Source organism: Liolophura sinensis, chromosome 6, assembly GCF_032854445.1.
Source record: "Liolophura sinensis isolate JHLJ2023 chromosome 6, CUHK_Ljap_v2, whole genome shotgun sequence".
Lineage (NCBI taxonomy): Eukaryota > Metazoa > Mollusca > Polyplacophora > Chitonida > Chitonidae > Liolophura > Liolophura sinensis.
The window spans coordinates 31186764-31303993 of NC_088300.1; the positions used below are offsets into that span (position 1 = coordinate 31186764).

The 117230-nt window shown below is 38.0% G+C and overlaps 3 protein-coding genes across 3 annotated transcripts; 1 reads left to right on the top strand and 2 right to left on the bottom strand.

Annotated features, from left to right (window-relative positions):
* Window positions 1-6773: 6773 nt before the first annotated feature.
* LOC135466345 (retinol dehydrogenase 13-like) lies at window positions 6774-14631 on the bottom strand. The gene is made up of 7 exons (XM_064743779.1): window positions 14428-14631; window positions 11999-12139; window positions 10785-10976; window positions 10212-10370; window positions 9367-9486; window positions 8484-8694; window positions 6774-7500 (listed from the first exon to the last, which is right to left on the bottom strand). Exons 1-7 carry the CDS (start codon window positions 14555-14557, stop codon window positions 7398-7400), a joined length of 1056 nt encoding a protein of 351 aa, XP_064599849.1. The 5' UTR covers window positions 14558-14631; the 3' UTR covers window positions 6774-7397.
* A 1780-nt stretch (window positions 14632-16411) lies between these two features.
* Window positions 16412-94394, bottom strand: LOC135467088 (1-phosphatidylinositol 4,5-bisphosphate phosphodiesterase beta-1-like). The gene is given in 34 exon segments (XM_064744849.1): window positions 16412-23286; window positions 23910-23996; window positions 24543-24600; window positions 27933-28204; window positions 29582-29776; window positions 30357-30472; window positions 31394-31486; window positions 32662-32896; window positions 35164-35196; window positions 35890-35978; window positions 36335-36439; window positions 36690-36789; window positions 37339-37393; window positions 37395-37501; window positions 38266-38420; window positions 38917-38969; window positions 39564-39634; window positions 40001-40086; window positions 40674-40770; window positions 41229-41411; window positions 41414-41453; window positions 42351-42436; window positions 43198-43281; window positions 43669-43752; window positions 44130-44287; window positions 46061-46207; window positions 48241-48404; window positions 49324-49424; window positions 49767-49851; window positions 50477-50610; window positions 50958-51098; window positions 66502-66570; window positions 76653-76730; window positions 93864-94394. Coding segments are annotated over 34 exon segments (3837 nt in total). The 5' UTR covers window positions 93963-94394; the 3' UTR covers window positions 16412-23109.
* A 10593-nt stretch (window positions 94395-104987) lies between these two features.
* LOC135468622 (2-amino-1-hydroxyethylphosphonate dioxygenase (glycine-forming)-like) lies at window positions 104988-113536 on the top strand. The gene is made up of 4 exons (XM_064746971.1): window positions 104988-105033; window positions 110118-110278; window positions 111464-111689; window positions 112602-113536. The coding sequence occupies exons 2-4, from the start codon at window positions 110132-110134 to the stop codon at window positions 112820-112822; spliced, it is 594 nt and encodes a 197-aa protein (XP_064603041.1). The 5' UTR covers window positions 104988-105033; window positions 110118-110131; the 3' UTR covers window positions 112823-113536.
* The last annotated feature ends 3694 nt before the right edge of the window (window positions 113537-117230 follow it).

Here is a 117230-nt window from a genome sequence, read left to right on the forward strand (position 1 = left end):
TACATCTTTAACAGGACTATATGTGCAATACCATGATTAAATATTATGCTCGTATGCCTTCGCAACATCAACATGCCAGATAAGTTCAAGAAAGGTTCACAAATTTTCTAGAACCTTTTACTCGTTTGAGATAAAGGTTTGTGTTAAGGCAATTATCAGTTGATAGAAAACGTAAGATTCTCTGCATTCTACACATATAAGCTTACGTTCCAACAAAACTTTTCTCTCATTAAACTTAAAAACTTCTACAGCAAGGGCTTGTGAACTTAATTATAGGCTTGAAGAACTGTGTACCAGAGCACAGGAACTGATTAGCGGCTTCATTAAAAAGAACTTACATTTCTTCACCAATGATTTTAATTGAAAGATACTAACAATATTGTAGTCGTTGGTGAAAGAAAACAGAAATTAGGAAAATTGATCGATTATCGAGGTTTGTGTGGTAAAAGCAGACTTAAGGGTGAGACAAACAACGAATGAAAAAAATGCCCAGAATGAAACAGGAGGTAGTCTTGGTTTAACCATAAATTTCTCTCAAGTCGGTGAGCGCTCACCAAGTCAGTGAGCGCTCACCAAGTCAGTGAGCTCTCACCAAGTCAGTGAACGCACTTGATATTTTTGTTTTGTTATGCAGTAATTTTGTTTCGTAAACTGTGTTTTGAAGTATAACGCGAGATTTACCAGCACAGCGGGATGCACGCGCACTCCACACAGAAACACGTCGTCCGCATTCCAAATAGGATGTATTTTCCCGCCAGTTGGCTGAGCTATGTCAATCGCTGGTCACCCTCCGATATGCGTACGCGCAAGCCAGACTCTAAGATAAAAGGACTGTCGCCTGCGTCGTCTCTTCGTTATATTTGAATTGTGTCATTTCTGATTACACAAACTGCTTTGCCCCGTTAAATTCATCAAATAACACAAGCTCCATTGGCCTTCCAGTATTGCTTCATTGATCAAAGAAAGGAAATCCGAATGTGACGAGAGATATTCAAAAGACACGGCTAGGGTGGCATGTTATTAAAACTGGATTACACCTCGGGAAATCCAGCTCGCAAACTGGCGTGTCTTTTGATTTCTTCAAAAGATTTCAATTTTATGATTCAATTTTGAATTTACAGACCGTGATAATTCGAAGCAAATGGCTCGGAAGTGTCAAATCTAAAGTTGACCACACTGGATTCAACAGCTTCCATAAGGAAGTTAAAAGTTGCTCAAAGACTGGCAAACCACATATGACGCGACAGGCTTTAACCGGGCTACTTGAAGTGGTTACAGACTATATGTATTTTCCGTATCCGTTTATATCCTCAGGACTTGTGTACACGTCATTTCTGCTCTCCAACAATACTAACAGCGTTTTAATTTCAAAGGTCAACCATGCAGGCTTATAGGCCAATAGTGAGGTTTATGTCTAATATAAATATGGAGTGACCTTTGTAGCCGGTCTCTATCCAAAATCCCCACTTAGGCCTACATGCTGAGATGCATGTGCTTCCCAATTTTCATCCTTTTGCTGTATGGTTCATTAGCTATTAAAAGTTCCTTGTTAGACGACCCAATCAAACGTGACACTGAATCTCGGAAATAATGGTAAATATAGTTTTCTGGCCTTTCTCGTGTTGTATTGGTTCGCCAGTTGTCCATTTTGGTGAAGAGTACTATACTATGAATGGATTACTTGTTACGAATTTTCCCACTTGGTCGTTTTAGCGATCTTCTTGTTTCTATCACAATTTAGTGGAGGGTTAGAGTTCGGCGTATTTTTAGCCCGTCAGAGGTATACTGCCCTTCTGCGCTGTACATGTATAGCCTGGTGTCAGCACTTTTTCGTTTTGTTAATTTGCCCATCTAACGTATAAGGATGTTTTAGATATTATACATTAATTATATTTTATATATTATGTACAAACTAACATCTAACTGAATATTAGCCCGAAGAGAAGAAGGCTGAAATTATACTTTTTCATATATTAGCTTGCTTGTTTGATTTACGTAGGACATTGGCTCTAGAGTTGTGGTAGATCTTTTCACATATACCATGGGCGTATTTTGGGGTTAGGGGTGGTAGAGAAAACTTCAGCGGAAAGGCTAATCCACCGACCTTGGTAAAGTCATACCGACGGGACTGTAGTACATGTGACGTACAGGCTGACATGCCAACTTAATTGGTGAGAGAAAAAAACGAACCCAAGACAACGTAAACGGTTGTCTTGGCCGCTTATAGTCACCAAGGCATCCACGAACAATAGCGCTTAAAAAATATTGAAAATCCCTGCCCAAGGCCGGTTTTGAATCCGCAACACTTGTGTCAGCGGTTGGGAGTATATTTTGTAGTACACGCAGAATGCCACTGATCCACGGCACGCTGCCAACGTCTTTTTTTATATGCTTACCGTAGATGTTTTGTTCAACACAAGGTATAGATTACCTTTACAATGCTGAATGGAGAGTTAGTGTTCACCATCATGGGGGGTGTTCGAATGCTGCATAGCCGACCTTCATCTCTAAATAATACACTAACATAATTGTCACAAATTTATATCAAAGACCTTTGGACCGATAACTTTACATCCAGCCACTTTCGTGGGGGAAATTTGAGGTCATTTAGGGTATACTGATCCAAGCTGAATATTACCTCAAAACCTGGATTGTAGAAAAATTACACCCAATTACTATCACAGGTAGGGATAAATTCCCTCCAAAGTTATCGATGTTTAAAAAAAAAAGAGTAGAGCTTTTCGCCTTAATATCAAAACATCACATATAAAACATAAAACTCACTTACCCAGAGGGAAAATTAACTCGGACTTAGTCATAACTTCAAAACAGTTTACTGCGCTAAAGTCACGACTTGCCTTAGCAACTTTTGTTTTAATACTACAGGAGTTCCATGACAAAAATGAACTTTAACTCTTGAGCTCAAGAATGATGCCATAAGACAATTAAAGCCTCACTGAAATCTACGACTGCTTCAGGATGCTGTGGTCTGCCTTAAGCCTAACTTGTGCCCTTGTTTTTATGACATTAATAAGACTTACAATAATTTCAACTTACACAAGACATTGTAAATGATTTGCATACACTCTTTATTGCAAAGCCATAGCTATGAACTCATCCCCATATGACTGGCTTAAGGGTTAAAGTTCAACAAGAAAACAGGCTAACACCACATATACAGATAAGGCAGCTGTGATAACAAACCGATACAAACATATATATTTGCGGTACATCGTATTGACTTACATGTACATGACCCCAGTTAAAACAACACACGTACACGTGCGCATGTTTTATATGGTACATGGTTTTATTCAAGGCTAACAAGAAATACCAGAGAACATAAAATAAAGATCAGTAGTGCGATATGACGTTTGATACATTTATCTATGTGATTGAAGTTTAACACGGTACTCAGTAATAATTCATTTATAGAGAGGCAACCAACATTACAAGAGGAAATTTACAAGTAGAGCCCGACAGAAACCCACGGTTATCTGCTGGTTGTTGGCAGACATTTTCCACGTACAACTGGAGAGGACAACAGCTTGAGCTGGACTTCAACTCACTGCAGGAACATTGGTGAAAGGCTCCTGCGTGATTGATCTGCGCTAGCACACGCTAACCACTAGGCCACAGAGTTGCAAAGGGCAATGCATGGATTACATGCATGTTTGTTGAAATAAATGCCATATGACTTTGTTTCACATTCTGACAGTGTTATTAGATACGATACCATGTCCCTGGAACATGTTTATCAAATAGTAATACAATCATGTGAAATATCATGTCTGTATTCACATTTTGCTGGTGATGACACCAAAAGTCAATAGTCCCACATTCTTGCATAAATATTCAACGACTTACCAAATTAAAATAAAATCTGTGGATACTTAATCAATCTTGAATCTTCAATCAATACGTTTTCGGAACTGATCACAGCTGCGTAACTACATTTGTCACCTTCAGATATTATATATTTTGGCGACTTCCTTTTATTTTTGTCTTCAGGGTAAGTTAATGTAGTCTCTACTCGTAATAACATATCTTTCAATAATTGAAAAGTAGTATCTGTACAGTGCAGAGCAATAACTTAAAAAGTATATGTATGATTTTGTTGATGCTACAGGATACAAAAAGCTATAGACAACAACTGAGGTGTTGTTTGGTGAGGTATTTCTGTTGATTCTGTATCACTTGTAAAAACATAGTCATCATCACATACTGAGAACTGGGAGCTTCCAGGGCAGAGTTTACAAAGGGACTTAGCTGGGAATGACACTAGAATCCCGTGGAATGTCTAGTTTATTTTTTCATTTCAGTTTATATTTGAGTTGCTTAATGATACCTGTAGTATCAACAATGTCTGTTTATAATAACAATTATGTCAGGCTATCTTATTTCCTTAAACAACATTTCATTCCCATAATAATAATAATTTATGTAATTTGATAAAGACAAATGTGCAGATCATGTATCATTTTAAACACAAAAGTTGCCCTCACTTGGTAACTATTTCATTCCAAAATTTACACTGAAGAGACAGGTATACTGTATCACATGTGTTTCCAATACAGAAGTACTCTTTTCTTATAATGTGTATGAGAAGGAGAAATGGCTGGATTCCTCATTACAGAAAAATGTCTTTCATGGAAAACTTTCAGATAAAAAATGCCACTGTAGAAATGGATAAAAAGCATACAAATAACAAAAATTTTAACCAAATTCAAAAACCTTTTTAATAACAGAATAACTGCATTTCAAAGGGATACAGAATCGACGCTGATTGGCTGATAGTGGAATTGGGGGTTTCCTGGGTTGAATCTTCTAACTTTGGTCATGCTTGATACCACATGTCTGCCATACCTAAAACTCAGCTCAGCCCACAGATAACCTTGACTTACCTTTCTCACACAGTAGCCAATCATAAACCATTCTGTATACCCTTTAATAATTAAACTAATGTACATGTGGTTGCTGAATTATGTTTCCAATAAAGCACCAGACCTGGAATAATATTTTATTCACTGAACAATAACAAAATCATCTAAACATTTTGCTCAATTTGTAGTTTTTCAAACAGAACAACATCAAACAATCTTGTGCTAGTTTTGTGCATTTATTTTTTATATTGAGCTTCAACAAGTGTTTTTATAAAAATAGTTAACTTTATGTAAGACTACATGAACATTAACTAAAAACAACATGGTAGAAAATCGCTGAAGGCTTACATCAACAGCCAAAAAAAAGAAATTCAATTGTATGGGTTGTTTTATTATTTAGCTAGATACTACCTGAGTGGTTAGAAATGATTTGAATGAATCGCACAAATCACTTCCTTTAAACCTGAAGATTAATTTCACATCTCTTATTGGATAGACCATACTTGTTAAAACTAGCACATCTATTACACTCATCTTTCACAGCTCAACTCTGCTCACACTATTTCTTTCATAATTTTTTCACCCAAGCAGAATGTCCGTACGTGGCTCTATGCTGTCCCTTAATGGCAAAGTGAGGCAAATAAGGAAGGTTCAACAATGAACATGAACATACCTAACAGCAAGTATTAAGTGTAGCTTAGAACAATCAGTAAGTTTTTGTAATGTAAGAATTAAGCACTAAGTAAGCAAAAAAAAAAAAAGGTTTCCTTCTGTAATTCGTTTTTATCTGCCTTGTTGTAGCTGCTAGAATCAGTTTGGTCTCTTCAGATATATCTGGAGTTTATCAAATGTTACATTTAGAACAATTGCTTCCATCAGAAGAAATTGTTAAAAAATTAATTTGTAAATTCAGTTTATTTAACTGCAACATTATGATCAGTACATTGGAGTAACACAGTCTGACAGGAGAAAACCAGACGGCATACACATTTATGTCATGGCACATATTCTGAAACATTTAATTTATTTCGGATCCAAAAAAAAAATAGTTTATTACGTGGAAAACTTTAAATTTTTCATGAGAGGTAACTTCATTTACAGGTGTAACGCTACCTTGATTTATTTCCCTTGATACATGTAATTTTTTTTTTTTTTTTTTTTCACAATTGGCGATGAAAGGCATCCCCCAAAAAATGCCATGATCCTCATTCGTATTTAACAAAAAGGGTTTCAAGTGTTATTTAATGTTAGTCAACTTGAAACAATGCTGAACCCCCTTTCGTAGATTTCTGTCAAGTAATTGCCATACAACTGTGTTGTTTCGCCGAGATGAGGCCGTTTGAAATGAAAGTAAGTGGATTATTTTCATAAGAAAAATTGCGAAAATCTGCTAAAAACCCCAGAAAACTATCATGGTAGATTTTGTATAAGGTTTGTATTCTTTCTTAAGTAAATAAATTTGTCGCCAAAATTCGCATTTTTTCAAATTTTATCACCATTTGAAAAACTTGTTCCAAATTTGCGACAATGGCGAGTGCCAGCGGAAGCCCTGATTATGGGAGAATTATCAGCGAGCTCCCGATATACAGACTCGGCAGTCAGCAGACAATATTTAAGTTTGGGACAAACTAAGATTTTCAAGTACTTTCCAGGAATATTTGTCTTTTTTAAGGAATTTCAAGTACTTGAAAATGAAATTGTATTTTTCAAGCACTTTAAAGGAGATTCAAGGACTGTGCACACCCTGTCTCTAATACTTATGAACACTGTACTTTACTGACAAATTCAAACCAATGACTTCTTCACTCTTCTTTTTTACCTGTCATGATGAATTTAGTAGTGAACAATACTATGCAAGCGGATTTCTGTACACATTATGGTTTACACCAAAACAAGATGATTAAATGTTGCTTGTACTGATGCAGCAGTGATATGGGACAATAAACCTCTTTGTACCACTAACAAAAGGTAGACCAATAATTCTGTCAATGGCAAGATATCCACTGATGTATACACGTCATCTTACCCTCAAAATCTTCCATCAGCTATCAAAGTATCATCTCAAATTCTACTTTGTCAATGTTCTTTCCAGTTAAATGAGATGAAGTGAAAAACAACCACATATGCAAGTAATAATTTTGCATAGAGATCAGACCTGGTTATAATATATTCTTTGTTTACTAAAATTACTAAAAAAACATTTATGGATATGCAGTGAACACAGAAACATTTGCAAACCAGCTGAAATGCGATTTCATTAAACAGGTAACAGGTAGATTTCATTGCATGTAAACAAAAATTAACATGCCAGACCCACTGTCACAAAATTTTGGAAATCATTTTTTTCATATTTTTCCTTATTTTCTAGGTAAAACACCTCACCTTATATAGAGCTTTAAACAACAGATGTCCTTTACTAAAAGGTTACAAGAAACCAGACTTATAAGTTCTGTGAAAGTGGCTTCTGTGCCATAAATTACATGTTACCATGCCTACCAGGATACACCACCCAAATTAATGAGTTTTCAGGCCCACCATTTCTTCACTCAAGTCCCAAAGACGTCGCTCAACTTCTTCAGAGTTTTCTGGAAGCACTGGATCCTTCAATGCACAGTCACTACAGAGACAATGTTTAAGGAGATACAATATTAACATGTGTGCTATACAAGTTAACCTGTACATCCTTCAACATTTACAATACAAACTGTATAAATTATAAATCCACTAATGAAAAGCAGAAAGCATAAATGCCGTTTACAGGAGGCCTTACAGAATCCTGTCCCTGTAAAGACTCACTTTCAGTATTTCCTTTGATACCATACAGCACTTTGTCCCTTTAAAGACTCAAGAAAGTTTTTTGTTTGATACTATACAGAACTTTGTCCCTTAAAAGACTCACTTGAAGTCTTTCATTTGATAGAACTCTGTAAAGATTCATTTGAAGTATTTTGAGAAACACCGAAGACAAGTATGGGATTGATGTGAGACAATTGTCAGAAAAGGGAACAAAAACCTACTAAACCTACAAGTATAGAAGTATTTGCCAAAATCATAATAAAACTGAATGACTTGAACTATTTGCATGAGCATGACACTTCGTTGAACCCTGACTTTTATGATTCACCTCAAACATTTCCCCTCTACCTGACACAAACAACAGACTCACCTGAAATACATGTATTTACAAATACCTGAAACTTGGCAGAACCCCGTCTTTTATGATTCACCTCAAACATTTCCCCTCTACCTGACACAAACAACACACTCACCTGAAATACATGTATTTACACATACCTGAAACTTGGCCGAACCCTCACTTTTATGACTAACTTTAAACAATTGCCCTGAATGAAGGAGATTCGCCTGAAATAATTACCTGAAATTTGGCTGACCCTGACTGACTCACCTCAAACAATTTGCTTGCACCTGACAGAAGGAGATTCACCTGAAAATATTTACCTGAAACCTGAATATTTACCGAACCCACACTTAAACGAATCACCTCAAACAACTGTCCTCCACCTGACAGAAGGAGACTTACCTGAACTATTTCGATGAAACTTCAAACAATTGTCCTGCAACTGACAGAGATGACCTCACCTGAAATATTTGCCTGTGACTTTTCCAGCTTCCTCCGAGACAGCAGCATATATGGAGGTCTGTGCTCCTTGTTCAGGTGTCTTAGAAACCAGCATCAGCAGTGGGTATAAGGGATAAAGTGCCCACATGTGGTAGCCTGCCTCAGACATGTGCCTGGCCAGTTCTGTGTTGACCATGCCAGGGTGAAGGGCATTCACAGTCACACCAGTTCCTGTAGCCATCCAGCAGAAAGGAAACAATGCATACACAGACATGTATAGAACTATTTGCAAGTGTAGCCTTAAGACCAGTCTTAAAGTACACAAGAAAGTGTAAATTAAAGTCACATTTAATGGTCTAACTAACCCATCTGAAGTATCTTAACTGGACGAAATAGAAACTTTCAACGCTACACAAAAAGGCACTTTTATATGCCATTTCTACAAATTATGCCCCTGATATTTTTTAGGACAGCTTCTGCCTCTTCAACTACTGTGCCTTCACTTATGGCGCTGCCAAACGCCTGACTGACAACTCATGTGTGATGTTAGAACAACGTTTGTTACATAATTAATGTTATGTTTGATTGGTGTTTTATGCTGTACTCAGGAATAGCAATACACAGTATATCACATGCAACGATGGGCAGGTTGGGAGAAAACTGTGCAGAGTCCTGGCAACAAATGGCACATCTGATGACAGAGTAATGTCTTCTCTAAGAGCAAATGTTATATTTGGTGACAATGCCTACAGAAAAATACTTCATGCATAGCTAAATATATTGGAGCCGGATCAAGTTTTTGTGAAACCTAGCCATAAGAATTGTTCCATTCTCAGAGCATAGTTATACTCATAGAGCCATATATGAACTGAACAGAGAGAAATGACCATCAGCCATTCTTACCTTCAAGTCTTCTGCTTAGCTCTCTTGTGAACAGCACATTAGCCAGCTTACTCTGAGAGTACGCAAGTCTAGGGTGATACTCTTTTTGAAAATTTATGTCATCAAAATTAATTTGTCCACCTGTAAAAAAAAAACATTCAATAGGAGCACTGGCTATATGCACTCACTCATTTGCCTTGGCTTGATTGTAACTTGGAACATTATCGCTGAAATGCTGGTCATTCTCAACAAGAGTACTAGATACATGAGATGCAAAATACCATGTCAATAACTTAGATTAAAACATGACAATACAAAATATGTAAATGTACATTAGTAGGCCGTACATCATAGCCTCAGTGGGCCGTACATCATAGCCTCAGTGGGCCCTACATCATAGTCTCAGTGGGCCCTACATCATAGCCTCAGTGGGCCCTATATCATGGCCATCAGTAGGCCCTACATCATAGCCTCAGTAGGCCCTACATCATAGCCTCAGTAGGCCCTACATCATAGCCTCAGTGGGCCCTATATCATGGCCATCAGTAGGCCCTACATCATAGCCTCAGTAGGCCGTACATCATAGCCTCAGTAGGCCCTACATCATAGCCTCAACAAGCACAATGGCAGTCAGTTTTATGGGTAAAGGAAATTGAAGTCGTGGGGTAAACCATCTACCTCTGGCAAGTCACTGACAAACTTATCCATGTGTGACTATCCCATATTAGTGAAAGTCAAATGGTATTCAACAAATGTTAAAGTGCCAATGTGCAAATGGCCTTACGTGTACATGTACGTGCTTTGTGGGCTGCTTTTTATCACCAAGAGCAGTGCAATAATGCAATAATTAAATAGGAATGACATACGTATATGGGCCCGTGATGACACATTGATGATACGGCTTGGAGCTGATTTTTTTATCTTTTCCAGCAAGAGATTTGTCAATAGGAAATGACCCAGGTGGTTAGTTGCAAACTGCATCTCATAACCTTCCACAGACTTCCAGTTCGGGCACATCATGATACCTGGAGGAGCAGGTAGTAAAAGAAACATACCAGTCAATACAGGTGACGTTCTAAGCTAATGCTTTAGGTTGACTGTATATGCTGAAGGTAGACAAATACTTGTGAAATTGATGTAGGACTCATCCCAATCTAAGGGAGGTAATTTACCACAGCTGAAGTTAATGACACAAGAAAAACCAGAGTAGCTTCCCTTGAAAACTATTCCTCTATTAAAGCACAGAGCACAAAAATGTATAAAAAAACCATTGAAAACAAGGCAGCATGCGAAAATATGATATTTTTTTTCACTCATTTTAACTGTAAAATCACCCTTGCACTATAAGTGTCTTGGACTGTATCAGTGTATCCACTGCTCAACACTGAATGAAACGAAAACATGCAAATACAAAGGAGTGTGATTATCAATGTCATTACCAGCGTTGTTGAGAAGAATATGGATGTCTTTTTCAGCTGCCAATGTCTCCCTGGCAAACTGTCTCACAGACTCCAACGAGGCCAAATCTAGCCGTCTGAAGATGATGTTGCCATTTCCTGAGGCTCGTCGAATTTTCTTGGCCGCCTCCTCCCCTCTGGTCACATCTCTACAGCCTAGGACTACCCGTGCTCCTGAACAAACATGGTGGTCGAACAGAGTTTGATTGACTTCAATGTTGATTAATAGTACACTCAAGAATTTTGTACTTGTACAATGACTATGATTTTCCATGGGTTAAAGAAATGGGACTGCCCAGCGTAACCACGGACCTTTGGGAAGTTAGTGACAAACTTTTCCATCGGTGATGTACAGATATGCACACCATTTTGGTGGACACCTATACTTTGTCAACTACTTATTCTCATCGTCTCCACACAGAGTTAGAGCTTTGGGGCAAATTCCCTATCCAAGGTCAGATTTATTTATTTATTTATTTATTTATTTGACTATACTCAAGAATATTTCAATTATACGACATTGGCCAGCATTATGGTGGGATGAATCCAGGCAGAGCTCGGTGAAAACCAAGGTCAGAGTTGTAGCACAAAAATATATGCTATTTAAATACCAGTACACCCAAGTGTAAATATAAAGTTATTATATGTACAATGCATCTCATTTACAAATGTGTTACAAAATGAAAGAATAAAAAATCATTTTGCAGTTTTGTTACCCAAACCAGTTGACAAGATCACACATGTTCAATTTATCTTTCTTTTTCCTGATGTAATATGCATTTGAAAATGTTTTTCTTTGCAATAAGTTGTAATGCAATATAAAACATGATTTCTTTGTGGGCAAAACTCTGACATAGTTCTGTGATAACTAACAAATCAGGTTCTAGTTTCAGACAGGAGATGTTGACAATTACAGATAACACCTATAGTAAATATGACCTTTGGCTCCAACCTTTGACTAAAAGTTCATGTGCACTGACCACAAGGTCAGGAGAATAGCATAAAATGAGTATGGCCAACCGCTGAAACTGAATAATTTTGGAGATCCATATTCTAGGCTGAAATGCTGTGGCAACCCAGATGTATGGCAAAACAAAGTTCCCTGCATTCAGAATGAGTAATAAAAAGTGACATTTGCCAATAAAACATTGGAAAATAACTGTGAGCGTGGAAGAGTTCCTTAAAAGTATACTTACCTCTCTTTGCCAGATCCAAAGCTGTTTCAAAGCCAATGCCAGTGTTACCTCCTGTGATAACGACTGTCTTTCCATCCAGGCGAGCTTTACTGCGAAACACACCTCCAACAAAATAGGTGCGCAACAATTTTAACCCAACAGCTGAAAAATACAGAACATAGCTTCAAAAGACAAATGTTTGGTTGACAGTTTATTTTATCAGACTGACTTATTTAAGCTGTACATAAGAGTATGTTCAGTTTATCACCTGATACCACACCAACCACCAGGCATCTCTGAAGAAAATAAGAGGAAAAAGAAAATGTTCAGCCTAGTAATTAAAAACAAAAAACTCGGACTTTTGTCTTCAAATGTACTTTTAAAGGAATACAGAACTGCCACTGTTTGGTTGTTGTGTGCAAGCCAAGCAGAGGCTAAGCTAAATTTTATCAACTGCAGATTTACCGGCAGAGCACCCAAGTGTGTCCAGGGACAGATACCTTAATATAGGATGACCCAAACACACATATGTACTACACATATACCTGTACCATCGGGACAATAAGCCTTTAATTTTTTTCTGGGACTCTAGCATAACTCTCAATATCTGTCTCTATATACAGCCTGACATACAATTGAATATCTACCCTAAATACAGCACATGGTACCCATTCATGCAAATGTGTTAGTTTTGATACACTCACCCCTACCCCCTACCCCATACCCAACTCCTTTCTTCCCGACAATCTAACATCGTTATCACGATAGGTGTGTTGGTGCATGTATTTACTCAGGAGATCTGTTACCAGCATGCTCTGTTAACCAAGCAACTGTTATGTCGCCATGTTACATGTATCATATACTATAGGAGTTCTGAATATTGGTCTATAGGTTATAATACTAGTATATATGCACATGTAGTAAAAATCTAACTAAGATTACTGGAAATCTAACGTATCATTAAGAACGAGAAATATGTACAAGTGCACATATGCACATACTTTGCTCAGGATGTGCATACGTGCAGTTGGGTGAGATATTACATCAGAAATAACAAGTGCGTGTGTGTGTGTGAGGGGGGGGGGGAGGGGGGAAGGAGTTGTCTACAGTTATATACTGGTCTGAGTACAATGCCTGCTGGTTGAGGAATATTTGTATGTGCCAAGAATATGGTGTATCCAAATATTCCTCAACCAACAGTCAACATACTCAGACTTACAATAAATACAGCAATTAATAGTGTATCCGGTGTTTACTATGTCTTTACTTCAGGGCCGGGCCTACTATACTGACCTGTGGAAAGTTAATATCTGGGACACACGGCCAACAAGCAACTTAGATCCGTCTTCACATGGCCTCAGCCCTTGACATGGGCCATGCCTCTGTCACAGGGATCACATTATATCTAAATATACCAGTAGCCTAAACTAGGTACGCTACCAGTATATATAAAGCTTACAAGGATAACTAATTAGTTTGTTAAGTAGGCTACATTCCTGCATTGGTAGGCCTATAGTTCAAAAAATAGCCCAAGGCCAGTGCCACCAGAATATTAGGGCAAATTGGTGCAGGTGGTAGAATCAAACATTTTCATATTTCATCATCATTATCAGCTGTCTTTTAATATATGATAATCTCAGCGTTCGGGGCAATTTAACAAAACGCCTTCTTAACTTTCTACATTCTGTTATATTCCAACTGCAGTTTCAAACTTCATGTTATTTTCAAGGGATATGAATATGAATGTCCACAGAGGTCTTTATATAGGATATGTGTTGTATATGTACAAATATTATGTCACAGATTATCCACAGGGTCATCCGTTCAATGCTAATAAAGATGCATCGTCACTTGTCGCCCTGAAGATAAACACTTAGATACTGATTTTTCAATTGATTGCTGCTTAACAGCATTATACATGTACGACCTTGTTCCCAGCAACAATTTATCCATGTATTATGCCATGTAACCAAACCACTGCCTGTTTTGACATGTACGTAACATGTTCCTTAGTTACTGGTAACACATATCCTATATAAAGACCTCGATGGGCATTCATATTCACATTCCTTGAAAATAACATGAAGTTTGAAACTGCAGTTGGAATATAACAGAATGTAGAAAGTTAAAAAGGCGTTTTATTACTTTTTTTCCTCTGTAAATTCTCCTCACCAGTGGATCTTTCTCTATTTCTTCAAATAGGCCTACACACTTGAGTACGGCGTAAAACACCAATCAAAAAAAAAAAAAAAAAAAAAAAACAAACACACACACACACACACACATATATATATATATATATATCAAAATCAAATAGGAACACTAGTTCTTGCACACTTATTGATTATCAATTTAGATATGCAGCTTTAAAGTTGCGTATCATCATCATCTGTCATACTGTCTGTAACAACCTTGATCCCAAGTACACGACGTACTACCAGAGCACTCACCAGTCGAAAGGAGGCCGGAGAGCAGGATGTAATGATTTTCACAAAATGATTTCAGATTATCAAATGAGAAATCTGAAATCAATTCTGTCAAATCTGAGTAGAATGGCATGTTGATTTCTTGCTGCACCATGCAATGACACAACAAGTTAACAGCTCAACCCTCCTTAAAACTATACTGTCCCACTTTGTAACTTGGCTTTTATGTTTACCTTGGGCAGTGTGATAGTATGTTACTCGCCTCACAACACAGAAGAGTTCCCTCTGGGATGAACCTTAATCCCAGGGACCCGCTCCGACCGTCAAGTCATTTTCGCAAAGCGTATAATATTACCGATGGGAGAAAGACGCATTTATATCTTGGACACCACATTCTCTTTGATAAAAAATCCCAAAGACAAACAAAACTAAACAAAATCAAAACCAAAAAACGCTTATATTTGTAACGAAATAGTCGTTCCCAGGTATCACAAATAATGTACAACTGAATTGCAACATTTGGCATCTTTGTGTCTTTTTATTTGCAACACTAGAATAATAGAATACACCAGAATACAATCTATAGGTACTGTGTCCTGAAGTTTTGCAACGTTGTTGTTAACGTTTACCAATTAAGTATACCAAAGAGTTGACTTTTATTTTTCTTTTCATTCAAATTAAATGCATTGCTAGAGTTATTTGCATTGAGAGGGCCAGGGTGCAGGCAGTTGCTTAGTTGACTCAAATCCAGTTCTTGCTAAACTTCAGCTGCAGCTAAACTTGAATTCAGTGGTTTTTCAGTGGTTAATGCCAGGCCCTTGCCATTTCTTCCTGACTGACGTTGTACTTGTGAAAAATACTTGAACATCAATCAAACAAACAAATTTATGCCTGTGGACAAAAGAATACAATAAACTTTGGTTTACTTCATTTTTTTGTATAGTTTCTTTTAGAGTGCTCATCATCTCAGTATCTCAGTTTGTTTCATGCATGGAGAAAGCCTGAATAACTGATTGATATATTTATTTATTTATTTATTTGACTGGTGTTTTAGCTGTACTCTAATATTTCACTTATACGACGACGGCCAGCATTATGGGGGAAGGAAACCAGGCAGAGCCCGGGGAAAACCCACAACCATCCACAGGTTGTTGACAGACGTTCTCACCTACAGACGGAAAGGAAGCCAGCATGAGCCACAGCCGTGGTTTAGATGAAATGTCACCAAAAATGTATTTTTAAAGTTTTGTGAAATAAGGCCTTGAACTTGTGTCCTGAGCTGGATTTGAACACACCACCTTAAAGGTTTTTTGATACTGTAAACATATTTTTAAGGGTTAACAATGCTGCCTTGCTGTAGGCCATCTCGCACATTATTTAATACTGAACAGAAAATATAAATGCATCAAAAACACCACAGAAGACTTTTTTTCACAAGGTTAACTTTATTCTGTAAGGTTTCACATTAAAATAATGTATAGGATTTTGTTTCAAAAGTGTAAATTGATAATATTCCTCCACATGGCATGGGTAAAACGTCACGTCTGGTGAACGGAGAAGACAAACATGGAGATAAAGACAGAGGGTCAAGAGGGAGGGGTAAGGGAGTAAAGAGTAGTAAGCATAACATTAAGAGCCAAGTAGGTAAAGAATTTCAATTCCTAAGTCTCAAGTACCGATAAGTAATGTGAGGTCTTTAGTACTGCATGTGGTACTAAGGATGCATAACATTACCATCTTGCTGAGCGGTCTTGCATGCATAAGGAGGAAAATGGTATTAAATGTCAAAATATCTAGATCTATATACTGTATAAAGATAGACTGAATATTGCACAATAGTTCATAGCAAATAGAACCTACAATTAACAAATATGGTATGCAACAAGAAATTCTCCTTAACTGTCCACCTAAACAGATATGATCATATACATGCACAACTTCAGCAAAAGGTATCAGTGACTAAACAATGCTACTTTTGGGTAATCTTAGATTTACATGGCTGAAAAGACCCATGTATATCGCCACACTGCAACTGGAGTCACAAAGACATATAAACTTTGTCACATCTGAATTAATCATACTTATTCTGCTGACTGGATGTAAATGTAAAAATGTTCAAAACACCACGGACGCTGCCACGGCTTTCTGGCAGCTCTCATTATGCTTCATAAACAGCTTTTCTCCTCCATAGACACAACAACATTGTGCTTGTTGAAGTCAGTCAGGTATGAATGAAAAAAACTTTTGTACAAAGCTTTAAAAAAGTGGAATCCATTTAAAACTGCAGTAATAAGATTCCACTTTTATGTTAAATTGTGTTAACGTTGTTTTAATCATTCATGCAGCTACTCAGTGCCTCAAAGTGTCTTATGTATTGGGTTTAACCCTTGCCACCCTTCACCAAAATGTTGTTGAAAATTAATAGACAATATTCAAGTATATCTACATTTTTTTTTTCTGTAATCTTCACAATGCACTGTCAGCCAATTAAGGAAAATTCAGTATACTGACCTGGGTCCTGTTTCACAAAGCGGCATTTGTTGTATGATATTTTGTACATCACTTTTACTGTACCATTGTCCTATATGTGCGATTACTGTACATGTGCGACATCTTGTGAAACTGGGCACTGACCCTTAATTTGATACACATGTACAATGAAGCATAATCTCTCTTGAACACGGCTCGTTAGCTTCAATAGAACTTCCACAAATGAAGAACAAGGTTTGTCATTTATCATCAGTAAATTACGTCACTTTAGTATGGAGCAATATGCCAGCTCTTAAAACAATTAAAACCTAATGTCTCGACACGTTTCAACTTGCTTCCTGAAAAGAGTATCAGTCTTACGCTTTTACCATCCTAGGTATATTAGCAGAAACAAAGAAGAGAGTAGTCTGCCTCATGCAAATTGAGACAAATCCATTGATCCATTCGCTTTTTGAACAATTTGCTTTTGAAATCACATCCAATAGTCTACAATGGTTTTGCAAGTACCAAGTATGACAGTTTATCTAGAGTACTAAAAGAAACAGTGACATGTAATGTGTATATAATACATTAGGGAATGTGAGGTTGGCTTAAACATCACGCAGTTAATTGCAGGAATTTGCAGAACTGTGGCGTTACTTAGCTAAGGTATACACAGATCAGAAACAGAGCATTCACTAGACACATGTACAAATGGTTGTCAACTCCAAGGAGAAAAAGTTATTGTTCTCAATACACACAAGAATTCATATCTCTGTTTTTTGTTTTGTTTTGTTTTTTGTTGATTTTTTACATTTTCACACCATATTATGTACATATGATAACAGGTTAATTATTAACAATTTTAAATCAAATTCTATACATCTATGAATCCTAGGTAGACTTTTTTAAAATCCACAGCTATAGTATGTTATTGAAATTGACATTTTTTCCTGATACATCACTGAAACATTTAATAAAGAAGATGTGCTCTAAATTGTTCCATAATTTATTTTCACTTATACTTTTTATTCTGGCATTTCAGACTAAATACACAATCAATGTTGATTTCTTTTTTTTTTAACATCTAAAATAATCAGCATACAGTATATCAAGAAGTGGGATCTTAATTATGAGATCTGGTTCCAAATATATATATATACAGCTGAAATAATCCTGATTAGCCTTTACTGAATTACCAGATTGTCTCCCTTCCCAATGGAAGTACATATATGTTCACACACTGAATGTTAATTACACTGTAATAAGTATATCACCTAATATTAACAAAAAAATAAAAATAACATACTTCCCAAAGGTAAATAATCTTTTTATGCAATAATCCTACTGAGACTGGCCCATACATTTACTGAGGCTGGCCCATATAGTCTGCATTTCAATTGCCATGATAATATTTGGCAAACAATACGTATTGCTAGCTAAAAGTTATACCGTGAGCATATCATACTCAAAAACCAATGTATGGTTTTGCAATATCTTCTTAAAGCACTCAACAAAGCTCTGATCATCTGTAAAATTACAATTCCTTACCAAGTCTTAATTCAAGTAATTAAAGTATTAATTTACGTACTCATTCATTTATTAGATTGTTGCTTAACACCACAATCAAGGAAAAGCAAATGATTAATCTGCTGTGTTATTCTTTCTCAATTACATTTCATAGAAATAAAAGTGTAAATTCAAAATGGTTTTAAAGTGTCTTGTACTATCTATGAGACCACGTACATGTATCTAAATACTGTGTTGCCAAAAGCACAGTTGTGCCAGTTCATAACAGGTTAGTAGCGCAGTTGATTTAACAACAAATTTAACTGCACAAATTTTAACATGACAGTTTACTTATTTAATTATAAATTAACAAGTGTTCAATATTTACATACAAAAATTGAGCACAGAGACAGGAAAGGATATCTAGATGAGGAGAATTACTATCTGTCGCATAATCTAGCTAACTTGTAACACTGGCTTGGGCTAAACTGAGATGCTTTATGAACCCTTGAGAGAACAGGGAGGCGAGCCACAAACTGACTGGCGTTATTCATAAGGTGGGAGACTTTCTCTGGTTATTGCTGACATCAGGTGCTTGTTCATACAGGATTTACTGACAATTCTCTGATGTTACTTGCACTTGTGGCCACAGTGGATCTATAACAAAACGATTTCATGGTCCAATGCACACAGTGAAATTTGCACACAGTAAAATCAAGGAGAAACCACGACGTTTTTTTCGTCCCAGATGCAAGATAGCTGCGAGATGCTATCTACAGTCAGTGGACATAAATATTCGTCACTTCCATAACATAGCGGCATTGTGCTTCACCAAGTGGATGTGTTTATGTTCAGCTCTATTTACAAGCATAGAAATATGTCAAACCTGTTATATGAAATAGACTATAAGTTGTCATAAATACATTCACGACATCATATTGTTGTCCGCTCTTACGGTTTGTTTGTAGACACTGTTTGACAAGATGGATCAGAAAGACAAACACCTGAGTAGGGGGAAGATAGAAAAATGATTGTAAAAGCATCATTTAATACTCCATACAAATCAGAGTTGGCACGTATGTTTGGGATTCCCAGGACGACAATTACCAGTATTTTAAGTAAACTTTGAACAGAGTGTAATGTTGAAAGCAAGTCCCGAAGAAGGAGGGGAAAAATGTTCACAGGAACTGATCACACATCTCCTATTAAGCTTGTGATATGTAATAGAAGATCACGTTTGACAAATGCCACCAACAAGCTAATGAGGGGAAGGATTGTCAATTTTTATCAGAAAAATCTTTCAAGATAATTACACAAAGCAGGGTACAAACAACAAGTTGCAAAGAAGAAAATGGCGGTTAACAAGGTGAACAAGAAAAAGTGTGTAAAATAGTGTAAGGAAAGAGGAAATGGACCAATGATCAAGAGTGGGAAAATGTGATATTTTCTGATGAAAGTCAAGTTGTGATAAGGATGGACAATCACGTTTATGTATGCAGTTAACATAAAGAAGGCAACAGTCCCCATCTTGTCTGCCCGCCATCTCAGAGGAAGGTAACTTTTATGGTCTGGGGCTGTGTCTGTTATAATTGTGTTGGAACATTAGTGGTGGGAGATGTTAACATAAATGGTCAGAAATATATTGATATAATTGAAAATAATTTATGTTCTGTTATAGCCCACAATTTTCCTAATGATGATTACGTTTTCATGGAAGAAAACACGCCTGCACATAGAGCTTGCGTAGTGCGTGAATTTAAGAAAGAAAATGAAATAACAACTACTGAATAGCCAGCACAATCCCACGATCTAAACATCAACAAAAAAAATTGATTTAGACTGAACCGAGACCTTCAAGCAGTGGTTACCGACATCGTCAATCGAGACCAGCTGTTCGATGAAATCCACCACCTGTGGCAAACATGCCTCTTGAGTACATCAGAAATTTATTTTGAAGTATCACAGGTCGAATTCAGGAAGTGAAACATATGGAAGGCAGCCTCACTAAATACTGAGGTAAGACACATTTTCTTTTACCTTGAAACTACAACTGAAGTTACTGATGAAAATGTCATGCAGCGTGATGCCATGTTGGAAGTGACGAATACTCGAGTCCATTCACTGAACACCAGGACAACCTGTAATTACCTTGATTAAAAATATCCATACAGCCTGGGGAATAGCGTGTAATCAGTTTATCATATGGTTTGCCAAACTTATACACAAGTATATATACCAACATTGTACGAGTAAATGTACAGCGAGAATGTACAGATACGGTAGACCGAATACAACATGCTAAAAAAGGTCACTGCAAACATTTTTACTGGATAATGAACATGTTATTAGTCATTATAACTGTGCCGTTATTTAAATGTACTAAATGACATTAGAAGATAATGCTTTATTTCATTTAAAATCACGGTTAAGATGCCCTAAAAACATGATTATGATAAGATTGGTTCTAGACAATTGTGCAGGTAGGCGACCAAACCAAGGTTCACACATACAAAGCACAAGTATGTGCACACCTCTGTGTAAAGAATTCCGTGAAACAGTCTCAGACTTAAGCATATCTATTGATTACTATCTATTGATCACTAAGTATATCTATTGATCACTATGCATGGCACAACATGTGTCTTCCAATCTTATTACTACGTGCATAATGGTGGAGCCAAATCCCACACACTGAACAGCAATCAAAACTTTTACTGTAGTCATATTTGAAATTTTGAGCTTGGTCTAAATGATCTTCCCCATGCATGGTTTAAGCACAGTGTGTGGGAGACTTACTGTGTGTAAAAGTGTGTTTATTTATTTCTTTGACTGTTGTTCAATACCATATTCAAAACATTTTCGCTTCATTTTATACAATGGCCATAAGTCTGATGGGTGGAGGAAACCAGAGGAGGTATAGGGTGTACTGTGTAGATGTTGTATGAATGATGTGGGGGGAGGGGCAGTATCCACGAGAACTGGCTGGGTGCACACTTGAATGCATTGGTCAATGGCATAGGCACTAAAATGTGTGAGTATATAAATGTACAACACAACATCAACAGTCACAGTCTGTTCGTCAGAGAGGTACCACGCACTCTGATGATACCATACATATATAATTACCAAGCAGGTAATAACAAGTGTCAAAACAATTTCCACAACATTGATCAATAAATGTATAATATATATATCAACAAAAACAATTCCTGTAACAAGTCTTATTTCAACAATGGCAATTTACAGAAAGTCACTAGATCTATTCCACGCTTACAGTATTGTCACAGATAAATATCATTAAATTGCATACCTGATAAAAAGTTGTCAACCTATTTCTTGTTGTAATTATGGAACTTTTCAAACATTGCCATGATAAAATCAAGGTAATTTTTTATTATTAGCAATAATTGCATATTACACAAACAAATCAGCAAAATTATTGATGCCACAGGGATACAAATCCCATTAAAAATTGTCTGAACAAATTCACACAAATGTGGGTACTGTAGCTTTATTTGGATGTTGTAAATGTCTCAGATCTATTATTTAGATCCAATCCCAAAACTGTTCTTATCTCATTATAACTAAACAAAACCATACATGTCAATCCAAGTCCTTATTAACACTTAAAAAAAAAGGTCATTTAACCTTTATTCCTGGAGTCATAATCTTTTCTGGTCCAAATTTTGTATGCAACCCACATGGCTTCTATGCAATTTGTCACATTACACAGTGGCATCATGTGAACTTCTTGTGCCTTGATCTTTACGGATCCATTTGATTTCTCCGGTACGTATATGTGACACCTTTGTGCAACAAGCCAAATGTCCGATCCGTAAGTTGTGTGCAATATATCTAGTTTACACCTAACCACAAATAAATTTACTTGTATCTATATCAAGAAATTATCTATGTTGAACATACGTACAAGTACACATCTATCTATCTTAACCCTAAGCACAGATTCACTTCACATTTTCAACTTGTTATCCCATGTAAATTTTAAGATCCCAGAAGACTGGGAATCCCACAAATCCAGGGTTTCCTAAGAACATACAACTACATCCAACCCTGCAAATCCTCTGATTATGGATATAAATGGATTAGAACAGACTACTCCAAACACTGCAAGAAAAATCCACCTGATTCATTGATTACGTGTACACTGAGCTGTACACTACTTAATACACTCATTTACTGCACTAATGTGAGAAGTACCTGTTCTCACATAACTGCATCCACAGTAAATAGGCAGGTTGTCCTTACAGGTATTTGTAAAATTAACGTCAATATCTCATAGCGTTAACAACTCATTCCAGAGAAATGAAAGGGAATATACATCGGAACTTCAGACAAGGGAGGTAACTCCTACTAGAGCTTCTCATAAAGGTAAATTCAAGCCTCATCATCAAGAGAGACACATGACTGTCTTGACAACGTTCATCTCAGCCAAGAATAGAAGACAAACCTGACATTTACAAGACATAATATCACAAATAGGAGACAAGGGTTCCCAGTTTAAGCAGAACTCTGCCAAAAGTCTGTGGGTAAATGCATGATAAACCTTGCTAGTTCAATTTGCTGCTTGAAATTCCACCAGCAGGTTGTGTGAGCACAGTGACATTATATAGGTATTAGAGTGCCAGACTATTCACATGAAGTTCAAAGTTTGCACTATCCTCTTCAACTTTATGTCATGGTTTTGCTTTTCTCTTTCACATTTCTCAGCTAAAGGCCTGTGATTTCTTCGTGTCCATTCACTCCGTTGCCAGGGTTACCTGCGCCGTTGCCAACAGCGTCGGCATGGTTACCAGAACTTCCTGCACCACCCTTCAATTTGTTCTTCATTTCTTCCTGTAGATTTTTACATTTTGTCTCATACTCCTCTGTCAGCTTAGTTGGCACCTGATACAAGAAAAAGGAAAAACACACTTTCATAGTGTATATCTGTCCAGGGTGATTTGATTTGACTGACTGATTGGTGTTTTACACCTTCGTCAAGAATATTTCACTTATACAAAGACGGCCAGCGTTATGGTGAGATTTATTTATTTAATTTATTTCACTGGTGTTCTACACCGTACTCAAGAATATTTCACTTATTCGATGGTGGCCAGCATTATAGTGGAAGTTTATCGGGCAGAGTTTGGGGGAAACATATGACCATCCGCAAGTTGCTGTCAGACCTTCCCACACATGGCCAGAGAGGAAGCCAATATGAGTTAGGCTTGGACTCACAGCAACTGTATTGATGAGAAGCTCATCAGTCATCAAAAAATATTGTAGTGAAATCAACAAACCTGATGAGTATAATAAACTGTATGCTAATTTGTTTTAAAAGAACCTCTGTAACACGTGTCAGTAGTACTTGTCATAAGATAGAAATTTAGTATGCTAATTGTTTCAATAACATGATAAATAGTTTTTCAGTTTACGCTTATATATAATATGTATGAAACAGTGACTGTTTCATCAGTCATGTCTGCCAATAATCTGTCTGTGCAATAGATTATATTATTACCACTTACTCTTTGCCGTTCTGCTTCATATTCATCCCAAATGTCTTTGAAATTTTTCTCCAAGTCTTCAGTTCTTTTCTCCAAGATATCCTTCATCTATAACCCAGGAAAAGCAAACAAATGTATTCACAGGAGCAAGATGTAGTAGTAAAAAATTGTAATATTGTGAAAAAAAACACATTACTATATTTATGTATTTATTTATTTATTCATTTATTTATTTGATTGGTGTTTTACACTGTACTAAAGAATATTTCACTTATATGACGGTGGCCAACATTATGGTGAGAGGAAACCGGGCAGAGCCCACAACCATAGGTAGGTCGCTGGCACAGTACTATGAAACAAGGGCGCAAAAATTTGAGCATAAACATGAACTGCATACTAAATGAACATTATTCATAAAATAATATGAAAGTGATTTACTGGTGCAACAGAAGTTTTCCCTGTTCCACCCACAACACACATGCAGCATGAGTGACTTCTCAACTCTCACCTATGTTCACCACTTATCAAAAACTTCAAAATAACAGTAGTAAATAAACAAATTATTTACTGAAAGTTAGTCATATGTATTTAACAATTACTCAATCGATATCACATGTTTTTCGATTCTTGTCATCCCAAATTCCTACAACCTACCTTCTGTATTTCCTGCACAGCCAAAGTAATATGCTTTTGTTGGGCCTCGCGCTTTATCCTGAAACATAACATTAACGATATACAGATATGACACTGTGGGTGTATCAGAATGAGTACCTGTTAGATGTCATGAGAAGTAAACATAACATCAACAATACACAGATATGACACTGTGAATGTATCAGAATGAGTACCTGTTAGATGTCATGAGAAGTAAACATAACATCAACAATACACAGATATGACACTGTGAATGTATCAGAATGAGTACCTGTTAGATGTCATGAGAAGTAAACATAACATTAACGATATACAGATATGACACTGTGGGTGTATCAGAATGAGTACCTGTTAGATGTCATGAGAAGTAAACATAACATTAACGATATACAGATATGACACTGTGGGTGTATCAGAATGAGTACCTGTTAGATGTCATGAGAAGTAAACATAACATTAACGATATACAGATATGACACTGTGGGTGTATCAGAATGAGTACCTGTTAGATGTCATGAGAAGTAAACATAACATCAACGATATACAGATATGACACTGTGGGTGTATCAGCATGAGTACCTGTTAGATGTCATGAGAAGTAAACATAACATTAACGATATACAAATATGACACTGTGGGTGTATCAGCATGAGTACCTGTTAGATGTCATGAGAAGTAAACATAACATTAATGATATACAGATATGACACTGTGGGTGTATCAGAATGAGTACCTGTTAGATGTCATGAGAAGTAAACATAACATCAACAATACACAGATATGACACTGTGAATGTATCAGAATGAGTACCTGTTAGATGTCATGAGAAGTAAACATAACATTAACGATATACAAATATGACACTGTGGGTGTATCAGCATGAGTACCTGTTAGATGTCATGAGAAGTAAACATAACATCAACAATACACAGATATGACACTATGGGTGTATCAGCATGAGTACCTGTTAGATGTCATGAGAAGTAAACATAACATCAACAATACACAGATATGACACTATGGGTGTATCAGTATGAGTACCTGTTAGATGTCATGAGAAGTAAACATAACATCAACAATATGAAGATATGACACTGTGGGTGTATCAGAATGAGTGTTAGATGAGATGAGAAGTAAACATAACATCAACAATATACAGATATGACACTGTGAATGTATCAGAATGAGTACCTGTTAGATGTCATGAGAAGTAAACATAACATCAACAATACACAGATATGACACTATGGGTGTATCAGTATGAGTACCTGTTAGATGTCATGAGAAGTAAACATAACATCAACAATATACAGATATGACACTGTGGGTGTATCAGAATGAGTATCTGTTAGATGAGATGAGAAGTAAACATAACATTAACGATATACAAATATGACACTGTGGGTGTATCAGCATGAGTACCTGTTAGATGTCATGAGAAGTAAACATAACATCAACAATATGAAGATATGACACTGTGGGTGTATCAGAATGAGTACCTGTTAGATGTCATGAGAAGTAAACATAACATCAACAATACACAGATATGACACTGTGAATGTATCAGAATGAGTACCTGTTAGATGTCATGAGAAGTAAACATAACATCAACAATATGAAGATATGACACTGTGGGTGTATCAGAATGAGTACCTGTTAGATGTCATGAGAAGTAAACATAACATCAACAATACACAGATATGACACTGTGGGTGTATCAGAATGAGTACCTGTTAGATGTCATGAGAAGTAAACATAACATCAACAATATACAGATATGACACTGTGGGTGTATCAGAATGAGTATCTGTTAGATGAGATGAGAAGTAAACATAACATTAACGATATACAAATATGACACTGTGGGTGTATCAGCATGAGTACCTGTTAGATGTCATGAGAAGTAAACATAACATCAACAATATGAAGATATGACACTGTGGGTGTATCAGAATGAGTATCTGTTAGATGAGATGAGAAGTAAACATAACATTAACGATATACAGATATGACACTGTGGGTGTATCAGCATGAGTACCTGTTAGATGTCATGAGAAGTAAACATAATATCAACAATATGAAGATATGACACTGTGGGTGTATCAGAATGAGTATCTGTTAGATGTCATGAGAGTTAAACCTAAACTGGAGTTCTGTCAGATGCAAATACTACATTATAACATCAGACAATACCAAGGCCATCCTGGGAAAAAAATTCTTTGTTGGTTCAACCATGTATGCATGTATGCTTGGTGTTTAACGTCGTACTTATCAATTTTTCAGTCATATGAAAAAGAGGAGTCATTAGGTGTGTCTTCTTGTGGCAGACAAGTCCATGCCGCCAAGGTGCTGCTGCCACTGAAGTACTATGCAGAAAGACACCTCACCCAGTCACATTACACTGACACCCAGACACCCAGCCAACAAGCCATGTTTCCTTGCTCTAACCTCTGAGTGCTTAGCGCCAAGCGAGACAGCAAGAAAAAGTCCATTTTTTTAAGTCTTTGGTATGACCCAACTGGGGTTTGATGCCGAGATCTCCTGACTTCGAGGTGAACGCTCTAACCATTAGGCCACTGAAGCCATAATCCAACCATGTAAGTGAAACATTGGGTCAGTAGGAAGTCAATTTCACAGTCAGATTCTAGCCAATGAAAATGATAACATGAAGAAAAAAACCCCCAAAATCTTGATATTACCATTGACATATTTTCAACAATGTCCCACAAATTAATTCCACACAACAGAAAAGCAAACTCTTAACCAAAGTTTTAAGGTTTCATGCTTTCTTACACTCTTTTGTATGCAAGTAACAGTACACTGAAAACAGTATAAATACAAATACTTCGGGGCCTTCATGAGAACATTCGTTCTTCAACCGTGAGCTCTTCAGTGTGTGAATGTAATATTGTCAAGCCTTTCCGCAGTCACCTTGCTCTATGTACTAGTATATACTGCAACATGTCAGCTACCAGAGGCACTGTGTAAATTTTGTGCACAACCAAATCATGTTAAACAGATTTCAAAGAACAAAAGCCTTCTCGTTGGCTATGGCCCAGAGATCTAATTATAGTTTAACAACATGGCTATCCTAAGAGAGATTCGGCTTTAGCGTCTTTTCCCGTTTTTGGAACCTCATAGTTTCAGAACAAAATATCGCAAGCGAACTTAAATTACACAAGTAGTATTACTCAGTCATCAATGACGTTAACGAGGTCAATGACGATGGCATAATACAATGCTGAAATATTGAGCCGTAATGAAGCTTTCGTTTTTCGGAATTACACTACTGGTGTATTACTTCAAACTTAACAGTGGATCTGCTGGACTTTCATTACTACATGTAATACAACAGATTTGAGAGTTTTCTTTTGTTTTAACTTAAGTTACCTGGACAACTCCTGTCTGTCTTTGTGTTTTTTGGCCAAAACCTTCATATCTTCCCTGTTCTGAGCATCCATCCGTTTCTTCAGTTCCAAGACTTCACTGTCACGGACCTCCACCAGTTTCCTCTTGTGCATAAGTTGGCTTTGCTCAATGGCTAATTTCAAAGCGTCGTAAACGGCATCATGGTGACGCAGGTGAACATCCAGTTCATCCCTGTATTGGTCTTCATACAGTTTGATAACTTCTTCTATCTGAGTTTGTCTGAATTGAATCAGCTGAAAAACAAAAATTAACAGTTTTAATACTTTTGCATTTTCCAGTTGACGGACAAGCTGACACTGACTTTACCATGGTTCTCAGAATGAATGAATGATTATAGCTTAATGCCAAATCGGCAAAATTTCCGTCATATTATGGCAAGTTCTCAAAATAAATATGATCCTGTCACAATATGGAGGCAATAACTTCCATAGAGATGTTAAGTCACACATTCATTCATTCATTCTTTCATTCATGACATTCAAATGTGAAAACAAAAAACTGGTTCCCAAGAAACTCATCAGCAGTCAGATTACTTTTTCACTGATCTAAATATTTACCCTGAAGCCCGTACTCAAGAATGTTTCCCTTTTACAACAGTGGTCATTGTTATGGGTGGAAGAAACTGGGCAGAGCCAACAGTAAATCCACTGCACCATGACATATGTCTTATAAAACCTCCTGACTTGGAGGAAAAGCATGAAGGACCAAAACTAGCGTGTAATTCAAAAACAACTCAACAACATTTATATAAAATACATAAATACATGTAAACATGATCTACTGTTTTAGCCTTATAGTTATATGTGGGTTTATTGACAAGAATGAAGCAGTAAATTAAAGGCAAAGAAAACACTAAACTGAAGTATATGTCAGACTAAAAACCATTAAAACTGTTCAAGAAAATACCTTAATTTATTTTTTTAGAGTCTTTCCAACTATAGTGAACCAGAGGGTATGAGTGACATCACAGCTATATTTTTTGCTTGAAATAGCTTCTTTCAAGGTCCAATCAGCCAATATGTATTCATAAGTATAAATGAAGATGCACTTTTCATGATGACATGTGGCAGTCTGTGTGTGTTAAGTGGCAAAGACCGGATGTGACGTCACTGCTTCCAGTATTGTCAGAAAAGGACTGTAGGGTTCAAATGTATTTTACTAGGTTGAATAAATTCTAAAGAAATAAATCAAACTATTTTTATGGATGGTGTTTAATGGTCTTTCATCAGACATATACTTAATTTTAGTGTTTTCTTTGCCTTTAAGGCATTTTTATGTTAATTTGAACTGTTTGCATGAATTTTCGATCAATAAGCCATGTTCTTTATGAAGTGAATAACAACTGTTTACACAAACTTTGGACCTCTATCGTTATTCACTTGGTAAGATCCCAGCATCTGAACTCAAAGGTTGTGTAAACAGTGAAAATTTATGGAGATACTGCTGTATTTCATCTGAAGTTAGGCATTTTTCAACTGAAACATTTTGCTTGATTCTGACGGACAAAACATCATTTTAATGCCCTTGTGCTTCTGAAAGTTGATTTTTACATACCGCACTTTACCTGAAATACTGTACTTTATTACTAAGAGACATCACACATGGCTTACCTTGATCTCTTGCTCCTTTAGTAATTCGCTCATCTGAGTGTTGGTCTGATGCTGCGCCTCGGTCACACTCCCTGACTTTGACGCCTTTTTCATCAGTTTGCCGTGAGATTTCTCAAGACTTGTCCGTGCCTTTAGCTGATTCATCAGGAATCTGTCCTCCTGAAGAGCATGGGCCTCCTTCTGAACTTCTCTCTCCTTAAACCATAATGATTTACAGAAAATTGTAATTATATAGTATTTAGTTTTATTTCTACTTGATAATAAGCTACATGTACCAATATGATACATAAGCTTCCTACAGCTCTCTTGTAAAATGATGTAAATGACGTTTAGATAATATGTTGTTCACCCTATACACTTGAGGATCCCACTGAGAAGCCGAGAATCCCACTGAGAAGCAGAGGATCCCACTGAGAAGCAGAGGATCCCACTGAGAAGCAGAGGATCCCACTGAGAAGCCAAGAATCCAACTGAGAAGCAGAGGATCCCACTGAGAAGCAGAGGATCCCACTGAGAAGCAGAGGATCCCACTGAGAAGCAGAGGATCCCACTGAGAAGCCAAGAATCCCACTGAGAAGCAGAGGATCCCACTGAGAAGCAGAGGATCCCACTGAGAAGCAGACAAATAGGACCGATCTCACACGCAGATCTTCCACCAACCCTGGTGAAAAAGTTACTTCTTCCAATCTACACTGCTCCAAGATGGCTGCCATCACAAAACCCTCAACTGGTACACCTTAAAGGTCTCCATTACAGACTAGTTTCACTCTCTCACCTTATCATGTTTCTTCTTGAGACTATCAACGTCCTTCGTTCTCTTAGCCTCTGCTTTAAGGTAGACTTTGCTTCGCTTCAATTCCTCCAGTGGGGTGGGTGTGATCATCTCAGGGTCTGAGCACAACAACAAAAACAACATGCTAACATCACTCTACTTGTTTTGAAGCACTAGAGTTGAGTAGTTCTATGTAGCAAAGGATACACATGACTACTGAGATCGTCAGAATTCACAGTATTCTTTACATCACTGAGAAGAGATGAATCTTATTCCAAGCACATTTTAACAGTGTTCTACGGCCCTCTAAACAAGGGAGGCAAATCTGGTAACTCAAATACACAGTATTTATTTATTTATTTATTTATTTGATTGGTGCTTTATGCTATACTCCAGAATTATTTCACTTGTACAAGGGCAGCCAGCATTATGGTGGGAGGAAAGCCAGCAGAGACCTGGGGGAAACCCACCATCATCCGCAAGTTGCTGGCAGGCCTTCACACCTACGGATGGACAGGAAGCTGGACTTAAACTCACAGCGACCACACTGGTGACAGGATGCTAGGTCATTGGGCTGTGCCGACGCGGTAACCCCCTCAGCTACAGAGGACCGCCATATTCACAGTAGTACCTACTTGAATAACAATGCCAGCTCTGATTAATCTTGATGACATGTTCCACTACTGAAATCACTGGTATTGTTATTTATATGCATTTAGGTATGGGGCACTGCTGTTTTATGACCTGCAAGATTTGGTTCCCTTCAGTAAACGTCAGTCTTGCCCACTAAAAGGAAGAGGGTCAAACAAACCTTCATGGTGGAGGCAGACAGAACTCTGGAGTTAAAAAACTTCATTTCTCCAATCAGCTCATTTGATGTGACCTCAATCATTACGGTCTTGTTATTTTGGCAGTATTTAACCAAACTGAAGTTGAAAAGTTGAACATTCGCCATTTATATCACAGCGGAATGTGTCATATCCTTGACTGAGCATATTTATAGGAAATTCATATCATGATTCATTGATGATTGAGATTACCATTAAGTCTTGTGCTAGTGACCATGCTTTGTCCCATTGTGCCATTCTCCATATTGGCAGAAGATTTCATCCTTGTAACCGGGTTGCCCACACCTAAAACACACAAACAGATCATAGCTGCAACCAATATGCCCTAATTCCTCAACCGTTTCACACACGAAAGAGCATTTTTCAGTGCAATTTATGCACATTTATGATTTGATTTTTTAGAAAAAAACCACATTGGTTAGATTGGCCAATTTCAGGGCTTACACAAAAGTATAATTTTATCAGTCTACACAAAAGACTAATGCCTTCAAAACATGCTTGAATGAACACCTTGCAAACATGCGAAAAAGTTGAAGAAATACAGTAGTTCTGTAACACATATCTTACTGCTTCTCACCGATTTATTACTATAGAAAGAATGTTGGTTACAGGTGATTAATGATGGGGCAAAACAGTGAGATATCTTTTGGATTTCTTACAACTAACAAACTTTATACTGTTTTGTTTGACTTGGGTTAAATGCTGCTTTTAACAATATTACAGTCATATCGTGACACTGTTTCCTTGTACCAGGCAGAACACAATACAGACGTTTCAACAGTGCTGTGTCACTGGCAGCAAAGTTAAAGACACCATGAGGCTCCACCCAGTAACACCATACTGACACTGAGCCTTAGAAATTCCTATTATGCTGATGAGCGCCATGGTTACCATGACTACAACCACTGTACGACTCCAGGCTACAACTTATTTATAAACGCTATTTTCTGCGCCACTCCAGCTGATCCTCGAAATTTGAAAGAGTATATGTATACGAATATCAAAACTGGTCAAACTGTCTTGCAACAAAACATGTTAGCCTTCAATACAATCCTTAAACCTTGAAAGAACAAGCTGGTTCAAAGAATTTATAACAGGACCATGTGCATACATGTGTCATGTTGGTTTTTAAACTTGATCTAATGAGCCTCAAACTTGATCTGATTCAGACGTCACAAAATAATACCATCACACAAAAATTTTATCAAAACTGATGATATTTGCAGTTGTTATTGCCCATAAACCAAAAACCGATCAGCATGAGAGAAATCGTTGACTATATAAAACTTATCCACAGATCTCGATGGTTTTCATATTTACACAAAATGAACTGGCACATAAAATTTTATCATAAACAAGCAATATTTCGAGCAGTAATAATGGATGAATGGACCTAAATATAGTATCCATAAGATTTAATTAACCACGGGACAAAAAACAGAATAAGTAGTTGCCCATACTAGAGGAGCCGTTTCCCTGGCTGAAGGCAGATGAGGAGCTCTCCTGCTTGGAGACTGGAACATGAGTACTGCCCGTTCGGTTGACCTTGGGGTTCCCGTTGACCTTCTCACTGTCTGGCAAGCTTTGGATGCTGTTGACCCGTTTGTTGAGGGATGGGCGCTTTCGTGAGTCTGATCGCCCCTCAAAGGGCGTTGGTGAGCTGGCAGTCATCATGGCTTCATCTCCATGAGTTACCTGATGAATACAGTGTCAACTGTTAACAAATTTACAAACAAGCATAAAAGAGCACTGATTACTTCAAGGAAAACATATATATCTGAGTAATTTTTAAGCTGGTCACCACTGATAATGTATTGACATCAACACTACATTTCAATATAATACATATCATCACTTAATTGAACAAAATACCGTATCGACTTAAAGTTCAAAAGTCAAATAAAAATACACCCAAACTGTATTTTCTTTAGCTTTGGCTTTAAATCCATCAGTTAACGCAGCAGTGTCACTTACAAAACACTAAACTTCTGATATTCAGTAGTTAAGGTTTAAAAAAACAAGCTTTAGCTAAAATGACTTTTAATTTAAAGCGTTACACGAAACAAAACTGCAAGTTACCACAACAACAGAATGTCATTGCCAACACAATCATGCATGTAAGCACAATCAAAACACAGCTCTTAAACAAACATATTATGTCTCCTCTCCAAAGAATGGTACATGTTTTGTATAGACACTACACAATTGTCTATAAACTCTGTAAATGTGACTCCTCTGATTACGAAATAGCAGCAAAACAAAAACTTCACATGCTGGGTAATGTGATAGAGCCCAGTGTATTCCAGTGTATTTCCCGTAAAGTTTGCCATTTTGTAAAGGATACATCTTGTAAGAGATACATTTTGTAAGGGATACATTTTGCAAGGGATACATTTTGCTAGATTCTGATTGATTAATTCACATTACAGGACAACTGTTTTTGAGTCCTTTGTGAAATTTGATTAATTTCATATCGGGAAAACCTATGTGCTGACATCAAAAATATCATTTCAATGTCTTAATGTGCTGCTGAAAGTGAATTATTACTGGCCAAACTTTCGGTGAAATACAGTATATTGGCACGAGTGACACATTTTATAACTCGTATGTAGAACTCACTTGCGATTTATGTGCACCAAGAAGTTTATCTTTTTTTCCAAAATTTTATTTTTCTTTGTGTTTAGAAAACAATAAAACTAGAAAACAATAAATGCTACAGGAAAATAGTTCAGGATACTACTGTGCCTTAGAAATACCCATCCAAACAAAAGTGAGTCACGGTGATGAAGTGAACACCAAGTCAATATATATATATATATATATATATATATATATATATATATATATATATATATATAAAACTTGGTGTTTTAAATCATACTTAACAATTTTTAGAAATCAGCTCATAAAAAATTCAACTATTGAAAAGTTAACAGATTAACTGGTTTTAAGAATATATGAACTTTATCACCACAGTATTGTTAATCCAGTTATTTCATCCAAAGTTTGGCATACATAATAAAGGTCTTAAAATGATACTTTCTGTACCAACACTAAGGTTTTTCTCAAAAGACATTAATCAAACTCTGCAAAGGACTCTTAAGTGGCCTTATTCCCCTATAACAAAGCAAAAATGTGTCACTTAAAAAATTGTAGTCCCATACGTGAATTACAAGCAATATACTGTATAACACAGATTATATTTATTTATTTTTATTTGATTGGTGTTTACCACCATACTTAAAAATATTTCACTTATATGACAGCAGCCAGACCAGAATTATGGTCGGAGGAAACCAGGCTTAGCCCAGGAGAAACGCACGACCATTCGCAGGCTAAAGGAAGACATTCCCACATACAGCTGGAGAGGAAGCCAGCATGAGCTGGACTTGAACTCACAGTGACCACACAGGTAGTGGGCTCCTGGGTCATTGCAGCATGCTAGCATGCTAACAAGCCAGAACCATAGACTGTGTCAAAGCACTACACATCCAATGCTACCCTATGTGTCAGGAACATGTAGCTAAACCTTAAACAATAGTGCATGATATAAATACTGTGCTAAACCTAATTTGCATAATCTGTGCAATGGTACACGATGGACCACTATATCTACTAACATGCTGACTAGCACTAACAGCTGTACAACACACATGCCTTTAATACACTGTCACAAAACCATATGATACTCCACTGATCTATTAGAGTAGCTTAAAGCTACTTCCAAAGGAGTTTATCATTTGGACCAATAATATATGCAATCTTGCAGCATTGGTAAAATGAAGGGAGTTTCTTAACTATACCAAATAATACTGAAAATGTACCCAACTATTCACAATGATACATTCATGAATTCTTTTCTTTACACATGAAACAATTTCTTTAATTCAGTGGAGCATTTTTTTTTTTATATAATAAAAAAATAAAGGTGACAACATGACTGGACAATACAGAAAACCTACTGCGGCTGGGTCAACAATATCGTCCTCATCGTCCTAACAGAGAGACCAATACACAGTCAGATTACAGGTGTGTAAGTAAAACAGCTTAAGGCTCTTTGCCACCCGTCCCCTCCCCTCCCCTCCCCTACCCTAGACAAAATCATGTAACACAACAAACAAGTCATTTGTTTGGGTGCTAGAGGTCTTGAAATTTTGCAGATATTTCAGCTGTTGAAAATGAAGTGATTAAAAAACCATCAAACCATTAAAGGGCGTGAAAGATTGTTTTTTTGAAATCAAGATAATTTAAGAAATATTACCTCAAGGAACAAGTACAAATACTTACTTGAGTGCTTGCATACACAGATTTATAACACAATGATATCATTTAATTGATTAGCATTTAATGGCACAATCAACAATTTTTCATTTACATGATGGTGGTCGCTTTTAATGGTGTAGGAAACTGGGGTGCGTGGGGGGAAAAAACCTCCCACCTTAGCAAGTTACCGATGAACTTTCCCAATTGAAGGTGTGACATTCTCACCGTATTTCTGACAGACTTGTGGTCTGCAAATGTGCCACTTACCGAGAACAAGGCCCCATGAAAAGTGTGAGAGGGAAATCAACAAAGTCCCTGTCCAAAGACAAGAATAAACTCACACCTCTTGTACCATGATCTATAGATTATTTATTAACACGTTTTAAGGCAAGTTTTAAAAAGAGAAATGAATCCAACAAACGTACTGAGTAGTCAAAGTCCTCAGTGAGGACAGCCAATTGCTGCGCATGCTTTTCCTGATGAGCTATGGGGTTCACCAAAGCTGCTGCAAAATCTGAAGAAAAAAAAACAAAAAACAAAGCATAAAGTAACTGATGCTAAACAGTGTCATCAGTAATAGCAATGGAAAGCTGCATTCCATCTTTACCTTTGAGATTAACATGATACCCTACAACCAGAATCCGATTTAAACAGAATTTAGACACAAATAGCTGCAGACAGTTAAATACTAAATCTAATCCTAAAGCTTTGCCAACTTACAAAGTAATAAATAAAAGAGGGCAAAGGAAATTATACACTGACACTGTCCAGCATATCTTTTAATTAAATCAAGGAGGAGCTGATCATAGCTGAGCACTTTTGAAAATGGAAAAAAGAACACATATATGAATGTGTTTTTCATGGACTCACCAGCAAATGCATCCGGGACATAATCTCGTACACTGATGTGGACAAACAATGTGGGTAACATCAGAGGCTGGTTACAGTCATTCCGTAAGGTCACATGCCGATAACCTGGAAAACCATATGGAGTCAGAATGTGACAATTTTCTGACAGATAGTTACTTACTTTATAACCATTCCAACTCCCAATGAAACTTTGCAAATTATGCATAAGTGGCGTAACATTTGAAAAATGTTAACAATTTGCACGAAGACAGTAAAAATTTGGGGTGAAGCCCCGTATGTGTATACTGTACATGTATGTGCAATCAAAATTCCCCAGTGGAGTTGCCTCCCTTCCTACAAGCTCCCTTGCACTCACCTGGCCTGAGGCCCTCTACAGGCAAGACCCGATGACCAATGAACTTGCCCGTTTCTTCATACACAGCCATACGTATCACAGCCAGGTTAGGCAAGACAACCTACAATAAATAATGCTAAAAACTAACCACTTTTTTGTGTGCAGTTTATATGCAACTGAAATTTTATCAGACAGGGACAATATTTAGCAGAGTTTTTTTTTTTATCAAATATGCAAATTGATACATGGATTAGGCTGGTCTTGCAAACGTGATCAAAGGTTCTGCAAGGTCAACCTGAACATAAAATTTTATCAAATATTTGAGGCATTATTAAACATATACAAAAGCGTAACAAATGGAGTCACCCAACTTACCATCCCTCACTTTCACTATCAAAGCATAGGAAAACAATCTTTAAATTGTAAGAGTATTCTCAACAACATAAGCATCAAATGTAAGGGTATCCACAACCAACTGACCTTTGAAGTTCCAAATAAACTCTTCAGGGTGAGATTATCCACTACAAGGAAATCAACTTTTAATGGTGAGGGTATCCACAACCAACTCACCTTTTAAGTGCATGGATATCACTAATAAACTCTTCAGGGTGAGAGTACCCACTTCAAGGAAATCAACTTTAAATGGTGAGGGTATCCACAACCAACTCACCTTTTTAAAGACAAATGGCTCCTCGTCATACACAGGATTGATTCCGTTAGCGGAATAACTTTGGTCTTGAAGCGTTCCTCACTGTATCAGTGGGTAATCCGTACATGTCAACTTCTACATATGTTCCCACACGTTTATCCGTTAACAGCTGCCCAGATATGACCTGCAACAACCACGAAAGACAAATAAAAATACAACTGAACCCTTTCCTTTAATGACAATATAAATTTCCTGGCTAAACACAATATATGTTAGAATGAAAGACAACCTACTTTTAACAAACAAGGGTTAAAAAAGGTTACAGTTCAAGTGCATTTAAACCACAGAACATACTGGTATTCATGCAAACTTGGTTACACAATGAGGTGTCGCAGCGTTTGGAAAATATAAAGAATTGCATGCCTTTGTGACCAGCAAAACCTGACAAACAACACGAAGTGTGCCGCATCAGATAACAGGTAAGTGTGACTAACTATTTCATGATGGGAGGTGAGATCTCCTCAGTTGCAATGTTACAAGTATCTGGGTGAAATGTATCAAATGACTCGAAATCCTGGCTATCCCATTACTGATACCCAAGCAGTGTCTAGTGATGAAGACAACCCACATGTTGTACACTTAATTATTATCTTAATTAGGACTGACCACAGACAATACCACACAGACACAGACTCGGAAGAGGGGGTGGGGTGTAAAAATATATAATTTACAATTTACTAAATCATCATTATTTTTTCTAATCTATTAACACCCCACTTTATATGTATGAGTGACAATGAAATCTCTATTTTCTACATATTGCAGAAATGAATATAGCCAGCTGCTTTTATCTCACACTTCTAGTGACATACCTGCTTTCCTGAAATATCATTTTCAGCTCCATTACTATTTCCATCCTTAGGGGATGACTACTGTTTTATCCCTTACCCTCACAGTGACTGTACCCGCTACAATCCCATCCACTGTGGATTCTGCAAATGGGTCAAAATGCCGATCCCCTCGTCTCATGAAGTCGGGTTTGAGGATGTACCCGGAACAATTGTTGTACTCAAAGATGCCCAAATTCAACTGCATAGCCAGATCTGAACAGGGCAAAAGGTGAAAATGATCAAAGATTTCTGAGCATTTCTATGTATTGTAACAGGTTCATGCTCACTCACAGAAGGTCATACCAAGGAATAAAAGCAAAGCAGTCTGCTTGTATATATCCATTCTTCACCATGAACACACACGCAATATGTTATTAAATATTAGCGCATCTGATTTACTTATTTCTTTGATTGCTGTTTTATGCTGTACTCACAGAATATTTCACTTATACGACTGCGGCCAGCATTACGGTAGAAGGAAACCGGACACAGCCTGGAGGAAACCCACGACCATCCCCAGAATATTAGCACATTAAATTACTCCATAAATGACATACTTGTACACTGGCATATACATGTATAAATATTTTCTATAATTAAAATATGCAATTGTTCGATGTATTAACCAAGTTATGAATATAAGATTTTTTAAAACAATACATATACAAGTATACTGTATGTTGTAAACATACAAAATTCAGTTCCTTACCTAAAGTTTGGAAATTCAGGGCTACAAGTTGACAACGCAGCATTCCAGTAGACCTGTAATATAACAGGACAGATTTCAGAGATGGACATTTTCTTTCTAAATCACTCTGTAGCACTGTAGTGTAAAAAGGGCCTTTACGCAGCTATACCACCAAAATTTCACCACAATATGACAAATCAATGTAAAAATACTCCAAAAGTGAAGCTATCATGATAATGCCACCTTTTCTGCTTTCACTATCTCCCACGATTTCAGCATTTACATCACAACACTGAGCATGAGCATGTCTAGTTGTCAAAAATATTCTATGTTTAAAATCCACATACATTTACTTTAACTGTGCAGCCTTAAGTTAACCTGTTAACTGTTAACCTCAACCCAAAGCAAGAACATACTTGTATATTTTCCCTAATGTGACGTAGAAATGTCTACACTCATTGACCTGACCCACTAAATCAGTGACTCACCTGATGATGGCAAAATAAAATGAGTCACAATGAAATCTTTGTTTTTCGAAGTTTCATTACTTGTGTATTTGATAGAGGTACTGCAGCACACGTCTTAATAGCTGTGGTGCACAGATTACACAAACAGCACCCTCATGACCTGTGGAAGACACATCCGCTGTACAGACCAGCACAGACTTACTGAGGCATACAGTTACTGGAGTCCACTCCGGGTACCTCCTTGGGTAAATACGCTCCAGAGTGCTCGCTTGCTCTAGTCCTGATCACTGAGAGCTAAGGAAACATTCAACCTTCACATCCATTTTCTTAATTCTAGAAAAACACCTATTGCTTAAACTTTCATGTTACACATGAAGAGAACTCTAAATATGATTTTATGTATGTTTGTATGTATGCTTGGGTTTTAACACAATACTTATCCATTTTTCAGTCCAAATGTTAGTTATCAGTGTTCAAAACTTTGTAATTTCCAATAGGATCTGACATTTATACATAGTCTTCTGACACACATTCTCAATTTACCCAAATAACAACTTTCCATCACATGTTCCATATTATCTTCATGCAAATATCTTTACTTCGCACACACAAATCACGCGCACAAATAAAAAGGATACTTGACAAAATCTGGCGGGAAATCTTTCAGTAATGTTTGTAGCTTGTGTCTCCACGAATGAGGAGATTTCATAGCTCCTGGCTCTCTCTGTGTACAAAACAAACAAATAATATGCAAGGTTCCAACATAAGTTATTTGTGCCCAAAAAAAAGTCCTTATGAAAAAAACAAGCAGATCCACACATTTCAACACTGTGAAAACATGAACGTTAATTTCTCAATCTTTTTGCAAATAAAGCGATTTATGCACCTTTTAAATTTGATTCTGGAGACTTAACTATAATAGAAAAATGGAAATGTTTCACGACTTCACAAAAAATATTTTGTCATTCTGCACAGAAAAATGCCCTTGGAATATGCTTGAATAAACATCTGGTAAACATGCGAAAAGGCTGAAAGAATTACAGTAGGCCTACATACATGAGCGACATTAAACAACACAATAGAGCAAATCTGTTCAAAAGACTTATTGGAATAATTCCTTCACTTTTCTTTATTTTAGTACGTAAATGGGTTTACGTTAGCCAGGACAGAAATAATAAATAAAATACATGTACATAAGAAGTATACAATAATTTAAATATAATGAAAATATTGCAATCGGCTGATAAATATTACATCAAGTAATGCACTCTTTCAGTGATTCTCACAAAACTTGTATCAGATATTACTCACTTTCTGAAATATCAAAGCTGTGGAAATGTACAGGCTGCACGTAATTGACGAGGGCTGACATTTCCATGGCCGCCTCAGCTTCAGAGCCTGCTGTACCCTGAACAGAGAGATCAGAAACTCTTCTATTATCTGTTCTACTGTTTTCTGATCTCGTGTCTGAACATACCAGTTTTACAGCTGTACGATATTTTTATCATCAGCTGTCTGAATTCTGCACTAGAACAGTTTGATGTTCCAATAATTGGGCATTAAAATATACATATTTATATATATATATTTATATATAAATTGTACTTGAGCTTTACAGTGTCTGGAATGTAAGTTATCTGTACAGCATTTTGTGTGCTCTTATCATTAGATGACATCATCAAATGTGCTTCTTTATGATGCTTAGATCATCAGGTGTTAGAATGTATCAGTCAGATAATCAGGTTTTGTTTCATGAAAGTTTGTGCAAAACAGCAAGGACTTGGAAGGGTTACAATGGGATTGTTACATTGGCATGTGTCTGTCACAGCCTAGACCATGGCGTACCAATGCTCAGGGTTTACATACCTTCTCCTTACGCTCTCTCTGCCTCCTCCGTTCCTCCTCCTCAGACAGCCCGCTAACCTCACCCTCATCGTCACTGTTAGAGTCACTGTCTGAGGCGTTGTCTTCCTCCTCCTCCTTAGGGGGTGCCTCCACGCCCTCCCCAGCCCCACTACTGGCGTTACTCAAGGTCTGACCCACACTGCCAGCCTTACGACTTCATCTTCCTCTCCATGGGGACAGTGGTGGCTGGAATAAAGCAGTAACTACTTATGCCAGAGACAGTCTACAGGGGAGGGTTTTAAACATTTGCAACTTCAAAATTATTCAAGGAAGTGCCCAACATAAATAAATACACTATTTAAAAACCTGTCAACTCTGCAACTACAAAACATCTCCAATCAATCACGAATGATAATCTCCAAGTGCATTCCCCTCCTCAAAGTATGTCAAACAAAGCCTTTCATACAACGGTCCAAAACTGTGGAACTCATCAGAAAGGGACTTCAAAGATTCAAAATCTCCAAAAGCCCTCTGTACATAGTTTCATTTGGCCATACTTAAATAACAAAATGTAAATACTTAAAAACCCACTTTCAATATATACACAGTTAATATCTTGATTGTAATCTGTCCTTTGCTGATTGTGCTCATTTTTGTATTGCTTTGTACAGCATAATTATTGAATCTATGGCTACTTTTGATGCCGTTGTGCATGCAAACTATTTGTCTGGTCACTGTTAATATTTACTTTGTAAATGTCGTGTTTGTTTTGTCACCCTGTCCAAGGGCCTCTGGAAAGAACAGTTCTTGTAACTGACAGAGTAAATGTTCATCATTTGTCACCCTCAGAAATTAAAGTTATATATATATATATATTATATAAGATTATTGAAGACTATTGTAAATGGCCTAAAATTTCACTCATGAATAAGTTTCACAGTTACCTGGTTCTAAGAATACTATTGATCTTAGAAAGGTGTATTGATGTTTGTTTGGAAATTATGATAATATTCTAAAGAAAAACTGAATCATTCAGCCACAAAAGTTAAATTTTGTGGCATTTTTTGAGTCAAATAAATGTCACAAAATGTGACCTTTGTTGCTGAAAGATTGATTACCTGTTGAATTTAACATGAAACTGACCTTTGTGAAAATGTTTCTTTTTGTTCTTTACAATGATTTTTCCTCCTCATTTCCTCAGGGCTAGGCAGGTCAATATTGGGTTTAAGCTGAAAAAAATATGTAAGAGTTGTTGACAAGTGGTATTGTAAAGCCAAACAAACACACACCAAAGACCCAAGAGAGAGAAAATTGGATAGCACACCAAGACACTTCCCTTATGATATATTTAGGAGGAAGTGTTAACCTACTGTATGGTTTACAGGCTTAATTTGCATTCTCAAAAGCTAACAAAGACCTTAAAATGAGACAGTTGATAAAACACTGTAGTTTTACTAATAAGAAATAAATTAAACTTCACAAAAAAACTGGCCCTATATGGTGGATGAATCAATCAGAATTAGGCAAAATGTGTCAACTGAAAAAAACCTATACTTCAGATGAAATATGGTAAATATAATAACAAAAACTTTTAACTTAACTGAGTAAGCATGAAACTTACCTCAAATAAGGTATTATCAACTACTTAAGAAATGTCTACTGAATCACACACAAGAAATAACCCATGCTGTTCAATAGGAAAATTGAGTTCAAACTCTTTTGTTGCTAAAGGTAAAAAAGTATTACTGTATCAGAACGACTTAATTTTTTTGTGAAATTTTTTTTAGATGCCAACATTATAGTAAGTCTAATCAAAAATAGATGCTAACAGATGTCTTGACAGGTTACATAGTACAAAAGCACCTTTTTCCCCTTTAGTTATGGGAGATTTCGACCTCAAAATGACTTTATTCATCAATAATGATGTGTCAATAATGATGTAACAGAAATAAATCCCTTATCTCACCATGGTAAATGTAACTCTACTCACTGGATGTCCCTCCAAAACCTCTGTCAAGAGCATGTCTCCAAAAATATTCCTGCAATGTGCAGCCATTTTGGCCTGCTGTTGGGCCTGTAATACAAGTTATTCAAAGCAAATGAATTAGTGTAAATCCCCAAAAAGATGTATGTATCACACAATGTCAATGTGTGTTACTTTATAAATTTATTTCTGAACACAACAATGCAATGCTAGTTTGCACTATATATCCAACAGAGCTCATGGAATTGAAAATATACTTGGACATCAAGCAAGGAAAATGTGACAAGTTTCAATATTATCATATCTTTTGATGACTGATGTTGGTCTCTGAGATTTTCATCTACTTTAGAAAATTCCACAAAAATTCTCAATTAATACGGTTGAAGTTATTACAACTGATAAAAAACATTCAGGAAGCATGATGAACATGACATAAAGATTGTTTGTAGTTTCAATGATTCCTGGAAAATGCACAACTTACGAGCAGTGATTCTCAAAGGACAAAATCACAGGGTACTCGGACGTTTTGAAGGCACTTTCTGCAATGGCTTCAATCACTTCCTGCGAACAGATAAAATCAACGATTATGACACAGGATTCAGATAACAAGGAAAAGTTCATGGATGATTCCAAAATATTACATAGTTCCTACCCATTCATATTCTGTGGCAAAAAAAAAAATACAATTCTTAAATCCCCAAACAAGACAGTTCCAACCCTGAAATATTTTGCGTGAAAGAAAAAAAAAAAAGACACTGGCGACAAATATAAGCCGATATATTTGACACCAGAATATCACAAAATTACCTGTGGTTCTTTTCTAATCTAAAGTAAGCCTGCTACCACATCACAAGTGTCAAAAGTTTCAGCCTTCTTGAATGAGATTATCACAAAATTTTCCACAAACTCATTCCATCACCTCAGCTGTAAGCTTATACCTTAAATGAGATCTCAGTACACATGGTGAATCCGTGGGTTATGATTGGTTCTTCATCTGCTCCTTTGCCGTCCCAACAGTCGAGTTCTACACACCGACACCCAGCCAATAGGGTCTGTCGATACATCTCCACCGAGGACTTGCTCGTGAACTGATGGCCTACAAAGAATGACATCAACATTAAGCTCCGTACAATAATTATCTGCTTATTTATATTTATATTCATTTATTTGGTTGGTGTTTTACGCCGTACTCAACAATTTTTCACTTATACGATGGCGGTCAGATTAAGGCGAGAGGAAATTTTGAGTTTATTAGGCCAGAGTTTTTTTTTTTTAATATAACATTTTTATATGTTTATTTTCATGTAAAAATGACGTTTTATGCCACACATTATTTGGGAATGTGTCACATATGCACAGTGGAAAGATTCAGTCCAGTCCATGAAAACCATGAAATCTCACTAATAGTGAGTGAGTGAGTGCATGGGGTTTAACGTCGTTCTCAACAATTTTTCAGTCATATGACGACGAAGGAATCATTAGGGTGCATGTATGTGTAATGTGCCTCCTTGTTGCAGGACGGATTTCCACCGCTCTTTTATTTAGTGCTGCCTCACTGAAACGAATTACCGAAGGCAAGCAAGCCGCCCCGCCCGAGCCATTATACTGATACGGGTCAACCAGTCATTGCACTATCCCCTTCATGCTGAACGCCAAGCGAGGAAGTTACAACTTCCTCTTTTAAAGTCTTAGGTGTGACTCGATCAAGGATTGATCCTGGATCTACCGGTCCCGAAGCGGACAAACCTCACTAATAAAAATGGGTCTACCTTACAAGCCTTATGGTCTAGCTGATCCACTGAACAGCTTAGCATAATAAATATAAAGTCATAATCAGGTGAAACGAGCCAAGTGAGACACATTCCAGCCAAATATACGTGTATACAGGAGGCACCCAGAAAAGTATAATCAATAAACATATTTGGTGCGATAAGCCAATGTAATAAACATTGATTGTGATGTAAAAGTGTCAGAGGGACAGATTTGGCAGTATGTACACTGGCTCAATTCTCCTGAAAATGACTTAATTAAAGTTGCCTCATTAAGTATCACGGTCAAAATGAATTTCTTCAGGCTTTGCTTTTTTATTAAGCAGTAAGATATCAATCGCAGACAATACAAAAAAAAAAAAACAAACAAATCAGTCACGCAATAATTGTCCCAGCATAAGATTTACTGCCTCAAGTGGGAAGGTCTTGCAACAACCTGTGGATGGTCATGGGTTGCCCCCAGGTTTTGCCCAGTTTCTTCCCACCATAACGCTGCCCGTCGTCGTATAAGTGAAATATTCTTGAGTACATCGTAAAACACCAATAAAATAAATAAATAAATAAAATTTACTGGTCACAAGACAAAGGTTAATAACCAAGCCAATAGAATTTAACATTACTATGTACATGTTCATGATTTGCATTCATAAAAAAAAAATATTCTTTTAATTATCCAAATGAATGTTAGCATCAAAGGTTTCATTTGTTTAAAAGGTCTGGAACATTGTTGAATCAGATATCTAAGATGTCAATAGCAAAGACTGACAAGTCCTTAACCAACAAACATTCTAGAAGTATGTCAAAAGCAATACATCTCCCTACTGGTCAGAGCTGTCAGAATAACAGCTACTGTAAAATTTCACCACAGAAAAACAAAACAAAAACAGCCATAATTGTTGAAAATGTACAAAACTCAATTTTGGTCTTGGTGAAGACCTGTACCAACTTTTATATCTGAATAACCAATCATTTTGAAAGAAGTCTGGAAAACTGTCACTGTCAAAAAAAGACAGGGCAAGACTCTGAGCGTAAGTCATTGACCCTCTCAGCCAGCCATGACCTTGTCAAACAAACACAGGATGAATCCTACACCATATTACCTGTCAGGTAGGTATTGTGGGAACTGTTGATGAAGTAATGGGCCAATGGCTGGGTCATATCCTGGCTGAGATCCAGCTGATCAGGGGGGATAATTCCGTTCTCCTCACTCATCAGAAATTTCAGAAAACCTTCTGGTGATAACTGACCTGAAAAGAAGAATACAAATCAAAGCTTTAACACAAAATAAATTATCAACCCATATACGCATTTAAATATGTATCACTGGCTCCAATTCATGAACTTCCACGTCTGCTGAGGTTGTCAGGGAATAGTAAAAATAGTACAGCGTGCTAATTATTTTTCTGCTATTTATAAAGAGTGTCTACAGGTACCATCAATAATTAATACCATACTCTGTCCTGAAATTTTAATCCATGTTAGAACAAACATAATTATAACCACAATGATCTACACACACACCGTGTCCAAACTTGGTATAACATGGTATGTATGTAGTTGTAAACTGTAATTCTTCAACCTTTCCGCATGTTTGTAAGGTGTTTATTAAGCATATTCTGAAGAGATTGTTCTGTGTACACTGACAAAATTATACTTTTATTGAAGCCCTAAACTGACCAATCCAACCAATGTAGACTTGTCTTCAAAATCAAATTATAAATGTACATAAATTGCACTGAAAGTTGCTCTTTCATATGCGAAAAGGTTGAGGAAACACGGTACCTGTACAAAGGCTGGAGATACTTTTTTTTCACAAAGAAAACACTTAATCCTTGCATTTTCTCAGATATTGTAAGAGGATGCTATTATAAGTGTACAACACAAATCATACACTATGTGTCTACTACAGACGGTGACACTCTGTTCAAATTGCCTGATCAAAATAACAATGAAAATCTTGATTGACAAGAACAAATAACACAAACAAAACACGAGAGCTGAAACTTCACATCTGGATGTTAAACCACACAATGGACAGATAGGTTAAAATTAGGTGCCAATGAAAATTGATTTCCAGTCAAATATAGCTTTAAATTTATACATGTATATGAATCACCTTTAGTCAGCATGGCTTTAAATGAACATTAAATTTAATTCCAAACTGTACTTTGGTTTCTTTATGAAAGACTGCCTGAATTTTGGTGCAATGGTACAAGTCCTGAAATTCCACCCACATATTTCACTTCAGACTCTTTGTCAATGACTACCAATCTCCCACATAAGCCATAAACCATTTATAAATCCTGTTCAAAAAAATCCAACATAACACATGTTATACATATGTGTGAGCCATAATTTGCTCATAACACATATTCAAACATGTAGACAGTTTTTTAACTTTTTGGGGGGGGGGGGTCTCTAACTTTTTGAAAAGAACACCTTCAAAAATCATGAAATAGGGTAAAAAGTAAACTTAAAGGGCTGTCACAGGTTGCTACACAACAACAACAACAACAATCAGTTAGAGCTTACTACCAATATTCAGTATGATCGTAGGAACTGGTCACTCTGGATTATGTTAATCAGCAACCTTTGCATCACCAGAATTTGCAAACTTCTTAAACACTGAACAAGTAGACCAAACGCTACATTATGAGAGTATGTAACACACAATTGGTGATCCAAGTCCTGACTTAAAAGAGACACTGGTATTAATTGCACGTTTAGGTGTCAAAGGTTGATTAATCACGAAAAACAAAATGTGAACGTTACAAAAGATATAACAAAATAAAAACATTAAACAAAAAAAACAGAGCATAAAGGTGATAAGAATAGCATTCATTTACATGTGCCATGCACTAATTTCTACCACTGCTCTATATGGATAACTAACGCTGGCCTGATACACTTACCCACATCTGTGTAGCGAGGGGAGAAAATAGCAGTGTGGATGTAAGCATTAACATACACAGCATGACAAGCTTTGGTAAAGACAAATGCATACGACTTTCTCCTTTAAACAACCATTACATTAACAGGCTTAATTTGTTCACTTACAGTATTTCATTGATATTTTCAAGAATTACCCCAAGGAACTGACATACTGGCTGTTTCAACATATTTTTCACATACCCGGAAGTACAGTTGATATGCAAGAGCACATACCTCTTAAATTATCATTTTTTTACCAAATGATGTATTAAATATCAATCCTACAGCATGAAATAATTAAACAATCACTAGGCTGATCATTTTCTTCCTCCTCATCCGCATGACATACCTTGAGACAATCCCTTGGAGCTTTCAAACTGGCAGATGAGATCACTGGCTTGTTTGACAGATACATTAGGGTAGAGAATTTCATTCAGTCTAGGGTCTCTCTGTTCCAGATTCAGAAAGTTCATAAACTGCTCCACAGTCAAGTAAGGCTTTTTCTTTGCACCTCTAAACAAACATAAGATTAGTGAATACATATAAATGCAGTGAATTCAAATGAATACATATTTATTTAGTTAAATGGTGTTTAACTTATTTTTTGGAATGATTCACCAACACTGGCAGATAGGACACAACTGCATTGTGTTATTATACCTACTAGCAGTGCCTGGCAGAGTTTTGTCCCTTTGTTACAGTCACAGATGGCTGCGAAGATTTACGCATTTAAATGTTTTGGAAGTGAGCACTTTATAAGTCCCCTCTAGTTTATTTACAATTATTACCATGATTGGTGTTAAAACCTGTACTAAAGAAATTTTCACTTGTACGACAGCAGTCAAGTTTACAAGCGGAGAAAACCAGAGCAATGGGAGTAATTCACTGACCACAAAGTACTTTGCAAAACTCTTGACTTGTAACAGACACAGCTGAGCCAGCAAGACCTGGAGGGTTTGGGTCAACAACCCCCACTGGTCAAGAACCAATCAGCACCAGTGAAAACAATGTTTCATCTGGCTGAGCCAGAGAGGTCCCTGTGAATGTTAGACTTAATATTCTTAGACTTAATATTACAAAGTTTCTTTATGGATAACAACTTCTGCTTTATTTTTACCGTTTCGATTCTAACACTGATATCAAGCATGTTAAGATACAACCAGAAAATACTGATTACATACAAGAAGTATAGAGAAATGCGGAGAAAACAAGGGTTCTGTGTGGGCACCTGTTATGTGCATAGACATCTAATTATGAGGTATATTATAAAACATACATGTACACTGTAAAAAAGTATAATAACTGCACAAAACACAAGCACTGAAGTAATTGATGCTGCAGTAACTGTGTAGGCTAAACAGCACAGGCAGTGCTTATGTAATGATTTACAGCCTCAGATCCCGTAACAAATCACAGGGACATCTTTACTTACGTTCCTGCAAACACTTTGTCCACCTCTGTCCGCCCAGTTAAGTGTCGGTAAAACATCAGGAAATCTTCAAAGGAGATCTTGTTTGGATCTAATGTGTCATTCTGAAAATATACACATAAGATGACATATATGCAGTGCTCAGATATTGCAGACAATTTACCTATGTAAAAATTTATTTATTAGATTGTTATCAAAAGCACAAAGCGCAGCTGTGTTATCAATTTTAGGCAATCGGGCACAAGTTATTTCTAAAACCGGAGGACTCATCTGCTTCTGCATATGTCATGCTATCACTGTTTTGCCTAAATATGAACTCACGTTATATCATTTGTTGTCTTTTCGTTTTAAGTCAAATACAGTACATGATATGAAGACGCATCATTCATTAAATACTGAAGCACTTATTTGAACATCAGAACACATAATAACCATGACAGACTTACCTTTCCTGAGGGAATATGTGCTGCCTCTAAAGCTTTCTCCACCCTTCTCCGATCATCTCGGTTCTGGGCCACCATTTTGATAATACTACAACAACCATGCAGACAAAACATTTACATCAACAATTACAACAAAATCAAGACAGAGTAAATCAATGTTGTTATAAAACTGACCGTTCTTTTGCATGATAATTCATTTGAAAGTACTTTTTAATTTGCAAAACAACTACAAGCCTCATGTACCCCTCAATTTATTTGATTATATTTACCCTCTGTCTTATGTTTAACAGGATTCATTCTTCACACTTGTTGTACAGTTCTGTCATCTGTGCTTGCCGTAAATCTTCCACTTTTTCAAACTAAACCACTTCTTTCAGTGGAATTTACGCATACAATTATTCTGAAAATGGCTACAATGATTTATGTGTGTTACTAAATATGACACTTCATAAAACTTTGCAAATTATTTCTCTACATCCCATAGTTCTGTCAGTATATGTTTCAACACATTGGTCACACAGGCAGTGCAAAGACTGAAGAATTAAGGCATGTATAAATAAAACAGCATATTCTTTATGGTTGATTTTCTTAGATATTTTTTCTTTTTTTTTTTTTTAATCAAGAATACATTGTAATACTCAAACCGACAAGCTCTTTTTGCACCACAAGTTTGAATGCTTTTTATTTTGGTCAATATTCCAAGCTTTGCTTACTTTTTCACAGGTGCCCTGCCATCTGGGTTAACCATTGTCATAGCCTTTGTGAAAGCTTTCTCTAGAGAGGACAGTATCCCACCATTCAATGCCAATAGGTTTTTAGCATAACTCAGGAGCTCAGAACACCATTCCTAAAATAGGAGAATAGGAGAGTAAAGAAATGTCATCAATCAAGCTGCAAGAAGCCACCTGACAAGACGCACGCTCTGCCATTTCAAAATTGATTGCTGAAATGCTTTTTTTTACCCTCTTTTTCCTTGTGTCAAGATCTGCTAGTTTTTCTTTGAGTTTTCCAGCTGTTCCAATGCGTCATTATCTTCTTCAATATTTATTAGAGATAAGCATACCAGTACATACACTTAAGACACATGGCAGGTTTTTTTTTGACTTTTATACTGCTTGCTTCACAGAATTTTGCACAATCAAGATCACACTGTTCTGAAAACATGTACCTGTCAATAAAAACATTGAGCCTTACCTGGGCAATATCTGAGCTGCTGCAAACAAAGTTGAGCCACTCTACATTGACAAAGTCTGTCCCGTAACAGACAGACAAAGTTTTGTCCTCCAGGATTTGGTCCTGCTGCCCTATTGACAGAGACTCTCTCAGCTTCTGGTCCTGAAAACACATAAATTCCACAAATAACACAGCCATTCATTCATTTTACCTTCCTGAAAACACAAACATTCCACAAATAACACAGCCATTTATTCATTAGAAACTCCACAAATAACACAGCCATTTATTCATTTTACATTCCTAAAAACACAGAAATTCCACAAATAACACAGCCATTTATTCATTTTATTTGATTGTTGCTTAACACCATACTTTTTCACTTTTATGATAGCAATCAGTTTCACGGTTGGAGTAAACTAGGGCAACACAACCATTTACAGATAAAAATCCCATAATGTGAGAAACAAAAGGCTATTGGTCCGAACAGTCATATCAGTTCTCTAGGTAAAACTGCCAAAGAAACACACGTGTATATGCTTTTATTCAAAGACAGGTTACAGTGAAACTCAAAACAAAGGCTAAGTTCCCTCAGACATCCCACAACGACTTTCACAAGCCTATATAGCCTACACCCGGAATCACAAAGCAAACTTAGACTTAAGTCAAAATTTTAGATCACTTTAAAATTTTTATTTCTTATGTAATAATGGTAAAATATTGATTGACAACGTAAATTCTGGGTAAAATGGTGTAAAACAAATTTCAGCTAAAATAACGGAAAGGAACATGAAAAGGTTAATGATTCAAAGTTTGACTTACGTCTATGATCGCTCCATGATCCCAAGGCCAAATCATGCATGGTTTCAACCTATTACCAGTCACATGTATATATGCATCACACTTGCCTACATTACAGGATTTCTGAGTCCTCAATATACTAGTCTCACAAAAATATGCATTTGTTTACAAAAGAACAAAAACTTTTGAAATCAAAACCATCTACATGTACATATACTTGACTGGTTCAGATTTTGGTTTGAATTTTTATAACAAAATTAGCACAAAGAATGCTTGAATATAAATTAAATTACCGGTAAGCATGCGTACCAGGCACTAACATTTTTTAAAAACATTTTTGGTTTTATACAATAACATAACCTCACTTTATTCCTGGGATTAATTCAACACATTTCAAGAATTTTGCTCAGACTTCTAAATGTGGTTTCAAAATCTGAATTCCACAATAGGTACTTATGTACCTAATACCTAATCTTTTAACAGTGTAACATCACAGAAGTGAAAGTGGGGGCCTCTGTGGCTCAGTTGGTTAGCGCGCTACCACAGCATAATGACCAAGGAGTCTCTCACCAATGAGGTCGCTGTGAGTTCAAGTCCAGCTCATGCTGGCTTCTTTTCCAGCTTTACATGGGTAGGTCTACCAGCAACCTGCAGATGGTTGTGGATTTCCCCCGGGCTCTGCCCAGGTACCTCCCACCGTAATGCTGGCCGCCGTCTTATAAGTGAAATATTTTTTAGTACGGCATAAAACATCAACCAAATAAATCAAATAAATAAAGAAGTGAAACTTAATAGTCCACCGCCAATCTGATGTTAACTGTTAATTCAACAGTTACCATTCAACAGCTGGTGTTACCATTATGGTAGTTGAGTTTATACCATTCACATAACACTACATGCTGGAGGTTATCATTACAGTAGTTGACCCCAGAGTTTATACCATTCACATAACACTACCTGCTGGAGGTTATCATTACAGTAGTTGACCCCAGAGTTTATACCATTCACATAACACTACATGCTAGAGGTTATCATTACAGTAGTTGACCCCAGAGTTTATACCATCCACATAACACTACATGCTGGAGGTTATCATTACAGTAGTTGACCCCAGAGTTTATACCATCCACATAACACTACATGCTGGAGGTTACTAAAATGATCATTAGCATTACAAACTATACCATGTGATTTATTCAACCCCACATTGTCACATTTCACCAGGTCTTGATAGATCATTTGACTAACACCATGTGAACAGATCACATGAGTGTCAGCAAATGATGGATGCAGCAAAAATGACATAAATTGTTTTATTTCTTACGAGGGCACAACCTACAGTGGGCCTCTGAAAAGTGGCACTTTTATAGGTGGATGAACCCTCAAAGTGTATTATTTTGTACAAATGTATACCGTCCAACACTATATAAAACTACATCATAGAAATTGCTCATCATTGTTTTCACCCATACTGCCATATTAATGCCTAAACCCTTTTATCTGTATACCTATAACTATATTTATAATGATCATAATATTTTTTTTGTGCTGGACACCACAAGTGTAGAAAAGTTTAACTGTTGTTTTAACATATGGTATGGTACTCAGGAATTTTAAATTCATGCCATGGGCAGGGAAGAGGGCAATTTTATAAACCACCGACCTCTGGCGAGTTACTGGCAAACTTTCCACTGCTCGACATATTTATACCACACTGTGAAAATGGTATACAGACTGTTGGTAGTCGAGAAATGAATACCAAGTGTAAGAACCAGAGAGGGTACTCTCACATTCTTGTGCTTCACAACAGTATTTTCCAGTAATTCAGAGGGAATATACATGAAATATGCCTGTGTTATCTTAAAAGAGCCACTACTCTTTCACAGGCCATGTGCAGTCCAGATCAACATCTGGATCAACAACCGCTGTTTACAATTCATGGACATTCACAAATCTTGTTCTTTCACATTATTTTTGTCTGATAAACTAAGATCACATGCTACAAGCATGCTTATTTGAAATGCTTCATTTAGTTTCCATCAATTAGCCGATTGTGGTTTTATGGTTCTTAATATGACAGTAGTCAAGTTTCAGTGTAGAATGAAGGATTATGGCTCAATGCCATTTCAGGGTAGACAAAACTAGAGAATGACCCTTTAGATAACTGAGCCAGCGAAGGTCCAGACATATGTGTGTACGCGTACTATCTAACAGACTTACAAAAGTAACAATATAATATTTGCTTTCCGATTGTCTTCCCATTTCCCTGTTTACCCCTGACGCTGCAATGTATACATGGCGTGTCATGGGATTGTCTGTAAAGTACATATATAAATATGCTCCGATCATCATCAGTCAATTAAAGTTATCATACTGATAGCTAATCCCTGTGACATTAGGCACGCCTGAGCACCCTTCACTCAGCCACCCTGCTGCTGTATGTACACTGGGCAGTGACACGGGAATCCCCAGCCACCCAGCCTATTAATTAGAGCTGCGTCTACCTGCAGTCAAGGCTTGACCCAAATAATAAACAATCATGGCCACTGCCCAAACTTATTGAAGATAGGTCTTTATCTCGCTTCAGCACTACTACCAATATAGCGTTGCCCGGGCAACATCAATACATGTACACTGTACCTATAGTAAGAAATATCCTAAAAAGTTTATGTGCGCATGTAACAATGTACATATACTGTCCATGATTAGAGCTCGTAATTATCATGAATATAGCATGAGGTAGGAAGAGGATGAAAAGATGGGAATCTCTGCCTAACAGCTACCTGGAAAACTTACCTGTCTGCACCTAAACCAACCAGGCATATATCAAGTACTTGAAGCAGTCTATAAAATATACTTTGCAAAAAAACTTAAATGGCACAGTTGCATATAGGTATAAAAGCTCTCCCACAGAAAAAGTAGTCCTTGACCAATGAGAGTGTGAGTTCAAATCCAGCTTCTGTTGATTTGGATGCCATTTTGTTCAATCAGAATGGACAGAGACAATATGAGATGTGGTAGTCTCATCACCCCATAAATTCTGTCCCTTTACCGTCGTACAACTGAAGTAAAATATCAATAAAATCAACACTCTTTGAACTAGAACTAGAAATTCATTTTGCTGTACTGCATATACATATAAGATTTTGCAAGTATGGGACTACTGGGGCTTGTAACAAAGAAGAATATTCCATCTCAGGCATGAGGACTTTAAGGAAACAATCGTTCAGTTTCCTTGTCGATTCCCAGGTTAACAATTCCCACAACCGTAAGTCCGTTTCTCAAAAAAAAAAAGGCTTGGTCACTCACTCAGTACTGCTTAGTAAATATTTAACACAGATATTTGTCTGAAGACTTGAGTCGTGAGCCTTCAAATTGTGGTTTAATTGTCATCAGGCGCGTGTACTTTGTTGCCATGAGTGGCCTCATGAAAAACTGACCTTTTTCAATCTCTGTGTACAGCTAGCCTGCAAAGCTATCTTCCACTATGGGTAGGAAGTACCACAGCCGATGAATTACATGTAGGACAGAAAGCCAATCAAGTTCCTTGAGATTCATTTAACTGAAAGGCTGTTGTGGAAGTTTAACACATACTTCATTACTCTTCGGCTAGGGGAGATACATGTTATTCAAACTGACAAAGTTTAGAATACCCAGTTCCCTCCCTTCTTTTTTCCATAATTTGCACTCAAAAGCCTTAATCATTCAGCGAAAAAAGTTGAGGGATTATGGTAATTATGCCAGAAACACCTTATGCCAAAATTTGTTTTATAAAATGCCACTAATACTAAACTTATTACAGGTAAATAATTTCCCATAGCAGAAATTGTTGGGAACTGAAAAAAACATTTCCAACCGTTTCCCAGGTCAAATACACACGGAACCCAAAAAGTGTTTTCCAACAATTCTGACATCCTCATCCTCATTTCTGTTTCACAGCTCCAACCTATGATCATTATCATTAACACATACATATACATGTATGTGGATGAATCCTTAAAAAGAGTATTAAAAAACAAACACTGTTGTATTTAATTATTTCATAAATCTGTACACTACTCAACGCTACATGTATATCCCTTTCAAAAAATGTCAGTTTGAGGATGTTACATTTTGGAATCGGACAAGGTACACTGTATAACTCAAATCGGACAACATACACTATATAACTGGAATCCGACCAGGTACAATGTACAACTGGAATGGGACAGGGTACACTGTACAACTGGAATCCAACAAGGTACACTGTACAACTGGAATCAGACAGGGTACACTGAATAACTGAAATCGAGTTACACTGTGTAACTGGAATGGGACAAGGTACACTGCATAAATGAAATCGAGTTACACTGTATAACTGGAATGGGACAAGGTACACTGCATAACTGGAATTGGACAAGGTACACTGAATAACTGAAATTGAGTTACACTGTGTAACTGGAATGAGACAAGGTACACTGCATAACTGGAATGGGACAAGGTACACTGTATAACTGGAATGGGACAAGGTACACTGCATAACTGGAATCGGACAAGGTACACTGAATAACTGAAATCGAGTTACACTGTGTAACTGGAATGGGACAAGGTACACTGCATAATTGGAATGGGACAAAGTACACTGCATAAATGAAATCGAGTTACACTGTGTAACTGGAATGGGACAAGGTACACTACATAACTGGAATGGGACAAGGTACACTGTATAACTGGAAGCGGACAAGGTACACTGAATAACTGAAATCGAGTTACACTGTGTAACTGGAATCGGACAAGGTACACTGTACAACTGGAATGGGACAAGGTACACTGCATAACTGGAATCGGACAAGGTACACTGTATAACTGGAAGCGGACAAGGTACACTGTATAACTGGATTCGGACAAGGTACACTGTATAACTGGAATCAGACAAGGTACAATGTATATCTGGAATCGGTCAAGGTACACTGTATAACTGCAATCGGACAAGGTACACTGTATAACTGGAATCAGACAAGGTACACTGTATAACTGGAAGCGGACAAGGTACACTGTGTACTTGGAATCGGACAAGGTACACTGTGTAACTGGAATCGGACAAGGTAAACTGTACAACTGGAAGCGGACAAGGTACAATGTACAACTGGAATGGGACAAGGTACACTGTATAACTGGAAGCGGACAAGGAAGACTGTATAACTGCAATCAGACAAGGTACACTCTATAACTGGAATCGGAAAAGGCACACTGTATAAATCAAATCGGACAACATACACTTTATAAATGGAATCGGACAAGGAAGACACTATAACTGGATTCGGACAAGGTACACTGTATAACTGGAATCGGACAAGGCACACTGTATAACTGGAATGGGACAAGGTACACTGTAGAACTCAAATCGGACAACGAACTTGGTATAATTGCAATCGGACAAGGTACACTGTATAAATGAAATCTGACAAGGTACACTGTATAACTTGAATCTGACAACGTACACTGTATAACTGGATTCGGACAAGGCACACTGTATAACTGGATTCGGACAAGGTACACTGTATAACTTGAATCAGACAAGGTACAGTGTATAACTGGATTCAGACAAGGTACACTGTATAAAACTTGAATCAGACAAGGTACACTGTATAACTTGAATCAGACAAGGTACACTGTACAACTGGAATCGGACAAGGTACACTGTATAACTGGAAGCGGACAAGGTACACTGTATAACTGGAAGCGGACAAGGTACACTGTATAACTGGAAGCAAACAAGGTACACTGTATAACTGGATTCGGACAAGGTACACTGTATAACTGGATTCGGACAAGGTACACTGTATAACTTGAATCAGACAAGGTACACTGTATAACTGGATTCGGACAAGGTACACTGTATAACTTGAATCAGACAAGGTACAATGTACAACTGGAATCAGACAAGGTACACTGTACAACTGGAAGCGGACAAGGTACACTGTACAACTGGAAGCGGACAAGGTACACTGTGTAACTGGAATCGGACAAGGTACACTGTATAACTGAAAATGTCATTTAAACTATATTACATGTGTATATATATATATATATATATATATATATATATGCTCCTGAAATCACACTGATGTAGCAAGAATGCACATGTACGAGTGACTATATTCCAAGGGCTTCAAATATTAAATACAGCTGACTGGGCTGTAGGCCTGAACATTATGGATCATTTGTTTTCAATCAAACTGCACATACATGTGCGTATAACTACAGGTACACATGTACACCATATATGTATATGAAAAGAGCATTTCTGAGCAATGACAGACAAATATCATTAGTGCCCTCCCCCACTGATGGCTCTCATTACCTGAGCCTTGTGCAGAACAAGCAGGTGATTATCCTTTGATGTTGAAGACGATGTCACCATCAGGAGCAGGTTGAATGTGAACACTTCCCTGTTCCCCGATAAACTTTAGAGACACATGCTTGTTCATTATGAAAGTGAGTGAGTGAGTGAGTGAGTGAGAGCAGCTATCAAGATTTTTTACACATACACTGCATACATGCATGATTAAAGTTCATTTTCTTGCCCCCTGCAACTGTTAACAGGTTTTATATAAATCTTTCAGAGTAGGTGTAGAATGTATTTAATGCAAACAGTTCCTGTAATATTGGCTTTAACTTATCAATATGCCATAACATGATTCAGACAATATTTGGTAAACCCTCAGAATGCCACATAAGCACCCCACTCCTCTCCTCATATTTACATAAAATTCGATGAGACATTTTAATTTCAAATTTTCAATGTTACTTTTTTGTTATCGTGTATGTGGCACACCAAAGGTTGTGAATAACAACATTCCTCTTATTAACCCTATAAATGAATAAAACTTGGATTTGAACCTTAACAGAGGTAGACATATTTACTTACTATCATATTTGAATGGTGTTTTTTTCCCCTTCCCAAGGTGTAAAAAAAGTGAGGGTTTGTATGTTTGATTTTTGTTCCTAAACTTAAATATGCAATCGAAAAAATGTATTAAAGGTAGGTGGCCTATTTACGGGTCGAGGATTTAACAATGAGGGTTGAGGATTTAACAATGAGGGTTGAACAGACACATTTGGTGGAAATTCACCACCTCAATTCAATGGTGCCTGCATCTGACAAATCTTCTAACAGAAGGGTGCAAGCAAACCATCAGGTACTGAGTTTAAGAACACAATCTCATTCAGTACGTCAAGGTCCTCTCAAATGCAGCAATACTGCAGAACACTTTGGACAACAGCCAACAATTAGGACCCCTAAATAGAATTTATGCACATGTATCTTCCATGGAACTCCACTCACATGAATACTGAATACTGCTTTATTCGTATTTTATGCCTTACTTGGAAACACACATCTGTACTTAAAATGGTCATATTTTGAGACACCGTCACATATAATAAGGTAGTTATTAGTTAAAGGGACTTGTACAGCCAGAAGTAGCACTATAATGTACACGTACCAGGACGGCAGCTGTAACTGGGTTAAAATGCTTCAGATGTAACAATTCCACTGTTCTCAGATCAGTTCCTTTATTTTGTGTGATAGATAGATCTGCATCACTTCAGGCACTTTTTGCTTTACCAGGGAAACTCCTGTTCTCCCACCCAATCAATATGTCCAAATTTATTCTGGGAGTAATCAATTTTTCAGTATGTGAGGCTAGACATAAATCAATAAATGTAAATTATGACTTTTCTCTCTTTTTTTGATATGTGTAAGAAAACAGGCACATAAATATAAATAAATATAAAAGCTTTCTTTTTCAATGTACAAGTAGCAGCCGACAGTAAATGTACCGACAACTTGATAATGGCACAAATAAATAAATTCGGATCAATAGTGCAACTGTATTTTGCACAAAAAAAAAAGATTTTGACATTTTGGAGCTTCTGTACAGTGATAGACATGACTCTTGAAGCCTTTCATAGAGAAAGAAATGCCATTAGCAATCAACGTATTCTTGCCACACAACAGCTGACACAAAGGAAATTTCTAAGGAAATATCAACAGTGCTTTTGGTTTCGTACAATCACTGTAACCAATGAGGAAAACAGCTAATTACAATCACTGTAACCAATGAGGAAAACAGCTAATTACAATCACTGTAATGAATAAGGAGGACAGAGTGCCTTTCATAAAAATAATTAAGATCTTATCTATGCAACAGTGAATGCCTCAATTTACCTTACATCTATAAGACCGGAAAGAACTGAAGAATTCCGCTTAAGTACATTTTCTTTGTTGTTGGCAAAAAACTGGCACTCATACAACCAGAGAAAGTCGGAACAGCTTTGTAATACCACCTTATCTGTACCATATGTGTATATTATACAGTGCATGACCCAAAAAATTTCCCCAAAAGTGCATTTTCAGAGGCAAATAAAAGTCACAAAATATTACTTTTGGTGCTGAAACTTACATTGTGACATAGGTTATGATCCTACCATTCAAACGACCCTCAAACTACTTTTTTAAGATGTAGAACTCACAGATTAATTAATTTATTTATTTGATTGGTGTTTTAGGCCCTACTCAAGAATGTTTCACTTATATGACAGCAGCCAGCATTTTGGTAAGATTTATTTATTTATTTATTGGATTGGTGTTTTAGGCTGTACTCAAGAATATTTCACTTATATGACAGCAGCCAGTATTATGGTGAGATATATTTATTTATTTACTTATTGGATTGGTGCTTTAGGCCGTACTCAAGAATATTTCACTTATACAATGGTGGCCAGCATTATGGTGGGAGGAAACTGAGCAGAGCCCGGGGGAAACCCATGACCATGCGCAGGTTGCTGAAGACCTTCCCACTTACGGCCTACATGTTCATGGGCAAAATGTTAGGTCATTTAAGCCAACTGCACATATGTGTGAGCCTTGCATGAGTAGGAAAACTCTGTCTCAGCATGAAATTTTAGGCCAATCAAAACTGACCCAATTTTAAATCTTCTACCCTGTGGTTCAAGTACGACAGTTCCTGTTTAAAGTACATGGGAAGAACTCATTTATTTACTGAACATCAGAGTCAGGGTCCATCAGTCATAACAATCTGAACACACTGCCTCCTCTATTAACTGGTGATTAAAGACTACATGTAAGTCAAATAATCAAATGTTTTTTACCATGTTCTTGTCTCAATGTATTAGCAGTAACTTGGCAAGTTTTGCAAACAACATGTGCAAACATGTGATGTCTGTTGTTTTGAGCAGATGTGGGACTGTCATTTACACCCTTTGCTGGGACGGGGAATTTCGCACCTGCATGTAAATTCAAAAATCCCACATTCTTGATTATGTCAAGTGAGTCTTATTAGCACATTCACATTTTCTCTCTGGAGTGCAAAAGCGTGGGAGTGTGATAGCAAGTAATTGATTTTCTTCCTTTTAGCAATTAACTCAGGGAAATACCAAAACCTTTCTTATACAACTTGCCTTACATGCATAAAATGTTCTCGCCTGTTTTTTGGGGGTTTTTTTTCTTTTTTTTTTCTTCACCAAGTTTAAGTAAGCTGTGCTATATTTATTTGTCTTCATATTTCTACATACATACAATCAATAAAACCTTTGTGTTCCCTATTAACTGTCCCTATGGGATTCCAGACTCCATAGAAAATGGCCCCTAGACATACTTATTACTGTGGCAAAGCAATCATTTTCCTCTAAAGAGATACATGTGCTGTGTGCCATCTGAACATCAACATCTCTGCAAATTTGACTATATTTGCACGATTCCATCATCTCAAAATTAACACCAGAAAGATTAACTACACAGACAACATCTGCTTTCTCTGTACAGATGCTTTGGAAGGATTGTCTTCACAACATATACTCATTCATTCACTCATTTAAATATAAGCTATATGTACTACAAAGTTATAAATTCATGAAAGGTATCATCTTGAATAAAGAGAGGATGTATTCACCTTCACACAAGTATGGCAAATGTCATGAAAAAAGCACAGGAAGTTTATCTTGAGTTTTTCCTCATGCTGGCCTCCTCTCTGGCCATAAGTGGGAAGGTCTGCGGCAACCTGCAGATGGTCATGGGTTTCCCCCCGGCTCTGCCTAGTTTCCTCCCGCAATAATGCTGGCTGCCGTCGTATAAGTGAAATATTCTTGAGTACGGCGTAAAACACCAATCAAATAAATAAATAAACAAATCTTTTTCACTTGTTTATTATGTCAGGATCTTGTATAGCAGAAAAATCACAAATGCAATCAACAAGCACTTGCATGTGTCCAATTAGCCAATTGCAAATATCAGCAAGAAAAAAAAGCATTCAATTTATACCCAATATGAATAATATTGACTCTACATTAAAAAATCTATGTATTTATTTTGTCCTTTTTGTTTAATGCTGTCTTCACTAAAATATGTCCTTCAACAAATGTACAGGTATCAACTGGGTAAAAAAATGGATGTACATGTAGATATACCTGCATTGAAGTTTTGCTGTCTAAACGTCAAATTAAGAAAAAAAAAAAAAAAAAAAAAAACAATGGTAGAGTTTCGAGTTGGAACTATATTGTCGGCAAAGGTAAAAACAGTCCTACTGTGTCCTGTGACTTGTGGAAAATGTTCTTCTTTCTTTTAGAAATTTCGCAGGTTCACAAACGTTCTGATTTTCTATTTTCTCCATCATTCATCTATTCTCAATGACTTTCGACTACACTTTTTTCAGACGCTCATGTTACAATGAAAGTGATCAAAAATAGGTCTCTAACAATTTTGACACCTGACATGATACAGCTGGACTATTTCTACCTTCATGGATAAACTCGCGTCTCCCCTCTTGAAATGCACAGCACCAACAGACACGTACATGTACATCTGTTTTTGTAAATGTCACCCTCTCAGTTGACCTGTACAAATACATGAAATGTTGTGAGAAGTGCACTACATCAAAGGCCCACCAGAAGCGGATCTGCACACTTTGGCTGGTTTCAAGTCACTTCCTGGACATTGTTTATCATGAACACAGTAACCACTGGGTTCCATAAAATTAAAGCAGGTCGTCAAGGAATCCGCCATTGACCTATGACTGTTGCTATGGCAATGCTGCTCTCTTGACCAATCAATAACAGGCTTGTCTTTCTAAATATACGACTGGGCATATGTGATCTATTACCAGTTACACTCTAGGGTGGTGCCACGCCCATAAATATGTCAGTCTTAATTTGATATTGATGAATTGATTGATTGTCTCTCTGTATTACATTGCTTAATAAATCCCACCGGATTTATCAACAATCTCTCTGCCCATATGCACAATCTTTGCAAACGTTTATCCAACAACAACTAAATTTCCATGTATCTATTTTTTCCATGCAATGCTCAAGAAATTTTCACTTGTACGTATATAATGGCAGTTAGTTTAATGAGTGGAGGAAATTGGGAGTCCCCAGAATAAGCCACGGTCCTCTGGCAAATTACTGATGAACTTCCCCACTTGTGATGTACAATTATGAGATAGCCTATAGACAAATATAAGAATAAGATAATTACAAGACAGCCAACAGATTTTGTGCAGGATTCCACTGTTCTTACATCGATCGGACATCTGTCATACATGTAGTTACAGCTTTTAAATTCAATTTCCTTTGGAAAGAACATACTTGTGCATGCATTTTTATTCAACGTAAGGTGATTAATTTGAGACAGCTTTTTTCAAGTCAATTACATGTATCTCTTTTTTAAAAGCCTGAAAACATGTACTCATTCCACACGCTATGGACTGAAATCTATTCCGCCATTTAAAGCAATTAGGAAAAAGAAAATAAAAACTAAGACCTTGCTTTTTGTATTTTTAACCTGAACAAATGGGCCACTAAAGCATAAATAAATACAGAACACCAGATTGTTTTTTAAATTAATCCATAAATCTACTATAAAAGCATGAGGCCTGACAATTGTGTTTTCACACAGGCTTTCACCTTTTAGACCCTTTCATTTTTTACATTTTCATTTTTTATTTTCATTTCGACAATTTCCTGTCCAAGCGGAGAGTGAAATAGCTGAATAAAAACAGATTTGGGAAGAGCATCACCTAGACTGATTAAGTGTTTCAGGACACCTGCCAGCTGCCATTTGGTTTTATCCTCAGAACACCCATTTCTACAGCCTTGAGAAGCATGAAAATTGAAGGAACCCAGCCACTAAGGAAAAAGGAAGGTTGGAGTCCTCCAGTCATACAATTAAATTGATTTAACACATGGAGTGCAGAGAGGGAGCATGAGATCAGTGTTCAAAAGGACCTTCTATCACAATCCCTAGATTACCAAGGCTGTGTATCACTTGGATAGAAAAACTACATGTACAATCCAGTTTTATATCTGGGTCAAGGTTCAAGTTCCAACACCTAAATGTAAACCATTCACCCTAATAAGACGTGTTGTGCTGAATGGCCAGTGCATAAAACTAACCACAAGGGAAGCAATAAGCTACAGTTATTTCCAGGGGAGAAAAAACTGTAAAACACTGACTGCTGAAAGTTTCATGTACAAGTGCTCTGGAGCACCCATTAAAAATCTGATAATAAAAAAAAAAAAAACTATTACATTTTCTCTTTCCTCAGAAATCCTAAACTGATTTATTTACTCATTTGATTATTGCCAATCTCCCATTTATACAATGGGGACCAGTTTTATGGGTGGAGGAAGCCAGGGTGCACTAAGTAAATGCAAACCACTGAGGGGTTGCTGACAAACTCTGCCATTTGTTTATTTGTTTACCTGATCGGTGTTTTACGCCATACTTAAGAATATTTCACTGATACGACAGCAGCCATCATTATGGTGGAAGGAAACCATGCAAAGCCCGAGGTAAACCACGACCATCCGCAGGTAGCTGGAAGAACTTCTCACGTACGACCAGAGAGGAAGCTAGCATGTGCTGGACTTGAACTCACAGCAACCACATTGCTGAGATGCTCCTCAGTCACTGCGCCATGCTGGCAGGCTAACCACCATGGCCACGGAGGACCCCTGTGCCATTTGTGATAAAGATGTACATTTATTTGTATAAATGTATGTCACTTTTGTAAAAGACGAGTGGTACATCTAAAGCTAAATTCATGTAAGACCACACATGCACATAGATTTATGTGGAAATCAACAAAATTCCGCCAACAACAAAGCTTCAATTTCACTTCCTGTTTCAGCATTTCATTTTTGGTAATAAGAATAAAATGCTGAAATAGTAAATCAAAACAAAACTACTCCATACTACTACTAGCATATCACGAGAAACTCGTCAGCACATCATCCGGCTGAAGGAGTTGTAAGCCAGTAATGAACCAGTTCTGATTACAGCTATCTTTCTTTGGTTCAATATGTTTGGTTTTATTCAAACTTAATATGTCAAACTGGATGAAACTTGCACATGTTTACCCTTTTGAAAGAGCAGATATAAATCCCTACAGAGACTAGAATATTCCTACAGGTACACTAATACATGTATATGGGCATGGCAGGTTAGGCAACTTCCCATTAAAAACTTATATTCATTATCAGACCACATTAATTATTCACCAGTTTTCTCTACATAAAATTAATAATTGATCGCTGTACACAATTTAATAAGAAATATTGCTTTTTTCCAATCAGTTTCACCAGACAACAATCTGACTGCATGAAAGTGCATTCTCGTCAGCAGCCATGCATTAATCTTACATATAACTCTAAGGGCTTGTTTTTCCCTTTAGTTTTATGATGAATTTCATAACCTACACAACCTACACATGTTGATGTACATGTACATAATCATTTTGCCTGATCACTTTTTTCTTGGTTTAACTCAAAATTACCACGGGAAAACATTATTTTAGTAAATATGTACATGACCAGTTAGAGTACTGACCCTCATAAAAAGAGATTATAATGATGATTCTGGGCCAAAAAAAAATTAGTGCAAATCCAATCCAATTATTGTAAGAACCACGCCTTGGACATTTTCTCATAAAATTTGAGTTTCCAAGACTGGAAATTTACACTTCTGAAGACTTTTCTCCCAAAGTATCAATGGAAATACAAAAAACATGTAAATTATGGTAACACCACAGACATACAGTATGTGTACTTGTAGATGATAATCTATCCAAAACATAAAGTAAATCTAAAATGATGGAAATCTTGTATCAATACACAGCCACCGTAGCAATTCTCTGGGAAGAATAAAAATTGATCTCGCATGAAACCTCGTCCTTCATCAAAATGATGTAAAATTATTATAGCTTTCTATGAAATAACAAGTTAGACCACCATTTCACAACCAAATTCAGTGGCAAATGCATCTTCCATACATGTCTTCATGTAGAACTGTTTTAATAAGGTAAGACTGCAATTACGCTGTATTCCTCACCAAAGTGTCACAAATCTAAAACTGTTGCTCTTTTAGCATTTCGTCTGGCTGATGGGCGTTGCGTAAACATATGACGCACTCGTTTCTCAGAATCAATGACTATCAAGGGCACAAAATGGCTAAGTCAAGCCGCTGAGAATGGCTAATGCACTCAGTTCGCTGCCAAAACTGGCAATTCAACCTGGCGCTGCTGACGTAAAAGATTCTCAAGTGTTTGTGGCACAGATGATCACTTGATTGGACTAATTAAGGAGGATCGATGGCAGTTTGTGACATGCCAGATCTGTGCACGGCTGATGAGGCGGCCCTCGCTCGTCTCATCAGCCTGCAGTCACCTGGAGAGCACAGCTATCAGCGTGATAAAGGCCTTACCTTGGGAAGCCTGGCGTATTTCCCCGTTCGCGTATCTCTGATCAATGAAATATCCAGGCAGTCCATTTCCTGCAGAAAAAAAGAAACATAAAAGAGATAAATCACAGAAACCATCACATAGATAAGCAACTCAAATGATCGACAGGTTCAATGGTTTTCTGATTTTTGTTTTGTTTAGTTTGTTTGTGTTTGTTTTGTTTCTTTCTTTTTTTTTTTTTTTTGTACAGTTAGCACTGATATTTTACCCCAGGACAACAATGCCCACAATATACCATTTATTTACATATGACATTTATTGATAAGGACAAACATGATCATCACAAACTAAGCGTTCCACAGATATGTGTATAGCTGAAGAACTTTCACATAAACACACAGAAACACAAAGATATATTTTAAGTAAAACATTGTAAGACAGCTACATGTATAACTGAGAGTACAAACTGAGACCACCAGTGCACCAGCTCAGTACATGTACATCAATAGGGGTATTTCAAGTTCCAACTCAGTTCACGAACTATTTTTGATCTCATTTATTATAGCACGGGCATCTGATAAAGTTTCACAGAAAGTAATTTTGAGTAGACGAACGAGGAAAAAATTTATGAGCTAAAAGTTCTGAAACACTATACCCTAATTCTTCAACCTGTTCAACTGCCTCTGCAACCAATATTTTGAAATATTCTGAGAAACTCTGGGGTGTACATGTAGAGAAATAATTTGCACAGTTTTATTAAGCTTGCATCTTTCGTGAAAACCACAAATTATTTTAGCATCATTTACACAATAATCATAAGTATAAATTCCATTGCAAAAAGTGCTTTAATTAAAGGTCAAAAGAGTTGAAGATTTACAGTATGTATGTAGTCAGACTCCAATGCCCAGAGCTTATTTTGCAAAGCTGTTTACTAATAAGTCAAAATTCAAAATCTCATTCTGGTGCGTTTTCATGGACCTATAATGGGGTTGAAATTGGGTATGCTCAACAAGTGTTAAGATAAAAGATGTCTGTCACAATTTCACCTTTTTGAGACAATTGCTATGCATTATATTGACCTTGAAAACATGGACTTTCCAACATCAGCTTTGTAAATGGTCTCCTTTGCTTTTAAAAGGGATAGCTCTTCCTTTTGGTGAAAACGTATTTTGATACCTTCAAGATAAGTACTTTAAGTAATGACTCTCATTTAAGTTTGCCATCGTTTCAGGACATAAGAACTTGGATGCATACTTGTACAGCAGCCAGTCAATTGGTCGATACCACTGTACACACATGACCTTCCCTGTCCTAAGACATATGCTAGGGAATACGAGAAAACTATTTAACTCTGAATGACTGATACAAGAACATGAACCTTTCATATTTGTAAAGGTCAAAAGTGCACATCAGTAACCCAGATATTCTCTACACTGCCTGTTGTTTAACTCGAGGAAATGCTTAAATCATACATAAAAGACAAACTATGAGTTTGGGGGGGAGGGGGGTCTTTGTGGTACATGTATGTACTTCTTGTTCTTTTCATAACTCCTATGAGGAAGTTCACAGGGCAACTGAGACAGGGAGATACAGGTTGTTAGTGGCTTTGCCACAATGACTGGGGGACACTGAGGAACGATTTAATTGTACCCTTGGCCGTTCCCTGTTATCTTCCTGACCACCGAGATGTGAATGGTCAGAGACCCAGCGGTGAAGAGGAAGGAAACGCCAGCTCTATAAGTTACACAATCAATCAAAGGTCAATAAGGAACACACTGATTACCAATGAATCAGGGTTAAAATAGCAGCCAAGCCAGTTAGCTACTCCAGCCAGCTAGTCTGTCTATATCGCCAAAGCTACGTTGTGTATCTCTTCCCCGGGTCGGTATCAGGGAAATTGATTCTAAGTCGGCCTGGTCGTATCAAAGGCAACCCGTCTGACTTACAGGCTCGCCATTCCACCAGTCGTGATTAATTTTACGCAAATAAAATTCATCTAGTCCGCCTGCCTGGATACTGACCACAAAGCACTTCAATAACCGTTTGTGTTTCTCTACTAAATTATGCATACCCTAATCCTTCCAAAATTTGGGACAGATATTAGTGGTGTTGAAAATAGAATATTACATTTCTTTGCTAGCCTTTTAGAAAAGTAAATATATGAGTACGTTCTTCATTAGAGGGTATAATCATGTGAGAAAAAAGAAACTCAATATTCCTGCAAGAAATACACATATATTGGCTAAAATGAGCAGACCAGGTGTCCCAAATTTTAGAAGAAATAGGGTAGACTGATATTAACTCTAGAATGGCAACATAAGCCAAGGCCTTATCCTCTTTCATCATCTAATAAAAACGTTAAATGGAAATGAGAGATTTTTCTCCTTTGGGTAGGGCTTATGCAGAAAAAATAGCTCTATTTAATGTGTGCCTATACTCTGAATAACGGTACCATTAATTGAAATAATAACCTACATGTACATTCTGAACTATAGAATTTGTTTTACTGATTGATGATTAATGCAGTACTCAAATACTTTCCTCTTTCCTATACATACGTGGTGAGTTTTAGAGTGCCAACTTTCCACCATGTGACTTCCAGATTTTACCCTAGCAGAGCACGCTAAATCATGTATGTCATACTGAAAACCATGTAAGATCATCTATCCCACGATCGCTGTCAACTGCTTGTTGTAAACAAGGATCAACTGCCGGTTGCAAACGAAGATCAACTGCTGGTTGCAAACGAAGATCAACTGCTTGTTGCAAACGAAGATCATTAAAAATGACCTAAAGGGATGCATGATTGCTGTCAACTGATCACTGCAAAGTTCCTACAAGACGACCTAAATGGCCGTATGATCACTGTCAACTGCTTGTTGAAAGCAAGGCCCAGCAGCAGTTGAGGATGGAGGATTTCAAAAATGTCCAATGCGAGGATAGGACTGAGCCAATACAAAAGACTTACAAGATGGAGAATAAAACCAGTGCAGTATCTGAGGACAGAGTGAGAGTTGGCAAATGGTCCAATGTAGCCAGTGAAATAAGACCTCTGTTAGTACACATGTACCTCAATTAGGGTTTACATTGTAAGTGCTTTAGAGTAGCAAATTACGCACCACCTAGCACCATGTCATAAAACAGAATTCGGCAAAAAAACACACACACAAAAAAAGGAGCGAAGTGATGTTACCTGCTATTTATATGATGTCACTGTCTGGATTTTTGAAAGACGAGTATATTAAGTGAGAATTAACGACCCAAACCCTCTCAACAGTATACATGTGCAAAGCAATATACGTTGTATCTAGTCATTGCATATGAGCGGTGTATCAGTGGTATATTCATCACTCTTAAGAAATCATTACCTCGCCCAGGCCGTTCTATTATGATAATCCTAATTTAGATCCATTAGATCACCATTTATCAGCTCCACAACTACACGCCCAATGGATGACAAAGGTTCCAATCACCCATACAGCCGGCATGAGATGCAAGACAAAAAGAACAGAATATTGGCCACACCGCAAGAGCACTCCAACAATGTGAAGATGGCATATGTATATGGAGCGAGTCCTGTTTGGTAAATGTGTACCACTGCAAGACAGTGGTGTCTACATTTCCATGTCCAACGCATTAAGTGAGACTGCTCTCCATTGTTCTAATGACTATGCGTTCAGTTGTATGCATTCGCGCACTACTACGTGTAGACCCAAGGAAATAAATCCTGCACTACAAGATTATTACACATATGTGGGGCAAAGCAACAGTGATAATGGCACAAAGGATTTCATCCTAAACCGCATGGCTCTGCTGAGATGGTGATATTGTAACATTTTGTAATGTAACGCATAAGTAACTGTATTTCACTTAAAGCTTAACATTTTTGAAGGCACACACTTTGCTTGATTCTGACAGATCTATTCACTGGGATTTCTCTCTTTTTTTTAAATCTGATTAATTTTTTATCTGAAAATCTTAAGTGCTGGTATCACAACTGTCCTTTTAAGGTCTTTATAGGCTTCTAAAAGTGCTATATCACAAACCAAATGTTAGGTTAAAAACAGTAAGTTCCCAAGATGAGCCACTTCACAGGCTCCACATTTTGGAAAACTTGAATCACACCATTCTACATTTGATTGATCAGATCCACATCAAAAGACGGCTCATCCAACCAAATGAACACTCCACTTTTACCTATCACAGTGGATTTGTCTCATTCAACAGTATGACAAAGCACATTTTTTATAAACTTGTGGCCTACAAAATAAAAGAAATCAACCTGTACAGGTGTACGGAGGTGAATATTCCCAACAATAAAAACGTGAAAATTCTCCTCAAGATGGCTGGCAAAACAACTCAAGTGCGTAATACCTCGATCCATTCAGGAAGTGCAGAACACACTGGTAACTAACATGACTCTCCTGGACGGGCATGATTCTACTGGAAGGCCATGACTCACCTGGAGGGGCATGATTCTACCGGACGGCCATGATTCTCCTGGAGGGCCATGATTCTCCTGGAGGGGCATGACTCTCCTGGAGGGGCATGATTCTACCGGACGGCCATGACTCTCCTGGAGGGGCATGATTCTAACGGACAGCCATGATTCTCCTGGAGGGGCATGATTCTACCGGACGGCCATGACTCTCCTGGAGGGGCATGATCCTACCTGAAGGCCATGACTCTCCTGGAGGGGCATGATTCTAACGGACGGCCATGACTCTCCTGGAGGGGCATGATTCTAACGGACAGCCATGATTCTCCTGGAGGGGCATGATTCTACCGGACGGCCATGACTCTCCTGGAGGGGCATGATTCTACCTGAAGGCCATGACTCTCCTGGAGGGGCATGATTCTAACGGACGGCCATGACTCTCCTGAAGGGGCATGATTCTAATGGACGGCCATGACTCTCTAGGAGGGGCATGATTCTACCGGACGGCCATGATTCTCCTGGAGGGGCATGACTCTCCTGGAGAGGCATGATTCTACCGGACGGCCATGACTCTCCTGGAGGGGCATGATTCTAACGGACAGCCATGATTCTCCTGGAGGGGCATGATTCTACCGGACGGCCATGACTCTCCTGGAGGGGCATGATTCTACCTGAAGGCCATGACTCTCCTGGAGGGGCATGATTCTAACGGACGGCCATGACTCTCCTGAAGGGGCATGATTCTAATGGACGGCCATGACTCTCTAGGAGGGGCATGATTCTACCGGACGGCCATGACTCTCCTGGAGGGGCATGATTCTACCAGACGGCCATGACTCTCCAGTAGGGGCATGATTCTACCGGACAGCCATGACTCTCCTGGAGGGGCATGATTCTACCTGAAGGCCATGACTCTCCTGAAGGGGCATAAAACATTTGAGATCACGCACCTTTCTACATGATCCTATGGTAATGAGACAAGGCTCGTGTATTGATGAGTGCCATCAGTGCAGTGATTTCCCCCTAAATTTGGGAATAATTGTTGATAGAGGAGTATCAGATATTTAATATGTATTTTCAGACTCCTTGAGTCTAAATCTGTATCAATGGTATAACATCAAGCAAATTACCTGCATGTAAATTAATCAAAAACATCCAAAATAAAAATGAACTGTTTACTCACGTGTTAGCTAATGAATATTAAGTTATTCAACATGGCAGCGCCAACGAAAGACGGCATGAAAATAGAGTTCGAAGAAGTAATCGTACATGCCAAGGCAAGTGGTGGCGTTTCTGTAGAGTTAAAGCCAAGCAGGTCATCACTCTTCGTGCAGCATGTGAGAAAAGAGATGCCATTGCAGTCTAATCGACTGAGTATGGTAAAAGTCTTGTGTATCAGCTTATGCTTTGGGTCATCCACAAACGAGAACACAGTGAAGAACTCATGACAGCTATTGTTGTATCCCTGTGAATTCTATTATGAACAATTCTATTATTCTGTTATGAATTCACAAATCAAGTGGTAAAGGTATAAATATATTTAAACTGCCATGGTTCAGCTTGAGCATGGACGGAGATGATAATAATACCCATGGACGCCTGTAAATTGCGCACTGCTCAACAGTTTGGTACGTGTGTCATCACGTGCAGTTGTTTACATAAGGCAAAAGCAGTCATCTCAGATCAGGTGACATAATGCACGAGCCTCGCTTTCAACGTCACCGTTGTAAAACGTGTGGTGCGCAGGTCTATTAGAGATGTGATCTCAGCGCAGGCAGTAGATACATCTCTATTTTAGAATGGGGCATAAAAGCTAGGGGCAGTTATTTTCCTAAAGACAGGCAACAATGTGTCAAGGTCAGCGGCCAAGATCACTACTCTGTGGTAGACTGGAAGAACAAAAATCAGTGATTTTGTTAGAGATGGCAAGAGCCTAGTCATATGCAAGAGTCCAATGAGACATGTACATTCGCTCCAACATTCACGGAATATAGAAAAAGGAAGACCAAACATATTCACTGCAGACACAGACTCACAAATATTCACTGCAGACACAGGCTGAAAAATATTCAAGGTAGACATAGACTGACAAATATTCACTGCAGACACAGACTGAAAAATATTCAAATATTTGAATAAATTAAGCGCATCAATCCTTCAGCTTCTGTACATAAGGGTACATGTATATTAATTATTATATCTATTCCCATACACATGCATACTGTTCCTTATATGTAACTGACTTAAAATTTCAACCATGACTAAGATCCCTTTCTTTCTCCTGATTCCAAGACATGCATTAATCTTTAGAAAGATGTTTAATGGTTTGGAAAGTAGGATGGCATAAACTACTGACAAAATCTTACTTTCACAATCAAAACTAAAATGCTCTCACCTGTAATTATTCACCTCTAAAAAAGCATCTTTGCATGCAAAGTTTTATAGCAATTACATATGGTATGTGCATTGTTCAATTCCTCTTTACAAGTATTGGGAAAGACAAAGCTGAATGTGGTGGCCTCAGGTCAGAACAAATGGCTCAGTGAATCTATAAACATTCTGCTCACCAAAATCTGCCTTATTTTTAATTTGCTAAGAGATACAAGTAGGAGGAGGACGATGAGAAATAAATTAGATGGCAGAGGAGGCTGATCTACATTTATATATACAAAGAACAAAGTAGTACATGGACATATTAAGGATATCAGTTTACTTGCTCATGTGGCAGCATGACTGCCTCAGTACATGTGTACATAGAGACTGGGCTCAGGGATGAAGAGCAATACAGACAGGGGCAAAGGGGGTGAGGGGAAGGAGAGTGATCTACATATTTGTAACACACACAATATCAGGGAAATGCATTTGAGGCTGCAGATCAGTATGTACTATTAGAACAGCAAGGGGAGGGGGGAGGTGGATGTATAGGTGGAGAGAGGCCAGCAAAGAGGTGAAGAGCGATGTACAGAACTGGACAATGGCTGTCAATCAATGTATTGATCATTTACTTATGTGACACACAAACATCCTTGTTACCATCCCACATACAGCTGAGATGTACTAGAGGCTCCATTTGTATCTAGGCACAATATGCTAAACTGATATACACATACATGTACTCTGGCCATGGCTCTCTCGCTCCTGGCAGATAGCGGCCAGTGTCTGATGGCAGGTGCCATGGAAACCACATGGGTAAAATATCAAAGGTGTATTGTCCACGACAAAACCAGACGACCCCATTGCACATTCCTGCAGGGGTTTACCGCAGCCCTAAAGCCAATGACTTTATCCCCACTAGCTTCCTGTTGACATCTAACAGTCGTGCTGCTAATCGCACTATACACAGGAACACAGCACAAGGCAGAACAGATATGCCATCGGCTAATCGGTGGAAATTAAACACCATTCTTATCTCTGTCAAACCAACTGCAATTTGTATGCCTCTGATCATAGTGCCATATACATTCGTGTATACATAATGTGAGACTGTATATAGAATATGTCTTATGTCCATCATCCACGTACACATACGTGCATTTAAATAGGCAATGCAATAATCACATACATGTACTTCACTTCAATGTATAAAAAGCATCTTCACAAGGACAACAGCTAAGCCGCGTTCCCAAGGTGCAATTTCTTGCAGTGGCTAGTCAAATTTAAAAATAGTATTTCATAAGCTGCATTCAGATGGTCGATGGTATCTGCTGAATGAATGAACATGAACTCTAGCCAGTTTAAAAAACTGCCTCATGATACATGTACTGCTACAATGTATCGTGCATGTACTGCTACAATGTATCGTGTATGTACTGCTACAATGTATCGTGCATGTACTGCTACAATGTATTATACATGTACATACACAAATATCAGAAAAGTACAACATGGATTCCCTGACTGAGGCTGGGATTGAACCGACAATCTTCTCACGACTTAAATTCAAGAAATTAATTTAAGAAAAATAAGAGATCAGGGCCCATTTTCATGAAGCTCCCTTAACTTTACAAGCTCCCAACTACCATGACAACGTGATGCCTACAGTATTTGTTGCTATGGTAGTTGCTGCGTCGTGAAACCGGGCTCTGAGCCCTATTTAAAGGGACATTCTGGTTCATACCCCAGCCTAGAGGAAATGGAGTGGACACCAGAAGGGCACAGTATGGTGACCATTTAACAAAGCCAGTGACAAAAGCATTCCTAGAACTTTTAATATATTTGTACTGTACGCTGTACATCTAAATGTACAGTTTGTCTACATCCAGAACACTGTCTGATTGTACATGTATACAGACGATCGAAAAAGGGAAGTGAGCTACACACAGATTATTCACTGAAATCAGTGTTGATTGTTACACACAGAGGAAAAATGCAGTTTGCTGCTGGTTTACGCCATCTGAGCGGTCTTTTTACTACACAGGTACATGTGCATGATGTGCAGGCATGCAAATAGTCTATTATGAACAAAAGCATTTTTCCAGTTTAGTTGAGCAATTTGTTTCAGAACCAAGGCCAAACCTTCAAGCACGTGCCAGAAATTTTTCACTTTGTTGGCAGTTACAGAAAATATTGTTCACTTCACATGCAGAATACAAATTTGTTTAACTGTGTGCTTCATCTTTGCAGATCTTTCTCATTAAACGCTACAGAAAATGGGTTACAACTTTGTCCTTGTAACAAATACATTGCAGAAAATGTTACCACGTAATGAAAACTATTACGCATTTATTGATCGAATTGGAGGGGAAAGGAGAAAAAAATTTGGTTTTAAAAGAAAAATGCTCAAATTTGCAAGTCAATGCGATAAGCCGTGAGACAAAACACATCAGGATTTCAATGAAATGTCAGCAAGGTGAACAATGACAGATTGGCTCAGCATGGCCTCTCTCTCACTACTATTTCTTCCAATTCAAGTCGGTCAGCACAAAGCAGTAAGGGCTATGCACGTAGGTTAGTGTATTGATTGACTGTAATCTAAGGTAGTGTTCCTCCTCACCCCACCCGTCATCCCCCACCCTTAAAGACTCTGCTAGATCTACCTACAGCGAGAGGTTGCAGGGCTGAGCAAATAGATATAGTAAGTATACAACTTGGTAAAGCATAGATCTGTCTAACATTCCAACTATTACAAAAACATTTTTACCATGGTGGATTGCCATGCTTGGAATAGTTTATAATGCAGTGGAGACATTCACAGCTACGAATATTAATCTGTGCAAAGCTACAGGTCCATATCAACACAGAAAGAAAACTTGAGACATAAAATTTTTAAACCTGTAAGGCGTGAAATAAAGTTATTTCAGAGATCAAATGCTCCTAAATATCTAGTTTAGCTGTTGTGTGTTGTTTCCTTTTTCACTGAACATAGAAAAACATGGGTATAAAATACATGTAGATCATTGGCCTCCAAGATGAAATCAAACATGCTAAGTCCTTTATTTGTATGTATAAAAATATCACGAAATCATGCACACTAAAATGCATGTGTACATATCTTTGATTTTTTACAAAAAAACAAGATGAAGATGTGATGTTTAAATATAATATTTATCTATTTATCTGATTGCTGCTTTTTGCAGTACTCTTACACATAATAAGATAAATGGATGTAGTGTACAATGTCTTAACTAAATATGAACTTTATAAAAGCCACACAAATGTACAGGCACATCAAAATTTATGAATATAAAGCCTGAATTATGATACACAGCCTGAATTATGATAGTATTTCACTGGTACCTTGTTTTGATCCCGCCAGTAGAGGATGTAACCTTTGGGGTCCACCCTGAGGGTCACAGGCACTCCCATAGTTGATCCCTGTAAAAGGAAAGGTCAGAGGTTAAACAATATATATCTACAATTACAGGCCATACTGTAGCTGATGTGTCAGAGTAGGATGTGTCTACAGCACATATATGTGTGTACAATTCTCCAAGAACCCTTAAACTTTGAGCTGAAAGTTTAGGATCAACCCTTTTGCACTGTCTGTTTCACTACTTATTATGCAAATACTACAAAAATAAGAAAATTTTGTCACTTAAGAGCCGAAACTCCTGACCCCCAATTCCTTCTGATGGGTTGAAAAATGTCCCCAATCAGGCCCCTGTAACTGTTTAAGTTTTATTCATGAACATTAGGTGCAAAACTGGGTGATGACATCCTAGGACCATCTGTTCAGATCAATGATTTATTTAAATGCTGTTTAAATTAAGTTTTGATGTGTCAGGAAGAGCAAAGCAAAACATGATGAGAAAACAGATACATGTACATGGGCATCACTTTATTCTAATCCAATTTTCACAGAGCAATCTGAAAATTGGGTTTTATAAGTTTTGGAAGGAGTCGAAGACCAATGAAATGTCTGTCAAGTCAAAAAGAAAACAAAGGTAAATGTTGTAAATGTGCTACCTGCCTTACTTGTGTATTACGGCAAAGTAATTTTCAAGACACACACATATAAACTTCACAATCAGATAAATTTAGACATGAACATGATAAATGGGTGAGGAATCATTCTTCTTCCATTATCTCACACATACACGTAAATCAGAGTTCTGTTTCTGTCACATAAATTTTTCAGCTATAAAAACATACTGAAATGTAAGAACAACAGAATTTTCCAATAGACCAATCGAAACTAAAGTTTTTCAACCTTGTTTTCACTCAAACATTTCCACTTTGAAACAAAGACATTACTGTTATAGGCTCCATTTCCAATCTTTTGAGAAGAATATTTGAGGATGTTAATTTTAAATTTCTGTTTTAAAGTCAACTTATGTCTGATTAAAGTGCACTTACACGTAAGTCCTATCTAAATTATTACATGTAATACAGATAAGGGACCCCCAATAAACATATACACAACATCTGATTTAACTTAACCATACATGTTAAGAATGGTGTTCATATTATAATCTTCATGAAATATTAATTTTTGGCATACATGAAGTTTTACGCAGGATAAACCAGGCTCTTTACAGCTTCATGCACATCCCAGCTGTTACTATGGCTTTTTTATTCTAAATATATGGATCTTTCTATCTATCTAACATAAACAACAAAACCCAACTGCATTAAAATTTTAACTCACACCATCTGTAGCCATAAATATAATCTGAAGCTGTCATAGTCATAGGGACTGGCACATGTAAAGGAGTCTGTGACATTATTATACTAATATTAAGAAGAGCAAACAATTTACAAATCATAATATAGCAAGTATAACACCTATTCACACAGACATCTGTATACTATAATTAAATGTTGTCAATAACAAAAATGTTTCATAATCATTAAGATTTTACCAATTTCCCCTCACACAACTTGTAACTTTTCCAGGGAATCACAGAAAAGTGTGTTTTATAATATGGGCTTATAACACTTAAAAAATCCATGTAGAACAGATACTGGCTAAAAATTTGTTACATTTACGTGTAGTTCCATCAGTCAATGTCTGTCTGTCTGTCTGTCTCTCTGTCATTAGGCTTTTATTCATTTACTATACATTTATTTCATGTTAAATGTTACACTCAAGAATTTTTTACTCAAAACATTGCTGTCAGGTACATCGGAGGAGTGCACGAAGAAGACTCTTCACCAGATACAAGACAAAAGACCTGCTTTTCCGCAGCAATTAAAAAACCATTGCACAATTACTTTATTTTTTAATTATGTTTGGATTCTACCAAAGAACAGCCCATATATTTCCCTGCTATACACTGCTTACAATGTATGTATTGTAAAGCCATGCTTTCTGATACATGCATGATTTATTTATTTGACTGATGTTGATGCTGTACTCGAAGAATATTTCACTTATACGACAGCTGCCAGCATTGTGGTGGGTGGAAAGCGGGTAGAGCCGAGGGGAAGTCCATGACCATCCGTAGGTTGCTGGAAGACCAACAGATGGATAAACATGCAATCCTAGATTCTTAGGTGTCATCTACATGGCTTGCTGTAGCCATTTAATTCCTTTTCTTATAGCAGGAAGAATTCCGACTCATGCAAAAAAAAACAATTCTTTTTTAGAGTAGGCCAATACGTGCACTAGCTACATGTAAATGAAATCCATTTTCAAGAAGTTCATTTCCGTCCCACTCACATGTACATGTGTACATGAATTCCAGTCCTCCACATGTTTCAGGTGGAATCAGTGAGCATGCACATGGGCCCTCAATCACCTGGGTGGCAGACACAGGTGCACCTGTATACTCCATGTAACAGATGTCATCAAAGTCACATATCTCCACCAAAACACACATGCACATGTGTGACCGTTTAAAATAAATGTTGACCTCAACAGAAAACATACCATAAATACAAACATGTGTATCTGTACAATAATCCTGACTTTCAAGTTCTTCATTACAATGGTTTTATTAACTATGATAACAGGTGCCATAGAATTGTTTGAACAGGGTTTTACATCCCATCATCAGTGTTACACGCTCATGATAATAGCTGAATACACAACAGTCAATGCATACCAGGTTAGATCAGCCCACATATGATGTGGGTGAAATACACTGCAGGAATCTTAGTTTTCAAGATTTTTATTTGATTTTGTGCTTTTCTACTGGTGTCCTTTGCAAGATTTCTGTCATGCCCTAGACGAAAGTTAAAATGCCCCAATTCACACACTCCATAGAAATCCATATCTATGAATTCACATGATAACCCAATTGTCTTAATATTAGACAGGAAAAGCAAAAAATAATAAAAAAAAACTTTTATAATGATTGCTGTTGTACCTAAAATTGATGTATCACCATTATTACAGCTTCATTATAAAATGTTTTTTTGGTACAAAGCCTTTTTTCTTTTTAATAAAAGGGAGGCAGGGGATACGCTGTCAATTAAGTGGAACTAATTATGGAGATTAATTGCTCACATTTCCCCTAATGTTAGCTCATTAACAGATGCTATCATGTCTATATCACAGCACACACAATAGTCTTCTAAAACAGCCGGTCTGTTTAATTCACAAAGGCTTCAGCATATATCTATTATTATTTTCAAATTTACTTTGTTAATATATATTAATTCTCTTCCAAAAGTTATGGCTAATTCAGACAAATGGCCAAGAATGTGACTTACTTAGCCCTCAAAAACAAAACATATCAAATTTTTTAATTAGTTTTTGGCATTTATAAATATATACTAATATATAGAATAAATGTGCTGAGCTTGTAATATGAAGTGTATTATGTTATACCATCCTTAAAAAATTCTTAGTTGGGCCTATCCTGATATTATCAACAAAAAGGGTACATGTAGGTCTGTGGGGAATTTTTTTTTTATTCTGGCAAATGAAAAAAAATAGGGATTTTCAGAAAATTATTAATGAAAGAAAAATTAAAGCAAACCATCTAACAAAATTTCAACATACATTTCAGGAAGGAAATTTTTTCGAAAAGTTGGTCCAGATATGTTCAACACATTTTTATTTATGGCCTTGCCCCAATATTGTATCAGGGGTTGGCTTGATACAATCCACTGATAATACTATAAAATCACTACCACTGACATTAAGTCATTTTATTCAGAAGTTTCCTTTGCCCTGCTAAACTTATCCTTCTTAATCATCCCATCCAACATCTCCCCCACCCCCAGTTCCACAAGAGTGTGGCTGATGACACAGCGAAGACATCTTGAGCCTTCAGTCTGGGATAGGGGCTCTTGCTATATGGTGTAAACAGTACGGACGCCTCACCTGTTGACGGATCATATAAACCCATTCAAGCTGCTACAGCCACTGGCTACAGGTTGAGACATACTTGCATGTACGTGTGTCTAGATTGCATGCAAGCTTCAGCTCCTACAGCAAAAAGATTACACACCTGCTTCAGCTATGGCAAACATGTAGTTGGCCGAATCTTAAGCAGCAGGTCTGGAAATCAAACGTTTTCTTGTGTAATAATTAGGTTTAACAGGGCATCTGTCTGAAGTCAGTGAGCTTTATTGCTCACATATAGAAGCCTCATGAATCTGATTTTGGGCATGATGCCTAAATGTGGAGATTAATTTGCACGCTGTACATAGATACACCTAAACATGTACATGCTATTCTCCTCCAAACAATCCATTATCTGTAAGTAATAAGAATAGATGAATGAAGAGACAGACAATCAGATTTAAACATTACCTGTCTCCTCACGGAATGACGGATTTACCTAATATACATGTATATACATGAATACAGGTTATCTCCAGCATATGTATTTTATTTCCACTGACATACAATGTACACAGATTTATCACTTTTAAGCCAGTGTCAGAGATAAGACCTTCATTCTTCAACCTTTTCCACCACCTCTGGAACTAATATTTTGAAATATTCTGAGGGAACAATGGGGTGTAGACAAATAATTTGCATAGTTTTATCAAGCTTGCATCTTTAATGACACAAAAAAATCATTTTTAGCATCATTTTCATAATAATTATATGCTTAAATTCCATTGAAAAAATGGCTTTATTGGTTGAAAAGGTTGAACGTTATGTACTAAGGTTACCCTAAATCACCAATCATTGAGAATGAATGAAAAAAGAGTTGGATAAAGAATATTATGTCCATCAAAACGAAGACGGTTTGGTACAAAAATGAGAATAAAAATGGATTATGTAAACATGAAATATCTGGATTTCCTCCTTAAACAATGATATCTCAAACTGTGTGTATTTACATCACATTACATAATAACATGATTGGGTTAATGTATCTTTGTTATTCATATTATTTCATATTATTTTCTTTTGATCTATTATTCATATTCTTTTCTTTTGATCTACACAAATAAAAAATAGAATTAACTAATTCCTGGCCCCAAGATCACAAAGCGATCTAAGACTTAATTCTAAATTTCAAATCACTTTAAAAGTGTTATTTCTTATGTAACAAAGTGAAAATAGTGCTTGACAACATAAATTCTGGCTAAGTCATTGTACAACAAATTCCAGCTTAAATAATGGAAAGGAACATACCAAATTTGATGATTGGATTTTGACGTAAGTCTAAGATGTGGCCGGTGAATATGGAATAGTGTAAAAATAGTGAATTGAATACCATAAACAATACAAACATGTCTGTACTGTAAATGTACATATGGTATTTAAGCTTCACTCATGACTGACTGTAATTCCTGTACATGCACATGTGCCTTTGCATGATTATTGTGTATAAACATCATACACATGTATATATATATATGCACAGCCGCACATGCCCCCACAGGAATTCTACCAGGACACTTTATCAATTGATCCCACTGCCTGATGTTCCTCTTTTCCAGACAACATTACTTTTTATTCCAAACTGGACGAAAGCCAAATTTGCATGACCATACAATCTGAATATGATACAGAAGCATTCAACATTTCTAACCTATCATCAGATGACCTACCTGCAACAATTTTGATTATTATGATTGGTCAAATGTGTGTTCCAGACTTGAAAGAAAATCAAAAAAGCTTGTACATGAAGATCCTTTTGAACCATGAACCTGAACACCCACTGCCTAATCATGATACCATTGGTGCAAAGCTCAAATACAACTTTATAATAGAGAATTCAATAAAGTGAAGACCATATAAATCGAGCCATTGTAGGTATCGACAAAAGTCACTCAAATCATGTACATGTTCACAAGAATTTATAAATATCAGGGCCACATCTAGAGTCACTTTAGTTCTGGAAAACATCTGGGCTCCCAAACTATTGCCCACCCAAACTAAATAAGTTTTATTAAAACTAAGACATAAATTAAAGAAAAATATCATGGTTTACAATAAAAAATTTAGTTTTTATACAAATTTCTTTTAATTCACAGACTTAAAAGCTTTTAGATAGCATCAGTTTGAGTTGCATTGTTAAAATTTCTTTATGCCCAATCACAATGTCCCCATTAAAACTTGGGGTCAGAACCTTCAATGTTTCTTTAGATATGGCCCTGAAACTGGATATCTGCTCAATTACTCCCCAATATAGGGTATGTATAGGATTCTTGGTGGTCCCTCAGTATAATTATAAACAAATGTCATTTACATCAGGTAAATAAAGACATATACTGCATCTGAAACTGGTCCTTGACACATGTACATGATTTTAAGACAATAAAATTGCAAATCAAAACAAACTTCGTTGAAAAACATTGAACAGCATTCCATGTGAAATGGCCAGTATTTGAACCTAAAATTAATTTTGAGGGTGGCTGTATATCTACAAAAGCTCTAGTCGACTGTACTCTTTTATTGTACATGACCACTATAGTTTCTTACGATCCTATTGTGTAAGATGTAAAATTGGCCTGTGATTGCAATCTTAAGTCATTTACAATCAAATTAGACTTACAATCCAATGGCACAAGCTGCACGAGAACTTGAAAAGAAGTGGGCAAAAAAATGCCCATATTTTATTCGTCTGTGTCTTAAAAAGTGTGTGAAGTCAACAAACAAGGGACTTGATTTGTGAGTACCTGTCTGAGCTCTCCTGATTCCCTGACAGGCATGAGCACAGATGGATGGACGGACAGACAAAGGATTATCAATTACCCACCACTGGGACCACTAGCCCAGTTTGGACCGTTGCCCGTAAACAGAAGAGCCATTACAACCGGCATCTCAGATTCTTCCCAGGATATCAACTAGCCATTCTCATAACTCCTTTTGCGTCATGCACTTGATCCCGAAACACCGAGGCTAAATAAATTACTCTGATACCTTGCTAGTGATCCAATACTCAAAATATTACGTGACAGCAAAATCCATATCGAACATGACAGAATTGCCAGAAGCCAAGATATTTCACTGTCGGCTAGGTGTCATACTGTGTACCTAAAGGCTATATATACATGTATGTACATTCATCAAGCTATGCATATGTCACACTTGGGGTAAATATGTGATGCCGTTGATAAATCATATATGCCAGGCAAACACATACAGTGACTAGTGGGGACTAATCGTAGGAGGGGGGATTGGAGGACAATACATCAGTAGGGTTGTCGTGCTATTTGATGAGGGGGAAGAGGAAGCTTGTAACCCTCTATCCAGGCCAGATAACACACAAGACCTCACCATATCCTCTACAGTAACTGCTGTACAACTGGCCTACACCTATACATGTATCTTGATTACGCAGTTGGTGGCTAGTCTACTGTGTTATCAAAAGGATATACTACATGAACACTGTGTTACAGGTGCATCTGTACTCTACAGAAACCCACTTGCAGGACATCTACCCATTTTCTCTACCTTTTACGCAAGCATATTCAGATGTACTTCAGTTTTTAACACAAAGAAAAAACATTTTTGCAGACATAAATAAATCATTATCTGGATTGTTTGACATTAATGTTATGAACTTTATCAATAAAGGTCAAAATATACAACATGCTAAAAAGGTCAAGTAAATGGGGGTCACTTTGTACAAATACTGGCTTGACACCCTCAGGGATTATAACGTAGAATGTGCATGTACATGTAGATGTTTGTCCATTTTCAAAGGAAACCACGTAAATGGTATACACATCCAGTTACTCAAGAACCACTTGTACTTATAAAAAACTTTTTTGTCATATGAAGGAACATCATGAAAGCCTCATTTTTAAAGCAACACTCATCTTTAGATGCATGCTCGTATAATGTTATTGTATGTGCAGTGCTTATACATGTATATAACCTCTCAATGATGAACGCCAGGCGAGGTAGCAAAAAGTACCATTTTGAAAGTCTCTGGCCTGACCTAACCTGGGTTTGATCTCAGTCTCCGGATATTCAAGGCAGGTGCTCTAACCACAAGGCCACCTAAGCCGTCAAATCATTAATGCAGTTACCCTTTATACTGCTTACAGTAAATTGTAACACGGAATCAGTAACTCTTGCACTGTTTACTGTAATATCAGATCATTACTTCAGTTTAAATTCTGAAATAGATAGCACAGAACTTGTTTGGCCAGTGAACAACATTTGAAAATTCCCTGTCTGAGCCAGACAAAAATGAGTCAATGTACACCTGTCCAGGTAGGCATTTACATGAAGAGGTTAATCGCTTGAAAGTTTTTGGACAATGTTAATTTGGAGAATACTTGAAGAGCAAATAAACATACCCATGAGTGCACTCATATTTTACAATACAAATCAACACACAAACATGTACCATCTACATGTGTACATGTGTGTCCTGATTCTCATACAAGTAAACAATAAATGTCGGCCAACAGAAGAAAAAATGCTGATCTTTATGCTATTTATATTTCTGCTTGACTCTTCACACAATCTACAAGTACATGTGCACATATTTATAACATGTAAACTCGTGAATGTTATATTATAATAAAGTCCAGCTCATGCTGGCTTCCTCTCTGGCCATAAATGGGAAGGTCTGCCAGCAACCTGCGGATGGTTGTGGGTTCCCCTCAGGGCTCTGCCCGGTTTGCTCCCACCATAATGATAGTGGTCTTCGTAAAAACTTCTACAGTATGGCGTAAAACACCAATCATATAAACAAATAAATAAAGATTATACCGAAGTCTGTGCAGGTATGTTGCGGTGTACAATTCTCCTGGTGTAAACAAAATAAAAAAAACACAAAACATTGTCAAATTTCACTGAACATACATACGCATATACATGTAAATGGGTGTTTTAACACTGAAGGCAAGACTATGTAGGGGACCACAGCGGTGGCAACTTAACAGCACTGTGCTGAATGTTATATGTTTTAAAAATGATACTTTCTGGTCTCTTGGATTTCTGTCTAGAAGTTTTGTTGCAGATGTTATTGTATATATGTACGTACGTATTTAGTGTTATGTTCAGTTAATGTAAATGTACATGTATAGATAAAGTAAATGTTGTGTGTCTGTGCTGGCACATATACACATATTACACACATGAAATTGTCCAGGTAAATGTATGTATATCTACACTGACACACAGTTAACATCACCACCTCTAATATTACACCCTTTATCATGCGGGACGACCCATGCACTCAATGCAATTTACACCCATATTCCTTTGAAGATGAGCACATACTTTTTCCTGGTGTGCTGGGACTGGAATATTTCTTTATGTGCTCGAAATCTTCAAGAAACACAAAAGTGGTTGAATTGCAAGAGGAGTACACAGCCCTTTTTAAATAATAGTGTGCCTCCAGTACTATACTGCTCCACTGTGCATGCACATATAAGACATTGGAGACACTTCAGAAGCTATTTTGGGCCAAAATATTGTGGACGGTCCCTGAACACGCTAAAAGCACTACATCTACTTGTACAGGAAGTTGAAACGACAGCATTAGAAACAGGTATCTGCTAACCACCCACCTAGAAGGAGGCAAGACTGTACACACCTCTCCCTGATCATTTATTTATATCAAATCCCACATAGATCCTGACGAAATTTCACTGTTAGATAGGAATTAGTACGCCTACTGAATCTATATGGGTACATTGTAAACTTTTAAAGATTAGCAGGATGCCTCATTCAGCACAATTACCTAGCCATTGGTTCCAACTTAACACCTGCTGTTTACAACTCAACACAGTGGCAGGCTGAGTGTACACAGCAGGCCCATACAATATGTCCACTTACATGTATCCATATACATATATGTATATATATGTGTATACATGTATATCAAAGGGCAATGTTCTCGTTATTACATGTACATATTGTAGGATACATATACAGTATGTGTACATTTCTCACAAATGCCTATTACAATACATTATAAAGAGAAAACCATTCAAAAAGGTCATCTACATATATACATGCATGGTATGTACATATGTTGTACAAGCCAAATATGTGTAATTTAACACATGTACATACTGACATTTTGAAATGGCATGTATATGTAAATAAGCCAATACAACCATGCAATTGTGCACACAAAAATCAATCTCAACACACCTAGATACATAAAGATGGGCCACAATTCAAAACCAAAGCCACCATATACATGTATACGTGCTACAGTGCAGCATAGCATATGTGGATGTATATAAATGCCCTGAGAAGTTCATAGTGTGCCCTGGTTTTATTTATTTGGCATCTCTTATGGTATACCTTTACACCATTATGAAAGTAAATTAATAATTTTTTGGAAGACAGCTTTATCTTTCATGATATAACGCCATACTCTGAAAGAATATTTCACTTAAACAACGGCAGCGAACATGATGGTGGAAAGCCTGGAAGAAACTCACGACCGTCCACAGGTCGCTGCCAGACCCAGAGTTAATGATATATACATGTATTTATTTATTTATTTATTTATTTCATTGGTATTTTACGCCATGCTCAAGAATATTTCACTTATAGGACAGCTGCCAGCATTATGGTGGGAGGGATCTGGGCAGAACCCAGGGGAAACCCACGACCATCCGCAGGTTGCTGGCAGACCTTCCCGCGTACGGCTGGAGAGGTATACATGTATAATATAATTATCTTATGCTACATGTACATATTACACATCTGTTAGTCTTATAACATTGATGGCCATACCGTACGTATGGGAGAATAACAAAATGACCTTTGAACGATCTTTCTTACTGGATACATCGTTATTTATTAATATATCCAGGTCGGCAATAATTACCATCTTGGCAATTCCACCCTAGTCATTTATCATACAAATGGACCAATACAGGTCATGTATTCATGGTCGCTGGATTGCTAGCTGGAGTCACAAAGCATTCTCTGATTCACAGTATTAAACCATAGAGAATTAATGTGTGTTATATTCTTATTTAAACTGACTGAACAGTCTCTTTTTTTTCACTTGACAATTAAGTTCCACGGGAAGAACCAACACTTCTAATCATTGTACTTGAAGGTAGTGAATGCTCCATAAATTGGCGAGTGCACAATATGTGCAGGTGTATCCCTAGAGATGGGCAGATACACATAGGTGTCATTCAGGTATAATACCCTAAATCCTCAACAAATTCAACCAATAAAAGACAACTTTAGATGCCATTTGAAAACAAAATTCGTTAGAGTTTAAAGGATAAAATGTGATGTTCAGGTAAAGGTACATATGAACTTCATATATGCCAAAACATGCACTATGTGTGTGAGCAAATTTATTGAGGATTTACGGTAAATGTAAGGTATAAATGACCTAAAAATTTGCCTTTGACATTTTGCCTTATTCTGACTTGTTTTTTGTTTTGTTTTGTTTTTTTTGACCTTGAGAAATGTGTGTTGAGATTTGCATGGAAGGTAGGATGATATTCTACTGGAAAAATGTCCACATTTATTTGATTTTTCATTTATTTGCCTCTCAAAATGCACTTTTGTGGCAAAATTTTAGGCCATTAACCACATGTAGTGACCAGTGAAGGAGTGGTCAACAGTCACAGCTAGCTGCACTGCAGAAAAACAAGCTATTGATTTTTGGTCAATTCAGTCTGATGAGAGAAATGCCAATCAACATGCAATGGCCGGCTTGTGACTGCTGTCCATCCATTTACACTGCACGAAGTCTTGGCTTATTGCAAATATGGTCCAGAACAACACGGTGTGGCTTGATCTTTATAAAAATACATGTATATGTATATATGTGATTTTGAACACTAACTCGAGGACATTCATGTGTCTTGGCATGCAGGAAGCTGAAATTAACTGACTAAAACCGAGGTCTTCACGTTGCTTTGAGCAGAAGAAATATTGGTACAGAAAATGTTAACACTAACATGGAAAAAATCATTACTGTACTCCACTTACACCTTGCTGTATTTGTGCATTTTATTCAATAGTACCCTGGGGCAAAACAAAATCCCATCGGCACACATACTGATACTCTGTGCAAACACTCTGCCTGTTAAACACACCACATAATACTAATGATACTCAACAATTGGCCTTTTTACGTGCCAAGATGGGATACACTTTTTCTGGTAAATTTTTCAGTTAATCTACTTAGCACTAAGTGATGTTTCCTCTGACATGCAATCCAGAAAGAGCTCTGAAGTATCCCTTAATCTATCTGAGTCTGCCCTACTGACCTCCACGAAAAACTCTAGGTCATCACCCCACTGCCAAACATGATTCTTCTTACACACCCCTGACAACCAGAGAGTTCCAAAGATTAACATAGCCAACAATTTGCTGGCAAGGTTTTATACCACCTTGATATTAACCTAAAACCAGCCCCAATATTACTGAAATACTAGAATCCTTCATGCAAGTGCAGGACATTTTATTAAAACCAATATTAATGCACAGTTTGTATGGTGTCAGCCATATCGTGTGTAGTGACCATGTACATATGCGCATGCTTTGGGGACACTGTACATGTGGTAGACTCGTGCTAAGCAGCTGGAATCTGTAACAGCCATTCGGTAATGGTAAAGAGAAACAAAAACAAATTAAGGTGCTTTAGGCCCAGGTGTATGGCAGTAAAATGATCATTTCCATGCCCAGGGGTTCCTAGGTTTAGCTATAGATCTATATCCTGATTACACCTCAACATCCACCCTTGTGATTTACTCCCAGCTCATGAGCGTCACTCCAATTCGAAAATGAGAGAATTGCTTGAGGCTACAGCTGGAGTAACTTGCCACTGTAGGTGGCCATGATTGGGATAATAGCCCGACGACTTTGGCTTTGAGGCCGAGCAAGCTGTCCAACAACGAGGACTGGGGGTGTTGGTTCTCTGTGAGCCCAGACAAAACACAGAATCCCAATGTTATTGCTGGAGAGTCAGTGATAGCAAATTGGTTATCAAAACAGATGGACCAGCAGTGATCTGGGGGACATCAGCCCAAATGCCATCAGGTATCCATGGACATTCTAATCAACACCATAATGGCACCAAATGCATCCGAGCCTCCCTTGGTATCTACATCAGGAGGGAGCCGTCTGCGGTGACACCAATTGCCCAATGGATTCAAATGCAAATCGAACATCGTTGGCCATTTTGGTAACAAGGTTCAACCATTCCTTCCTGGCATTTGAAATACCTCCAGCTGAAGAGTTCCATGCATGGAGCGATATACAGTATTGCCCAGGGACACCCATAGTGTGAAAGTAGCCTGTGAATACCAGGCATTCATTCAGGTTCCTCAACCCCCAAATGCACTGAATTCACAGCCACATTTATTTTCCACAGACCAGTTTCCATTCTCTTTCACTTTAACATCTACTTTTATATTATACATGCATGTACATACGCCAGATGCTTCAGTAACTAAATAGAACATATATCTGACACTCAATTACAGTCTTATAAAGAGTGAAAAATTTGTTATTAAACCATATTCAGAATTCAGAATGAAATTACCTGCCGGTTCAGGGGAAACTAGAGTTTTGTACAGCGGTTCTTCAGACCTTGCAATAATGAATGGATCAGAGCCATATACAGTACATGTGCAGGATCAACCAAGAGTCTATTGCCACTAATGAAAGGTTACCATGAGTTTTTCCGTAATGTAACAGGAGACCGAGTCTAAATACAGGAGCTAATGTTCAGCAGTTAATGTTAAACGTTCATAAGTATCTGTGTGCTATGGGCCGACAAATCTGCATGCCTTCAATAAAGAAATAAATTTGTCCTCACTCCAAATGTGAGGCAGTTTTGTAGCTTTAGTAATTGTGATGTAATGTAGGAAGTTCTAAAAGCATGCTACAGACATGTTTTCATTATAATTTATTATGGTAGGAGACATTAATATAAACACATGGCATTTAGATGGCCATGATGTAGAACAAGCTCTCAGGGTAACAGCAGCGTAATGGCTACAATGATTGACTGGTACTCAGCAGGGCTTTAAGTGTATCCATGTTGTAAATGGACAACAAAAAGATTCCAGCACCTCAGCGAAGCCAGGTTTTTTTTAAGACAGGAAGAAATCAAAGACAATGCATCAACCTCAGCACTACTGTATGTGCAGGAAGGCTCCACAAATACCAACGTGTACAACGCTGGCAATTGATGTAAGTGTAATAAATAGGAAAAGAGACAGCTTAACAGGCTACTGATCTGACAAATGCAGGGTGGGTTACACGCAAAACTACAAACGAAACTTTTGCCACAGTCTCAAAAATTTTTATACTGTTTACTAAAATACTGTGTCCTGCCAATGAAATCCTAATGACAACCAAATCTTATGTGTTCATAAAACCTCTAAGAAATATATGAGGTTGAAATATAAAATTTAGACATAGGAGCCAATGATCTTGGCTGTATTTGTCTGTTTATGATGTGCAATTACATGTAAGTGGGAGTCATCAAATTTTCTAGGCACGAACACAAAAATTTCAGGGCATTAGGCTCTTAGAATGCCTATATTCCAACTCCAAGAACATACAGCATGTTACACGTACATCCCAAAGCCGAGTAAATTGCATACCAAGGTGCACAGATAAGAAATAAAGACCCAACAGTTGGGTAAGAACTGGCAATATTGCCAATATGCATTGGCATCAGAATGTATCTGTAATTTTATCTGGCTTAGGTACGGTACTGTATGGGACAAGCTTATATGCATCAAGCAGGTTTCTGAAGCACATCAACTTGAAAGCAAGTGAGTAAACTGTAATCCAGGGTTAGTGTGACAAGTAACACCTCAAAAGAGATTACATTTACAACAAGCAGCAACTGCAATATGATATCAGAGCAAGACAGGGCAGTTTATGGGAGTGATGAACACAGCCTACAACTGTCGGGTCAAACATGGCTATGAATTAAGCCTTGTTCTCAAGGCCTAGTCAAATGGAAAACCCTGGCAGCAATCCTCTTTTTCTTCCGGCTATTAAACACTGTACTCGCTGTACAAATCAAAGGGATATCAGTTTTATACATCAAAACTTCTGCTCTTCTGAGCAGCCACATATCAAATAGCACTTCACGTACACATGCTTCCAAGACAGGTACTGCAATGTCATAATTGTCACGCTTCACATCTGTGCTCACTAAATACCAGAACATAGACATGAACACAGCTGACTCCCCCCTTCACTTTTAACACACAATATTCAAATTGTTCAAATCATTCTATTCTGCTCTCTTCATTGTTCATATTATTGGTGAGAAATTTTTTTCCCAGGAAACAATAGTTCCCACACAACCTTTGCAATGATAAGCTTTGAGAGCCATTTGTTTTACGTCAGTGTGTTCCAATACACCATGTTGAACACTCAGCCCCACATACAAATACATGTACTGAGTTTGGATAAGTTATCTGCAGTCTAACCGGCTATGCTTAGTTTTTGTCTTTTCCTTTGTACACGTACATGTACCTAACTTTGCCATAAGTAACAATCAACATCACTTTTATGGATTTTAAATTTATTTACTATTTGAATGATGTTTAAAAATGTACACAAGAATTTTTCATTTGTACAACCATAGTCATGTTCTCTGGGAGAACTTCAGCCTTATAAATGAATGAATGAATGAATGAATGATCAGAATAGGGGACTGACTTGTTATCTGAGCTGGTATTTTTCGGCATTCCCATCTGTAGAGAAATGCAGTGATCTGGATGTACATGTATTTGCCAACAAACATGATGATCAAACCCTTAACATACACACATGAATCCACCCCAGGACTGAGGATAGCACATGGGTAATGATACCCTAGGACATTAGCACAGATGAGGCTATTAACAAAGCTCAGCTAACACTATCAGAGAGTTACACAATACCTGAGCCTAATGAAGCTCTAAATGCACATCACAACTGCCCTGGTGAAACCTAACAGTTTACCAGAATTTTGATATCAACTAGTCCAATCTACCATCCATCTAGGACTTATGCAAAATTTTCATATTTTGTAGTCTAATATCGATATCCTTTTTTAATATATTTCTGTTCAGTGCTCCTCAAGTAATTTGGTCTATTCTAGGTCACATAAAAGTGGTAAATGTACATATATATTTACTCGGCTAATCTGGCATGTCTGGAGCAGAGATACTGGTCTCGGTCTCACCAACCAGGTGGCTGGACAAAAATAAATTTACTACACTGACCAACAGCGCTTTATACATGTGCATGTACAAGGCATGGGCTAGGTCTGCATATGTCCAGCGCCCATCTTTACCCTGTACGTGTAGCTAAGAAATGCATGTATAAAGCTGGACACTTCCACAGCTATTTTCTTTGTTCACTTCAAGTTCTTTCTTTGTAATGTTTGTTCCAACATCAGATCAACCACCTGAACAGCAGTAAAGTTACATAATATGATCTGCAGGGACAGTATAATACATATTGTGAGCATTAAGGTCCCCATACATGTATCAATCTATAACATAAATGTTGATGTAGATTTTTGCTCTGTGTTAATTTTCAAACATATTTCTTATCTCATAAATTTTAATAGGCAATGCCAACACATGGGCATTCTACAGCAAACTAATCACAAGAGAATGATAACATATAACTATCTGGAAAATCGACACGTACATTTATTTTAGGTGTTGGTCATGTAGAATTCTACGCACTGAAGTATTAGTTGTAATGCTTAATTCTTGATCTGATTAAATACATGGCCTATCATGTCAGGTTTAGCATCTTTATTGGAAATTGTTCACAACATGCCATCCCTAACACACACTTTTTCTACATGGAATTTCCTACATATGCCTACAATAATGACAACCCATCCATTGCACGGTGAACTGAAATTTATTTGTAATGCTGACAGTCTATTGGAGTGTGGCATGCCAGGCCAATATTGATTCCACACTTTCGTTTAGGGTACTAACTGATCGCATTTCCCGGAGATATTTATAATAACAATATGATGAAAGGTGAAAAATGTCAAAGAGCAACAAATCAATTCTTTTGTTTCACTGACTGTAAACATGTAAACCCATAATCAGTTTATCATGCGTCATGTCAGTTTGTGTGATACTCGCAAAATGTTCACGACCAGACTTCGTCTCTTTTCCTTTCAACTATTAAGTAATGGCGTGACGAAAGCTTTTGATACATACCTCGTCCCATTTGACAAATTTGCCGCCTTTCACCAAGGTCTCTGCAACACAGATTGGTCGTAGTTGGACGGCATGAACCCCGGGTTTAGCTCCTGCCATACCGCCGAGTATTAGTCGTGGACCAAACTTCGAGGTTTACCAGCTGGTCGCTGCCATAGACTCGAATAAAGTTTAATGGCCCGCTCTGTCAAAGCAAAGGCCTGGTCACTTCATCTCACATCCGTGTCTGAACTTAAAGCCACTGAAATCCGCCGACAACCATATATATCGTAGTTAGCGTCTAAACAAACTACTGTGCAGTGTTCTCACACTGTCAGAACTGACTTAGCGCTGGGTTTTGTCAGTTTACTGCCAGCCCGTCCTCCAACCTGGGCTCGCTGCCCACGAATTGCGAAATAATCTCTGCCATGTTTTCCTAAACTGCAATTATCAGGATGGCAGATTTTAGCGAGGCGCTGTTATTTGCACGTCGATGTCCACTGATGCAGATGCTGTTACTATTCGCGGAGGCTAAAACCATACTCATGACGCCTGCATCGTCTGCATCGAGTGATATCAGGCTTCTGCAGCGCGACTCCACCCTGCGGGCTGCGTCAACCGCTGGAAGGTAGGTTTGATCATGTGACCTTTCAAAATGGCGGATGACAGGTGTGTTCGAGCAATAAGACAAGACGAAAACTCGTTGTGTTTATATCCTGAAAGAAATATTTTCTAAATAAGGTCAAATGAAAACATGAGTTATTATGAATTTCATTATGGCTCTATGCCATAGAAATTGAGTTTGACATTACTTTTTCGTGAAATGCCTAACGAAAAAAATATCCAACACAGCCTATGCAGATAAATAAACGAAGCCTTATTACAAAGCACCCGCCACTCTCAGATGAAACTATGAAACTCACTTTTAACTTACGTTTAGTTAATTAAACAAATGTAGCCGACACTTCAGTGAAAAATTCGATTAGAGCTATATCTGTAGGTAGATCTACTTGGAAAGGTCTACTGGTAGACTAAAGATGTTATAGCCTATACCGCGGTATACCGTACTGGTGATGTATGTAGTGCGCATTTATTTTTTATTAACTCATCTAGTGTTTTACATAGACCCAATTGCACTGAAAACTGATATATGTGAACATGTCTCCCAGCAAATCAGCATTTAATAACAAATCGATTCTTTGTATGGATATGCTTATAGGTTAGAACTGCGCTTCTCATTTGATGCAGCGGGCTCAGTTTCATACACTGTCGGTCTGCTAAGCGTTTTCCGCCGACCATAGTTTCATTTTCGACAGTCAGCCACATTAATTGTGTTTTGATCTCCAGTAAATGGCTATTAAACCTAGGCGTCTGGAAGACCAGTCGTTTTACGGTTATAAAAAATTTCCCAATTTCAGCAGGACCTTTATTGCTATAATACCACGTCATATTTAGCTAAAACTTCGAAATACAGAAAAAGTATCTCAATATCAGGCGATCGTAAATAAAACAAAGGGTTTCCTGAACTGAGAAGGAAGCCGATTTCCTAGATCTAAATTTCCACATATTGGTACTGATACTGGTAAGTTGAATTAGGGTCTTAATATAATAGACATGTGCAATTCCGTTTAGCTCTTCTTTCATTTAAGAAGTTCGTTGATCGGAGATCACTTAATTGCCTTTCACCATATGCCATATATACTCCTTGAGCTCGCTCTGAAAATCTGCATGGGTGTCTCAATGACACGCGTGGAAAAGTTCGCACTTTTACTTGCCCAATGTATATTTTATTTATTTGTTTGATTGGTGTTTTACGCCGTACTCAAGAATACTTCACTTATACGACGGGCAGAACCCGGGAAAACCCACGACCATCCGCAGGTTGCTGATAGACCTTCCCTCGTACTGCCGAAGAGGAAGCCAGCCTGAACTGGGCTTGAACTCACAGCGACGGCATTGGTGAGAGGCTCCTGGGTCAATACGCTGCGCTAGTGCGCTAACCAACTAAGCCACGGAGGCCCCGCCCATGGTATTAATGACATAAATACGAATACACGCTCCCCTTTAAATGATCTCGGTGACGTACCGTGGTACAGTGCTTACAGGCGGTTATGTTTCAATCGCTAGGAAATGCGAGGTGCTGGTTCTAATGTGTCTTGGGTATGGAATTCGTAGATTTGTGTGCAAGTTAGTACAACTGAAAAAAGGGGTTATATTTCAGTGTAAACAGGTAAAGCGTCTCAAATTTTGTTACATATTTTCTACATGGTGTTAATGTGCTAGTTTCAAGTGAAAAAAGTATAGTGTATCCTGTGATCATACGTGAACTACATATATATACTTTGTTGTCATATCATCCACGTATATACAGGTTTACTTTCATTTTCTGTCTAACGTTTTTTTCGATTTGTCAAAACATTTTATTTGTAATTTTTAGATATATGTTGTTCTAAAATCCTGCATTTATTTATATGCATGGTTTGAGTACTGTAATATATACCTCTACCCTGATTAGGCAGATCTACAGCACTATAGCAGCGCCAACAGACCTTTCCTACGTACGACCGGAAAGGAAGCAGTATGAGCTGGACTTGAACTCACAGCGACAAAGCTTTATTGTACATGTAACTAACCATATATGCATACATATGTTTCACACATACATCCACCTGGCATTTTATCACCCTTCTTGGGCACACAGTATAGAACTATATCCGTTTTGCTCGCTTGATTTAGCGCATGTTCTTGCGAGTTTCGGGGCATGAAAGTCGTATAAGGGGAAATCTCACTTTATAGAGCGAGATATGCATGTGGTTGGATCGACTCGCGTTTACTTGACAGTCCTAGAGTTTTTGGAGAAAATTCACTTTGAAAAACGGGATTTTGTATTTCACGAACTTTATATATCTTATAATCGGCCATAAGCGAATAAAATTTTCTACCATAAATAAATGCCATGTATGGGATTTTGATAAGGTCGAGAGTGTGAAGTATCGTACATATGGACGCTGTCGCATTCTACAGGTTATGAGAATCGGGGTGTCAGCATTCTGATGTCTACATACATGTACAAGTATAGCTGTTGGGCTGGCACACACATATGTGAAAATGTGAACAGATTCCTATCTGAGTTGGGCACGTTAATCTGTCTGAATCCTGAATGATTTATGGGATTAATTTAGCAAACTGAATGTGTATCCGTTGGCTGTGGCATCTTCCGGGTGTACAAGTCGTCTCGTCTTGTGGCGTCCATTAATCGGGTAATAGCATTTGGGCTCTTTATCCCAGAATAACTCATCTAAGCCACTCTACGTAAGCTTTATTAGCTAGTTACCAGCGCTGTGTAGTGTTTCACTATACACACTCGATTTTGATTGATTTCGAATTAACGTAACACTGACGTACGAGATTGGGCCAGTTACATTTATAGGTATGAATCGATCCGTGCAGACGCTTTATGTATGCCTACAGTTTTGTCCCAGGCTGATCCATTGATTGATTGTGTTATGTGTTGATTGTCTGAGTGATTGACTGAACACATGGTGCACGTTCTCGCTTTATGTTTCAAACTGTTCGATTGGTTGATCGTGTGGTGTGTTGATTGAAGGATAGGCTGATTGAAATGTTCCAAACCAAACTGTGCGCGTTTAACCTTACATTGTTCAGAACTAATGGGCAGGTTGATCGTGTGGTGTGTTTGCATGATTGATTGTTTGCTGTGTTCCAAATAAAACGATGTGCCTTCACTTTTGTTTTTGTCCCAAGCTGATTCATTGATTGACCGTGTGATGTGTTGACTGCGTGCTTGGTTGATTGATTGTGTGATGTGTTGATTGACTGTATTGGTTGATTGATGCATTTGTTCCAAATCACAAGATGTACCTTCACTCCTGTCTTTGTTCCGAACTGTTCGATTGATTGATCGCATGGTGTGTTGATCACATACGTGATTGATTGATGTTTTCCAAATGAACGATTTATGTTTACTCTCACTGAAAGACTTCATTCCTCTATAGATTCCCATCAGGAAATCAATACATTATAGCTACAGGACACTGCGCTGGCCAAGAGATTAAAGCGTTCGCCCCAGGTTCATGCCCGAGTTGGGTGCTTGTAAGGCTTCCGTGAAAGGAGAGCAACTGTGTCTTAGTGTTGTAATGGACATGAGACAAATGTGATATTACTCTGCCTAGCTTCACGGTCAAATCGAGGTAAATGATCATATACAGACATATACCTAGATGCTGTTTCGATAGGTTAAGCCATATTAGAGCCATTTCCCAGGTGCACTTTTTTGTGATTGGAACTATCAAGGCTTTAAACCTAAGCAGGTAAATTTTCTTTGACTTATAAATTCAGAAATGCTTAAACTGTGTTATCATTGTGGATACAGATAGAAAGAAATAAGTATATGGTCTATGTGTGACTTCTGGGGGACTCCTTATATGGGGAAACAAGTTGGGGGCTACGTTCAAAATGTTAGGGTCGGTGTCTCAACGAAGGGAGATGGGTGAATGTTATATTTTATGATGGAAAAAGAGAGCAGCAAAGGTTAGCGAGATAAGTTATAAACGTAATACAGGGTTGTGTCTGCACCTGGGCTGTGCTAATGTGTGCTAATTACATGATATCGAACCGTGACCTCGATCACATTTCATCCGTTCTCTTTGGATGTAAATAAATCATGTTTAATGTCATTAGATATAATTACCGTGACCTGGGACATAGTATAACATTGTCCACCAACCGTGACCACAATACCTGTATTAACACAAAAATTTACCATATCCATAATTGCTAACATTTTACCTACTCACGGTATAGCTTGCCTTAATTTGATTGGTGTTCGATAAAGTCACGCTTTAATTTGCAGAATCTTCTAATGTAAGACAGAGTTATACTTTCGAACAGAAACCATGTATAACCGACCAAGCATGTTCGCGCGAAAAACACAAAACCTCTTGCCTGTTGTTGTGTGTATATATTTGGAAAACAGCAAATCAACTGACACTTGTCAAGCCCATCACATTGTTACCAATACAATATCATATGAATAACTAACGAACTTGAACGGCCCAAAGACTTTGATATGGTACTACTAACATAGAATGAAACGCGATCGTACAGTACAGTATGTGACAATTGGGGTTAGATCTGAAGTTGGGGCGGGTGGCGATTGCTGGCTCTGACGGGGAAATCACTGACTTGCTGTAGATACCCTTGGCCAGATCGCGCGTTCGATTCCAGCTTTCGCTGCTTGGGTGGCGACTTTAAGCTAGGCAGTGGCACATGTACATGGCGAAGGGCGGTGGTTTACCCTGGACACTCCGGTTTCCATCACCAATGACCCTGATCGCCTGATCCTGAACCTTGCACCTTTCACAATGTTTTCATGTTGCTGTTTATTAAACACATTTGATAACACAGCAATCGAGTAATTTTAGACCAGTGACATCTAATATAATGTATAACTGCAACTCTTTTTTTACCTAACTCTAAAGCCATATATACGCTATAGAAGGGGCGTATATGGCTGTTAGAATTAACATGAACAAAACAGATCCCTCTGTTATGGCATTGACTTAAATACTACTCCTTTAAAGTCCCGATCACTGTGTGGTTGCTCAGATTATTTTTGTTTGCTCCGATACTTTGCTCAATCCATATGCGATTGCATACACAAGGGTTCTATGGACCAGTTATTTTGTGATGGCTGCTAGCCGTCAACCAGTAAGGACGTTCCAGGTCAATAATCGCAAGGCATATTCCAAGAACGGCGTATAACACAAACCACCAAAAAACTAAGAAAGTATATAAAGTACGAAAATGCCACCGATCTCTTGTTAGCTGCCCCGATCCTTATGTGATGTCATGTATTCCTTATTTTTGGATCTATCCGATCCAGCTGTGTTGGCCTGGACCCCTTGTGATGACACAAGCTTTGTGATTGACATGATCCCTTTGTGACAGTACCTATATACATATCCTATACTCTGATGACAACCGCCCGTTTTTGGTAGCACCTTATGCTCCATTCTGATGGCACCGCATATTTCGTGATGGCACTGACATTAGCATTGATCTTTTAATGGCACATATATCCTATATCCTGATGGAACCCATATATATGTGTTTGTGAGCACCGATTCTCTTTGTGATAACAACTTGCTTATTCTGGTAGCGCCGATCCCATTTCAATGCCTGTCTCTCATATCTGTCTGATGATTTTCCGACACATGGCCTGTTCCTTGTGTCATCCACTTCTGATGACCCCGTGGTATCACCGCCCGGTTCTTTGCAGCCCCTTACCTTCAGCAATACAACGATGTATTCGATTTATTTCGCTATTTGATTAATTACATTGGTTTTATTATCAGGTAGTGGTCTTTAGTGAACTTTAGATTGCGAAAGCGTCGTGTCGTGTCGCCAAGGCCACAAGAACCTTGTTTGTTCTAGCCATTGAGGACAAACGTCTTATCCACTCGGATTCGATTCCGCTCCGTTGCAAATTATATTTTTAGTTGATAATGCCGATAATTATGGAAGCCGAATGTGTCACACCCCGCGGCTCGCGGCTCGTGTCACGAGGACGTATCATTCAGGCGCGATTTGCTCCGTCCTCGTGTCGCGGATAGCTTGTCAAGATGTCTTCATCCGACTTCCATATGAGGCTTGGGTTGAACTCTCAGCGAAAGATTCTGAAAATGGAACTTGGCATTCCTCTCTTGGTCGGTGATACATGTATTTCCAGTTAGTCTCCATGAACGGTCTCCCCTTACAAGCGTTATTCGTATTCCAACCGCATCTTTGTGATCCACCGATATCTTTGTTATTGTCTCGATCAATTTAATTATCGCTCCTATCGATCTGTGTTGGCTATGTCGCTTTTGTGATGACACCCGTAGCTTTGTGATTGTATATTTTATAAACTTTGTTGTACGATGCCATAATGGCACCTATCCCTGCATGCGTGATGGCAACAATCCCTTTTTCACAGATCCCTCACTATGGGAAGGTCCTGGTCCCTTTGTAATGGCATCCATCCCGATCCTAATGGCACCGATAGCTTTTATGATACCCCCCCCCCCCCACCCCGATTCTTATGACACCCATCCTGCTATGTGATGACATCGATTTTTTTTATATCACCCTCCCGATTCTAATGACACCGATCCTAGCTATGTGATGGGACTGATAGCTTTTTGATACTACCCTCCCGACTCTAATGACACCAATCCCTATGTGGTGGCAACGATAGCTTTTTTGATACCACGTACTCTGGGCTCTAATGGCACCAAACCCATGTGACGACAATGAAAGCTTTTTGTTACCATTGTCCTTTTTACCAGTGATAGTTTTTTTGTTACCACTCTCCCGATTCTAATGACACCGATCCCTATGTGGTGGCACCGATAGCTTTTTTGATACCACGTACTCTGGGCTCTAATGGCACCCATGTGAAGACAATAAAAGCTTTTTGTTACCACTGTCCTTTTTACCAGTGATAGTTTTTTTTGTTACCACTCTCCCGATTCTAATGGCACTGATCCCTATGTGGTGGCAACAATAGCTTTTTTGATACCACGTACTCCCTATTCTTATGGCAACGATTGCTATGTGATGGCACTGACAGCTTTTTTTTTTGTTACCACTCTCCCGACTGAAATGGCACGGATCGCTATGTGATGGCACTGACGGCTTTTTTTTTGTTACCACTCTCCCGACTGAAATGGCACGGATCGCTACGTGATGGCACGGTCAGCTTTTTTTTTTTTTGTTGTGCGATGGCTCCGGTAAGTCTTTTGATACCACCATCCGACTCTAATGACACCGATCCCGGTGTGATGAAACTGATAGTTCTTTTGACACCACACTCCTTCCTTGACCCTGATGCCATCGGTCACGATGTCATGGTATCGACAGGTATTTTGATACTACTCTCCCGACGTTGATGGCACTGATCCCTTTGTGATGGCACCTATAGCTTTTATTATACCACCCTCATGATTTCATCGATACCGTTTTTATAGCATTTTTTGCGTTCTGATGGCACCGATCTACGTAATGGCTTATACATATGCGTAATGGCCAGGATTCTGGCTTTGCTAGCTCGTTATAGCCATTTTGATGGCTCTGGTATATATCTATGTGATGGTATAGTATATATCTATATACCGACTCTTATATAGCCCTTTTTCGAGTGGTTTTAATAAATTCGCATCCAGACCTGATTGAAGTGATGACTTCATGGTGGCTCGAAATTCCTTGTGATGACACCGATTCTAGACCTGTGGTTTCTTCCCTATCCGCCTGTGATAACTGATACCGAACTGAAATCCCTGACTTATCTGATGGCAGACCTACTCTCCTTAATCCCTTTGTATTGACTCTGTTTTGCATGGCACTTTTATTTACGAGATGTTTCTTACAGGGAACAGATCCGCAAACATGGCCTGTCCAATCCGCACTGTCTGCCACGATTTATATCTTAACAATATGAAGACGAATTCCAATTCGTCAAATGTTATATTTCAGATATGAATGCAAATGAACATAGTCTTCCTGTTTCCATTTCGTCTACAGGTAAACCCGGATTCACCCCTTGTCAAATATTCAAAAAATTGTATTTGACCCCTGCCGCCTTCCTTCGCTATGTCTGGCAGGCCCTTGACAACATGCTCCACTCCTTACAGCGCACGCGTCACTCTACATCACTGTTGCAAATTTTGTACAGAAATCTAGAACAACGCCGAGGTCTGTAGGGTCAGGGTGATGAGGCAGGAAGGGATGTTAGAGATAACAAAGGGTCTATTTCTAATGATACTTGATACCCGTGCGTTATTTTCTTTTATAGTACGCACAACAAGATGCTCTCGAGATTATTTCTCTATGGGTTATTTAAAACGGCCATGTAAAATGTTGGGGTCTCCGTGTCAACGAAAGGATTGGGATCGATTCTTTTTTAGAATGACGTACGCAACCATAAACAGCCTCTCGATTATAATAATCTTGTCATATATGTTTTCATCAAGTTTGCTTAAAAGACACACTTTACCCATACTGCCTCACAGCAGGTTTTCAGCTATTTTCAGCTATAGATGATATGAAAATCAATGATATGAGAATTATTTCACGCCATGGATGGGATCTGTTACACAGAGCGAAAAGCTATGCAACTGTGCATAACCTATAACATATCAAATAACGCAAGCTTGACAAATGGTGTAAAATCGAGCACAAAATAACATGCTGGTTTTGTTACTGTTTTGTGTGAGTGGAATCATATATTTCATTGTCCTGGTGTTGATCCCATTTCGAAACGCCTTTGACAAAAATAAAATGGTGTCTTCGTGAAAGGTTTTAGTAATACGAATACAAAATGCAATGTATTCATTTCTGATCGAAGCGTAACGGCATTCTCGCATTTTATCGCGTAAAGAACGATCACATTAGGCGAGCTGTAAGGCATATTATCGTATTGGCCTTTAAGCGGACTAGAATTCTGACTCTCCGGCGCCCAAATCCTTGCTCAGCTGAAATTTCATGAGGGAATCCTGACTTGGCCTACTTTTTAAGCAGCTATGCACAAAGGCTTATCCATCGAGTAATGTTGGGAAGCCTTTTCCCGCATGAGATGACATGGATGGACGTTATGTAAGCAACTAATTCACTGAATTCACGGCATGACAAGCCGCGGTATGCACCAGCTATTAGAGTATGGTGTTTATTAGACTTGGTTACACGCGCTGACAGCTACATTCGTGATGACTGACAGCGACGGTAGGCCTAGTGAACTTGGCTGGTGTGGTGTGTCCCTTTAACCTATACGTTTCTTAACATGGAAGTTCTTTTTATATCAAAATCAGTGGTAAGTCAGGACAGATTAGCTGGGGCCGTAATTCAGCACATTTTCGCACTACTTTTTTTTAAAATCAATTATTTACCATTATATAATCTAATAAAAGACTATATGACATCGCAGAAATTTCATTTATTTATGTATTTATTTTGATTGGCGATTGAGAGTCTTAGATTGCTCTGACGTTAGGTTTGCAAAATTTTATTCGGCCACAGTGGCCCCAAACCTGCGACAACTGCATCAGGTTTTTCAGTGGAACACGTCCTGACGTTGGTTTGGGACCATCCTTGGCCAAACCTAATTAACGTCAAAGCAATCTTGAATTTATAGACTAAATGTTGTTTTTTCTCGTACATGTACATGGCGTCGGTCTGATTTATGTTTGTAGGAAACAGGAATTACTGGCGTAAACCACCATATTACTTTCACATTATACTAGTATCACTGCCACAACTAGACAAGCTTGACCTTTGGGGCTTGTGAAACCTTCGTAGGCTTGTTTAGGCTTAGCCTCATCACTTGTGTCCTCCCGTGGAACTATTTAGCCAGCATTCATCAATAAATTTGTTTTAGATTTTGGTTAGAATCATGTTGCAGATACTCTAAATAAAGACTTGTTCAGGATTTCTGTCCAAAAATTTACAAGTGGTGGCAGTGATATAAAGCGAAAGGTAGAGAGCGACGTATGCGCTGTAAGGAGTATGGTAAACCACGTCCCTTCGCCATATAGCTGTCAGGCCTCGTCTCGCAGCCGAACCAGCTAGTCATGGATTTGAACGTGCGACCTTATATAAGTCAAAGGATTATCGGCCGAAGCGAGGTAGCGCTTCAACCGTGTGAAGCAGCGAGGACACAAAGACACTGGCGTAAGACAACAGTCAAATAAATAAATAAATCAAAGACACTTGTAGCCAGCGTATGGTGGGAATGCATTTGATAATTAAATAGATTAATTAAAAAAAGTATTTCTCGTCATTTTGAGACCTAGAATAAAAATGGTACATGCACTTGTTGCTGCCTCGCTTGACGCTTGGCGATGATATGGCGAGACAGTGGCATGGGTAACCAACAGATGTTTCGTGACACCGAGGTGACAGATCAAGTATACAACCAACACATATACCGGTACAATCTGGAGCCCCAGTGCAAGACGGGTTTGCTCTAACAAAGATACGCCAATGAAAATTGACCTTGCTGATGAAAAACCTTTGCAGCCAATAGTAAGTGATGTAAGGTATCCTGCGCATGACTAAAAATGTTTAATAAAGCGTAGTGGGTCGAGAGTCCATGTTAATCAAGTTGACGTTGGTTCTCTATGCCACGGACAACAAGGTACGGTACAAGTTCTTGATCAAAGATTATCAAGCAACCGAAGTGCAAGCAGGGCACAAGCAATTGGTTTATGAACATCTGACACGCTATAGATTCATTGTTGGTAATGAATTAATTAGTTCTTAAATGAGCATGTACATATATATAAACAGGTTGACGGCAACTTATATTGTGTCATCCACATACCCGAAATGTAGGACACACGGAATATAGGTCAGGTTTTCACTTGTTATTCACATTTGTGGATGTAGGAAAGAGCTACTCAGTTTAAATCTAAACGTACATTCATCACCAAAATCATTGTCGCCTGGGCCGTCGAAAATGGTAATCATACATGTATGTATATATATATATAGATTAATGGACAATGAGAAACATCTTCGGTAAGGTGCTTGAACTCTCGAGCATGCTCATGAGCAGAAAATCCAAACAACGACACAGAATATATGCATGTATGTTTGTTGTTTCCCAGTGGTAGACGTCCTTGATTGGACTATTCATAACGCGGTTACAGTTTCTGGCATTCATGTATAAAATCTGACGATGAATCTGTTTATTCAATCACAGCTTTGCGTGATCAGTGTATACAATAGGTCGGTAAAATAGCTGGCGCAGCCGACTGTGGCTTTAAGTCAGAAGGTTTGTCATTTACTGCGAGCACTCCGGTTTCCGTCCGACATAACCCTAACTACAGTCTTGTAATGGCGGGCCAAGGTGTGTAGTCAAATGGTTCATCCATGTCTTTGCGATGGCATTGCAAACTGGCGACGTAGTACTCGTATATATATACAATAAGAGAACGATGACTGGTCCAACTTGGACCCGAGGTACCATTGCGATGCCAAGGTACCCACTGAGCAATTTTTGTGAAAGATGTGAATCACCAATCGAGTAAAGTAGTAAATGTGTGCCGGGAATGTTTTACAAGCACTTGTCTTTTAGCACCAGTTGTACATTTGTCCCTAGGAATCAACGATTTATCCCTAGGAAGAGTTCAAATTCAGACTTCAAAACAGACAAGTATATTCACCCTTGAATAACCAGGCAGTGTTTTACATTGAGCAATTTTTGTGAAAGATGTGAATCACCAATCGAGTAAAGTAGTAAATATATGCCAGGAATGTTTTACAAGCACTTGTCTTTTAGCACCAGTTGTACATTTATACCTAGGAATCAACCATTTATCCCTAGGAAGAGTTCAAATTCAGACTTCAAAACAGACAAGTATATTCACCCTTGAATATCCATGCAATGTTTTACATTTTTTTTCCTTGTCGGCCATTCAATTGTTTATGTATAACAACTTATTTATCTGTAAGCAATTGCCTTGTTTCAGTGTCACTGTTACACAACAGTGTATTTTGTATGACGATAAGTGACAACAACCACCCCATTCTGGTCAAACTGACACAACCACATCATTCCGGTCAAACTGACACAACCACATCATTCTGGTCAAACTGACACAACCTCATGACCCTTATTAACATGACACAACCACATCATTCTGGTCAAACTGACACAGCCACATCATTCCGGTCAAACTGACACAACCACATCATTCTGGTCAAACTGACACAACCTCATGACCCTTATTAACATGACACAACCACATCATTCTGGTCAAACTGACACAGCCACATCATTCTGGTCAAACTGACACAACCTCATGACCCTTATTAACATGACACAACCACCCCATTCTGGTCAAACTGACACAACCACATCATTCCGGTCAAACTGACACAACCACATCATTCTGGTCAAACTGACACAACCTCATGACCCTTATTAACATGACACAACCACATCATTCTGGTCAAACCGACACAGCCACATCATTCTGGCCAAGATGACACAACCACATCATTCTTGTCAAACTGATGCAACTACATGATTCTTATCAATATGACATAACGACATCATTCTGGTCAAAATGACACAACCACATATGGTTTTCTTCAAGATGACACAACCACATGGTTCTAGTACAGATGATACCACGCCATGATTCTTTTCAAACCAGCACAAACACAAATGATTCACGTCGAGATAAGACAACCACACCACTCTGGTAAGATGCACAACGACGTGACTCTGGTTGACACAATACTCCGATTCAAGAAGACACAATCACATATGGCTGTGACACAAGCACATGATCTCGTCCAGATGGCACAACAACCTGGTTCTGATGAAGTTGACATGTCCTTAAGATTTTGATCAAGATGGCACAATAACATGGTTTGGATCAAGTTAAGGCGATGACCTACTACCACCTGGTTCCGGTTAAGAAACCACAATCACATGATTCCGGAATAAAGATGATACGACTACCAGAAAACCTTGATGATAAATACATCTTTCATACATACCTATCTTTCATACATGAAGTAGGTCTAATCATGCATTGATCTGACCTCCACATGGATGACACGCCCATGTATGCACATCTCCTATACAGTTATGATAAATAATGTTTACCTGTCTCTGTCAGTGAAGGATCAATCTGCTACATTGTATATACATGCAATGGAATACTAATAAAACATCAGAATGGCTCACCGTTTGTAGGAACACGAATAATGCGTACAAGACGGCCTGTGGTGTTTGTTCGAGCGTTTTTTTTTTGCGTTACGAATGAAAAGAAGAGTTTGATAATGGTATAAATTCATACAGTTTTACTGTAGTATGGTGATCTGTTAACGGTACATGGGAATATTGTGTACATGTGTACATAGATTTCTTCCACTATATAGCTTATATTTGCTCACGTTTCTATATGGTGGACAGCTGTACCGATTCTCGCTAAACGGAATCCCTTAGATTAAAATCCGCTAATAAATTAACCCACAGAATGTTTGGCCCTCTACTGTGAACATTATTAACTTTTGTTGGTAATGAGGCGATTAAGGTTTAGACAACATGCCCCTAAAAGTGGCTAAAGCAAAAGGCTCTAAATGAGGCTCTAAATGGCTGTCGTATCGACCTTCTCAAATACCACTGACTTTTTCAGAGGCTTGGAGCCGACCCCTCTTATTATACTACTGCATGAGACAAGTGTAATGGGCTTATATAGGCGTATACTTCATTTGAGTTTTCGGTGGAGATTTTTTTTTTTTTTTGGAGGGGTTAGGGAGCAGTCGGTTTGTCAAACTGCGGGATCAATATGGGTCGTCCATTAAAATCGAACTATGTGCATGCTTGGGAATGACGCTGGATTAAGTCTTGGAATTATTTGGCGCGGGGTTTTTGATGGCCTGTCGACGAGCCTTACCTATATTTAGCCAATCCGATTGACGTTCGTGCAATGTTCCAGACATGGCACTGCGGCCACGAAAGGCCGATAAGTCACAAGCGCCAGTTGAAAAGGAAGCAGTTAATTCTGCTCGCAAATCAACCTCGGCTCGCCTATCTAATCAACATATTATATAGGAAAGAGGTTACTGCTATAGAGCGCATTGTTAGCACTACATTAACGCCCTGTCGCTCCTCAAAGTGCTCGCTGTATGGCAAACATACCCCGAGGGACTTTCCTGATAATTATCACAGAAAGCTTCCCCCAGGTTTAAATATGTGGACCTCAGGAGACCACGCTCTTATTTAACTCCCATTAAGTACGTCTTTACTCAGAGCGCTTGTGTGCGTGCATTTTCTAAATGGAGCATAGTAGATCACAAGTTGAATAGATTTAAAGGACTTTCTCTGAAAAATCAAGGTAATCTGTCTTTTGGGCTGTTTTATACGGGAGCCTACTTAATTATAAGATAGGGAGATATTTAATTCGCTGCGTTAACAAGAGTATTAAACATTTGCCTATATATTGGTAAATTATAAAGATGATCCTTGAAAAGATGTCCGCCTCGAAGTCGGGAGACCCCGCGATCAAACCCAGTCATACCAAAGACTTTGAAAAATGGTACTTGATGCTCTATCGCTTGGTGCTCAGTCCTGAGAGGTTAGAGTAAAGAAACATGACTGGATAGACTCATGTTAGTATAATTTGACTGGGTAAGGTGCCATGTCTGGTGTCTTCGGCATGATGCTTCAGTGACGGTAGCACTTTGGCGGCATGGACTTGCCATTCGACAGGAATACTCAGTATACGTACACAAACCTAGTGACTCTTCGTCGGCATGATGCTTCAGTGGCGATAGCACTTTGGCGGTTGCCGTGCCACCAGAAGACAGCCATATGACTGGAAAATTGTTAAGTACGACCTTAAACCCCAAGCATACATACATGTAAATACACATCTCCCAACTTCCAATGCGTGTTTGCACGCTATAAATCCCAAAAATGCTAAATGTCCACAATACCAACAGCAACTTGAAGGGTGCGGTCAAAACGTATCGTTGAATGATCGATACGAATAATTACTGGCATAAAACATGTTCTTGGTAATCTTTCTATGTTGTATGCAGTAACATTCGCAATTATCTGGTCACATGAAGGTGTCTGTCGGGAATAAGTTGCGTGCACGAAATCAAGTGTGAACACGCTATTATACACACTTGAAATTCTTAAGAAATTTGATTGTAAATGAGTGGTACTATTTACCATAAAAAGGCTTTGCACGGAGATTGAGTAAATTTTTATCGACTGCGGAAGTGACAGCCGGATTCAGTCGTTTTTCTCTCCATTATGTAAGGACCAGAGATAAAAGCATGGTTTGAAAAGCTGTGTTCGTACAAAAACCGATCAATGCAAATGACAAGTGGCTTTACTGAAACGCCTGTATATACCGAGTCTGAAATCATGTGCGTGCATGCGTGATGGTCATCATGTGCAAAGGGAGAGAATCGAGTAGATCTGAAGACCAAAACATTGTTAACCTGTCTGTCCGATATCGTTTGCACACAGGAAATGCTTTTTAAAAAGTAAATACAAACCCTTTTCAACCATTCCTATTGAAAGTCCATAATAAACGAGCATGTTATCGGGAATTGTTTGAAATGGATTTCTTAGCAAAGGAAACAAACGCGCTTGACACTTTTGGCTTTTATGTGAGGTGTTAATTGAAATCCTCCATAGTAATTCCAGACACAAGGCAACGTGAAATCAGATAAATTTATCTGTTTTAGGCGCACTTCTCAAGATGGACTCGAGACGAAAAAGTGTGGACCAAGCGTTCAAAATGTTCGAAGTTCACGGGGACAGTGAGTATCTGGGAGAAGCAGTGTCCAAAACTCAGCACAGCTTACAATGTGCCAGGTTAGCGGAAAAGGAGCGCAGAAAGCCTGAGGTAAGACAAATAACACTTGAAACCTATTACTGTGAAACCTGATAATCTGGGAAGATTGAGAGCTTTGTTCTTATTGAGGTGGTTTCTAACAGCTTGTGTTATGAATGATTAGATACATGGTACATTTTAACCACAGTGATGACTATCTATTGGGGTAAGCGTTGTTCAGGGAACACAAGATAAATATTTCTTCACCGGGATTGTTCTCACGACATTAGACCATTACCACTGACATCAAGATTTAAACGTGGTTCAAATTATACCCATTTAGCACACGCAAGCAGCCTATATATATCTTCAGTCGAAAATAAGCCATCGGGTGCTCCTTAATCGTTTTCTGGTATGAGACATCTTTGCTGCTTTTTTCTGTTATACCTTATTCTGAAGGGACATCAGGATTTTTTTCTTTTCCATCAAAATTCGTCAGCAACTTTGAATTATGATGATACGTTGGAGAAATGGAGTATATAGGCTACATGAGGTAAAGAGGTGACGAAATTCATCGAATGATTATGGTCCTCGATCCTTTCGATTGATTGAATCGATTTTTTATGCGATTCCCAGTTGACAAGTGAATATCTCACTGAAATATATTTTTTAAAAACACTATCGTGCCGTACTATCATTACCACTGATTACTACTACTAATGTTTTGAAGGTTGTTCTTGTGGAACTTTTCTGGTGCTCAATTATGTCTATGTACAGTTCTCCATTTTGATGATTTCAAGACTAGGTTTGAAGGAGGCCTCGGGAGAAACGAGTTTCTGGAATAAGATGGTGGCCTATTCAAAGCGTAGCGCCTTGTATTACAGTTCATACACTTTGCGGTGAGAAGTCTTTTCGCTGAAGGCTGTACACCTAGTACAATGTACACTGTATCCTTGTTAGTTGATATATGTTCAAGTTTAACTTTTTGACACAGGTTTCTTTCCTCTGCACCATTTCAGTATAGGTATATATACCACATATCACGTGCAGCAAGGGAAGCAGTGCTTATAAGTTGAGCGTTGGATTTTGGATCAGGAGGACCAAGTTCAAATCCCGGGATAACCCATAGATTAAATTCCTCAGCTTTGCACAACATCTGAGTTATACCATCGGCTCGATGCCTTCTTGGTGACAACTTTCCTATCTCTGCATTTAACTAAACGGTATGTAAATAATCGGTAATGTGTTGGTATATAGGTAGTACTCGGGGCCCTGTTTCACGACATCGGCCACCTGGTGGGACTGGACAAAGGATTGGACAGGATGGTGACGGGAGGTGTGGACCTGGGGGCCAAGAACCACGACACCGTCGGCGAAGAATTCCTCAAGAACCTCGGCTTCCCGTCTCCTATCACAGACTTTGTGAAGGGACATGTTCAGGCCAAGAGGTATCTGGTCGCGAAAAACAAAGAGTACTACAACAGTGAGTATACAGGCACTCGTGCTTACATAGAAACTTCACACGCGCAAATTATTCACATAGGTACTATTTAGAAGAAAACAGGTAAAGTGTTCAGATAAAGACTCTGATTTAGCAAGCGGCTATTGGATTTAGCGCTATCAAAGAGTTTCTGGTGGCTAACAATTACGTAAGTTTGAAGGATGAGAAGTGCTTTATTGGTTGTGTCAGAAAGGAATCGATACATCTCCAATAACGACTATAATATGACTTTTTTCAAGATGTCATGGCTTTTGAATCCTTGCTTTGAATTTGTATCTATCGTGAAACAAAAAGTGCAATGTATTTTGCGTCGTTCTCCGCCATCTTATTCTGTGATTTCATTGTAGGAAAGGTAGAATGTTTAACATGTATTTCACACTGGTGTTCGATCGAAAGTTTCAGTGGGAAATATAAGTATGGTGTCAGTTGATCGCTTCGAAGAGGTTTCTTGACTCCTGTTTTGGACATTCATGACTGAACAAATGAGGCACATGTATCTCACCCCGATCGATAATGAACACGATGCAGCTTGAAATGCATGAACCCACAGCACGGAATATATAGGCCCATATGGTTTATAGCATGGCTATCGGAACATCATACCAAATTGGATGTATCGTTAGAGTTGACCAAGGTGTAATTACAGGCGTTAAACCACGTATTAACTTCCGTCTAGACGAAAGTTCCACTCACTTTGCACTCAGATGACACAGATAATAAATTTTGAACTTGACCTTTTAAACATGATATACTGGATCTGTCGGAATGACGAATCTTACCAAAATGGTAATGCTTCTCGAAATCAGATCACAAGCCCTTTACCACATGAGCTATACTTAACCTTAAGCCACAAAAGCCGTCCGTCCTTTTTCTGTTTCTCTTATATTGTTATAGGCCTATCAGAAGCTAGCAAGCTGACGTTGCTCCACCAGGGCGGGCCAATGACAGAGGACGAGGCTCAGACATTCGAGAAGCATCCTCAATTTGAGGACCTTGTGAAAATGAGGACATGGGATGACCTAGCCAAAGACCCCGGATGCGAGACTGAGCCGATGGAAAAGTACCAAGAAATGGCGTACAACTACTGTACCAATTATGGCTCAAACTTCATGTGAAACTTTCAGGAGACGGCGTTCTCCTATACTGTACCAAGATCCTCTAAGTGACACGATGTCTTATGATGCCAAAAGCTTATTTTTTTTTCATCCAGACGCTTTGCGGGAAGAAAATGAATACAGGTGCTAGAAGTGACTACTTCCAGATTCCTGAAATTAACCTTTACAGTACAGAAGGCCTATGTCTGGACTCAGTTTGTGGTCTTCAAATCTCAAAGTGAGCATTGACATGTAAAACAGACTGAATGACTGAAAGTAAAAGAGTTCAGACTGAATGACTGAAAGTAAAAGAGTTTATTTTCATTGTACCACTAAGAATAATTTCTTGCGCTTTTTTTAGTTTTATCCTTCAGCATTAGTGACATGTCTTTCGGTTGACTGAAAAGTCACAGTGTATGCTTCGCTTACACTCCACTTCGCACACAAATTCACTTCTCACAAAACAGAGAAACCCACATTTTCGAAGAAATGTCTCCGTACTGCATTTCACGAAAGTAGTCCGTATGGCCTTTCAACTGGTTGTGCTACAGGTATATATGCATGAAAGTTAATATACACCCGTACAGACAACGGCTCTCCCAATAGAATTAATATGAACCATGCAGGTTTTTTAAGCCACACATAAGGTCAGTAACGGATTTACAGCTCAATTAGCCAAGTGACCGCTGGTCAAGATTGCGAACGGCTGTCACATTTCACAAAATAAAAGTGTTTTCCATATTTGTGTTTGCTATCTGTACCGAGAAGCCCAGCGCAGCTAAAGCAACTTTATACACTTAGTTTACGCTTAGAATAGTGGACATCGGAATAAGGAATACAGAAGTTAATTTTATATCGTAAATGTTTTAAGTAGATAGTATTTGGTGTATTACTAACTCTTGAATTTTGTTTTTCTTGAGCGTTTCTGTCAACATTATTTCCACTGTACGACCTATAAAGACAACATTAAGTCAGTCTCACTACACACTGGCCATTAGACATGATTTATTTATTTATTTGACTGGTGTTTTACGCTGCACTGAAGAATATTTTACTTATACAACGGCGGCCAGCATTATGGCGAATAAAGCCCGGGGAAAACCCACGACCGTCCGCAAGTTGTTGCCAGACCTTCCCACGTACGGCCGGAGAGGAAGCCAGCATGACCTAGACTTGAACTCATAGCGACCGCATTGAGTTCTGTCTCCTGAGTCATTGCGTTGTATTAACCACTTCGGCCACAGTGCCCCCACACCCCATCTCTCACCCCCAAAACACGCACGCACACACACACGCACGCACACACACACACGCACGCACACACACACACGCACGCACACACATCAAATATGATGCCCGATCACACACGCACACACACACGCACGCACGCACGCACACACATCAGACATGATGCCCGATCTTAACACATTATATTGACACTTATGCTGTGCTCCAAATAAAGGAAGTGCCAATATAAAAGCACAGCAGAGAGAGTAAAAGCAGGGCAACGACGACATTGTGATACTTGACAAATGGTCACACATAACCGGTGGAATATGGAAAGACTGTTGAGTTCAAAGTCTTATCTAGGACAACTCACACAATGGATTCTCAACTACAAGGCGTTCTGAAGGTTGTCCAACTTTTTCAAGAAGAGTTGTCGTCGCCAGGGACCTTTGCTGAGGCCATTTCGATGTTTATTCCTTCATGGTGACACTATCAAGTGCCGATCAAGTCACTGTGTACCGAAATCATCCACTGGACCAGTAATTCACCAGCATAATTCAAAAGGTAAATGTGTACGTTAGAAAAAAATGATATTTGTGATTTTTGGAGGGCTACCAAATTTTACAAACTTCTAATAGATTGGATAATGTCTATTTTTACCATTTCAAAATGGTGACAAGGACTCAAGTCGGATTGGCCATTGCTCTCTTTGTTATAGAACACTATGTACCAGTTGGCCTATATTTAATCATTCCATCCAGCCATAGTGTACCGAAATCACCCAATGGACCCGAAATTGTCCCACTCCCTGAGGCTGAGGCTACAACAATGAAGTCGTGGGTCGGAACTGGCCTGAGTTTGAAACGGCTTACTCTGTCTCAACTATGCTGGACATTTTAATTCATAATTCACTGGTCCCTTAGGCGTCAAAGTATACGACAGGTTTACCTTTCGTACGTCGGGAAACAGCTTTTCTGACTTTTGTGTCAAAAGGGTCCATCGTATTGGGTTTAAAACTTGGCACATGGTTTCACCATGCCGAGTTGCACATCATGCCCCAGTTTCGGAATTTTAACAAAATTATGTTGGTTTTTTTATCCTCTTTCGGGCAATGATTTTCACTTGAACAACAATGGTTAAGCATATTGGTGGAGGAAACCGGAATGTCCAGGGTACACCATAACCCTTTCCCAGGTATTTGACAAAAAAGTCCCAGGTCAGGATTGTTGAGGGGCTGATTGTTCAGAGGGCAATGTCTGGTGCAGACGGTTGACCCGATTGAGAACAGGGGAGGTAACAAGGGCCCAGGCAATGGACTTCGGCAACGTTTTATCGAAAGAGCGACCGAGGGACATTTTATCAGGCATTTAAGAACAACTGCACCTGAGGCTCGCAACTTCTTAACACTCTATGCTGAGGATCGGTAAAAAAATAAAATTCGCACATGTTGTACTTATGTCATCGTAATTTGATTTTATTCAGTGAAGTGACAAGCTTAAGTCTCACTCAAACTCCTAAGAATTCTTTTTTTTTTCGGGATTAGATATCACCAAACTTATGACTAATCTACTAATGGAGGCGATTTCTTCCAAGTTCATTGGAACAACATGTCTGTAAAAAAATCTACAAAACAAAGAGACATAAACATCCGGGGATGATGCTAGATATCCAGTCTGTGCAGTGAGCGTTTAAGTATCACCCAAATACATATAACTTCCTCAGAAATTATAATTATCAAACAGGTCTGGCTGCCATTAAATACCTAATATCCCATCCTGGAATGATATGACGACTATAGTATGGCACAAGACATTATCGTTAATACCTAGTTTACGTATGAAAAGCTGCGAAAACAGACACACATAAATTATACATAACCACACTTTTCTTACCAACATAATTCTCATCAAGCCATCTCCAACAATATTTTCATCAATTCCTGCAAAACTCTGAGTCTAGATTGCAGAATTATGGGTAAATACACATATTTCATAACAGTGTATCAGGCAGGGAGAGAGAGAGAGCACACAAATGTACAAATGGCACAAAAGCATAGCACATGGAAACAGATGACACATTTGTTTTAACTACATTGTAGTTTAATTGGACATGTTGGAAGATATAAGCTCAAGTGACGAATATGGAAAAAATTTCTTTCTTTAAAAAAAAAATGTCTATTTGTTCTATTCTTTAAAGTAAAAAAAAGCTAATATATGAAGTAAGGTTCATCACACAGACAACTGAAATTATGCATAAAATCACTTATATTTATTTTTTCAGATTTTTTAAAGAGTGTTACAATGCATTCAAATATTTGAATACTATGGTGGGCTTTATGGGCCATATTGACGGTATCTAGGAACTCTGATGTCAAATCACAATCTTTTTCCTGATGTTCACCAGAAGGAAGGAATTTTTGGGTGCATTATTTCAGTAAACCTTTACTCATGTAAAAAGAGTTATTCCAACATTCAGTGTCGTGATTAGAATTGGAAAAACTTTCTGTGACGTCAGGGTTCCTAAACTGTGAGAGCATCGTCCATAAAGCCCACCTTAGAATTCAAATGTTTGAACCCCTTTAACTCTCTTCACACAATAAAAATTAATGACGGTAAACTTATGCACAGTTTTCGTGGTCTATTTAGTGAAGCCTACTTTGATTTGTAGAGGTCTATACCTTTAAAAAATGTTGACAACTAATTCTTCCTCTCTTGAAAAGAACGACTTATACTAAGGTATTCTCCAACTATCACAGGTATTAATTCCTTTTTCCTAGACTTAATATTAATACATTTTGAATATTACGTTTGGAAAAATTCAATACTTTACAGAGAATATTTGAATGGGTCAGATTATCAAATTACAAAATCATCTGATCAGTGAATTAGGTGTTATTACTATTGTATCTGTGAATGCCAACCTGCGAGAGCCGTAATATTTCACACATAAGGCTCAAAGATAGTTTGGATAGGCTGAATGTGGTCTACCTGATTTGCCTCATGAATCCTGTGCCACCCAGAACAGGCCATGTAACAGATACATAAGTATACCTATATAACTACATACATGAGTCAGGTTCAAGAAAGCACAATGTAGACAACAGTAACTTCAACACTTAGTTTTATACAGGTTGTAACAGTTGTAACAGATGTCAATTTACAATGTGTCAAAACCAGGTTATCAGACTGTAATTCTTCAACAT

Excerpts from the sequence above, each read along its gene's own strand:
- LOC135466345 (XM_064743779.1), bottom strand. The coding sequence starts at position 14,557 with ATGGTGCAGCAAGAAATCAACATGCCATTCTACTCAGATTTGACAGAA. Across the intron at positions 10,977-11,998 it reads TTTGGATCTGGCAAAGAGAG|GAGCACGGGTAGTCCTAGGC; the intron begins GTAAGTATACTT and ends ATGTTTGTTCAG. Across the intron at positions 8,695-9,366 it reads GCTAAGCAGAAGACTTGAAG|GAACTGGTGTGACTGTGAAT; the intron begins GTAAGAATGGCT and ends GGATGGCTACAG.
- LOC135468622 (XM_064746971.1), top strand. The coding sequence starts at position 110,132 with ATGGACTCGAGACGAAAAAGTGTGGACCAAGCGTTCAAAATGTTCGAA. Across the intron at positions 110,279-111,463 it reads AGGAGCGCAGAAAGCCTGAG|GTAGTACTCGGGGCCCTGTT; the intron begins GTAAGACAAATA and ends GTTGGTATATAG. Across the intron at positions 111,690-112,601 it reads AAACAAAGAGTACTACAACA|GCCTATCAGAAGCTAGCAAG; the intron begins GTGAGTATACAG and ends ATATTGTTATAG.